Source organism: Melitaea cinxia, chromosome 20 (assembly GCF_905220565.1).
Source record: "Melitaea cinxia chromosome 20, ilMelCinx1.1, whole genome shotgun sequence".
In the NCBI taxonomy this organism is placed as follows: Eukaryota; Metazoa; Arthropoda; class Insecta; order Lepidoptera; family Nymphalidae; genus Melitaea; species Melitaea cinxia.
Genome location: NC_059413.1, coordinates 6299644 through 6443822, shown reverse-complemented (window position 1 = coordinate 6443822; position 144179 = coordinate 6299644). Strand labels below are relative to the sequence as shown.

General features: G+C 33.2%; 4 protein-coding genes across 7 annotated transcripts; 1 reads left to right on the top strand and 3 right to left on the bottom strand.

The window, feature by feature from the left end:
• Positions 1–1891: 1891 nt before the first annotated feature.
• On the bottom strand, positions 1892–38310 carry LOC123663517 (phosphatidylethanolamine-binding protein homolog F40A3.3-like). Of its 4 annotated transcripts, none has more exons than XM_045598190.1 (5): positions 38191–38310; positions 34556–34677; positions 16045–16168; positions 14826–15039; positions 1892–2302 (listed from the first exon to the last, which is right to left on the bottom strand). In XM_045598190.1, the coding sequence occupies exons 2-5, from the start codon at positions 34664–34666 to the stop codon at positions 2164–2166; spliced, it is 588 nt and encodes a 195-aa protein (XP_045454146.1). In that variant the 5' UTR covers positions 34667–34677; positions 38191–38310; the 3' UTR covers positions 1892–2163. The 4 variants fall into 4 exon arrangements, with proteins under 4 accessions (XP_045454146.1, XP_045454147.1, XP_045454148.1 ...); XM_045598191.1 differs by having other exon boundaries at positions 34556–34674; positions 38191–38309; XM_045598192.1 differs by having other exon boundaries at positions 34556–34652; positions 38191–38308.
• Positions 38311–39054: 744 nt separating this feature from the next.
• Positions 39055–45047, top strand: LOC123663518 (histone deacetylase 3). The gene is made up of 7 exons (XM_045598194.1): positions 39055–39295; positions 40129–40317; positions 41758–42032; positions 42508–42695; positions 43367–43507; positions 43867–43976; positions 44675–45047. Exons 1-7 carry the CDS (start codon positions 39055–39057, stop codon positions 44833–44835), a joined length of 1305 nt encoding a protein of 434 aa, XP_045454150.1. The 3' UTR covers positions 44836–45047.
• A 2051-nt stretch (positions 45048–47098) lies between these two features.
• LOC123663325 lies at positions 47099–50799 on the bottom strand. Its single transcript, XM_045598015.1, has 2 exons — positions 50433–50799; positions 47099–48437 (listed from the first exon to the last, which is right to left on the bottom strand). The coding sequence occupies exons 1-2, from the start codon at positions 50606–50608 to the stop codon at positions 47168–47170; spliced, it is 1446 nt and encodes a 481-aa protein (XP_045453971.1). The 5' UTR covers positions 50609–50799; the 3' UTR covers positions 47099–47167.
• Positions 50800–57161: 6362 nt separating this feature from the next.
• Positions 57162–134065, bottom strand: LOC123663680. The gene is made up of 32 exons (XM_045598348.1): positions 134018–134065; positions 133056–133213; positions 124178–124228; positions 121891–122032; positions 121329–121526; positions 95867–95974; positions 91151–91291; positions 90032–90184; positions 89301–89431; positions 87688–87762; positions 75035–75188; positions 73165–73326; positions 72819–72918; positions 72611–72749; positions 71719–71885; positions 71566–71645; positions 71005–71151; positions 70795–70902; positions 68844–70719; positions 68649–68748; positions 68429–68554; positions 68335–68392; positions 67581–67981; positions 67257–67447; positions 66451–66583; positions 65377–65465; positions 64482–64612; positions 64090–64269; positions 62510–62750; positions 62016–62248; positions 60272–61911; positions 57162–57306 (listed from the first exon to the last, which is right to left on the bottom strand). Exons 1-32 carry the CDS (start codon positions 134063–134065, stop codon positions 57162–57164), a joined length of 7806 nt encoding a protein of 2601 aa, XP_045454304.1.
• Between the last annotated feature and the right edge of the window lie 10114 nt (positions 134066–144179).

The window sequence follows — 144179 nt, the reverse complement described above, 5'->3', positions numbered from 1 at the left end:
ATTTATTTGAGATCTAACAACTACTTTTCGAGCTATATCTAATAATGTGTTTTTACTTGACGCTTTTTTCGTCGACCTACGTTGTATTATACCGCATAACTTTCTACTGGATGTACCGATTTTGATAATTCTTTTTTTGTTAGAAAGAAGATATCTCAAGTTTAGTACCATGATAAGGAAACCAGGATCTGATGATGGGATCCCAGAGAAATCGAGGGAACTTCTTGAAAATCCGCAATAACTTTTTATTAGGTGTACCGATTTTAATGATTTTTAATTTAATCGAAAGCCGAAGTTTATCATGTGGTCACATTTAAATTTCATCGAGATCTGATAACTACTTTTTGAGTAATCTTTGATAATGCGTTGTCACTTGACTATTTTTTCGTCGATCTACGTTGTATTACTCGTCTATGTAACTGAAGTCGGTTTTTTTTTCGTTTGCGAGCAAACACAATTATTTTATGTATGTTACTTCAGAACTTTTGACTGGGTGGAGCGATTTCGACAAATTTTCTTTTGATCGAAAGGTGGTGTTTACCATATGGTCCCATTTAAATTTATTTGAGATCTAACAACTACTTTTCGAGTTATATCTAATAATGCGTTTTTATTTGACGCTTTTTTCGTCGATCTACGTTGTATTATAACCACATAACTTTCTACTGGATGTACCGATTTTTATGATTCGTTTTTTGTTGGAAAGGGGATATCCCTAGTTTGGTACCATGATAAGGAAACCAGGATCTGATGATGGGATCTTAGAGAAATCAAGGGAAACACTGGAAAATTTGCAATAACTTTTTACTGGGTTTACCGATTTTGATGATTTTTAATCGAAAGCTGGTGTTTATCATGTGGTCACATATAAATTTTATGGAGATCTGATAACTACTTTTTGAGTAATCTTTGATAATGCGTAGTTACGTATACGTATTTTTTCGTCGATCTACGTTGTATTACTCGTCGATGTAATTGAAGTCGGTTTTTTTTCGTTTGCGAGCAAACAAAATTATACAACTTAAGAACTAAATTTACAAGTAGTTGCGGTATAAATCATGTCCGCTTGGAATGGTGCCAAAAATACTGGCTTTACCGAAAAAAATTTCTCATCCGTAAACAAAAATGTAATTTGGAATTAGTGACAAATATTTGTGCCGTTTAGTCTTATCAGTTCTTTTCGCGGTGTCTCCCGCTCTTAACAAGTTGAAAGCCACAAGGGACACCAGTTTGGCCTCACTTGTTGTAGTCCATGGGACCAGGTTATGTCCTTATTTACAAAATTTTTATGATAAGTTTTTATTGCACTTCCATACCCATTCTTAAAGATCTAACTTATTTATTTAAGAAAACAATATCTAACTTATTTTTCCTTACACTACAAGTTGACTCTGGCGCGCGTTCATGTGGTGTCCTCCGCGGCACCAACGGAAAAATTGTGTGTCGACTACATGGTGTTCCCATGGCCTGCCTAAACAGAAGAACTAAAAAATCAAGCCTAGATTCCTAAGATTCTATCTCTTGGATTTCAAATGTCTTGCCATATTTAATAAAGATTTCCATCTAAGTTTTGGCTAGAAATAGTATAGGTATCATATAAAATCCCATTGATATTAAATGTGTAGAGAATTTAATTTACTTTCTATGGACCTTAATGTATTTTGGATGTTTTTCTTGAGCTCGGGATGGTCAGTTAATAACAAATTTCGAAATATGTATTATACTATACGGATATCTTTTTTAAAATTCTGTATTGATTTATGTTATGTAACTGTACGAAATGAAAAATTATATTAAAACAAAAAACGCTTTTATTCGAAGTGTCTAACGGTATCCGTCTTTTGGGAATTTTTGCTTAGCAATCTTTATTAGTAATGAAATAAAACAAACATTATCAACTATACCTTTATTCTGGAAGTATATCTTACACACTAAGTTTAATGACCGATTTTTAATTGCCAATTTGAGCTTGAATTTGGTTTTGGTTGGTTACAATCACGTAAGCATCATCGTCAACTTCGTTGAATCAATTTTATTGAAATCTAAACTCACATAGTGATATAATATTATTTCACACCAATATATATTTTTTAAGTAATCTGTTCTTTACTATTATGATTTTATTTTTTACATTTTTTTTTTTTTGTTGAGGACTGAGCTTATTTAACCTCCAAGTTGTTTATACAACAGTGGTACGTAATCATCGTATTTAGCTTGATAAAAGTTTCCGCTGATGGGGTCGCCAAGATTATATTTGGCCGCGAATTTCGCAATGGAGAACCCGCCACGGTTGTCAGCGGATCTGGAAAAAAACATTATAACAATTAAAAATTAAATATCGAACAATTTGTTGAACAAAGCATTTAATAAAATTACTATTCACGTTTTCTTAGCCTTCGTTAGAAAGACATTTCTTATTTACGATTGTTAATGCCTTTATGTTAGTTTGAAATTACGTACGATTGTTTGGTCTTAACCATGAATCATTCAGAAAAACATATTTTTAGAAATTTATTATTATATTTATTTATTTATTATTATTGTTTGGGCCATTTTCGCTGTTTCCTTCCGGTTGGCGGAAATGCTTATGACGTACGAGGAAGCACGACCCTTGTTGTTGTCTATGCTCGTGCGCGCATCGGCCGTGCCCTTTAATCGACCGATATTGTGCGACGTGGGTGGACGTAATCTGTTTTTATAATATAATATATATTATTTATAATATATATTTTTGGGGACTGAGTCGCCCTCGTCCGTAGGTGTATACCCCGTTGCGAAACCCTACACGTGGTCCCTGGGTGGTGCTAATCAGGTGACATACTGGTGGTAGGCTCTGGCCGACGGCTCGCGACCACCCACTGAACAAAGTCGTACCGTCAAGCGGTTTCGTGTTTCGGTACGTTGATCGGTGTAGCCGACTGAGAATTTGGGTCGAAAAAGTTGCTCCGCGCGAATTGGCCAGTCTGACTAGCACTGGTGCCGCTGCGTTGTGGTGATTGGTTCTGGAGGGTAGCGGGATCCGAGGCACGGTGCACCGCTGGCCGACCGCAGGTAGTTGGGGGCCCAATTAATGTGCCAGCCACACACGAAAGGCTGCCCCGCCAACTGTCGAAAAATCCCGGGATGCGCCATCGTGCCGGTTGGCGACCGGATGAGAGGGCCCGGTGGACATCTCCGGGGGGGCTCGGGCGTCCCCGCAGTCTCCAGTCCAATCGCCTTTTCCATCGCAGTGATTCGGTGAAAGTCTGAGGGTTAGTAGTGTGGAGCCTCGTTTCACTGCCTTCTTCTCACCTTCCTTCACTCGCCATTATGAATAGGAGTAACAGTAAAAACAAGACAGCACAGCGGTTGCACTCCCTCTCACTTTCAGTGCACCTCTCTAACATTCGAGGTTTGCACTCCAATCTCGTTGCAGTCCACCACCATCTTGAGACTGAGAAACCGGCCCTACTGTTCCTCTCGGAGACGCAGATCGGCAGCCCGTCTGACACAGCATACTTGTGTTACCCGGGTTATACCTTGGAGCATAATTTTAAACCACACGCGGGTGTTTGCTTATATGCCCGCGACGACATATGCTGCCGGCGTCTTCGTAATCTTGAAGATCCCAGCTTCTCTAACTTATGGGTTTTAGTGGACACAGGAGTGGAGAAAATTCTTTATGTCTGTGTTTACCGTTCGCACAGCGGAGATCTGGAGACAACCAGGCTTATTCAACACCTTAGTGAGGCGGCTGATGCGGCTCAGCACCGGTATCCTACTGCTCAATTGGTAATGCTGGGGGACTTTAACGCCCACCACCAAGAGTGGCTATTCCCATACCAGCACACTGACCACGCTGGTAGAGAGATTCGCAATCTCGCTTTAGCGCTCAATCTCACCCAGCTGGTCCGGGAAGCAACCAGGGTACCCGATGTTGACTCGCATACTGCCAACTGTTTGGACCTTTTCCTGACAACAGATCCTGACCGCTATTCGGTTTCGGTCTCATCGCCTTTAGGCAGCTCCGACCACTGTCTGGTGAAGTCCATATCCGTCTATACACCGCCCTTACCCTGCTCCAAAGGCACCCGTAGAATATGGCGATACAAGTCAGCAAACTGGGATGAGATGCGTTCTTTCTTTGCATCGTACCCATGGCGACAGATTTGCTTCTCCTCCGATGATCCCTCATCTTGTGCGAATGCTGTGACTGATGTTCTGCGTCAGGGAATGGAGTATTACATACCATTCACTGACGCATCAGCATCCGTGGCAGCTCGACCCTGGTTTAATTCTGACTGTTCTCGTGCTGAAGCAGAAAAGAACACTGCTTACTTGGCCTGGGTCGACGCTCGTAACCGCAAGACAACAGACGTGGGTCAGAGGAAGAAAGCCTATAACAGAGCCGCTAAGTCCTGCAAGAAGGCTCTGCGGAAGGCTCGATTTGACCACATTGGCAGAATTGGGACTAGACTTGCGTCATACCCACCTGGTAGTAAAGCCTTTTGGTCCCTGGCTAAATCGGTCGAATCGAACTTCTGTCGCCCCTCACTACCTCCACTGATAAAACCCGATGGATCACTAGCCCACACCGCTGAGGAGAAGGCAAACTTGTTTGCAAATCTCTTTGCGGAATCCTCGCGTCTTGACTTAGGAAGCGCCACACCTCCAACTTCTTCGATTCGATGCGAGACGTCTATGTCTGAAGTCCGAATCCGTCAAAAAGAGGTCCTTAAAACCTTGCGCAATCTGGACGTAAATAAAGCTAGTGGTCCTGACGGAATACCTGCCATAGTACTTAAAACTTGTGCGCCTGAGTTGTCTCCAATCCTGACACGTCTGTTTCGTCTCTCTCTAGCGACAGGACAAGTGCCGAAAGCCTGGAAGCAAGCTAACGTGCAGCCTGTGCCCAAAAAGGGCAGTCGAGCTGACCCTGTCAATTACAGACCTATTTCCATAACGTCCATACTCTGTAAGAGTATGGAGCGTATACTGAATAACCGGCTCCTGGCACACCTTGAGAAGAACGATCTCCTTAGCGACCGACAGTTTGGTTTTCGCCGTAATCGGTCCACGGGTGATCTTCTGGCGTATGCCACTCACATTTGGAGTGAGGCTATCGAGAAACACGGGGAAGCCATTGCGGTCTCGCTCGATATTTCGAAGGCATTTGACAGGGTCTGGCATGACGGCCTTATTAGCAAACTTCCTTCATACGGCCTACCCGCTTCTCTCTGTGTTTGGATATCTGACTTCCTGAGGGATCGATCGATCCGCGTAGTCATAGACGGTTGCGATTCCGATCGTTTGGCCATCAATGCCGGGGTTCCTCAGGGGTCTGTACTCTCGGCAACGCTATTCTTGCTGCATATCAACGACCTGCTCAAACCCGGAACCTTTGGGTATGCAGATGACAGCACCGTTGTCGAGCGTTACGTGTCCAACGCACGAGCGAGTGGGTCTGAGATCCAATCGCTGAGGGAAGCTATGATTCAGCGTCTGAACTTGTCCCTTAAAGCTATCTCCGATTGGGGTGACGCAAACCTGGTCAAGTTCAACGCCTCTAAGACCCAGGCGTGTCTTTTTTCGGCAAAGCGGAGTCCTTTCCATCTGACTCCCTCTTTCCGAGGTGTACCTGTGCCCATAACCGGCCGCCTGGAGCTTCTTGGCGTTACTTTGTCATCCACCCTCAATTTCGGCTCATACATAGAGACAAAGGCTCAAACAGCTGCCAGAAAACTGGGCGTCCTCTCGAAGGTGAGACAGTACTTCACTCCGGAACAGCTTCTAAATTTATATCAAGCGCAAGTTCGATCATGCATGGAGTACTGCTCTCATCTTTGGGATGGCTCAGCCAAGTACCAGCTGGAGCTTCTCGAGTCGATTGAGAGACGAGCCAGGAGGCTCATCGGTGATGATGCACTGGTCGCTGCAAAGTTGCAAAGCTTGCATCATCGACGGAGGGTGGCCGGCCTGTCGGTATTTTATCGGATACACTTCGGAGAGTGTGCGCAGGAACTCCATAACCTGATTCCCCCTACCCCCTTCCATCATCGTACAACCAGACGCTCTGCGTTACGCCACCCTTATATGGTTGACATTCCCCTTATACGCACTAAGCGATTCGCTAATACATTCTTGATCCGTACAGCCAAAGAATGGAACTCTCTACCAGCGTCTGTGTTTCCGGAAAATTATAACCTGGGGATCTTTAAGTCGCGAGTGAATAGGTTACTTCTAGGTAAGCGTGCTCCATCTTAGACCGCATTTTCACTTATCATCAGGTGAAATAGTGGTCAAACGCAAGCCTATCATTGTATAAAAAAAAAAAAAAAAAAAAAAAAAAAAAAAAAAAAAAAAAAAAAAAAAAAAAAAAACCGCTAAGGTGTGACCATAAGTTCGCGTGTGACCTTAGTACGGCCGCTGAATTATTTTTACCGCTGCAGCAGAGCTTAGCACTGGTGCACCCGATCCTTATGAATTCCCAGGCGCCTGGAACGCGCGGAGAAGAAGACACACAGGTGAGTGCTTTCCCTTTTGCGTTAGGGCATTGATGCCGACGGTGGGATCGGGGAAAGTGGCCTTTATTTGAACTGCGTACCGAGGGCGCGTGAACCACCCTTATCTTCCTTAAAACTGCTAACGAGGGCGGTGAATGCGATTGGCGCGAACATTGCCCCCGCGTGGTCCTTCCTTCGAGCCTAGATTACCATTCTTTTTTTTGCAATTATATTTTTTCTCACCGCTTACAGACCTTAATAAGGCTGTAATTTACGCTTTATATTATTCCCGCTATTTTAATAATTAGTATATATTATATATATTTATTTTCGCTTTTACTTACACTGTAATAGTATATTATTTTGTAAATTTGCATACTTATACTCGCTACAATAATTCGTTTAGTGTACCATTTATTTGTTACTCATTATATTAACTGCATAAATATAAAATTGACCTTAAAACGTCTCGCTGTAACTATTGCACGCATTTCTCGATTTGTTGACTCGCATCATTAGTACTCGAACGAATTTTTATTATTCTACCTTAAACTTAACGCATAATTAATTATTATTCAAAATGCAAAGTCGAGCGCAAAAGATAGATACCGGTGTTCCTATAACAATTAAGTTGATAGAATCTCGTATGCAAGCATATTTTAGTAGGTTGCAATCTATTTATGACGCTTCTAATAATATAAGTACTTCTCAGCTGCAAGATACATTTTTACGTTCTGCATATAATATCGATCAGTTAAGGACAGACTATCTTAAGTCAATAGAAGAATTAAATTTGCTTAAAATGCAGAATGATCCTGAATTTTCTCCAGATCATAATATGTTCCTCGCGTTCGAGGAAATTTATTGCATCATAAAGTCTATAGTTCAACAGCTAAAAAGCCATACTACACCGCTATCTACAGAGAAGTCTAGATTAAATTTACCTCCTATTAATTTAAAAACGTTTGATGGAGAATTAAAAAATTGGCCATCATTTTTTGAATGTTTTAATAACGCAGTACATAATAACACAAATTTAAATAAATCCGATAAGGTATTTTATCTGTCGGGTATTCTTTCAAAGTCCGCGTTAACCGCTATTTCTGGTATACCGCCTACCGCAGATAATTACGATTTAATATATTCTACGCTGGTTGACAAATACCAGGACATCCGCACGCTTGCAAGTACATATTTACAACAAATTATAAATTTAAAGCCGTTGACCATAGCCTCCGCTGATGGTTTAAATGTTTTCTTAGATAAATTTGCAGCATCCGTATGTGCATTCGACAGATTAAATATTTCAAACAAAAAAGATTTTATTTTTCTATTTTTAGCATTACAAAAGTTAGATAAAGAAACTATTCGTAACTTTGAACTTTATGTTAGAAGTGAAAAATTGCCTACTTATGAATCTTTAGTTAAGTTTATAAAGGAACAAGTAAAAATTATAGAACGTTCTTCGTCGAATACTTTTAATACTCCACCCACTAGTAAAAACTCATATAGTAAAAGTTCTTCGCACTTCGCACCTAAACCGGTTAATAATGTTAAGCACACTAAATCCTTTATTACTTCCGAATCAAATAATAATTGTTGTCCATTATGCTTAAAAATAGGTCACGAACAATTTTATCGCTGCCCTAAATTTCTTAAATTAACACCTAAAGAACGCTATAATATTGTTAAAGAAAACAATAGTTGCTGCAACTGCTTAAGTTTTAATCATAAAATATTTTTATGTAAATCAAATAAATCTTGTAGTATCTGTGAATCTAAAACGCATCACACTCTTTTACATTTTCATAAAAATCTAACATCGAGTCCCGCCTCAGGAATCGAACCCCGACTCACCGCGGAACAAAACCCCGCTACGCAAGCACCGCACACCGCTGAGTCATCGGGCGCGACAAATTACTCGCCTGCCATAGCTAGCTCGTCCGACGCGTCTCATACAATGCAACCGCTATCAATGTGTTCGAATACGTTGTTGAGTTTACGCGACGCGCACACCGTGTTACTTGCTACGGCGCGCATTGTCTTGCGCACCAGTGACGGTTACGAATATATCGCTCGCGCTCTAATTGATAACGGATCTATGAATGACTTTGTTACTAGTAATCTTTGTAAGAAATTATCATTAAAAATTAATTCACTTCCTGAAAAAGTTACTGTAAACGGGTTTGGTGGTTCTTCTAAGGAGGTTAAGGGACAAACAAATATTAAATTTTACTCGCGTTTTGATCGCAATATTTCTTTTAATTTACAACCACTTGTTGTGGAAAATATTACGGACCGCATTCCTCCGTTACCTATTGATAGGTCGATGTTAGCATATCTTTCCCGCACGCCGCTTGCTGATGATACATTCTCTGATCCCGGTGAGGTCGAGATGTTGATTGGCGCTAAGTTATTTACCCGCTTACTGCTGCCTGGCCGCGTCCATGGACCTCCAGGTACCCCTACGGGGATTCAAACTCCGCTTGGATTTATTTTAATGGGCGATGCTCCTGTTAAGTGTCGCTCCCACCGCACCGCCGCTCCGCCCTCTCATACGTTGTGTGCGTTTACCGGCCAGCCGTTAGATGTACTGATGAGAAGTTTTTGGGAAACTGAAGAAGTTTCCACTCCTCGCTCCGCCTTGCTTAGTCATGAGGAGAAAGTATGTGAAGATCTATATAAGTCTTCAACTACCCGCGAAGCAACAGGTACTTATGTTGTTTCTCTGCCATTTAAAACTAACCCCTCAGCTTTAGGTGACTCAATGCAGAGTTCTAAAAGTAGATTTTTTGCTTTGGAGAAGCGTTTTTTGCGCGATCCAAATTACCGCTCCGCTTACAATAATATTATTACTGATTATTGTGATAAGGATTACATTTCTCCGATATCCGCAGAAAGTAAGCTTCCTTCATTAACTTACGTCATTCCGCATCACGGTGTAATACGTGAAGATAAAATTACTACAAAAATCCGCATGGTCTTGGACGCTAGTGCACGTACTGATACAGGGGTGTCACTAAATGATATTTTATTTTCCGGACCAAATTTGCAAGCAGACTTGTTTATAATTTTGCTTAATTTCCGCTTACTTCCAATCGCACTGTGCGCTGATGTCGAGCAAATGTATTTGCGTATAAAGGTACATCCACAGTTTTATAAATTTCAACAAATACTTTATCGCTTCAACACTTCTGATCCTATTCAGTTGTTTGAATTTAAACGTGTTTGCTTCGGACTGACTTCCAGTCCATTCCTAGCACTGCGCACGCTGCGACAACTTGCAGACGATGAGAAAAATAATTTTCCGCTCGCCTCTGAAGTGATTAATGGTGGTTTTTTCTTCATGGATGACATTTGTTGTTCCATAAATGATGTGCACTCGGCGCAGAAGGTAGCCTCGCAACTTATTGATATGTTCGCTGCTGGAGGTTTCAAACTCCATAAGTGGTTAAGTAACTCGCCCGAAGTGCTCTCTTCTCTTCCGCAAAACCATTTGCATCCACAATCACTCAATTTTTCTTCAACCGCAACACAAAAGGTTTTAGGTGTAACATGGGAGCCTCATGAAGATAATTTTAATTTTTTCATTCGCCCCGCTGAGGTACCATGTACTAAGCGAAATATGCTGTCTGTTATAGCCCGTTTATGGGATGTAATGGGTTTCGCTGCTCCTTTAATTATGTTCGCTAAGCTCCTAATTAAAGAGCTTTGGTTAATAAAGCTGGATTGGGACGACGAGCCTCCATCGCATATCCAAACCCAATGGACAAGGTTCCAAAGTGAACTTCCACTTTTGTCAAACTTATCCCTCCCGCGTCACATTGGTGTGACTCATGGTTGCAACGCTGCACTCTTAGGGTTCTCAGATGCTTCTGAGATGGGTTATGGAGCTGCACTTTATGTTCGCGTACAATCTGAAGATGGAGTTTCTGTACGCTTATTGTGCGCAAAGTCAAAGGTTGCACCTGTTCAAACGATAAGTCTGGCTAGGTTAGAACTTATGGGAGTACATTTAATGTCTAAATTGATTCACGTCGTTCTTAAAGCCTATGACAACCGCTTTATATTTAATAATTTTTTTGCCTTTTGTGACTCAACTATTGTTCTTAACTGGATCAATTCCAGTCCGCACCGCTTAAAAACCTTTGTAGCTAACCGCGTTACTAAAATTCAAGAATGTTTAGATGTTCAAAACATTTATCACATTTCTGGAAAGGAAAATCCCAGTGATTGTTTGTCGCGTGGTTTAACTCCTGCACAACTTGTATCGCATACTCTATGGTTTAACGCACCGCCTTGGGTCCACCAAGACATTTCTCAGTGGCCTATTAAGCCCTTTGTATGTGTTAAATCCGCCCAGGAGTTACCTGAATATAAGGCAGTCGTTCTGTCAAATGTTTTACCGCCTTCCAATAAAGAAAACTCTACATTAACTTCGTTGACTGAACGGATTTCTAGTTGGTCAAAATTACTTCGTGTGTTTACTTATGTATTGCGATTTTCGAAACGCTTAAAAACGCGAGGTAGTATTACCGCGGAAGATTTAAATAAATCGGAAAACTTTATAGTTCGCTCCGTTCAGGCTGCTCATTTTTCGGATTTATTGAAACTATTACAAGCTGGCAAGCAACCACCTCTCTCGATGCGTAAACTGAGACCGTTTTTGTTCGAGGGTGTTATACGAGTCGGCGGTCGATTAGAGAATAGCGATTTAACCTTTGATCACAAACATCCTATTCTTTTGCCTTCTAAACATAAAATAACCGATCTTATTATCGATTATGTTCACCGCACCGCTTGTCATGCTGGACCGCAACATGTGATTTCTTTGCTTCGGCAAAGGTATTGGGTATTATCCGCTCGTCGCACTGTACGTGCGAGAATTCACTCTTGTATCGCATGTTTCAGAGCACGCCCTAAGCCTGCTCAGCCGCCGGTTATGGCTGACTTACCCACCTGCCGCTTAAAAATATCCAAACCTTTTGCGCACACCGGTGTTGATTACGGTGGACCGCTTATGATCACTTTGACTAGGAGACGTGGTATAAAAAGCCAAAAGGCTTATTTATGCGCTTTCGTGTGCCTGACTACTCGTGCAGTGCATATCGAGGTTGCCACCGATTTAAGTACCGACGCTTTTTTGAATGCTTTCAAACGGTTTATTTCTCGTCGCGGTCCTGTCGAAAGGATTTATTCGGATCATGGTACAAATTTCGTTGGTGCAAAATCATATTTAACAGAAATTCAGCAATTTTTAAAGTCTAACGCTTTCAGTGAAGATTTTAAAACAGAATTAGCTAAAAATCGCATTTCTTGGGAAATGATTCCACCTAACGCTCCCCACTTCGGTGGTGGATGGGAAGCGACCATTAAATCTTTTAAAACGCATCTTTTTCGAGTGATTGGTTCGCAGATCCTTACTTACGAAGAGCTCTTAACCGTACTCTGCCAGATCGAGGCAATTCTTAATTCAAGGCCGTTAGGAATACTCAGTGAAGATCCTGCGGAACCTTTACCTCTTACCCCTGCACATTTTTTAAACACGACGCCTTTGGCTTATCTTCCATCACCTAACGTGGAAAAGGATAAACCAAATTTACTATCGCGCTTTATGCTGCTTGACGGACTGGTCCGTTCCTATTGGCGAAGGTGGAGTGATGAATATTTACACACGCTCCAGATTCGGCAAAAATGGAATACGGATGTACCGAAGGTGTATAAGGGAATGATAGTGCTGATTATGCGAGATAATAGCCCTCCGCTGCATTGGCCATTAGGCATTATAAGTGAGACGATTGAAGGTAAAGACGGTCACGTTAGGATAGCTTTAGTTAAAACTAAAACTGGTACATTGAAACGTCCTATTGTTCGCCTCTGTCCTTTACCCAATATTTACTAACTTCATTTTCTTTCCTCGCATTAGCTTAAAAAAAAAATTAACCGCCATTTATTTTACTTTTACTGCATTAAAAATATAAATATTCTTGTTTATTATAATTAATTGTTTATTATTTATTTATATCCGCACTTTATTCTTGTAACCGCATTTTTAGTATAGCCGCATAATTTTACTTTATTGTTACTGCATTTATAGTATAACCGCGTATATATATATTTTTTTCTGTAACTGCATCTTAAATTTTTAATAGCTCCACCTCGCGACCCTCTCTTTTGTTAGTTAGCCTATTTAGGCTGATTATTCCTGCGTGTTGAAAGGCATTGCCTTTCAAGGCGGGGGATGCTGTTTGGGCCATTTTCGCTGTTTCCTTCCGGTTGGCGGAAATGCTTATGACGTACGAGGAAGCACGACCCTTGTTGTTGTCTATGCTCGTGCGCGCATCGGCCGTGCCCTTTAATCGACCGATATTGTGCGACGTGGGTGGACGTAATCTGTTTTTATAATAACCGCTAAGGTGTGACCATAAGTTCGCGTGTGACCTTAGTACGGCCGCTGAATTATTTTTACCGCTGCAGCAGAGCTTAGCACTGGTGCACCCGATCCTTGTGAATTCCCAGGCGCCTGGAACGCGCGGAGAAGAAGACACACAGGTGAGTGCTTTCCCTTTTGCGTTAGGGCATTGATGCCGACGGTGGGATCGGGGAAAGTGGCCTTTATTTGAACTGCGTACCGAGGGCGCGTGAACCACCCTTATCTTCCTTAAAACTGCTAACGAGGGCGGTGAATGCGATTGGCGCGAACAATTATTGAACACACAAATTGAGGAAAAATTCTTATACATATTTTGATGTTATGAAAAAATAAACTTGAATCTATTTTATTTAGGAACTAGAAAGACGGAATCACTGGAAAACTTTTTATTTGGGTTATCAACTTGTACCTAACGCTTTATTCTTTTATGACAAGTACATATTAACTTTAACACAGAACTGTTTGTACTTTAAGCGTAAAATGATATCAAACAATTTTCTACAGCATATTAGGTTCTCAAATAACTATAATTAAACGTTATTATGTGTAGTAACAAATATTATGCACCTATAGTTGATACGATGTTTAGTTAAAAAACAATTAATATGTGGTTGAAAATTGGCAAACATGAAACATAGGATTAGGTATTTTGAAACCTATACTGAATGGAATGTGTTACTTCAGACAGATCGCTTTTCGATTTACGTCTAAGTTTTGACCCAAAATTTGTTACGCTACGCTTCAGCCTGTAATATCCCACTGCTGAGCATAGGTCTCTTTCCGCATGAAGGAGAAGGATCAGGAGGAAGAGCTTAATCCACCACGCTGGTCCAATACAGGTTGGCGGATATATTCCCTACTATGATTAACTATCGTAAGATATCAGGTGTACATAACAACCGAGACCGACGGCTTAACAACCGGGACCGACGGCTTAACTACAGGGACCGACGGCTAACAACCGGGACCGACGGCTAACAACCGGGACCGACGGCTTAACAACCGGGACCGACGGCTTAACAACCGGGACTGACGGCTTAACGTACTCTTCGAGGCACGGTGGGGAGACCCACAAGGACTGCATAAACACCCAGACCACGGCAAACATTTATATAGCCAATACAAATGTTTGTTATGTGCGGGGATCGAACCCGCAACCGAGAGCGCAACAGCCACAAACCAGTGCTGTGACCGTTGCGCCAATGCGTAGTAAATTTTTAGTAATTATTTTCAAATTAAAACTTTTATAATCTTTTGGTTTATTCTATCTAGACCGATCTAGATACTCTTCGCTTTTAAAATCCAGTCGCCACGGGCGAAGTCGCAATAAAAGCTAGTTTATCATATTACAGACAAATAAAATTTTTATGCAATTGCCAAATTAAGTATATCGTATACTTTGCCAGTTAAGGTTACTTTCCAAACTAGTTCGTTTGGCTACGCAATACTACAACTACAGAGAAGCCAGACATTCTACAAGGGACATGGAAGTTCCAGTACAATAGTAAACCCTACTTAGAATTGTTGAGTGAGGACTTTAATATGCCTATAACATACAACTATAATATACAAACATACTTTCTAAGACAAGAATAATTCTCTGAATGAAGAATAATTCTCTCCCGATAAAAACGTGTTTATTTATCTAAATTTAATATTAAATCTAAATTAATCGCCAAATAAGTCATTAAGCGTGAAAATCGAGATCAGCTGGGCCATTTTTATTTTTATTTTCTAATCCTTTGTAGAAGCTCCTTGCGGAATGAAATAATAAAAAATAAGTGCGTAGAACAATTAGAAACTTTCAGAAAACGATTAATTATAACTTTACGCGTTTCATAGTTCACAAGAGAGGACAAAATCTGTCAGGTCAGCTTGTCTCATATAATAAATTATAATGGTATAATTACGTGTTGGTGAGACGAGGCTCGTCGAAGTTAAGTTTCCCAGGCTGCTGGTATACGAGGAAGACGTAGCGATGGAGTCCAGTGTCGGGAGGGGGGCCGGAACCCACATATTGGGACAAGGTTTCGCCAGCGGCCACATTACCACCGGGGATGTTGCCCACTAACCAGTGATGCCATTCACGGAACTTGGGTTCCTTACGGGAGGGCGCGTCTGGGTCTGAAATTAAGTTAATTATTAGTTTCATTTGACAAACTTCGTAACAACGAGATGTTATTTATTTATCTTGTGTTAACGTTTTTTTCTTTACTTTTAACTAACTAAAGTGACTTTAACTGAGGTAGGACACAAGAGGAAATATCCTGCTCAAAATCTGGAGCAGCTCGACTGAAGAAGTACCTCGACCTTACAGATTAAAGCTAAATAATACTGCTTTCAAGCAGTGTTGTGATCCTGTAATAAGGTGACCAGAGCTCCTGGGGAGATTAGGTGGTAGGGCCGGCAAACGGTCTTGCGATTCTTCTGCTGTTACAGGCGTCTATAGGCTACGATAATCGCTAACAAAAAGATGAGCCTTACGCTTGCTTGCCGGCCTAGTTGTACAAAAAAAACTTTGTGTATTTGAATAGCTCTTGATTTGTCTCGATTTACCTGATAAAAGTAGGTAAATATCTGATTACTTATAAGCGGTGTCACTAGGTTTCAATATACAGACACTTTTGCATTGATGTTTAAAAGGAACATAGTTGTTCAAATGTATATTTTGTAATTTTTATTGTAAAATAAAAACACCTACTACCAGGAATCTTCTCACTTATACAAGCAAGAGTCTTTGCAAGAATGTTTTCAACGGTATACAAGTAATCTTTAGACTTCTCTTAGAATATTTTAATATGGTCAATATTATCTCTGTAATTTTTTCTTTCTTTCGTCTATTTTAACCGACTTTAAAAAAGGACGCCGATTCAACTGTTCTTTTATGTGTTTGTTGTTTTAACTTTTTACTTTCTTATTTGAAAGCTGGCGCTTGTCACCTGTTCCCAATTTTAATAAAATCTGACGAGCAGTTTTTGAATTATTCCTTATAAATATACTTTATGTAACTTATCTATAAAACGAACTGCAAAAACGTATCAGAGACCTAACAGAAGAATCGTTTGGAAATTTAGTTTTTCGGTGATATACCTACCTATAGAGGATATAATAGATGATTTTCATATTTACCAGTCATGGCCAGCACATAGTAGTTGTCGGGTTTGGCATCCCAGGAAACAGTTGGAATATCCTTCACTTGAGTGGGAGTAAGTTCGTTCCCTTGGTTAACTTCTACACCGCTTGGGTAGTTTACCTTAAAATTACAAATACCAATTATATTAAATTGTTTTTCTTGTTAATTTTAAGTTTAAAAATGTACAGGATTTTCTTAAATGTTATAGGTACACTACTATACTGTGTGGCTACGGTAGTAAAGAACCACCCCCTCTCTTCCCGAGGGTTTCGTAAGAGGCGACTAAGGGATAACACAGTTCCGCTACCACCTTGGAACTTAAAAAGCCGACCGGTGGCGGGATAACCATCCAACTGCTGGCTTTGAAATACACAGGCCAAAGACGGGCAGCAGCGTCTTCGGTGCGACAAAGCCAGCCCTGCGGTCACCAACCCCCCTGCCTAGCGTGGTGACTATGGACAAAACACATGAGTTCACGTTATTTTTGGCGTAAACTTGTGGAAGCCTTTGTCCAGCAGTGGACTGCATAGGCTGTAATGATGATGACTGAAAGTCAGTTACGCATGCGCTTAAGTCAAATTTTGTTTTCTTAGAAAATATCCGTAATTTAAGAAAGGAAACTTGATTTGGCAAATTTAACGTCTATAAGTTCAATATTTTGCTATTATACGTTTAAGAGCCATTTCACAAAAATCGGTAACAATCCGCGAAATTGTAATATTTTGACGTCGTTAATCTCAGTGGTGGATGCAATAATGTAATTTATATTCTTGAAATATAATAGAGCAACCTTTGTTGTAGTCCATAGTCAGATCAGAATTTTGATTTATATTATGTGTATAAAATTATTAACCTTTTCATCAGCCTCCTCCCTGGGTAAACGGTCGCAATGTATACTTTGAAGTCCTACTTTTCAATAACCTCTACGTTAAAACCATTTTAAAAAAATATCATAATATGTGGAATATAATTTTGTTGTCCACTATCATAGATTTTTATTCCATTTGTATCTCTATTAAACGATAAAAAAAATTTAAAGTTACGAATATTTTTAACCGACTTCCAAAAAAGGAGGAGGTTCTCAATTCGACTGTATTTTTTTTTTTTTTTTTTTTTTATGTATGTTACATCAGAACTTTTGACCGGGTAGACCGATTTCGACAAATTTTGTTTTAATCGAAAGGTGGTGTGTGCCAATTGGTCCCATTTAAATTTATTTGAGATCTAACAACTACTTTTCGAGTTATATCTAATAATGCGTTTTTACTTGACGCTTTTTTCGTCGACCTACGTTGTATTATACCACATAACTTTCTACTGGATGTACCGATTTTGATAATTCTTTTTTTGTTGGAAAGGAGATATCCCTAGTTTGGTACCGTGATAAGGAAACCAGGATCTGATGATGGGATCCCAGAGAAATCGAGGGAAACTCTCGAAAATCCGTAATAACTTTTTACTGGGTGTTCCGATTTTGATAATTTTTAATTTAATCGGAAGCTGATGTTTATCATGTGGTCACTTATAAATTTTATCGAGATCTGATAACTACTTTTTGAGTAATCGTTGATAACGCGTAGTTGCTTGACTATTTTTTCGTCGATCTACGTTGTATTACTTGTCGATGTAATTGAAGTCGGTTTTTTTTTCGTTTGCGAGCAAACACAATTATCCAAATAAGTACAATTTTAAAAGCGATATTTCTCTTAGAAAACTAAGAAATTTTAACGAACTATCTTCATCAAAGTAAACTTACATCTTTGAATATCATATCAAAAATTGACCGCTCCAGCGGGGTTCGAACCCGCGTCTCCGACGTACCGTGTCGGCGCTCTAGCCAATTAAGCTATGGAACGATACACCCGCTCGAGCGAAATTTTCGATATGATAATTTTAAATTACGGTTTAAGCGAACCGTGGCGCCGTCTATAGTGAGCTCTTTACAGAAACCCGTAACTAGTCAAAGATTTTCATTGTAATATGAAACTTTGAATAGTTACGGGTTTCTGTAAAGAGCTCACTATAGACGGCGCCACAGTTCGCTTAAACCGTAATTTAAAATTATCATATCGAAAATTTCGCTCGAGCGGGTGTATCGTTCCATAGCTTAATTGGCTAGAGCGCCGACACGGTACGTCGGAGACGCGGGTTCGAACCCCGCTGGAGCGGTCAATTTTTGATATGATATTCAAAAATGTTTAGAACTCCTAATGTGGGTAACACAAAAATAAAATCTTAGATATTAAACTTACATCATTAAGGAATACAAAAAAAATAATAAAAAGATGTAATTATTTTTAATACATTTTATATTAAATAATAAAAAGATAGTATATATTGCCACGCATCAAGCCCGGTAAATCAGTCGAGCGCTAGCGCTCTTAGAGGTAAGGTCCACGCCAAATTCTGCGCAGCCGTCTCTTTCGCTCACACGCGCCAAGCGCCTGTTGTTATAGCGGATAAAACGCATTTGATACTTTCATAATAAAATATAAATAAAATAAACATATTACGAAAATGACTGTAAAATAATATAATGATAATTTCTGTAAACAAATGTATAATTTAATTTTCTTTTCTCACACTATCAATACAAATAGGCATTTCAATCTGTTTGTCCTGTTATTTGTTAATTAATATGTTTGTCGGTGTCGATGTCATTAAATGCTTTTTTATTCATATCGTAAATATTAGATTCATTCGTAAACTGAAAAAACTAAATCAATTTAAAAAAAATTGTTTCATAAAATTGATTTTTTAATTTTATTTTAAATTTATTGATTGTTGTTATATAACATACTTGAAATTTTTAACAAATTAATTATGTAAAAAACATTTTATACCATAGTTATAATTTTTATTATACATCAGAAAATGATCACGATGGTCTTTTGGTTGTCACACTATACGTACTAGCACAAAGATCGCGCGGCTCGTACGACTCGCGCGATGCGACCAAATTTACCTAAACTTGCAGAGCGTAAAATTGTGAAATGGCTCTTAACCAATATAATAAACTAGCTGGTAAACGCAAATTTGTCGTGCAGAGAAAGAAATGAAAACGATCAGAACTAAAAATATACTTTCCTATGGAGAACAATCTAATAAACCTCATAAAGACATGGACAAATTCTTATCGACCTCAAATCATACTCTCAGGTAACTCGGTATGAGAATTTGGACTAAGTTTGTCCTTGTTATGAGGTTTGTGATATTTTTTTCATAAGATTTGGGTTCATTTTCGTAAAAACACATGGCGCTTATATAAAACGGTATTTCATTCAAGTTAAGTATATCAAGGTTTTTTTTTATATAAGGGTCAGATATCAAAGGAAAAAAAAATAACTGAATTCTATTTTAGTCTTTTTGTAGTGTGTGCAGAATGGCACGTTTCATTTTTATAGATATGTTTATATTATAAATAATAATTAACGATTTTTTTACATATTTTTTAACGATTTTAGTCTTATCCCTACCAACTTTCATGTAAAAAACTACTTCAGTTAGAATAGTTTTTTTGAAGTCAAAGGAATAAATCATAAAGTTCCTGCCTACCATAATCAGAAAATAAGCATTAATTGTTTAACGACAATCGCAAGAAGTAGGTACCTACTACCATACCTTTATTGAGGAAATAGAATAATTTCTGATTCGGAAGATAAGTGAAATAAACCTACTTAGAAGATTTTGATGTCAAGACCACATAATCTATATATTAATACGTGAAGTAAAAACATTGTACCGCTTTTTACGAAAATTGCGTAGACGGAGGAGTATGAAATTTTGCAGCACACTTATAGTTTATATGGAGGAGTGCAGAATGCTAATATATATTTTTAATTATTGGTAAAAATATATTAAATCAATAAAAAACACAACTACCATGTAATTGACAGAAACGCATATTTTACTCTTTTGTTGATTGTCAAAGTCTGTAGGCAAATAGAAAAAAATTTAAAACAGGTTCTTTATTTGCACAATGTTTTAGTTTTCTTTAATTTAAATTTTTAATTCTGGTCGAATTCCGACCACTGGGCGACCACTAGTTATGAAATAAATGTGGTTACATTTTAATTCTACATACAGAAATATAAGAAAATGTAATTTGCTTAACGGAAACCACCACTTAGTTATAAATTAGCTTAAAAAAAATTGAAAACCAAAGGTTATCGTATTTAATGGTATGGGTTGTAGTTATTGGCGAACTTCATTGAAATAAGTACAAACAGCGTATTTTAAATACTTATTTAGATCGTACAGTTATTACGAAATCGTTTCAAATAATATCAAGACACAAAAAGCTAATAATAATCACTGTTATAAGTTTTACCTAAAAAACGAAAACATTGTATTACCAATACATATAATTAAAATGTAACGGGTCGCTGTTTGTATATGGAAGATAGATGAGAAATAATATTATTCGGTCCTTTATCAACCCAAAGCAATGATTGTTAGAATTATTGTCTGTTTCTCTGTGCGTTTGTGCACGCTAATCTCAGAAACATCTTATCCGATTTAGATGTACTTTATATTGTGGTAAGCTTCACTTAACATTTAGTGCTTGTTGCATGTCAATCGGTTCATAAATTAAAAAGTTATACCAATTGAAGGAATCACGTTGAACATGTAAATACCCAAACGGCGGTATTTATAATCCAAAATAAACCAAAACATATATCTAAAAAGTGCTGTCCTAAGTCAATATTCTACGCGGACGAAGTCTTAGGCACAACTAGCTATTAAAATATATTTTAAGGACATCCTAAAAACCTATTTCTAGACTTTTGACTGTACTCAACTTTGTTACTTTTGTACGCAACTACGTTGTTCTTCCACTTTTACCTCATACTTTTATTCATACCGCATAATTTTTCACCGTGTGTACCGATCTTGATGTGAATCTCTGGAAATTTGTATCACGATTCTTAATTTTTCAAAATTTAATAAGATTATACACGTATTTAATACAATATACTTTAAACTTTGCGAAGAAATTGCGTGTTGCAGTCTAATACAATTTCACCAAAGTTAATAATTAAAAGTTATTTATAGTAAATTCTAATATCTTATGAGTTGTCTTTTAACTGAGGTAGGGCACAGCAGGAATTTCCTGCTCAAAATATGGAGCAGCCCGACTGGGGTAGTACGTCGACCTTATAGAAGATCACAGTTAAATAATACTGTTTTCAAGCAGTATTGTGTTCCTGTTGGTAGTAAGGTGACCAGCCGGCCTAGCATGCATACAACGAGATATCTCTTGACGAGAGAGAGAGATAATGTCTACATCGAGTATTTTCTCGATTACCCTAACATGCGCACTACGAGAGACAAAATTCTCTTCCGAAGACTTCGCCTTGTCGAGTAGAGAAACATTATCAACCATAATCACAACTGAATATCATTCTTATTTCTTATGTCGTAAAGTTGAATTTACAAGGTTATTGACCAATCGTGCCAAACCGGGATGAGCCAACGTTTATATAATTTCAAACGAGTGTTTTATTTAACAATGTTCTCGGCCTTTTGGTTAAGATAAAAAGTGTATATCTAATTTAAAAAATCTAATATGGATAATAAAACGGCGTAATTAAATGAATTTAATTATATATGTAAAACAATATGCTCGTGTTGTGCTTTATATCTTGTCGCACATTAGATAATTGTAATTCTATCACGCATTGTTTTATTTATTTATTTATTTTTTTAATTTTTAAAATTTTTTGAATTTTTGTTTTTTTTTTTTTTTTTTTGATTATTGATTTTACTTTTATTCTATTTAATTTTATTTTTACTTATTGATTTTTTTAATATAATTTTGTTTTGTTTTTTATTCTGAATGTTGTCTTGTCTTGTTGTACTAACCCAATATGGACTTATACTTTGGTCTGAAATAAAGTATTATTATTATTTAGAATAAGAAGCAACATGGCGCAAATACGTTTTTTGTGTCATTATATGGCACACTTCACTCGACTTTTCGCATTTCCCGCTCTTCGTATACCGAAATTATATAATTATAATAAGGAAACGCCATGGTATACAAAAAATAGGCACCCGGTTTTATTTATTTTTTATTTATCATCTTTCTCGTCGATAATATTGAAAACGAGAAGTTTCTCTTCCTAAAACGACAAAATTCGACAAAATTACGATGTCATGTTAGCTTCCGTGGAGATAAATATCACAGATCACTAAAATTTAATGATTATCTCTTCTATTGACGTAACGAGAAGAGTATCGCGTGCACGCATGTTAGCTACTGTAGACATAAAGAGATAATACGAGAAAAGGGGTAGACAAAATTTTGTCGTGGCGCGCATGCTAGGCCTGCTGAGCTCCTGGGGGGATTGGGGATTTGGTCGGCAACGCGCTTGCGATGCTTCTGATGTTGCAGGCGTCTATAAGCTACGGTAATCTCTTACCATCGGGTGAGCCTTACGCTTGTTTGCCGACCAAGTGATATAAAAAAAAAGTTGCCTCCGAGTTTACGTATAAAAGTGGAAGAATTTGGTTGCCACTACGAGATTGAAAATACTTTTGCCTAGCATCTAAAATTAGAGTTTATAAGGTTGAAAACATCACACAATTAAATCTTAGATTAAAACCGCAGCTAAAATTTATTAATCAATAATAATCGAAAGAACCACTCGTGTTTGTTGTGATACCGCCAGATTAAATACCTCCGATGTTGTTTACTAGTAGACAACATATAGTAGTAGCTTAATTTCGTTGCTAGACATCATTTTGATATATACTCCGTATGTCCGTTTTTTATCTGAAATGTGTCGTTAGTAAGCAACATTAAAGTTTCATGGATAATTGAGAACGTTCGTTAATGTTGAATTATCCATAATTTACTAAAAAAAGTAAATAACCTAGTTAAATTGTCCGTGGATTAGAAGGCCATCCACAAATTACTTCACACGTTAAGGGAGGGGGAGGGGGGTCAACGAAGTGTGATATTGTGTCAAGAAGTGGGGAGGGATATAAAACTTTGTGATAGATATGCAATTACCGCAGCCTATAGATGTATGGGCAACACACATGAGTTCACACCATTTTTGGCGTGAACTTGTGGAGGCATATGTCCAGCAGTGGACTGTGATAGGCTGAAACGATGATGATGATAGAATTATGCAATACTAGAAGTATCGCAAGCGCCTTGCCGACCGTAGCAATGACGACAAAGAAAATATAAATAAAATTCTCTTACGGCAATTTTTTTTTAATGTAATAATCAAACTTGTCAAACTACAATTACCATTTATAGTAAACTGTTTTTAATGTCACTTTTTTATGATTCTCATCTATGAATGTAGAATTAAGATAAAACTATTGCTCATTCCATTAGTACTAGAATCGTCATATTTTAAAAGTAATTTTATTTTGTCGCCATAATAAAATTACTTTTATTAGTTCTACTGACACCACATACACATTTTGCCCATCTTCCTTTTCACAGTTCCTTTTTTATTTAGAACTACATAAAGGTATAGATCTATCTATAAAATAACTACTTATGTAGTGCACGCTGATATAGATATCAACAATATCACAATACAAGTATGCATTTACTGGCGGTATATCTTGCAAACCTGTGTAAAATGTATGTAATTTATCGTCAATTGCGCCATAGATCATACTCGAAAATAAATGCAGCTTGCATTCGCAAACATCTGCCTTTAATTAAAGAAAAAATAATATCTAATAATAGACGATTGTACCTACCACCAGTTTCTTAAAATAGCTTCATTGCCGCATTCTTACTGTTTCTGTATGAGTATTTTATGGAGCTCATGATAGAATCAGATCTTACTAGAATACTTTCTTATCGCAGCTCAAAATAGTTTAATCAAAGTCTATCGAAGTACTTATCTTATTTAACCACGTTATTCTAAGCCAAACCAGATTTTTAAACGATTTTTTGTCCCATATAGACTCTAAGAAATATTTTTAAGCATAATATATTCTCATTAAGCTCATTAGAGTGGAGCTGTAATAATTTATCAACATCGATATCGATACGACATCGAAGCCGCCTTAGTGGGTTTATTGCAAAATTGGATTTTATTTGAAAAAGTATTTGACGGGAGAACCCCTAATGAGAAAAAATACGTAGGTATACATATAATTATTTCATCACGATTATACTTACGTACGTACGTTAGCTTATTTCATATATAATTGTTTTCCAAAATATAACAAATGTGCACACTAAAAAAGCAAAGCGCATTAAGTAACAATTTAATAGTATAGAAGCAACACAATTTGAAAAAAAAAATATGTTGAATTTTATATATTTTCTAGTTCATGATTTTTTTTTAAATTTTTTTGATTGGTTCTTAATTAAGTACAGAAAAGTATTTAGGAAATTTAGTATTTTAAAATAACAAAAACCGTAAAATAAAATAAATCAAAGAAAATAATGATAATAATAATTCAAACTTAAGTGAAAAAAAAACGTCTTTATTTATTTTTGTCCATAATATAAAATTACATAAATAATTTTAAAAAAGTTTACTAGTAATATATTAGTTTTACAAATGTTATATTATACAGTCGTGTGACTGATATTACGTCACTTCCGTTATATATTTTTCTTATGGTTTGAGTATCACATTTTTTTCAGTTCGGTCGCCCAGCCAAATGTCAAGCCTGCCGTAAGGAACTTCGTTCCAAAAACTAATATTGATGATCTTAATTTACAAATCTAATTTGTCGCTTTCATACGTTGTACGAGCGTAATAATTTTGTTACATTTCTAAGTAACGGTATGGATAAATATAACGCTAAAAATAACGTTAAATTAGTCAATACCGATAAACTGGCTCCAAAATAACGTTATTTAAGCCACCGTTATTCCATAAATAACGTTGTCTGCCGAGACAAATTAACGTTACTGAATTTTTAACGGTATTCCCGGCCGGTTTTTTACAGCCCTCTATACAAATTGTATCAAAAATCTATCGCTAGTTGGCTAAGCCAGAGACATTTATTGAATCCGGCCATAAATATAAAATATATAATAAAACATACATAATTCTGAGAGATCGTAGTTAGTTGTGTGCCGTTTGTGAACTTGGCAATGAATCTATACTAATATTATAAAGCTGAAGAGTTTGTTTGTTTGTTTGTTTGAACGCGCTAATCTCAGAAACTACTTTTCCGATCTAAAAATTCTTTTTGTGTTAGATAGCCCATTTATCGAGGAAGGTTATAGGCTATATATCATCACGCTAAGACCAAACGGAGCGGAGCACCAATGAAGAATGTTTCAAAATCGGGGGTTGTTTTTTTCCTTTTGAGAGCTTCCGCTGCGTGCGCTATGAAAACAGTCAAAGTTTCGCAAAAATCATGTATCACAGAATTGATCCTCTTTAAAAGTTCTAAAAAAAAGTCCGCTACAGTATATATCTATCTTTTAAGGTTGGCTAACTATAACCTTTTTTATGCTAACCAAGTTTGTTCTAAAATAATACATTATTTGCGAAGATGTTCTTGTAAACACGATATTAATCCTTATCTAAATAAATACGTTATTCATCACAAGTATTTAATTTAAAACAAAATAGCCTTGTACATAATTCGATTTCAATGAGTAGCTCAGGAGATATCACAGTTTTAAAATAACATCGCAGCAAAATAATGATCAAGTATTGCGCGCGCCTCTGTTCCACGCGGACGAAGTCGCGCGCAGAAGCTAGTAACTTTATAAGGCTAAAACCATCATGCGAACCCTAATGTGTATGACCTCCATTAATTTTGAAACCTTACTACGGTAACTTATTTATATATATATATATTAGAGATGCCACGAATATTCGGCAATTATTCGGTATTCGGCTATTCGGCCTCTTTTTTTCGCTATTCGGTATTCGGCCGAATATGGTTAACCATTTGGCCGAATACCGAATAGCAATTTTTTTATTACTTACTAACTGTTTTTCCGCGACTTCGCGTAAATTATAGCCCGTGTCCTTTCTAAGGCTCTAGAGTATCTGTGTACCAAATTTCATTTAAATCGGTTCAGCAGTTTGGGCGTGAAATCATGATAAACAGATTCACTTCCTTATTTATGATAAAATACAGAAAGGATTACCAAATAAATTATGAAAAAACTCAAAATATTACTCACAAAGATATTTATTTAACCAAAAAAGAACAAACAAATTAATATTTAAAATCTACCAGTGGTAAGAAACAAACACAACAAACAAACTGCCAGTTTATTATCTTCACTATAAATTTTATAATAGTTCCAAATAGGAGATTTCTTATTAAATTGCTTCATTTTGCTTTTTTCGAACAAACGATGATATTTGTTATGGTAATCAATCACGTTAAATGTTATATTTTAGTACACACATGAAAATATGAAACAAAACCGCCCGCGCCTACCAAACGTATTAGGTACTTCAGCGATGCAAGTTTAAGCTCGTACGGTGACGAGTTGTGTCTTGTCGCCCGCGAAAAGTACTAAGTGTGGCCGAATATTCGGCTGCCGAATGTTCGGCGCTTCGGCCAAGAGCCTCGCCGAACATTCGGTATTCGGTATTCGGCAAAATTACTATTCGTGGCATCTCTAATATATATATATATATATATATAGTCTTATTAATATACCGGGTGATTTTGAAAGCGTTTTGGAAACGAAAATTTTGAATTATTTATCAATAACAGAACCTATATATAACGTTAATTTAATAATATATGTATTTTTTTTTCATCAAAGTCGATATTCATATCGTTTACAGATAAAAAGTGAGAACCAGTAGTAGCGCTACACGGTAGGTACATTCTAAAAATAGAAATACTATACGTTTTAATAGCGAGTCACAAAATCGTATTAGCCAATAAAAACAAAGCTACCGAGTTGCGCCGGAGTCGACCAATGACGGCGTTGCTCACTTGTCCTTGTAATCGTCGGCGTCCCGCGTCCCTGGCTTTCAGTCGGTCAGTAATACCATAGCGGTACATGCGTAAACAAGGTCAAGGACGTTTAAATTATTATTCGCCGGAGTTTGAAGATGTTCTTGAGTACTTCGAGCGCGATCCCTGGCGGAGGACAAGGATGGCAGCAAGAGAATTCGATGTTAGCCAAAACTTCGTATGGAAGATATTACGTACACAAGGATTACACCCGTATCATTTTCGTAAGGCTCACGTAATAAACAACGCACCGGAAAGAATCGCCTTTTGCCAGTGGTTGTTAAATAATACAAACGACAACATACTCTGGACGGACGAGTCACTGTTTACTCGAGTGGGACTATACAATGTGCACAATGAGCATTACTGGGCTCTAATTAACCCCCACTTGATACGAGAAAACCATCACCAGCCGGCCTAGCATGCATACAACGAGATATCTCTTGACGAGAGAGAGAGATAATGTCTACATCGAGTATTTTCTCGATTACCCTAACATGCGCACTACGAGAGACAAAATTCTCTTCCGAAGACTTCGCCTTGTCGAGTAGAGAAACATTATCAACCATAATCACAACTGAATATCATTCTTATTTCTTATGTCGTAAAGTTGAATTTACAAGGTTATTGACCAATCGTGCCAAACCGGGATGAGCCAACGTTTGTATAATTTCAAACGAGTGACACATGTTTTATTTAACAATGTTCTCGGCCTTTTGGCTAAGATAAAAAGTGTATATCTAATTTAAAAAATCTAATATGGAAAATAAAACGGCGTAAGTAAATGAATTTAATTATATATGTAAAACAATATGCTCGTGTTGTGCTTTATATCTTGTCGCACATTAGATAATTGTAATTCTATCACGCATTGTTTTTTTTTTTTTTTTTTTTTTAATTTTTAAAATTTTTTGAATTTTTGAATTTTTTTTTTTTTTTTGATTATTGATTTTACTTTTATTCTATTTAATTTTATTTTTACTTATTGATTTTTTTAATATAATTTTGTTTTGTTTTTTATTCTGAATGTTGTCTTGTCTTGTTGTACTAACCCAATATGGACTTATACTTTGGTCTGAAATAAAGTATTATTATTATTATTATTTAGAATAAGAAGAAATTACCGAAATTATATAATTATAATAGGGAAAAGCCATGGTATACAAAAAATAGGCACCCGGTTTTATTTATTTTTTATTTATCGTCTTTCTCGTCGATAATATTGAAGACGAGAAGTTTCTCTTCCTAAAACGGCAAAATTCGACAAAATTACGATGTCATGTTAGCTTCCGTAGAGATAAATATCACAGATCACTAAAATTTAATGATTATCTCTTTTATTGACGTAACGAGAAGAGTATCACGTGCACGCATGTTAGCTACTGTAGACATAGAGAGATAATACGAGAAAAGGGGTAGACAAAATTTTGTCGTGGCGTGCATGCTAGGCCTGCAGGTTCGTTTCAGTGTGAACGTGTAGGCCGGTATTATTAACGACCAACTAATAGGGCCTATTTTTATTGAAGGTCATCTAACCGGCAATTCATACTTAGAGATGTTAAGGAGAGTAATATCTGAGTTAGTAGACGATGTACCTGGACAGTGAGTTTAGTGATAGGTGGATAGGTCGAGGAGGACCTGTGTCTTGGCCACCTGGAAGTCCTGACTTAACGCCCCTGGATTTTTTCTTGTGATCGGAAATAAACAGTTATACACGTCAGTCAATATGAAAGCTGTGATGATTTACGCATTGCGATAGTGGACGCTTTTGATAAAGTGAAAAGTGATCAAGACACATTAAGAAAATTCTGTGGCCATAGGTCAGAATATGATAAATACAAATTCATTACTTTACAGGACGAGCAATTAAATTATTGAGGAATCTTGAGGGCACTGTTTTAATATGACACACTCGATATATGAAAAAGAAATGATGTTCAAAAATAAGGAAATGTATTACTAATTTGTAAAAATACTTATTATTGGTTGTGGAATGTGTAGTATTTATGTATTTTTTTCTTTTTTAAAGTAAGGTTGCACTTGTCACATTGTGATCAAAAGAAGTAGGTAGTTATCATGTTATGATCTTAAATGAAAAAATATGAAAAAAAAAATTCTTTATTTAAATTGAAAGTAATACAACAAAATGACAATGCAGTATATTTGGCATATACCATTGCGCTTGAAGCAGCATTAAAAAAAAGATAATATACTCATTAAAAGAATAATTTCTATTCTGAATCGGAATCACAATCACTAATATGTGATGTGTCTACTACGTCGTTGTCAGACTTTATTACATTCTTATAGAAATCGTGGTATATCGGGTCAATGTACTGTAATAAAGACAGAATATCGTTGTGTTTTTCTTTACTTATTAATAATGGCTGATTGTACGCCTTACGAATATCCAGCACTGGCTGATTATTGCGACTGGCTCTGACTTTCCTCTTCATGTCACATATTTTAAACTCGTCTTCCACTCGCAGTGAATACTTAAAAGAAAAGAAACAAGGATGTTCCTTCTCGACACGTATCCAAAATATATTACGCCACAGAAAAGGATCGTTATTCTGATCTTTGGTCTTCTTTATAAGCGATTGCTTTAGAATGCTTGAAAATGCGAAAATATCATCTTGTGACAATTCTATTACAGTGAACTTACTGCTGACCATTCTCACAAGCATGTACCAGTCATTTGGAATTGAAATTCTTCCATTATATTTCTTCTTGGTACGCTCGATTGAGGCATGGTCAGCATCACATTCTAAATGTGTGTGACCAGGAACCAGAAATTTATGATCTATAGTCTTCAAACCAACTTTCTGCGTAAGTATGTAGTTATATACAACAGGTAATGTGTTGTTGCGGGTTTGCCCAGGACATGTATCTGAATAAATAATAACTTGCTCTGTTTCTTCGGGCAAACTCATTATGAACATTTTTAGACAAGATGCTATTTCGTCGGCACCACGCTGCGCAATAGCTTCATGCCACATGAAACAAGTAGTTTTCCCAGTGTTACAATTTCTGACTGTAAAATTAAATGTCCATAACTTCCTTTTGTAAAATGCTACACTAGTATTTAAGTATGGTGTAGCGAGACATTGTTGTAAATCACACACAGCGACAACGATAGTATTCCCTGAAGACTGGGCACGTTGTTTATCGAAAGATTTACATTCGTAATGGAAATTTGCTTTATCCTGATGAGCGACGTGTTCGTCGTGTAGCTTCATTTTCTCAGTGTCATTTATTGTAATTTTTATTTTTGCTACAAATGTATCACAAGTATGGCAAGTATCGTTATGTGGCTTTTTAAATTTTAAATTGAATGTATTAAAAATATTCCTATATGTAGAAAGGCTGACTACTTTTGTAGTTATGTTGTCCATGGTATGTTGTTCTAGGTATAAGTTATACATTTTTTGTAAATTTAACCCAGTCTCAAGGTATTTTTTCGTAGTGTGTCGTCTTGAATAGTGGCTTTCGTATGCAGGGAAATTAGAAATATGTTTACGTACATAGTCTATTGCTTCATTTGAATGTTTAATTTTTGGCTCATGTCTGCCTCTTTCATCCCGTCCAATGATACCTGTAGCTGACTTTTTCTTTTTGTTAATTATGCCATTCACAAAACCACGATTCTCACCATACACGTTAAGAAAACAGCGTTGACAAACTTTTACTAAATTTCCTTCATTTTCAATAGAGTACTCTACAGATACTTCCCTTTTCTTTTTGTTTTCAACCTGTTTAACTCTATTTGGCTGTGTCAATAGTATGTGATTACTCAAATGTAAACGTTGCATATCTCTGGTTTCCATAGCGCGATAATCCGTAAAAACTTTTTGTAATTGTGCATTTGTAAATTTAGTTTTACATTTTAATCTGCATTCTTTTAGTACACCTACAGATTTACCCAATATTTTTTTCCCCGCTTGATTTATGTATTCTTCCCCCTTTTTTATTTTTTCTGTTCTTTCCTTACGTAGTTTTCTTTGCATCATACCGACACCACGTTTCCTTTTTCCTCTAACGTCATCCTGTGTTTGAGAAACCAATACTGAGACAGCAATGCTCCCAATACTTCTAGGGGTAGATGTCTGGCTAGATGACGATGATGACACGTGTTCGTCATGTGTACCAGCAGGAATCCAAGTACAATCCTTCACATCGTCATCAGAACTATATTCGCCGAGAGAAGTACGATCAGAACTATAAGCTCGATTACCTGACGGGCCAGACAAAGATGGCAAAATATCCTGCTGAGCTACTGGAGTACCTGACGGGCCGGGCAGAGATTGCAAGATATCCTGCTGAGCTAATGGAGTAGGATCTCTCACACTTTGTTTCACAGCTAAATCCTAAAATGAAAAAAAAAGTTAGTCCTCGATGCCCGTATTTTATATTTTAAACAATTACCCACTTAAACTAACGGTCATTATGTTTTGTTCAGAGTTAATTTAATATAAAATACATACTAGGCCCAAGCAGTCATATCAATTTTTACAATACTGCTCACTAAAATGCCTACTTACTCTCGCAAGGAACACTGACACGCTTTCAATAAAGTAACAATAAAAATAATTTAAACATACCTCTGAATCTTCTTGCCCCATAGCTAACTCCAACAGCTTCTTACAGCGAGCACTCATCATTTAAACAGTAATTATAACCTACATTAATGTTGCTTCACCGGCGAAATAACGAAAACTAACAATAAACTGCGAAGTGTGCGGTACGCGAAACAATCATGATACAACACGATATGACATGTTTCCCGCCAATCGAGTAATTTTTGATCATAAGCTGATAAGTGTGCTCTTGTCATATTCTGATCAATAAAAAGCGCGTTCTCCTTTCGGTCAGATCTAAATAAAATCACTTATCGCAATATGATCAAGACAAAAGTTGAAATATAAAAGTTATCATAATTTGATTAATATTCAATACAGCAGTAATATTTTGCATGTAGTTATCCTGATATGACTATATGAAAGAGCATCTTTTAGAGATAATTCCTATATTAATAAGTCATATTGAGCAAAAATGCACTTATCATATTCTGACCTATGGTCACAGAATTAAAAGACAATTGTATTAAACGCGTACGTTTGTGTATTGAACGCAGCGGACTCCATTTTGAGCAGTTGCTTCGATACAGAGAAGTGTAAATAGTGTAAATAAACTGTTAATAGGTATGTAAGTTAATTATTCTATAGAAAACTCCGATTTTTTAAATACGCCTGAAGTTTATACCTACAGTCCGTTTATAAATTGATTTGTTGTGAAAAGAACAATCGTGGTTAATAATCGAAAAGAAGTTTAAATAAAATAGGTATTTCTGACGGTCCTAAGCCCGTGTTAAGTATGAAGGACAAACGAGTCTATCTACGTAAGTACTCGCTAGCTCGCGCCTATAGGTATACTTTTATCAACCGAAACGCGCACGGACGTGTTTCTTTCATATAAAATAATGAATGAATGATCAGTGCCTTACTACTTTCCAAGTCGATCGAATAAAAATGAATATTAAAATTGAAACTTTTTTTTAGTCAACATTACAATTGATATATCCATTTTTATATGTACTATAGATGATTCCAAAGTAAAATATTTCGTTTCCAAAACGGTTATAAAATCACCGTGTATACAGCGTGACTGGTGAATTACTATCAATATTTACAGAGGATACTCGGTACATGATTCTCATTCGAATTATGTAAAAAAAATAGGTACTTAATTTTTGACAATATTCCCACACATTTCAATTTAAATAAATGAAATGTAGACATATTAATTTTCAGCCATAATGGCGGCGCGTGCGGCCTTGGCCTTGTACCGTGCCGCTTGCCGCCGCCCGCCGCAACCCCCGCCAATTCTAATTCCTCCCTAAATTCGATTAGTAGGTCACTAGGTCAGTTGGGCGAGCGCCGCCATAAGGTTTGTACGCTGAAGTACGTCCATCTTTCAATGCGCGCGCGCCTAGTGATCGATCTTACGCGTATACCTAATATGTCTCGTGTGAATGTGACCTGTCATAAGTAATTAGGTATGGCTTATCAATACACAAATGCAGTGTACTTAAAAGTGACCCGTTCGTGTTATATCATGTAAAAGACAATAAGTATGGTTGGTTCATTTATTACGTAAGACGATTTAGGGGGAGAGGGGGTCGATCATGTCTTTAGTCTCGATAGTTCTTAGGTAAAATTACAAAAATGCACAAAGTGAAAATACCTTGAAAAATCGCGGACAACCGCGCGAGTGCCGACTAGTTGTCACTTGCTTTCGTAAACAACATTCGTTATTTCGTTGATAAATTTTAATATTGTAGTTGAATGTGTAGTTTTTTTTGTTAAGCTTCTGGACTGAAAATCTTATGTCGGTAAAGATCATAATTAAAACCAAAGTTTATTACTACCAAAAAATAAAAATTATTAGTACCTACCTAAAGTACAAATAAAAATAAACATTGAAACAAATCAAACGTGTATTCATTTTTTCGTTTAGATTCTTACGTAATAAATTAATATTTATCAAATTATCAAGGGGAATATTTATCAAGGGGAAGGGGTCGGCCTAATCTTATTTTGGTATTTTTGCCTGTCCTAAGCTAAAATTAAAGTATGAAGGGGGATTGGATCATACTGGTTTATCAAAAGTAGCCTGCTACCCTGTTAACACTTGGCGGTGTTTGGACGTAGGTAAACGACCGCGCGATAACTAAATGTACCTATACCTACACACCTGCTTTGTGACGACTGCGCAGCTAGGGCGTCCAGACGACGCGTAATTAGCGAGATAACTGTTGGTTAACTTTACTTAGAAGTTTATGAATATTTATTTTATATGTAATTTTTTTTCGTCATATATGATCCTCAAATAACACGTCCTCAAATATTGATACTAATTCACCAGTCACCCTGTATATAGTTTTAGGTACCTAAATAATTATTAAACATACTAAAGTAACATTGTTTATCAAGACTACAAAATAAAATTGAAAGGATAATATAATAATAAAAAGACATTGCTAATTGTAAAGGTTGCTTAAAACCGATTTCCATAAAACATTGGAGTTGTTTTTATTTTTTATATACAAAATTCGTATCACAAGGTTAGTATGCTAATACTCTTCCGAAACGGCTGGACCTCTTGTTATGAAATTTTGTGTGCACATCGGGTAGGTCTGAGAATCGGGCCAACATCTATTTTTTCATACTCCTAAGTTACAAGGGGGGGGGGGGATTAAGGGGTTAATAATATACCTATAGCCTATAGGGCAAAACGTTTGCTGGGTCAGCTAGTGTATTATAAAAAAAAAAAAAACAGTAGATATCTCCTTTTGAATTACATTTTCAAAAGCACCCTAATAATATACAATTGTAAAATATAAAAATACATGTAACAAAAACATGATATATAAAATAATTCACAAAATATGTAATTTATCTTTTCCCTGATAAAACATTGTCACAGTAAGATAAATGAGAATAAACAATGACATTCCTCGACTGATTCGCGAATATATTTTATGAACGATCTCACAATATTGAATTACTAACTTACCTTAATTTCACCAGCAGGAGCCTTGGGTACAACGTCCGGTACCACGCCGTGCGCTTCGAAAGCCTTCGCTACAGACGACATCCTCCTTCCTAGCACCCTAAAATTGATCATAGTGCTCTCTGCTAATAACAAAACAATCGCTAATCTTAACAGACGTCCCATTGTTTTCGGACAGGACAATCACAAATAAGATTACACAACTGACTTCGATGGCTGACGGCCGTCAAATGACAAGGTTTAGCACATAGCGCCTGCATTCAATGTAAAAACTACTTTTCTATTGAATGCAGACGGGTGGAAAAGTTACGGTATATTAGCTGACTAAATTTCGGTGAAGCTAGTAAGCATTATAACAATGTATGGTATCAATATATTATTAGGGAATAACAACTAGATATGTTAATCATTAAATATATTATATTGAAGATACAGCTAAAGTTGACAGTATTCAATGATAAGGTCGAAAATAAACCAGTAAAGTAGTAGTATTATGATTCAATGAAATGACACGTCAAAATGATGCCAGTATGTACCGAAATGATACTATCATAGTTGATTGGTAAATGTTAATTAGCTAATAGGCCTGAAGAAAGATTTTAAAAGCCTCTTCCTTAACGTGGGTACACATCTTATAAGAAATAAAGAAGTTTAAAACTAATTTGAGATTTTTTTAACGGACTTCAAAAAAAAAAGGAGGAGGTTACTCAATTCGGGGATAACTCCGTCGTTTATGAACCGATTTTAATAATTCTTTTTTTGTTGGAAAGGAGATATCCCTAGTTTGGTACCATGATAAGGAAACCAGGATTTGGTGATGGGATCTCAAAGAAATCGAGGGAAACTCTCGAAAATCAGCATAACTTTTTACTGGGTGTACCGATTTTAATGATTTCTAATTTAATCGAAAGCCGATGTTTATCATGTGGTCACATTTAAATTTCATCGAGATCTGATTACAACTTTTGGACTTATCTTTGATAATGCGTATTTACTTAACTATTTTTTCGTCTACCTACGTTGTATTACTTATCGATATAATTGAAGTCGGTTTTTTTTCGTTTGCCTGCAAACACAATTATTCAAATAGTGCTCCAAAACGGCTGCAGCTGTCATGGCGTCGGCTTACGTAAACACGTTTAAGTAAACATGTCATTGTGTCTAAGAACAAAACACAGTGAATAAGACTATTGACAGCGGTGTTTATCATAGCTTGACGTCATGCGCTGCGATTCGTGTTTTTTTTTTTTCAAAATGACCGATTGCAGTATTTTAAGTTTTTAATGTTTTATTCATAAAAGTTATTCCAATCCTCAGTAAAATTAAATTTTAAATTGTGTTCTAAAAATTGAATTTAGAGTGGTCCAATTATGAAAATCACTTCCTGAATTATGTACATTTTCACAATGTGATTATGACAGCAACCATTAAGTAAAAAAAAAAAAAAAAATTAAAATGCTTACACAATTCACATTCACACCCATTTTTTACATCAAGCATAATTTGAATAAGTTACAATATTAAATTTAATATAGCTTTCTGTCCTTGACATTATTCAATTATTGGAGAAGAATACAAGTTAGAGGCAATAAATTGAACCACAATTACATACTACTTTTAACCTATGTACAATAAAGACTATTCAAATAGAAGTTTAAGTATGTAAACTTATCTTATTCGTAAACTAGTTTAAAAATGCTATGTACAATATTAATTTTATTTAAAGCCTGCACACTAATAACTATAATTAATTGCAATTATTTTCTATTTAATTTTAGTCAGATTAAAAAAAAATAAAACATGATAAAAACTTAATAATAATCTTATAAGTTTTAGAGAGTTTTAGAGGTAGGCCACAGCAGGAAATTTGCTGCTCAAAAAATGGAACAGCGCGACTGGGGTAGTACCTCGACCTTACAGAAGATCACAGCTAAATAATACTGCTTTCAAGCAGTGTTGTGTTCCTGTTGGTGAATAAGATAACCAGAGCTCTTGGGGGGTAGGATCAGCAATGTGCTTGTGATGCTTCTGGTGCTGCAGATATCAATAAGCTATAGTGATCGCTTACCATCAGGTGATCGGTATGTTTGTTTTAAGTATAAAAAAATATAGGATATAATAACGTCGCGGTTCGATCCCGCTCACGAAAGATATTTGTATTGGCCTTATAGACGTTTGTCGTGGTCTGGGCGTTTGTGCTGGCGTATTGTGTTTGTTTCCGGATCCCCAACACAGGAGAAAATCCTACTGGGGACCGTTGAGTGTGAAGTGTTTATTTAATTTTAATAAGTATATTAATTTTCTTTATTTTAATTATGACCAGCATGTAGAAATATTATAAGAAAAAAATATATAACATTAGCATTATATAAGGATTGTGTTGCAATTGTGTTTGCAGGCAAACGAAGAAAAACCGACTTCAATTATATCGACAAGCAATACAACATAGGTAGACGAAAAAATAATCAAGTAAATACGCATTATCAAAGATTACTCCAAAAGTTGTGATCAGATCTCGATGAAATTTAAAGGTGACCACATGATAAACATTAGCTTTCGGTTAAATTAAAAATCATTAAAATCGGGACACCCAGTAAAAAGTTATGCGGATTTTCGAGAGTTTCCCCCGATTTCTCTGGGATGCCATCATCAGATCCTGGTTTCCTTATCATGGTACCAAACTAGGGATATGTCCTTTCCAACAAAAAAAGAATTATCAAAATCAGTTCATAAACAACGGAGTTATCCCCGAACATAAAAAAATATATATATACGGTCGAATTGAGTAACTTCCTCCTTTTTTTAAGTCGGTTAAAAATAAATAGAAATGTGTCCTTTGACCATCAGTGTTGAAGCAACTTCTCCCACTACACTGAAACAGTTATCATGCATTTATATGTATAAAAAGATAATATAAATGACCCTAACGGGATGCCTTCAGCCTGGGGGAGCTGGAGGGTAAAATATAAATGGCCCACACATTATTATAAGGTTCGATAGGAAGCAACATATTTCACAAATATAAATAAATAATAAAGAAATTATTACAATTTTATAGACAGAATATTTTTTTTAATTCTGAATATAACATCTGAATTATTATTTCTTGCACTCTCTACTCCGCTATATGACACACTCTCACTCTCCCTTTCATGACCACTGGTTGACTGGAAGAGATCTCTTATAGGAATAAGTGCACCTTTGCCATCAACTATATATGTAATTTTCATTACATTCAAAAAAAAAATACATATTTCAACTAAGATATTGATGGTCTATTATAAATTAAATAATCATATTAAGGGATTATACTACGGATGTTTTTTAGACCAACCTTCTAGAAGTATCGAAACGCTAACAATGTTGTTCAAAATGCAAGAGCATTTTATAAAATAAACGGGGACGGTCAAAATATTAATATTACGTTACTTATGTGGTATCAATGTATAGCTTTATAACAGTGATATGTAACAATGATAGCAAAACTACAATAGGACCATGCGACAAGTAATCCAAACAGGTTAAAAGAACTAACGACGTCAAAATAAGTAGCTTACTTTACTAGCTAATGAACTGTGTAAAATATTGTTGTGCAACAAACCGAAAAAATAATAAATAAATAATTTTCTACTACTTACAATTAAAGTTGATAAGAAACTAATAACTCAGCTTTATTGAAAATGCCAATTGCCGATTATACTGGATACCGGTCAAGTGACATAACAATAACAACAGTTAGTTATATAACATAAGAATAGTATAGTAGAGTTGAACAGGCACGGATTCGAAGTTCGCACCATAAATTATATAATTAATGAAAAAATGTCACAATAGGAAAAAGTGTATTGAGATGGCAAATATTTAAAACGATGTTTAGTATAGAAGGTAGTCAATACAATCTGACAGATTTACAACAATTATGTTTTTACTATTGCACTGTCTAAATTACTTGAGGTTTTATAGTCTTGAATTAATGCATTTTTTATAGTCTCTTAACTTCTAATATTGCTTCCTTTGTGTTTTTTATAATTTTGAGGTATATTAATTAGTTCGGAACTAATAGCTATTCTGTATTAACTTTGCTAATAGCCTAAAAGTATAATTCAAATTCATACTAGGCTGTATGGATTATAGTCCTTTGCCGTTCTCTATTAGGGATAAATTTTAAAACAACAACAACTAATAATGACATTATGACAGTTACAAAGTCATTTATTAGTGCCTAGTGGACCTTCGGAATTCTGATTCAAGCTAATCACTTAAATCTAATATACTCTTTGGTTGTTGATTGTTTATAAATAACCACTAAATATTTTGTTTTATTGTGTGCATTAAAAAAAATAGCAATAAATCTAAGATAATATGGGGTTTTTCCTTAATGAAGTTTTATGTAGACGCTAGAGTATGTTTGGTGATATTCAATTGACCAAGCGTTTGATTGTTATTGCTTTAGTTCTCGGAATTATTTTGATACTTAAGGAATACGTGTTTGTTTTTCCACTATGAGTCAGAGTAGAGTAGCATATTTTTATAATCCTGATGTGGGAAATTTTCATTATGGACCAGGCCATCCAATGAAGCCTCATAGGTTATCCGTAACCCACAGCCTTGTGCTTAATTATGGCCTTCACAAGAAGATGCAAATATACAGACCATATCGGGCCAATGCTCACGATATGTGTCGATTTCACAGTGAGGACTATATTGAATTTTTACAGAATGTGACTCCTCAAAATATTCAAAGTAAGTATTTGGCTCTATATACACAAGAGAATCCGAATTTCAGATATATGAATAAATAATTATTCAGTGTAAATTGTTAGACAATATCCCATTATAAAAGAAATTTACATTTCCTTTTAATGAAAAATAATCACCTGCTGAAACATCTACCCAGTTTTGACAGAATATTCATTCCCTAAGGGATATAACTTAGATAATGATGATTTAAATTGAGTTTTTTGCTATTATAATCAATATATTAGTCAAACTTTTATGATATTTATCACTATATGAAAAATATTTATTACCCGAAGCCTTCTATTTAGTTTCCAATATAAAAATTATAAATTCTATGAATAATTATTGTGTTACTATTACTTTAATTTCTTAAAAGTAATATACGATTAAATATTAAAAAACTTTTTTTTTTTTTTTTTTCTATTATTGATATATATGTATTTGTGTATGTATATGTGTATGTATATGTATGTGTATGTATGTGTATATGTATATATCTGTATGTATGTATATGTAAGTATTATGTATATGTAAGTAATGTATTTGGTGTACATGTACGTTTGTGACTATGTTCATATGTATGTTACATAACATTTTTGCGCCCCATCCCACACTTCTTATTTAGTCCTCTGCCCAAAGGTTGCCTGGAAGAGATCGCTGTATTAGCGATAAGGCAGCCTGTTGCAGCTGATGCAAATTTTATTTTTATATTTCATTTGTTATGCTGTTAAAACCTTGTATTAGTGTGCGAAAGTGTAAATAAATAAATAAACTTAAATAAATATATCGTAAAATACAAAACCACTACATTCTATATAATAAAGTAAATATTTCAGCATACTCAAAGGACCTGCTCCATTACAATGTAGGAGATGACTGTCCAGTATTCGAAGGCCTGTTTGATTTTTGTTCAATGTACACAGGTGCCTCTTTAGAAGGTGCAATGAAATTAAATAATAACACCTGTGATATTGCGATTAATTGGTCAGGTGGATTACATCATGCTAAGAAATTTGAACCTTCAGGTATGTAGTTCCTAAATTAAACAATAATAATTAAATAATAGTAATGCATAGTGTATTGAAAAATTATATTGAAAGTGCACTAAAACTAGATTTAAAAATTTTGTCTGGTGGAAACTTCTTTGAGTTTTGTGCTTAATACAATTGAAATAATTATAATATGTTCACATATTCATTTAATTCTAGCAAGTTATCTTCATGCATGCTGTGTGGTGACGGCTTTAAAGAATAGAGCCACCCCCTCTCATCCCATGGGTGTCGTAAGAGGCGACTAAGGGATAACACAGTTCCACTATCACCTTGGAACTTAAAAAAGCCGGCCGGTGGCGTGATAACCATCCAACTGCTGGCTTTGAAATACACAGGCCGAAGACGGGCAGCAGCGTCTTCGGTGCGACAAAGCCAGCCTTGCGGTCACCAACCCGCCTGCCCAGCGTGGTGACTATGGGCAAAACACATGAGTTCACGCCATTTTTGGCGTGAACTTGTGGAGACCTTTGTTCAGTAGTGGAATGCGATAGGCTGATGTGATGATGATGAAGTTGTGTTCAAAATTGAATCATTTGCAAGTAAACAAGTAAACAAATCTTTCTTGAATGTTACTACATTTCACCCAACTTTAGTAAATTAAATAACAAAACAGTTAAATTCTGAACAGTTCTTAATTTAATTTTACCACTGTTTCTTGGTCATGTCCTATCTATCAATATATAAACCTAAGGTTGTCTGAAAGTGATCGCTTTGTCAGCAATAAGACTGTTTTTGTACATGTTTAGTTTTATGTTACTATTTGGTTGTTTCTTTTAATGGTGTACAAGTAAGAGTATAAGTATTATTATTATTTAGTATTCTAATATGAGAAGATTTGTTTATACTTTTTTCACCTTACTAGTAATTTATTGTTGTCTATTTTTATAAAAAGATGCTAAAAATATATATTAAATTCTATTCTTATTAAATGACCTGGCTCAACTGCCATTATTTTATCTTACAAAATATCATATGCATGAAGTTAAAAAAAATGGGTGTGCTTTAGACCACACAACTGAAATAGAACTTCTTTAGTTGCCCCTTCATTAATATACAAAACGTAACTCCCTCTTTCTATCTTCACTAACTTATATCTCTCTCTCTCAAGTTTTGTTCGTCTCGCCCGATTCACACACCACAAATTTTCGTAATGCTCTCCTCGCGCATTCGCCAGCTTACTCCTAAGTCAAGCGTGCGTAAAGAACTTTTACTTCAAAAGTAATCTAGACGTGGACGCCCTAATCACCTAGTGGTTTGAAATATACATAACAATTCATTCTCATACCAACCCACTTAGGAGGAATGTGACCACAAACCCCGTGACATGAAATTTTTATTTTATTGATTATATACATATTTGTCATATGTTATATGCATTATCCTCTTCTTCATACTATTTATTTTTCATTACAGGTTTCTGTTACGTAAATGATATAGTTATAGCAATACTAGAATTATTAAAATACCACCCAAGAGTATTATACATTGATATCGATGTTCATCACGGGGATGGGGTTCAAGAGGCGTTCTATTTGACTGACAGAGTAATGACTGTTAGCTTTCATAAGTACGGGAATTACTTTTTCCCTGGAACGGGTGATATGTATGAAATCGGAGCTGAAAGCGGAAGGTATTTTTCTGTTAATGTACCATTGAAGGAGGGTATTGATGATCAGAGTTATGTTCAGGTAAAATATTCTTTTATAAAATATATTGTATTAATCGTCGGTCCCGGTTGTTATCGTGTACACCTGATAGCGATCGATACTCATAGTAGGGAATATATCCACCAACCCGCATTGGAGCATGGATTAAGCTCTGATCCTTCTCCTACATGGGGAAAGAGGCCTATGCCCAGTAGTGGGATATTACAGGCTGAAGCGTATTAATATTGCTGTTACAAAGTCTATTGTGTTATATATTTTATAACATTAATAATAAAACAACTTAAAGTCAAATAATTTTTTTTTTATATAAGCTTCAAAAGTATTTTTGAAATTTCATTTTGCAAAGTATGATTAATTTAAGTTGATAGAGTTGATTGATTTTAATATTTATGACTGCTAAAATTAATATTAATGTGTGGTAAAATACTTTATCTTTTGAGTTTATTGTGTAAAATACTGTTGTGTTTTACTTATTACATTAGATTATGTTCACCAGGTATTTAAGCCAGTAATATCCAATGTGATGGAGTTCTATCGTCCTACCGCCATTGTGCTGCAGTGTGGTGCGGATTCATTAGCGGGTGACCGTTTGGGTTGTTTCTCTCTGTCCACACGTGGTCATGGAGAATGTGTGAAATTTGTCAAGAGTCTAAATGTTCCTACACTGGTTGTGGGCGGTGGCGGGTGAGATCGCTTTTTTTTGTTATCAAATACTCTTAATTATCACACTAGCGCCAAAAATTTTACTCAAGATTATTAATGCAACCAGCAAAAAAAAAAAAAAGTGTTTACTCAGCTTTTAAATCAAATGCAAAAATTCCGAGTATGTATGCTTATTAATCCAAATTTAGTTTAAATAATTGATTAATGGATTGATTGGTTTAATGGCTTTCAGTTGTGCCAGATATAAATAATATAAGACCTTAACATCAAATATGCGAAAAATATTTTAATTTTTATTGACAATATGTTTAAATTGGCTAGTTAAAGTTATTATACAGACATTCTAATTGACTGTCCTTTAACTGATCAAGGGCCGTCTGTAGACTGATTGAATCCTAGGCCGAGTCACTATTTTCAACACTAGGTACTTTTATACTGCAACCTGACAAATTTGCCTTGCATTATTAATACTGATTGTAGCTTGGTGCAGCTGTCACAGTACTGGTTGTTGTTGTCGCGGATCCAATTACTGCTCATGCTAACATTTGTTATATACTTAGATGTTTGTCTAGGTTTGGGCGTTTTTACTTGTGTATATTAACAAACCCCGACTAAGGAGAAAATCTTATAGGGCCTTTGAGTGTGAAGCATTTTGTTATTATTATTATTATTTGAATATTGTTTGCCTTTAGATACACTCTTCGGAATGTTGCAAGATGTTGGACATATGAGACATCCCTACTTGTTGATGAGAACATTTCAAACGAATTGCCTTACACGGAGTATCTTGAATTTTTCGCTCCCGATTTCCAGTTACATCCAGAAATCAGCAGGTAATTATTAAGATGTATTTACTAGACGACCTGCCCAGCTTCACTGTCAAATTATATGTTGAGATTATTTGAAGTTTGTGTTGCTAAGCCTATTTAGGTATATAAAATTTCATGTCGTGATGCGTGAGGCCATAGAAAATCTTTAGGACAACAACTATTGTTAGAAAATTTTTAACCGAATATATCGTAATTTTGAATTTAGCATTTATTGATTTTATTTGTGTTGTCAGGTGTTTGTAATAACAATTATATATAAGTTTAAAAATTATACGATTTTCCTTATTTTCAAACTACTACTAGTACATTTTACCTGAATCATAAGAAATATTGTGTATAAAAATTAAAACTTTTGTTTTTAGCACATCGAACGCTAACTCCAAACAGTATTTGGAGGCTATTACGAAGCATGTGTATGATAATCTCAGGATGTGTCAACACTCACCAGCGGTTCAAATGACGCATATACCTGGTAAAGAATTTGACAAATAATATTATGAAACCATTTTAAAATGTTAACCATAATTCATTTGCATAAACCATAAGTTGTAAAATATTTTTTATAACAATTTGAAATTTAGCTTGAGAGCTTATTTTCATCATTTTGTTAAGTACTATTTGTTATCAAATGCTATAAACAAGAGCTTCAATCAGCTCGAGTAGTCATCACATCATCATCACAGCAGCCTTTCGCAGTCCACTACTGACTGTACTTAGCCTCATTTTAATTTCTTCGTGCAACTCGGCGTAAATCCGGAAAAAATTGGTTGTAATTGTTCTATTTTTAAATACAGAAATCAAAACTACGAAAACTATTTTTTAACGAAACATTCCTTTATATTACTACCAAGCTTATCCTGTGTGGTTACGGCATCCAAGAATATAGCGGGATAATCATCCAACTGCTGGCTTTGAAATACACAGGCTGAAGACGGGCAGCAGCGTCTTCGGCGCGACAAAGCCAGCCATGCGGTCACCAACCCGCCTGCCCAGCGTGGTGACTTTGGGCAAAACACATGAGTTCACGCCATTTTTGGCGTGAACTTGTGGAGGCCTATGTCCAGCAGTGGACTGCGAAAGGCTGCTGTGATGATGATGTGATGATTTAAGATTTAAAAAAAAATATGCTCATGTTTAATTCATATATAAGTAATAAAATGTCTACTGTAGGTGATTTCCTGCCAGAAGAATACAGGATAAAGGAGGAACCAGACCCAGATATACGTATCAGTCAAGAAGAGGCTGATAAAATGATAGAGCCCAAGAATGAATTTTATGATGATGAGAAAGACAATGACAAGGAACAAGTGCCTGAGACTAAAGAATCATAGCATACGGAGGAAACCACCCCGCCGGTGGTCATTTGACAAGAACGTCCATACAAGAAGTATAAGAAAAAGTTCATGTGACCTCCAAGTGTTGAGGACAGTGATATAGTGACTTGAGTATCTAAGTGAGGTCTTTGTTGATTAGTTAATATCAGTTGTTAAAAATGCGTGAAGTTTATGAAGTTTTAGATTAAAAAGTCTGCATATAGTCTTTATAGTATGGTTTAACTTCTATAGCAAAAATAAAACTATTTGTATAATGGCACCTAAAAGATAAAAATTTACGATATATTTTTCATTTTCACTATCAAATAAATAAAAAATTCCAACAGATATTTCTACACACATGTGCATCCAAAAGTAATTTTTTACTTGAGGTAAAATGGGCTCTTAGCCTGTTTTACTTAATGAAAATTATGAACTATTCTTATATAATAAACATTCTTACATTAGATAGTATTATAGTAGATAAATGGACGGAAATAATTGTCAATATTGTCTGTAACGTTAAGAAAAGAGTGACTAGCTGTGCCACTTCACCTATTAAATCTTAGAAGTTTATAAGGGTTCTATGTAACATTGGCGAAATCATCGGTGCTCATTTGACACTATTAAAAACCATTAACCCTGAAGAAGAAGAAGTAATTTATAAGGGCGTGATCATATTAATCAGTTAAAGTAAACCATTCAGACAGGTGTAAGTATATGATATAGATTCTTATTTGTATCTATTAGGTTATAAACAGTATACTAACATGATTAGTAAAGTTAAAATTTTATTCTGTTTTTTAGCCAATTTATTATTTATCATGCAATGTTTATAATGTAAATTTTTTGGTAGGTTCTCTTTTATATTTAAATTTTTTTTCCCTGTAAAAATGTCTTGAAATAGGATGTTTTTTTATTTTATGGTACATTATAAGATGATTGTAAATATTTAAAAATTATGTGTAAAATTTATTGCTATAAACATAGATATAATAATTGAAATAATTGTAAAATTTGTGATTTATGAAAATATATTGTGTGCGCTTTGTGTAATAATAATAATAGTATAAATATTATGACATTATATTTAAATCAATATTACATACCATTTTTAAGCTTCGTCAAATGATAAGCTTAAAACTGATTTCAAACCACTGCTTCTATTTGGCTGATTTTTTTGCCTATTCTTTAAAAATAGAAAACAGTTTATGTGGTTTAATTTAATACCTATCACTTGTATCAACCTGTTTATATTACAATAACTTTTTAAATATTTTATTCATATTGATGAATTATGTTACCACAATTACATCTAAAATTTTAATTTGTGCATGTATAATTTGACTCATCAGCTTAGTTAGGATTTATACTTCTTGACTATAATTTAAAAAAAAAAAACAATTTTACAATTTAAATATAGAAGGCAAATAGCTATTTTATTAGTATACTAGCCGACCCGGCGAACTTCGTACCGCCTTATTTTTTTCTTGAATATAATAATTATATATGTATATCGAAACTAAATATAGTCTTCAAACTGTTCTTTCTTTCAAGTTGGATCATATTGCACATTTGATTAAAGTCGTTTAAGTAGTTTAGGAGTTCATCGCGACAAACGTGGCGCGTATTTTATATATACTAAGAAGATAATATACAATGCTTCCATTACATTTTAATGTTTAACATGCTTATAATGTTAAAAATATAGATAAGTTAATAAATAATTAAGTATGAACTTAGTATTAAATCCGTCAAAAAACAATATAAATTATAATATATTCTAGAAATGGAAAGTACAGAATTTTACGAAATTTAAGTGTACCTGCTTAGTATTATAAAAGTGAGACAGCACATATATTGATATAGTTTACGCCGTATTATCAGTTGGATTTGTCTCTTATCTGACATAACGGTATCCAACAGATAAAGTGAGATATTTCTCATTGTTACCATCAAATTTTTCTGTATCAGTCACATATTGCTATAATTACTTTTACAATTCTTTGTGTGGAAATGAATTAATATCCCCAATTCGTTAGTGTAATACCCACTTGAAACGAAAATCATTCTTATTATTTTATAAATTGTACCTATCTTAAACTAAATACGAACGAATGAAGTGAAAATGTGGCGGTAGGAATGTCTGATTTTGTACATAGCTTCAATTTGTACGTTTTTATTTTCAGCGAGTTAGTTGTTAAGATTTTTTTTTATCTTTAAGTATAAATTAAATTTATAGATTAGGAAAATAAAACAAGTAATGTAAAAGCGAATGTTTTTTATTACATTATTCCATAACAATATTATTATAATTATAAATTATACCTAGGTATGTTCCAGAAATAATTTAATATCCTCCTAATTTTAAATCGAAATTATTGCTATAGATATAATCTAAAATATCACACGTGTCTTCTGATAAATCAACTGTAAGCATTGTTAGTTTATCACAAGACTGAATTATTTGTATAACTATGTCCTTGGAAACTTCTAGTGTGCAATCTAGCCATAAATTGTTAATGCCCTTCAGAAAACCCTTTTGTATAAGACACAATAATATCTCACCGAAAACCAACTTCGTCTGATACTTCAAAACCAGTTTCTGTAATTTTTCCGCGTAGTCTAAGAAAAATAGTAATATTTCTTCTAGATTGAAATTTTCATTACCTAATGTCAAACTTCTAAGCTCAGAGAAAATCTTCTTTGGTCGTGTCATAAAGCGCGGTATAAATAAGTTATTAGATTGGGTCATTAGACAAAGGCACGTTAAATTGGGGCAACACGAACCTATCGTAGTTATTGAGTCAAAATTAAGAGATTGGTCTATTTCCCATAACGAAAAATGTGTCAAATACTTCCCTTGGACTTCTAAAAGTCGCTGCAAGGATTGTGTGTACGAGAAAAAGGACATATTCAATTTCGCAAGTCTTAGATCGCTAGCCGTTATTTCTTCTAAAATAGACTCCTTATCATTCGCCGATAAATGTGTCACGGACAATTCTTTTAAGTGCGGACAAATTTTTATTAATTTACGAATACCGTTAGCCGATGCAAAATGACAGTTAATTTTTCTTAGACTTAATGGACCTATGTTAATATCTGCGCCTATGATTGTTGAACCAATGTCACAAGACTCTATATTTAGTTCTTCGAGATAAGGAAGTTCGCTTAATAGCATAATGATACCAGCTTGTGTGACACACCGACCTATACGACTAGACTTTTCGTTGCGCGGTGGATCCATGGACAAGATACGTAAGTGTTTGAGAACGCTGATACAACACAGCCCAACATCAGAAACGTTTCTAATCAAGACTGAAGCATTGATAGGAGACTTGCATACGTCAACTCTAGAAACAATATTTAACTCTTCAAGAAGAAAACAATGTGTGGCGATGACTTCGAGTATTTCGTCAGTACAAATGAATTTAAGGTCGAGAACGATTAATCGGGTAAACCAAGGAATGGTACTAATCCAGTAATGTTGCGATATGCCATTATCAATGTTGCATTTACGAAAGATAGACATCTTGGGATGAATCAGGACATTTAGCTGGACTCGAGGATCGCCGCGGTACGGGCAACATCCTCTCTCTAAACAGAGGATATCAAATAACCTGAAAGAGTTAAAACATATTAATCTTTACAACTTAAGAATATAAGAAAGCAGTGTTTTTACTATATGTGAATAGAAAGTAGGTTTTACTATCCCAAATGCAGAGTATAAATAAAGTAAAATTGTAAACAGCTGATGTCTATACCTACACAAAAAAAAAAAAAAATTAAGTATCGGGATTTTTAGAAGAATTGTGTCTGTCTATGTTTATCTCATAATGCGAAATTTGCTAGCTAAAACTGGGTGTGGTATTCAAAGTTTTGATCATGGAAGTCAAGGAATTTAAAATCTAGTATAGGTTTAATCTTTTTTCTTGGCTGGATCTCAGTACCCAGTCCTGGTGATGCTGTAAAGGCTGCTAGAGCCAACAACATACTTATTTCCAAAGTAAAGGTTTTCGTATTGATATAGACTATGCTGTTTAGAGATATTTTAAATGGACGTATTTTCAAACTAATCTTACTTTTTGTCTTTTTTGAAACTACGCTTCAGCCTGTAATATCCCACTACTGGGCATAGGCCTCTTTCCCCATGTAGGAGAAGGATCAGAGCTTAATCCTATAATATAATTAATTAATTAATAATTAGTCTTTTTTGAAACTGGTCAGTACTAAATATTATATAAAAAAATATTTAAAAACATATTTTATATTACTTTCTGATTTTTTTTTACATGGATTATTTACATGCACATTTATACTTAACAAAAAAAAAGAAAAAACTGGAACTAAATCAGTTGTTATCTAAAATACAGGCATTATGTCGTCTATCTTAGGAATAGAGGAAAGTGTATATATGTTAAACATATTTATATATATTGTATTTTAAATGACAGCGCTACCCCTGGTACCACTGTCACACCTCAGAACCCCATGGTTATGGAGATATCCATGGTTAAAGTTTTGAGGTTAGAAGAAGAATTTCGTAGCTTTCACACGTTATTTTCATATTTCACACGCGTTTTTTCAAATTAATCTACCACCTTTAAAGTTAGAGGAACGCTTGGCTCCGGCGCTGCAGGAAGTGCAGCCCTTCCGCCCTTGCGTGCAAAAGCACGCTCACACATGCTCCGTTCCACAGCGGAGGCTCAGCCGCTCCTCTACGCATTCGTTCGCGCGCTTTCGCACGGCGGGCGAGGGCTGCCCTCCCTCCGCGCCTCCGTGGCATAAAAAAAACACTCTAGGGGTAGGACAGACCAAGACCACGTGGACAGTGGGGTGCTCCGATTCGGTTTTGGGTATTATTCGAATTTCTAAACCTATATTCTAGCACGCAATGTTACTAATTTTATTAGAATATTATGTCTAACGTGTTATTTTGTTTAAAAGTGTCGATTTGTCACACAATGCAAACAGTACGAGCTCAAAGGTATTATAATAGCTTTAAATTCTTCTTCTAACCTCAAAACTTTAACCATGGATATCTCCATAACCATGGGATTTTGAGGTGTGACAGTGTTACCTTGTATAGATTCCCCTACACCCTCCACCCTCCACACCCAAAAACCCCATAATTCGGTTTTTCCTAGTCTAGATCTTAGCCGAAAGATGAATTACAATAATATATTTAAAGAGTTGAAAATGTCAATAGCATTTACAATTAAAGAACATGAAGATGACAATTCAAGTAACAAAATCATCATTTACTGTATTAACAGTATTCATTAACTTGCATATTATTTGGAGACCTTAATACAGACTAAAGTTGATAGCTTTGGTTTTTTAATACATTTTAATTGATTGTTGTTATGATATAAGTACAACAAAATAATAAAATAGAATATTAAAATTTTTTGATTTACTTTGGTGGCTGTTGTCTATCAATCATGTTATCAAAAAGTTGGTTTATAAAAATAAGATTAAGTTTTTTTTATGAAAAATGTTAAGGTGTTTTATATTCATGAAGCAACCATAGAAGTATTAAAGCTTAACAAAATTGAAATAATGAGTTACATCTCGTCTATATTTTAATTCACACAACCAACAAATGTACAAACCTGGCTGGGAGTGTAGCCATCAAGAACCCTTTCAAAACACATACTCTATCTTTGCAATCCGTACACTCAATTTCTGGATAACTTTTCTCGATACGATAGCAACTATCATTTATTAAACTAATAGAACTCTTAATACATAATTTAAATAAACTAATCGGTTGTTTACGAGGCGACATTATTATAAGGTCAAAAGTTAAAATATCACTTTGTAATCGATTTCGTCGATGTAAAAATACACTAAATAAAAATTCATCTCATACGAGAAGATTGGCTCAAAATAAGTTTGACTAATTGGACCATAACAAAGAATGTTACAATATTTTGCGATTGCGATAATTAATTTCTTGTATCCATCTGACATTGACATTGACAACCAAATTTACTGTCTATTACGACGCGCACAAAGTGTGGCGACGCGCCTATAGAGAATTACCCCCATAATAAACAGCAAAAGAAATATATTCTGATACAGCAAAGTTTCTTTTTTATACTTGACAATAGGTGGTCTAGATTGTCGAATCATGATAAACATTTCAATAATACATTGTAAGGTACCGTAGGTACGGAGTTTGTAATTCATAGTTTATTTAGGCTAAAATTAATCAAAATTAGTATTGAAGATGAACAACGTAACGATAAAACTAAAAACAATATTTTTTTCGGCAATAATATCCAAAGATGGCGAGGAAGTATGATATATTTTTGAAAGCAAACTATACATATTTTACGTATCCCCGACAGATGGCATTATAATTATTCATAAAGTACACAAAATACACTTTGTATCGGTGTATAATACCCATGTATTCAATTTTCTTATAAAGAAAATAAGAATACTCGATCCAAACATATAGCATAACGGTGCAGATATTGGCGGGTGTGGGGAGACTTTGACCGGTTAGTCTTGCTAAATTTTTATAAGGTTTTTATGAATGAGAGAATTTTTATGAATGATTGTTTGGTCCAATTGGTGTCTAATTTCGTACTATGTTTTAATATACGGCTGTAACCTATTTTAAACTCTATTTTTGTCATGTATGGTTTCAAAACGTGTTAGTCATCTAGAATTGAATTCAAACCCGTGGTAAACTACGGAGTCAAAATTTGTGGTGTGAATTCACTCCACGGGTGACTACAGAGTAGAAAACTTATGGGATCGTGACATATGCGTAGAAAAATAATCTGGGGTTGATTTCAATCCCGCGGTAAACAAGTCATTAAAACCAATAGACTTAGGGATTTTTAGTTTGAACTTAGAGATTTTCAACTAGACTTACGGATTTTAATATATTTTTTTATGACTTGAAGGTAATAATACTGTAGGTATTATAGGCAGAAACCTAGTCTAGGTTTCTGTCCATGACTTCACCCATGTAGAAATTAGAAAAAAAAACAAGGGCAAATAAAAACGCGCTTAGTTTGAAACTAAACAATGTTTTATTTTTCTTCTTACATCTATTGTCTATGTAAATTTCTTCTGCTGCATCATCCGCCGCAAAGTTTAGAGATTTTTTAGTATCCAGTTACTGGACTTAGATGTCAGTTTTTCAAAAAAATGCACTTGGTCTTGGGAACGTGTTAGAAAAAAATTAAACAGATCAATATATAAATAATGAAAAGCTTTTGCAAGGGTTGTTTCTATTGCATAAAGTCTCTAAATAGTCTATCAAATCATATTTTCGTTACTATGTAATAGTGATATAATAAATTCATCACCTCAAAACTTTATAAAATAGCCCCGTACCCTTGCTACTTTTTTACAAAACATTCTGGTCGTAGAGTTTTTTTGCTAATAATATCGAAATTAATAGATTTTAGATCGAAAGACTTGTAAAGCAAATGAAGTGTAGGTAAAATAAATTATAAATAACTATTTGTAAATATTGTCTAAATGTAATGTTGATTTTTCGCTATCGCAGGTTTATTCATTAGATATTCTAAAATAATTTAAGATTCTTTGTTTTCTTAATACAAATGATCTGTAGGGCATTTCAGTCAAATTAATTAGTACCTTCATCAGTCATTGATGACCTTGCTCCGTACTTTATATACGATACTGAAATAACTTTTTGACAGTCAGAAATATGGATGTAAAATCTTAATAATGGGCAACAAATTTTAAATATCGAAAAATAAAAAAATAAAAATAGTTTAATATTTTTCCTGGTGATAATCACTCACGATCAGTGGAACAGCATCTGCATGAATAAGGGCCTGTTTCATCGGTTGTAGATAAATCTATTTTACAGATGACGGTGCATACAAAAAATTCATGATGTATTTTTCCTTTAGGTACACCATTGAATTCCAAGTTATTTGTGAGATATTATTTTCAATTTACAAATATTAATCTAAAAGTTCTAGTTTATCAGTTGAGGAGAAACAGGTCACAATTTCATACTCCGTTTGGTCTTTCATTAAACTTAAAAAAAAAAACAGACACACTATACAGTAAAATATGTAAACGAAGTATGTTCTTTGTAAAAAAAATTAAACAACGAAAATTCATTATAATTTTATTTTATTTATATTTTTACCATAAACAGTTATAACTAAATAAATAATACATTTAAACATAAACTACAATACCTACAACCTAGTAGCTTTTGTTACAAAGCTCTTCGCTATTATCTACAAATCTAAAATGAATATAATTACAATTTGTTAAAATGCCTATTATAATAATGTTCACATACATTTAATTATTTTCTTGTGCACTTCTTCATTACAGATATAAGAAAAAAAATTTTTTTTTTGAGTAATCAGCAATAAATATTACACTAAGTAACTTAATAAGAAGCCTTCAATGTTATTCAAAATTATAAACATCAGTTTCGCTAACTAGGTTTTGTTTTAAGAATATTATTGAACTAAAAGCCGGATTTATTAAAACGAGTCTATCAAATTTCGTAAGATTTTGTGTATTCAATTTTAATTAAGTTTGATGCTTTAGCATCTCTTAGTAATTATAGATTTTATGTACCAACTACTGCATAAATAAATAGTTTTTTTTTTACAATAATCTAAACGATTTTTTTATAATCGAAATAATGTTTGCTTGTGATGCCTATCCTTATGTGAAAATAATAAAATAAAGAGAAAAATCCTACTACAAAGTGTATTATCATGAATTTTTGAAAATTCGGTTTGTTTAGGAACAATAACAATAACGATTATTAAAAAAAAAATGGCATCGGTATTGTATATATAAAATAAAACTGAAAAGGTTTAATTTATTTTTTGCTTTGAAGTAACTTTAAAACTTAGCCTAATAAGATAAAGATAATATCTTTATTTAATATATTTGTTGTATAATCTATAATTTTTGGCACTATTTTATATGCCAATATATATTCTATTCATTCAATTAATATTTCTATTCATTATTTATTCCATACAATTCTAGCTACATTTATTAATAATATATATTCTAATTTGTCTACACAATCTGAAAGAAATTAAAATTACTATTGTACAGAATATATTCTGTTTGATAAAAGAATTTTTAAAACTGCAGAAAGTACTCAACTCAAACAAAATCAAACTCAAAAAATATCTCTACAGAATTCATTACGGCTTGTATGTAATGCAAGTATGAATGAAAATTTGTTTATTAGTAATATAACAGCTAGACTGCTAGACTACGGCTGCTGCAATTTGACTTTTAAGTTCCTACAAATCGGTTCAAATAATAAAAAAAAAAAAAAAAAAAAAAAAAAAATCGAAAAAGTAAAAAAAAGAGTGTGTGTACTTATGTACGCACGTAAGAAGTTATACTTCATTGACTAGCTAACTTCGTGTTACTAACTTCTTCTTCGTTGACTAGCTAACTTTAGGTTGTCGGATTTTTTTTTGTGCTGGTATGCGCGCGCATCCTAACAATTTACTCTCATCATTTTTCCATAATGCGGCAAAAGAAGTATAACTTCAAAAAAAAAAAAAATGATTTTTCGGAATGTCTGTTTGAATAACTAATAGTAAATCAGTGTTGTTTTTAATGGATTGGTCATTTTTTATAAGCACCAAATACTTTGGAAATAATAAGTTAAAATAGAAACTGTTTTTTAATCGACTTCAAAAAGGAGGAGGTTACTCAATTCGACCGTATATACCGTCGTAGTATCTCCGTCGTCGTAGGATCTCCGTCGTTTATGAACCAATTTTGATAATTCTTTTTTGTTGGAAAGGAGTATCCCTAGTTTCCCTAGTTCGAGGGAAACTCTCGAAAATCCGCATTACTGTTTATTGGGTGTACCGTTTTTGATGATTTTTAATTTAATTGAAAGCCGATGCTTATCATGTATCATGCTGGTCACATTTAAATTTCATCGAGATCTGATTACAAATTTTGGAGTAATCTTTGATAGTGCGTATTTACTTGACTATTTTTTCGTCTACCTACGTTGTATTACTTGTTGATATAATTGAAGTCGGTTTTTCTTCGTTTGCCTGCAAACACAATTATTATTAAATAAATTTAACGTCAAGATCACTTTTATTTCGATTGCACTTTTAAATCGTGATTCTTAATTTTTGTGACATTTTTCATTACTGAATTTATTAAATGTTTAAATATATGAATTTTTAAAGATGTCAAATAAATTAGCAAAAAAACTAAAATATTGTCTATCATTTTACTAAGTACACGTATTAAGGATACGTGGATTTATTAAAATGTTTCCTACACAAGTCTCACTATTTTGATAAATATTTAAATATATCATTTAAAAATCAAATAATCGTAATGAAAAATAAAATACAAGACAACTTAAATCATTCGATACTACACTCGCGTGCAACTGAATCGACTCAAGCCGTATATTGGTATACAAGTTTGATTTTTCGGAAAATGGCTTATCCGATTTTTGTAAAAGTTTTTTTATTCGAAAGACATATATATTTTTTCATAAACATAACAATTTTCAAATAAAAAATGACAAAACTTTTTAAATAAATACGGTCAAACATGAGCGTTACAGAAATTACTCGTTGCGGTACCCACGAGTTGCGAGACTATATCATGTATAAGAGCTCACGTGACCCATATTTCTTATCAGTCACTTATCAGATGTTGGCAGGTACACATCTCCTTAAGCTCCCAGTATTTTAATCGCAATCCAATGGACACTACCTCAGAAGCAGCGGCCCAAGTTGTAGCTTTGTTGCAAGCGGACCATAATCAACGGCAAATCGCTCGTGAACTTAACATGAGCCAATCAGCTGTTTCACGAGTATACAGAAAGTTTCAAGAGACTAGTGGCTTCGTTCGGAGACCACAACCCAATAGACTCCGGAACACCTCTGAGACGGACGAGCGCTTCATTGTCTTAACTTCGTTGAGAAATCGTCATCTTACGGGCGTTGATGTGCAACAGGAGCTCAGGAGGGTTCGAGGAGTGGCTGTCAGTCAGTGGACAATTAGAAGACGCCTAAAGAAAGCCAATTTAACTCCTAAACGGCCAGCCAGAGGCCCGAAACTGACCACAGCTCACCGTCAAGCCTGACTTAAATTTGTTTGTGAACACCTCAATTGGACTATTGAGCAATAAAGCTCCATTCTGTTCACTGATGAGAGCAGAATATGTCTCCATGGCAACGACAGAAAAGACCGAGTATACATTCATCCAGGGGAACGGTTCTCGCAATGCCGTTTCGCTGAAACAGTATCATATGGCGGTGGTTCAGTCATGATGTGGGCTGGAATATCATATGAAGGGAAGACCGAGCTTGTTTTCGTGCCTGGTGGTGGTCGGAGTGGTGGTCTAACAGCTCAAAAGTACGTGGAAATCATTCTCCTCGATCATGTTGTACCTTATGCAGGGTACATAGGAGAAGATTTTCTATTGATGCATGATAATGCTCGGTGCCATACAGCAAGTGTTACTCGCCAGTTTCTTCAATTTGCACCAATTGAGACGATGATGTGGCTAGCCCTCAGTCCTGATCTGGATTGCATTGAGCATTTATGGGACGAGCTCAAACGGAGGGTGCGAGCTAGAGATACGGCTCCATCAAGCATCGTCGAGCTCAAAACTGCGCTAGAGGAAGAATGGAATACGATACCTCAAGATTTTATCAAAAACTGATAAAATCAATGAAAAATCGCATGCAAGCCGTTATAAAAGCTAGGGGAGGCAATACAAAGTATTGAAAATTTAAATTTTCTTTACTTTTATCAAAAATAATTTTTTTATTCATTAAGTTGTTGTTTTCATATTTCTTCATTTTTTATGCATTTCTGTCAAATTAAATTTTATCAATAAATACTCAACGGATTTGCCTCATTAGGATAGCATTTTTTAAGAGAAAAGATTAGGCTTTCAAACAAAAAAAAAACAAGAAAGTCGGATAAGCCATTTTTCTAAAAATCGAACTTTTATACCAATATAGAGCTTGAGTCGATTCAGTTGCACGCGAGTGTATAACGACTATTAATAATAATTGACTGCCAACAATAGGTTGGTCGTCGCGAAGTCCATTATTATTCTCTCGTCCATTACCTACAATATTCAAATGTATATTATCATTCAATACATTCGGGATATTATTTGTTACGTTATTCATATTTGTCGCATTATTTCTAACGTTTCTGCAAATACAAATAGAGTTATCATTTGATATATCGGTTTCTAAACTATAATACATATTAAATTTCGATTTATTTTTACGTAAACAATATTTAATTTTATATATATTATTGGTCCTCGATGGGCCGTATGGGAAAGCGGATCAGAGCCTTTTATGGGAATCGGTAGTGGAGCTCTTGAGCGAGCCGCCGAATGTTCTGGAGCGGGACGCGGCCGAGCGCTCGCGGTCCAAGCTCGCGGCGCGCAGGATGAGCCCGCGCGACTGCAGCAGCGACGACGCCGGCCGGCTCTGGCAACATCCACATGCTTAAACACTATTTACGTGAAGAATACCTTACGACCGACGCGTTGGCGCAGAAGTCACAGCACTGGTTGTTGTGCTGGCGGTCGCGGCAGTGGCGTAGCGTAATGGGCAGGGGCGGCCCGCCCCGGGCGGCACTTTTTAAGGGGTGGCAAAATTTAACAATACTTAAATAATAAAAATGTTTTGTAAAGATTTGAACCATGTTTTGATGCATTATTTTTCATCGCAACTACAAATTCGAACCGATGAAAAGAGCACGGAATTTTTAATTACTTAGATTGTGGCGAAGTTGGGGAATCCCTTTTCTTTGAATGATATTTTGTAGCGACTGGCAACGCCTTTACTTGTGAAAATTACACGTTTATGTCTAATAATGATTACATACAAGATGTAAGGGACAGCTATCCTTAAATTGAAACCATTAATTCGGACCAATATTCTAAGTATCAGACAACAAGAACTTTTTTATCGCAAAAATATAGAGAAATAGATCTGGAGGTTTTTTATACCTCTCCGGTGAGTGAAAAATCGCTCTTATACATCTAGAATCGTATTCTGTGGTTAATAACTATTTTTATTGCACTTATTCTAGCCACACAAATATCGTTGTAGACTTTGGAACCACGCAGAAAAGCGACAAGCCAAAAATAAACGTACCAAAAAAATTGAAACATTTGGAAATTTTCTGACAAGAAATTCCACTAGTTCTAAACTCAGAATAGTGTTATGATTATACTGGTGAAGTTAAAAGATAGCTTACATTGTGTATACATATTAAGTTGAATATTGTTTATTTCACGTACGGGGAAGTCCCTTTACGGTACGCGATTCTTTGAAAAAGTTTGACAATTAGAAGAAAATTTTATTGATGGATCGTCAGTTGTCCATTTCACATCGACTCGTATCTTAATTATGTTACGCTTTCCAAATTGTGATTTTTGTGCAAATAAGTACGTCTAGTGGTTGTGAAATAATTCAAAAACTTTGTAAAAAATTGAATTTTTCACCTGTGTGAGTATTAAATATTATATTTATGTAATTGTATGTTGGAACCAGAAATGTTTGATGTGTTGTTCAAACTTTAATTCACAATACAGGGTTTCGTACAAATAGTCTATTCAACAAGTTCAAAAACGTGTTTAATAGAAATAAAGCTCTTAAAAATATGTGTGATAGCTCATTCTATTCGGAATGCCGTCTAGAAAAATGTTTTTTAAGGGTTTACTAGCACATAAAAAATTGCGATTGTTATTAACAAAATAAAATAAAAAGGGTATTTAGTTTTTCATTAATAAAATCTAAAATAATGATATTCGATGAATTTTGAAAACGATTCAATAAAAAAAATTTCGCCTCCTATCTCTAATATTTATATTGTTTTTTTTTTACTCTGAAAATGCTCCGTGAGGTCGTTACGGCATAGACGCACCGTCTAAAAAGCCGGTATATCACCAGTGTGACCAGATTTCATTTAACGAATCTATTGCTTGTGAAGGTTAAAAACTACTACATTCTACCAAAAGAGAACGAGAAAATACTAAAAATCTTTTACATTTTTTTCGCTGTTGTGTTACAACGAAGAAGCATAATTGTTCCCTTGATCATAACGATAAAACACTTAAAAAAAATACCATAAATTAGATAAATTAATGTTCGTTACTTAAAATTATAATCTACAGAAATATAGGTATTTTTAAATTGTGATCGAGTTATGGTTCTTCTTCTTTATGTTGGGTAACATTGTCATAAAGCGGTTTTGAGTCCATTAATTTGATTTGAAAGCCCTATTTCTTAGCATCTTTAACCTATTCCACTTTTTATTGAAATTTTGTGTTTCACTCGGAATTGATAACTGTGGGAAGCACCTACATTCCAAGGACAATAATATTCAATCCTTATAACCTATGAAATATAGCTTAGATTGGGTTGTTTAATAAGAGGCCTATATAAAATTCCTCCGGGAATTACCATTTAAATTACCATTTAACGCCTGCAACATGCACGAAAAACGATGAGTCATTTTAGCGTTACGCTCATTGTACGCTTGCGCCGCATCTATCTCTCTTTCACTCGATTGGCCTATATGCGTCCGAGGAGAATTTTTTTATTTAAAGACCGCGATTTCATCCGCGTGTAATTAAAAAAAAAGTTTTTCTTCAGTTCACAGTTATGAAATTAAATAAATGTCTAAAATAAAAGTAGCCTAAGTTACTCCTTATTACATCAGCTATTTGCCAGTGAAAGTCCGTCAAAATCGGTCCAGCCGTTTCAGAGATTAGCCGGAATAAACAGACAGATAGACAAAAATTGTAAAAAATGTTCCATATGTATTTAGTAAAAAGCGGTTATTTAAATATTACGAACAGACATTCCAATTTTTTTCATTTGTATAGATGTCTAAACCTGTACAAAGCAAAATAATGATGACTGTTTTTGCCGAAAAATTATGAATAATAATGTATCTAATGTATGGTATAGATCAAATTGAAATATCTGACTGACTTATGTAGGACACACAAATATTTTAATATATTTCTTTTCTTATTGTAAGTTTTAAAATATAGAACTTCAAATGTAAATATTTATTTATTTTATTTATTTATTTATTAATCAGTACGGATTTACCACTTACACTAATTAACATTTCAAATAAGTCACATTAATAAAAAAAAAATAACGTACAATAACAAGTTAGATTAATAAATTGATCATAATAATAAGCATAAAAACAAACCAAAGAAAAAACAGAAAAAATAAAATAAATAATAATAGTAGAATTAAGATTCAGTCGAAATTAAACAAATAATAAAAAGCAATAAAAAGATAAATTCCATGTCAGTTTATATAGATGTAACAAGAAAAAAAAAAAAGTAAAATAATAATTCACATACAATCTCATTCACTTATATTTTAAGACACACACAAATCACGCATTCACTTCACAGTACCTCAGGCACTCCGACAAAATTATCTTCCATCCATCAGCAAACAGGTCACAGTGCGGATCAGCGTCCAGGAGAGCGTTGAACGCGGTTAGTGACCGCGGAATGGGCGACCTCGAACGAGCCACTGTGCGACACATCGGAACAGCAAACAACGAGTGCTTTCTGTTTCGAAGGTACTTGATAGGCGCAAAAAGTCTACATAGCTCCTCGTGTAAATCTGGGGCATCAACCAAACCTCTCAATATTTTGCACATTATTGCCAATTGGTCTCTCAATCTTCTTACTTCTAAGGAATTATATCCCAGAATACCAAGAAGAAATTTTGTCGGGTACATGTTAGGGTAGTACCCAAACATACGCTTGTAAAGATATCTTAGGAAGGCTTTTTGAACTTTTTCCAACATAAGCGCGTATTTAGTCTCATGTGGATTCCATACACAAGCACTCGCCTCAAGTTTGGCTCGGACCAAGGCTCCAAAAATTATTTTGATCACTGTCGTGTTTTTGAACTCCTTTGCATTCCGTAGAACAAAGCCAAGGCGTCGAAATGACTCCTTAGCTACCGCAGTGATATGGTCATGAAATGTGAGCCTTGAGTCGAATATCACACCCAAATCCTTCGACGTATCCGGTCTCGCTATGGTGTCCTTGTCAAGTTTATAATCGAATTTGACTGGGCGCCGCACTCGTGAGAAGGTCATAGCCGAACACTTCAAGGGGTTAAACTCCATCTTGTTGTCCACACTCCATTGAACAACTGAGTCAATGTCACGCTGAAGCAATAAACAGTCCTCCTCCGTTCTAATCTCCATGAAAAGCTTCAGATCATCAGCGTAAAGGAGGCATTTCGCATGTTTGATTACTGTGGGGATGTCGTTGATCATTAATATGAACAGAAGAGGACCGAGTATTGATCCTTGACTGACTCCGGAACGCGTGTGATAGGGCTGCGACTCGTAAATGCCGAGACTGACATACTGCTGACGATCACGCAGGTAGTCAGCGATAAACTTGAGGAGTCCAGGTGTTAAGCCCACATCGCTTAGCTTCTCCAGCAGTACGTCATTATTTACTCTATCAAAAGCTCTCCGAAAGTCAAAATATAAGACATCCACTTGGCCTCCATGGTCAAGTGTCTTAGAAACATAGTCAACAATGGTTAACAGGTTGGTGTTGACTGATCGTCTCCTTCTAAATCCATGCTGCTCATTACATAGAAACGGTTCCACCTGCTTGTAAATCTTAGCGTGAAGAATATGTTCGAAAAGTTTCGCAACGGTTGATAGTATAGCTATCGGGCGATATTCTTCGACACTAGCTTTGTTGGAACTCTTTGGAATAGGTGCCACTCTAGTCAGTTTCCACCGCGAGGGGTAATGCCCAGTTCTTAATGCGACATTGAATATATGGTATAGAGGTTCAGTCAGAAAATCCTTACCCTGTTTTAAGAACCAAGGAGGAACACTATCAGGACCCACGGACGTACTTGATTTTAGAGCCCTGAGTCCCGATGCCACATCCTCAGGTGTGATTTCATTTATGCCAATGTACCTACCCGAGAACAGCTCATTCTGATTCATTATATTTGTCGTATCAAGTTTAGGCAGTTCAGTTAATATCAGCTGTTTTTGTTCAATTGGCGTCTTTTTTTCGGTATGCATACATCAAAGAGATTGTATATTGTGTTATAAAAATATGTTGTACATAACTCCACACTCCTCAATTTGACTAGGTCAGACCACGATACCTTAGAAAGCATACCGAATATTGCATCAAGGTCTGCTCGCCTAAAGTTCCAGTCCCTGGTAGTTTCAATGTTTGTGGGCTCGATTCGATCCGTAGGACGATATGTTCTGATCTTAATAGTAATATCTAGGGGAGGGTGATAATCGTCAGGTGGTACTATTCCCTCTGTTGCCCTAATATGAATCTCCCGCACATCCGTACTCTCCTGAACCAGAACCACATCTAACATTCCACCTCGCACATTCGTCACAACATTATTTTCAGTTAAATTACAATATGTCAAAAAGTAACAATAATAATTAACAATATTCAGTGAAGCACTATTTAAATTAAGGTCACCATAAATTAAAACAATACCCTTTAAACTATTAATAAAACTTTCTACTTTAAAAAACCATGTCATATAATCGTCATCACTAGAAGTAGGTTTTATGTACACAACGCACACATGGACATTGCGGCCACGCCATGTAAAACACGCCCACAGATCCTCACCACTGTCCGTCTCAAGATCCTGTCGTCGCCGTAATTTAAGGGGGGCACGTGCGGCCAGCAGGACTCCTCCACATGGCGTGCGTCTGTCCCATCGGATCACACTCCAACCTGCAGTTGTAAGTTCTGCATCCTCCACTGAAGTATCGAGGAATGTCTCTGTTGTGGCAACAAGGTCATATTCTGATAGTGACACAAGTCCATTACGCCACACGGGGAGCTTGGTTTTCAGCCCTCGCACATTCTGGTATAGAGCATGCAAGTCATCAGTTTTATGGGACTGTACTTGAGCCACGAAATGGCTGCTCGCTCGAAGGGGTCATCCTATTCACCGGCTTTCTAAAATTAATCCATGCTTTAATCCTAGCGTTGACAGGCCAGATATCGATTGAAAAACATTTATCGTAGTAGGCTTTAGATTTAAGTTCCTCTACAGTACAGGATCCCGTAGGACATAACTGTTTCAGGTACTGAAAAACCTCGTCCTTGCCTGAGGCCATGTTCCACAAGTGTAGGTATTTGACTGGTTCTACGGCTTTTAGCGTTGTTACCGCCGGTCCAGCCGTGCCACACAATGAAACAGGTCTATGGCTCTTCCGTTTTTTGACCTCAGTCCACTGCTGCTCCTTTCGAATCGTGATATCACCGGTCAATTCTTTTTCAGTGTCATTCCCAATTATTGAATATGCCAAGTCAAACCCAATAAGGGTTTTATGGCATTGTTACTGTTGAAATAAATATATATATATATTTGTAGTTGATTTGATATATATATATATATATATATATATATATATATATATATATATATATATATATATATATATATATATATATATATATAATTAAAATCAACTACAAAAAAAGTACTAAATAAGAGGGCGGCAAAATTTTCTTCCGTCCCGGTCGGCCGACAACCACGCTACGCCACTGGGTCGCGGGTTCGATCCCCGCTCACGACAGGCATTTTATTGGCCATATAGATGTTTGTCGTGGTCTGGACGTTTGTGTTTGTGTATTGTGTGTGTTTCCGGACCTCCGACACAGCAGTAAATCCTACTGTGGGTCCGTCGAGTGTGAAGCATCTATTTCATACACATACCATATTTACACAACTATTTCCGTGTATTGTTTGGTCGAGAGAGAAAGGTATTCCACACTACTCTTCTATTAGGCCACTTTGAAGATTATTGTGAAAAAATCGGAGTTTGATTAGTTTTAAGGTATTTTTTAACACGAAATCAGCCACATTTCTATAATAATCATCATCATCATTTCAGCCTATTGCAGTCCACTGCTGGACATAGGCCTCCACAAGTTCGCGTTAAAAATGGCGCGAACCCATGTGCGTTGCCCGCCTACCCGCTGCTGCCCGTCTTCGGCCTGGGTATTTAAAAGCCAGCAATCTATAATGAATATAGTATATTATGATTTAAAATTAAAAACCCCACAGTAGTAAAGTGCGTTAAATTCTTTTTGAAATGAAATTTACTACATGATTATTTTTTACAATAAATAAACATTATTGTTTGTATGTCTAGAAGAACGTTTGTATGTGGTGTAGTAAAAAAATTAGTTTTTACTTGTTCTCCTACAGATCCAACTCTGTGCGGTCTTCCCGTACTGCTCTCCGAAAATGAAGTTTCCATGGACTTGTGCGATGCCTCACTTATAGATTGAGAGAGTAGTTGGGTAGTTGAGTTTGAATCTTCCATGTTCGATAGCTCGTCTGGACTGTCCTCACGTTGCGGAGTGTCAGACTCCTAAAAATAACAAAAGGATCCAATAGTGAAACGAATTATGATATTTACATGTGAGCTTTAATTCTACAGTGTAATTAAGAACATTATCGTTGCTTCATATAAATTTGGTTTATTATATGATTTGGTACTGTGTAGTTTGTAGGATAAAATGAAAACATTCAGAGCATAAACATTATGGTAACAAAGTAAAAGTTGCTTACATCATTGCTTACCTCTTCCAGGTCTCTTAGAGTTGAGGGGTACTGAAGTCTTCTATTATCATCTCTCTCCTTCTCTCTTTCTCTCTTTTCCAGCTCGTCCGCCAGCATCATTACCTCCCAATGACTGCCACTTTCAGCATAGGCTGAAATATATATTTTTTTATTTAAAGGTAAAAATAATAGTTTTTCTTCACTTACTAATAATAAAGTTTCTGCATACGAGTATTTCAAAGCTGCATCTAGTATTTACCTTGGGTTGATATGCAGTATGGACTACGGACCAACGGAAGTACGCACGATATCACTCTCTAGCTCTCTCTTTCTCTATTCTTCACATAAGGAGAGTGAGAAAGAGATTTTGTGTTTAGTCGTTAGTCGTACGATTATATAGTTAAAATTTGGTGCGGAAAATAAAAAAAAAATATTGTACTCTAACGTACGATTTCATTTGGTAAATAAATAAACAACATTTTTTGAAAAAAGTTTTTCTTCGAATGAAGGAAATGTATTCAAAAATTTCAACTTTTTTAAAATACGTGTAAGGCTAAAGACAAGTAATTAAAACATTTACGGTTTTTTAGGCAATTGACAATAATATACCCATCATTAAAAAGTCTTACTAGTGGTATTAAGCCGTACTTAAATAGTAGGAATAGTGAAAACTATCTGTCTTTCTGTAATTCAAGAGAAGAACAAACGAGCTAAAAGAAGGAAATATTTCGTGACTGGAAACCGTCTATTAAGCTCGTAAATCCTTCGCGAACTAATTTCCTTTTTCTAACTAAAAGAATCTCCTTAAATTTTTATTAAATTTAAATTAACTTAATGAGATAACAACGTGAATAAAACACTTGAATTAAAAAGTTACCTCTTATCGGCGATTCTTGACCTTGATTTGAGAAGCTACGAGATTTTCTAGAGCTGCTTTCAATGAACTCTTCAAAAACTGGCGTTCGAGGAATTGACTCGGAGTCACTACTTGAAGATGTTGAAGTACTGAAATGCATATTTATTAACTTTTTGACTTAAAGATATACAAAATAAAATAGTATATTTTTTACATTATTTTTTAGTGTTCTTGTTAATTATGACATCTTTAATTCTTATTCTTCTTCTTGTATAATGGCTCCCGTGTGGATTTGCCAATGTCAGAGTGAGTCTATGATTTTATATTTAGAGTAAATGCTCTGCTAAGAATCATCTTTAATTTAAACGTAAACAATCAAGCCATGTCAAAATTTTTAAGTTTATCAAACAGTTTACTAGAATGTAGCCTTGTTTGACACGATCTTCAGTAATCTGGGTTTGTCGTATTTGACAAAAGTTTTGAAGTCATAGTGTTTGCCAAACAAGGAAACAGTAGGTACCAGTTCAATAATATTATATAAAACGAGTGATTGGCTACAGATCATCTCATATAAGCTTTAGTAAAAAGCACTATAATACACACACATCTTTCCTGAAAAATAACGAGGACACTAAAAAATTTAAAATGAAATAAAATACATTTTTATCAAATTAATTTTTGTGTATTTACTATTCTGAAATTAAAATACACATGAATTGTGGCATAATATTAACTACAGTAAGCAAAAGATATTATAGAAATTAAAGGAATTTTATTTTATTTATTTATTTATTTATACTTTTTTGCAAACCAACACAAAAAGTAACATAAATTTAATTAGGTAAACAAAATTATTAAAGTTGCATTATTTGTAACAGGCGGCCTTATCGCTAAAGCAGCGATTTCTTCCAGGCAACCTTTATCATATATATCATATCTTATAACACAGTTTATTAAAAGAAACTGTGACATTTTTGACCAGCAGTTTTGTCAAACAAATAACATGGTCCTTAAGTTTAAAAAAGTTATTCATCATATTTCGCAAGATTTACTTTCATTGAGGTCCTTAATAAATAAAGCCTATTTTGTTGAAATTGTTACATTGAAAAAATTAAGTTAAAGATAATTTTTTACCAGTCACTCCAGCTGTAGTCACTGTCTATGTCTACTACGACATCATTGCAGTTCATTTTCGGCGTCGCCCCGCGGTTGTAGCCAAAGAAGGATCCCAAGCTAAATTTGCGTTGTGTCCGCTGAGAAGTAGTTTCTGTAAGTTTGTAATGTACCTTATGTTAATATTGTAGCAATTTTGAAATTGTTAGTTACCATAACTCTTTTAATTATTTTGAAATGCAGTTTGTTTTGACGTTCGTTAAGTGTGTGTAATCCCTGTGGCGAAATAAATATTCGATTTCATTTAATTTCAAGCTTACGGCTCACACTATAGTAAGGTGGTTGCAATTCTCTAGAAGTTCTGGTCCTTACTCACCACAGGAACACAACACTACTTGAAAGCAGTATTATTAAGCTGTGATCTTCTGTAAGGTCGAATGACTTCATAGTTGGCTGCTCCACATTTTAAAAAACATAAACATTTCAATATGTTGTTTACAATAATGTCAAATTTCTTAATTATTGGTATCATATCTAATAATAATTTTCATGCTTTGTTAGTTAAAATAAATTTATTCTAAACTTTTGAAGTTGTTTTAATTAACTCTGAGTAGGAAGTATTGTAATCCTAAAGTACAAAAGGTTCACTAAAAAAGGGTTGTAGATATAAGAGAATAATGGTTTCCCTCAGTCTAACTTATTTATCTAATGAGATTAGTTTAATAGGAAGACCTTAGCATTTCGGATGAAATACTGATTATTATTTTAATTAAACTAAAGATGAATTCTTACAAATGTTTGTAACTAATAGATAAATTAGGACTAACTTCGGTCTTTTCGTCCTGTTTGGTGCATTCCAGTATCAACAGATAAGGTCTTCTTTATTTTCGTCTTGGTGTTGTCGAGGTGCGTGCCTAAGAATTGGAACGGTCGCATTCCTCGCCTGTTCATACGAAGGCTTGACTGTTCTGGACTAAGTAGCGATCGATCTTCGGATGTCATATGAGGAGATAGTGGCCTTGGGAAAAATATTTGTGATTACTATCACTGCAATATGTTGTTGATATTTTTACAACGAACTATATTATTTATATAATAAAATATATTACTTATAAAATAAAATTATAATTCTGCTGATAATAAATCCATACCTTGTTAAATCTTGCAATTCTACTGTCTCTTGGTAATTTTGATCTTCCCATGATTTTCTTTGTTTTATCTTTTCAGCGCGCTTCCTCGAATATGTACCAGCTTTTCCATCTAAATTTAAGTCTAGTCTCTTTGATTTGCTTACAGACCAATCTTCCTTACTAGAAGACGTTTTTATATTTTTGTTCGATAGTGATTCCGCTAGAGATTGTAGTTCTGAATAAGTAAGTTTCGAAAGCTCTATTCCTTCTGTCATTTGTGTAAGTTTTTCTTCTGAAAAATCTTCGCTAGAAGGAGCTTCTCGTATATCAGTTGATAATTTATTTCTATCAATCATTTTTATTTCAGTACCACTTTTTTCTGGTGGAGATGTTGTAAAAACTGTATCTAAGGAATCACCTCTCTAAAACATGTAATTTCGGATAAATAAAATAAATTCAAAAGATTTACTATTAAAACTATAACCTTGATGTTTCTTAATGCTCTTGCCAACTTCCTATATTATAATGACTATTATAAAATTTACTAAGTGCAATAAAGAATAATAATGTAAGGCAATCGGCCTTTAACTTGGTAGAGAAATAGAGACTTTTTGTACATAAATTATAAATTGTTTGTACGTTATACCCTGGTAATCTTATGTTGTATAAATCCTTAAAATTTATTTTATAGAATTACAAATATAATTATGAACTTTACATTTTTGTATTTGAAACAACAATAAATTTTAGACATAAAACGCAAAAAAATACGTACCATGAAACCTTCATCCATACCAGATATATCATCACTTCCTGAGCTAGTGCGCGAGTGACTTTGGCTTTTCAAATCATTTTCTGTTAGTGATTGCAGTTCTGTTGTTACATGGCATGGCGTTACTCCAGGTAAGCCTAACCTTTCAAGTTCTTGTATACGATTTTGAAGTTGGTTTATAATTTCATCACGTTTACGAACTTCATTTTCTAATGTATCAAATCTAAAAAAAAATGTAGGGTTATTATGAAAATTATTTTTTCTAATTATTTTTTATAAGCAAATAAAAATTAAAATAATTCTACTTTAATTTTTACCTTTCTTGGAATTTTCCTTGGACATCGTATAAATGCCTTTGAATTACCTTTTTTATACCAAAAAGTACATCTCCAAAATATTCATGTTCTTCTATTGAACCTAGTAAAAATAAACATTTTTAAGTGAGATTTTAGTTACTGTTAAGTTTTTAAATGTTTTTTATTATGAAAGTGTTAAGGTAAGTAAAAAATTACCTCGCAATAATTTGCGTTGATTTGCTACAGCTGATATTATTGTTAATTTTGGTTTATCCGTAGGTACTCTTATTTCTTCAGGTCGTAGAGACTTGTAATCGTAAATGGATTCTAAGTTTGATTGTAGTTTGTATTCATTTTTAAGGTTTGCTTGGATATTTTCAGTATTTATTAATGACGTCTGTTTAACTTGTGCTGGAGGTGTTTCTAGCGTTTCAGGTAGACTCATTTCTGAAGCTGTAGGTGGTGGTAAAGATATAGTAGCTGGTGATTCAAAAACTTCGTCATTGGAATCATCCATTGGAATGCTTGCTGGTGGTGACGGTAAAGTATGCCGATGAAATGTAACACTCTTTGCAAACTTTGAATGTCTAATAGCATAACCCTCTACCGTTGGTGCTCGAATTAGTTTTCTTAACTCCTTGCTTTTCTCTGGACTTTCAGTAGGAGTGACATCCTCTGATAATTTCTTTAATATAGATTTGAGCGTTCGCCTCTCTAGTGTCTCGTTGGATCCATTACTTTCAACTGAATCAGTAGATTTCCGTTTAAATTTCCTTTTGTCCATTGTACTACCTTCAGAATGGCTTCTAGTTAGAGTATCAGATAACAAATCTTCAGATGAACCTGCACAGTCTAAGCTCGAACTTCTAAATTTTATTACTTTTTCAAGCTCGGCTAACTTTTGCCTTTCATTAAGTATTTTGAGCTTCTTTACGAACGGTAGCCCACCGTACTCTGGGGAAAGATCATCAATAGATCTGTATTTTTTATCTTTCGTTAATGATGATTTAATCATTGCTATTCTATCATTAGACCTAGTCACAATAGTTTTATTGGGTGATAATGTTAACAAATCTAAGGACTCTTTTTGGACGGGTTCGGTAGGGGTTGACGAGCTAGTCTTAGATTCATCTTGCACAATGTTTTCTTTCTTAATTTCAGAATTATCACTATCTATTTTAACTAATTCTGCAGTATTAATTCTTGGCACAGAAATACTAATGCTTGGTTCTGATAAATTTTCTTCAATGGAATCTTTAGAAATATTTTGAGAAGTTATTTTTTCTTCTAAACTTGTTTTACTTTTAGAATCACCTAATATTGCAGCTTTTTTAAGTTTATTCCATGGTTTTTTATTTTTAAGTTCTTCTCGCTTTTCCTTAGTTTGTACAGAAATCACTTCAATAGCAGTTTTTTCTGATACAGGCGTTTTAATTTTTTCTATAGAGGAACTGTCACTTTCTTTTGAGTTTCCTCCACCTTGTAATATTTTTAGTTTTTCACGAAATGTGGAACCAACACACTTGGCTGGTGATTTTATTTTACTAACAACGGAATGAGGTATGGATATTAAACTACCTTCAGTTTTTGGTGTAGGTTCGACCACAGCTGCTGGTTTTTCGTTGACTCCTTTACTAAGAGGTTGACAAACAGCGGTACCATCACTTTGTACCTGTAAGATTTTATCTTTGAAACTTACTTTAGGCTTTGAAGTACTATCACTTGAGCCTGATGAGTTTTTTCTTGATGTCTTAGTCGTTGGACTATGTAATTTACCAGGTGAACTAGATTCAGATCCCTTTCTCAAAGGACTTAAATTTTTTATTGTTGGGCTTAAAGGACTTTTTATTGAACTTGGACTAATAGTTTCAGAGCTAGATGGTTGATTGCTTATAGTAGGAGTTAGTTGATTTTTCTCCCTCTCTTCTTTAGCCTTAAGTAGTAAAAGCCTCTGTAGAAGAGGCAGACCAGCTCCGATAACTTCTGGTTCTCCGTCAGGAGCTGAACTAGTTGAAGGGACGGGTTGAGAGGGAGGAGGTGACACTACGGATGATGTTGAAAGCCTCTGTTTGGCAATTTTCTCTTCGCGATCCTGTTGAAATTTTAATTAAGTATAGTAAAAGTATCCTTACTTAATCAATTGCTTACTAACGAAATTTTACTTTACCTGTTTCTCTTTTAGTAATTTTAAACGTGATAGTAGAGGTAAACCGGCTCCGATTGGTGAAACTACTTTTTCACCGTCTTTATTTCCGGACGTTGCCTCATCATGGTCCTTTAACAATGTTACAAATATTGTTTTTTATGATAAAAATGATTTTATTTTTAAGTTGTATTGGATTAGATAAAATTATTTAAGTAGATTTGAAAAACATACATCCTGCTGGTGATGCTGCGAGTCGTCACTCTGAACTCGCGGCATGCGGCGAAGTTTGGGTTCAGTTGCAAGTGCCTGAAGTTCGAGTGATTCACCAGAACGTCGCCCTGCACGACTTGATCTGCTTCGAATCGCGTTTCTTATACCCTGACGATATTGTTATATTATTTTAATTAAAAATACGACAAATTACTATGTTTTTTTTTACATTTAGCTCAAACGAATGACAATCAAATAAATGTTTTATTTGTTTATTTGTTATTATCTCTAATACATAGTTTACATGACCAATAAATAATTGAAATGTAAAGTTAAGTTATACATTTATCTAAATACCGTTGTGAGTATTTTTAACACTTGAATATTATGACTTATTACTCTTTAACGTACGTCTTACTTTAACATTTATTATACTTATTTTTTTCAGACATTAATGCTTCTATATAAGGAAGAAATTATATTAACAATTAGGATAATTATTCGAAGTGCGGCATTAACGTTTGTACAATCTCGTTAACTACTACGGCACAAATTACCTAATTTAGTAATTACGATAATAACCTTTACGTCAGTGCGTAATTTGTGGACTATCCTTTTAGGAGCACTGTCGTCCCCAGCTGATTTATCTGGACTAACTTCATCTAAAACAAAGATTTAATGTTAATTTTTATAGTTGTATAAACATACGTATTTGTTTTAAATAACAATTCATACTTTTAACTTTTTGTCTGGACATGCTTTTCGCTTCTTGCAGACGTTTCCTGCCTAAGGTCTGCAAAATTTCTTGAGCTTCAGGATAATCCTTCATCGCTGCCAAAACATCTTCACGTGAAAGGGAGAAAAGTTCGGAGTATCCGACCGATCTTACATCCGCTGTGCGTCTAGAAGAATATTTCATTTTAAATATATATTATAATCGTTTAAGTCGCTAAATTAATTCCTTAAACCTTTAATAGGTACATATTATATATAATAACGAATGTAAAGCTGTCTTTTTACTCGTTAGTAAATTAAGTAATAACTTAATTCCAATATATATCTAAGATTTATTTCTAAAGTTTGCAGAAACCCGGGGTGTTTGGCGCGAACTTGGGGAGGCCTATGTCCAGCAGTGAACTGCGATCTGCTGAAATGATTTCTAAAAGGTCAAAAAAATTGGGGATATTTTAGAACCCAATTGGTTCCAAACATATATCTAATATATACGTGATATTTTTCTATGTACGTAAGCCTAGCATAGACTAAATGATAATAAATTTATAAGAAAAAAACTCACAAATTTCGAAATCACTTAAATTAAATACCCATTAGTTCATTTTAAATTAAAAACAATAATTAAGTAATATTAATAAGTATACTGTAAAGGCTTAAAGTTATCGTCAGTTTATCGTCTTCATATACATCAATTTAATCTAAAGCTATTTGGACTTTTATAACAAACCAAATCACACATAAAATGAGTCGTGAAGGAATATCAACAAACATTAAATCTTTTACGTCAAAATACTTTAATGTGTTTATAGGGTTGGTATTGTGACAGGCGCAGTTTTAACATAATAATGAAGATTCTTTATGTATTTTAATAGAATTATTGTAATAAACTAACTTGTTCAGGCCATCGAGGTTTAAAATTCCAATTTCACCAAAGAAATCTCCTGCTTTCATTGTAGTTAATACTCTACCAGTCTCTGATATGACCTCTAGTATACCGTCAGCTATGATAAACATTTCTCTTGCTACTTCACCTGGAAAAAAAACCCAGTTAGTATTCTGTACTTAAGAACGTACTTCGTCTTTAAAGTAAAATGACTTACCCTTTCTACATATTGAATCACCAGGCGTAAATATGTAAGCCTTCATTTTTAAAACCAAATCATGAAGGAATTCCGGCTGACATTCTTGAAATATTGTTACCTGAAAATTATGATTATTATAAATTTTGGTGTCCAACGTGGGACAAATAGTCTTACTGTTTTTTTCCTAAAATCTTTTGAAATAACCATAAAAAAAAAGATATGAGATTTTTTTTTTGTTTTACTTTAACTAACGTTTTTTGAAGTATAAAGAATATGGTAATTCAAGATAACTGTATTTAATTGACTGTATAATATTAATCCATGAACGTGTGATTCGTGTATCTTACTTTTTATACTTAGGTACCTTTTTTAAAACACTCAAGTTGACATGTAAGGCTAGTTCGGTCTTTAGTTTATCTGGTAATAGACCTAGTGCAGTATTGATATCACCACCGCCTTGTATTCTTCCCCGAGACCAAGAGTAGTCATACCAACGAAGCACACGACGTTTCATACCTCCTGGGACCTATTAAATAATTGTTTGATAACTTGAGGTTCTGTTCTATTATTGAAAAATATTTACTGACGTAAGCTGAAATGAATTACTGAAATATTTATTGTTAAAATAAAAATGTAAAATGATTATAAATATATATCTAGTTATTTTTGTATAAGAAACGTGTTAACTAATATAAATATAGTGTAAATTAATAAAATAAAATTTCAAAGTAATTTAACTTGTTTTTTATGTTTTTCTATTATTATAAAGTAACGCGCGATAATGTTTATATTATTAAACCTCGGCACTACAATGGTATTTAAATTTGTTGTAAGTAAAGGCTTTTTTGTCGTAGCTTTCAAAAGGATTTTTACTGTTTAAAAAGGCTTTTTTTTAGTTAGGTTTTTTTGAAATTTTAAAAGGAATAATTTTTTCAGTTAATCGAACTAATTTTATTATTAAATAGACACGATTTCATTTTATGATTTCTAACGTCTCATATATATTTTTTTATAAATATAAAACTATATATATGTATATATATATGTATATATATATACTGATATATACTGATATAAAATTTTAAAAAGATTTCTTTTTACAATTTTATATCAGTACAATTAAAAAAATATACTTTTTAATTACTATTGAAAATGTCAAATGGGATAGATAATTTGAATAACGTTGAATGAACGGAAGCTGTGTTGAGGAAATTTCATCATTTTAGTAGATTAATTCTTATATTGAACATACTTTATGAAAATTGAATTCTTACAAATAATTCTATATCAAAATAAGATATTTTTATATGTTACGACTTAGTGAAGTAATTATTTTTGGACATTTTTGGTATCCTACATATTTGATTTTATGCATCTACACTTGAAGTTGTGTTTATTATTCAATACGTTGAAGACATACATACATATACAATTGTATGAATTTGTCTTATTTATGTATTAATTATTTTGGCAACAATAGTACATAATAAATTTTATTCATAGCATATATTTAAAATCATTACCATAACAGTTTCTAATTATTATTTAACATATAATAATGTAGGTAGGTACTGGGTGCAGATACGACTTTCAGAACCAAGAAAAACTTAAATTGAATAATAGAGATTACAAAGAGAGGGTGAAATTATACAAATTACCGATTAATATTAAAAAAAAAAATAACAATAAATAATAATAACTGAGAATTATATCAAGCAAACCACTAACTCTAGTGTATCGGTGAGTAAGAGTACGCGTCTAAACACCGGTTGCGGTACCGCTCGGGTTGGATAATTGTATTTGTACAAATATTTCTTTTCGGTTTGTATGTTGGTCCTTGTGAGACTCCCCAACGTGCCTCGCAGAGCACTTTAAACTCTTGGTCCCGGTTGTTATCATATACACCTAATAGTGGTCGTTACTCATAGTAGGAAATATATCCGTCAATTTGCAGTGGAGCGGCGTGGTGGATTGTGCTCCGATCCTTCTCCTACATGGAGAAAGAGGTCTATGCCCAACAGTGGGATGTTACGAGCTGAATCGTATCAATTGTATCAATCAGTAATAACTTAGTATTATTAGCTAAAACTAAAATTGATTTTAATATGATAGTAATAATCATAATAGGACTACCGTTAGATCAAATATTAAATAATGGATAAAATATAATACAAATAAAATACACTTTTATGACTATAGTATTATTGTTAGGCATGACCTAAATTGAATCTAACCTTATGATGTCTCATATAGGTCTTTGCTCCATCCAATAGTCGCTCGAACTCAAGCCTATTCGCGTTTCTGTTCGTGATGACGTTGCCAACTTGACCCACTATCGTCGCGAAGATGAATACGCCGATTAAGTAGCTTACAATTGTGAATATGTATCTGTTGATAGAGAGCTTGTTAATATCTTAAGTTACGTGTAGTTCAAACCTTTATTTACGTTTTAAACAGTAACCTACTGATACTGGTTAAGGTTTTACATTGAAAGTCGTTACTAGGTTACACAAAAGCTATATACAGAAACCAAATACAAAAATACACATCATACAAATGAAAAATTTAAAGAAAAAAAAAACTGTGCAAAGTTTTCGAACAGTTGCAATACAAAACACGTTAAAATTAAATAATAAGCGTCAATATACAAAATGGCGGTTTCAAACAATGAAGGCTGTTCGAAAACTTTCAAATACTTCCCGAAACTATCGATCGATGAGAAATAAAGGAAATGGAACAAATAAAAATAAACAATTTCATGACAAAAGATACAATTTTCATTCACATCAATTTTTGTTACCCGAAGTTTTGTCGCTGCGAAGCGAACAGCCTCCAAATTTCTGCCGCCGCCATTTTAAATTTATTACGTATCAAAATGGCTGTTTCTCTCCAACGCGTTTTCACAAACAATAGCCGTTTAACAGTGCTCGTGTATAAAATTGGATTTGAATGTGTAAATCTATGTACAAGCTTTTAAAATTTGTCACACATGTAAATTAAAGTATTAACGCTTGATTTCTTTTTTTATAAAACTATATTTTTGTTGTGAATTTACTTAGTTCTTGTGTTTTGAAGCGCAAAAATAAAATAAAACGTGTTTTTGCTTAAAAGTGCCATAGCTTACCTGGATTTCTGCTTTTTTCTCCTATATGGTTTTGAGGTTGATAAGACGAATTATTGTAGCAGGACAACAAAAGCATTTTTCTTTTAAATAATCTTGACTGTAAGTTATGATTGAGACAAACAGCCATTTTAAGATTTAATGAATTAATTTGTTATTGAAACAGACGTTGATTGGTCAGATCATGATTAGTTTGTAGGAATTTTGCTAACATATCACGAGTTAAAAAAGAAAATAAAAGAGATGTAGCGATATACAACTACAACGGGGTTTCAGTTAGAAATTTACAGTATTATTTATGATATAGTTAATATTTTATAAGTACCTATTTATATTTTATTATGAGTAATGATTGCTTTGTCTTTGGTGATTGAACTTTACAGTTTTGATATTCTCATTTTTTTTCTCCAGTTTGAAATATACGAAACAGCCGTCTTGATACTCACTCAAAAGAGAGCACTCTTAATTGCAGCCTTTTCTTATTTGTGTTTTTGGTTTATTTTTTTTTATTATGTGGAATGGAATACATGCCTAACTACTACCGTCCTCAATTACGACCTTCAAAGGATCGGTACGAATTCTGCGTATTGGAACGTGATCGTCATAGTTAATAATGTCATATGTGTAAAATATAAATTATGAACGACAGTTCTAACGAACCCATTCAATACAAAGTGATATTCAAACCGTGATAGCGGTCGGTTTTAATTCACCACGCTGTTCCACTGCCGGTTGACGGATATATTCCCTAAAATAAGTAACGATTACCATGATATGTCTATGATAACAGCAGGCTCGACTGCATAACGTACTTTGTGAGGCATGATGGTAGACCCACAAGGATAGACAACCAGACCATAAAGAAATATTTCTACAAATACAAATATCCATCCCGAGCTGGAATCGAAACCGCAATATCGGTGCAATCGCCGGTATGTGAGCGCTAATACGGTACAGGCCATCAGGCCATCAGCTGAAAGTTTTATTAAAACCGATAGTTGTGGGTTTCACGAATTCTAGTCCCTATCCCTACCATATCTAGAGTAGTACCTAGTAAAATCTAGTTGACTCTGGTTGTTATAAATAATTAGTAGCAATTTTTTATCTTGTTAAGAATATAATCAGCCAACCCGACGTATAGCTAATTATTTCCAATTGTTTTTGTGTTTAGAAGAGGAAAGCTTGTCCAACAAAGGGATAGTCGTAAGTTATTTCAGTAAAGTTTAGTTCTTGGTATCTTATCTATTTAAGTGGTGGCTCAATTACGTTTATTAGTAAACACAATTAGGGGCTAATGGTCCAGTAACGTAAGACGGCTATTTCAAAGAAATTTTTCCAAACATAAATCGATACAATTATTTCGGGCTAGTGATAAAGTCCAGTTTCACAAGACATGATATACGAGTAGATACTAAATATGTTCCTTAGTCTTGGTATTTTGTATCCTCATTTACCCGGATTCGTAAATCGTTTCCTTCATTCAAACTCAAGTGCAAACTGAGGCGTAGGCATGTTAAATAAATTGAAATTTCAAATGCGTAAAAGTAATTTCCTTCATATTTTATTGCAAAGCAACCGATATCTTTGTGGAAATTAGGTTCCTGGCTCCAAAAATACAACTGAAATAAAATTGTGCTCTACAGGGATTTATAACTCGAAGGTTGTTGGTACTAATCACTGGAAGTTATGACAAGAAGTCTCTTGTGTTTAAACCATTATAAGACGTAGGTTGATCTTTTGGTATTATAACGTATCTATAAATTGTACAACTATCTATTATTAAAAAAATAGTTTATTTTATTTCTCTCGATAATAAATATAAAAATTTATAAAGTTTTTAGGTAAGTATTATTTTAATGATATAACAATTATTTTTTCCAATCAATTTAAATTTCTATTTTGAACAGTAAAAACAATAGCCCTTAAACTTATACACTTTTGACCCATTGTAACCGAATTTAAATATTTATTTTCGTCTGAATTGACTATCTCTATTATGTCCTTTTTGAGAAACAAAATAACCATAATAAACTTGTAAATTGACACCAAAGGGACCATGGGATAAGATAAATTTGATATTCACTGTCTTGGAAACTTGTTTACACGTAGTTAGATCGAGTTGTAAAGGCGTTTTGAATTTGTGTGGATTCGCGTGCTTAATGGAATTATAATTCACGTAATATAAAGTTGAATGTAACATAATATTTTAAATAAAAATATTAGCGATACACATAAACTCCGCACATATGTTATTTTTTTACTGAAGAAAATACAATTAATACATATAAACCGCCATCAGGCATGTTTTAATATAATTTCTAGACAAAAAGAGACATCTCTCCTGTTCTAAACATAAAAATTTTATTTCCTTCAAACAAATTTAATTACAAACAATCGTTTATACATTGTCGATTCCAAGGTATTAATTTTTAGGGCTTCCCAAAGAAGTAAGTAAAGTCCTAACTTTTATTACTAGAATTCTACTGTCCTATCAATCTCTGTACTGTTAATATTGTAAACATTTCTGTTAATTTTTTTTTTTATAAAAGTCAAAATAGTACTATTCAGTACCGTTTCACAATTGGATTACTGGAGGCGCTGTTTTATATTGATTTAACAGTTGATCCCATTTAAATTCGTTACTATTGCATTGTTGTCAGGACGTAAGATTAAATGGCATTTCGCAAATTTCGTAAATACAGTGAAATCCATTTACTTTAAAAGATCTTAATGCAGAAAATGGTTGGTTCATTGGTTGGATACAGTAAGTGGTAAAAAACGAGTATAAACATTTTAAAATTATTTTCGAGGATGTAAAGATCGACGATAGCTCAAATTGAAATTGAATATTGTTAACATACTAACGGCCGAACCCAATATTCAATCTATCTCTGGTTATGTCCTACTAGAGACAGAAATATCTATCTATCATTCATTTTACTGACCCAATAAACTTGTCGACGATAGGCAATCTTATCCTTCAAAGCTGTCTATCGACGAGAGGGAGGATAGCTTACTAGAGATAACAGTTCGTATGAAAATGACAGTGTAAGCGTCCCAATATTATTAGAGTTCTATCTGTCAGTAACGTTGGTTATCTTTAGTAACAACAATATCCGATCTATAGTTTTCGGGGGATAACTAAGATTTATTAATTGAAAAAGTATTTTCTTTGTTTAAAATAAAATTAATTTCGAGTGAAAAATAATGGCAGACTCAAGTTCAAGTAGCAGTTCAAGTGATATTGCTCTTTTGCAACAATTAATTGAATAAAAATAATATGTTTCTTGTGAAATAATACTTACTTTACTCATCTTGTGAATAAAACAAACAATTTGGTAAATGATTGTACCTATAATTTGCAATGATTTGTATAATTTGAATTTTGATTTGTAAAAAAAATTATACAAATTCAAACGAAACAACGATTCAATAAAGCGTAATGGCGTCGTAGCGTCTTTTCGTGTCGTGTTAAAACGTTCCGTTACTAGATTTACCATGGATTCCATATTAAAATAATATCGTTTATTATAAATTAAAAAGTCTGTGTAAAAATTAATTTGTCCATATTTTTATAAAACAAGATTACTTTAATATGAATAAAATTTGTATGACAAATTTAAATACTACAAAACATCTGTGTAACATAACTGAGGCCGTCTGTGACGCTGCGTATACTGGAATTTAAGGAAGAGCTCAGGCCGGTCTATCTACAGCTAACTGGAGATAGTAGTCCCCTATGCGAATTATTGGGACAACTACAAAGGATAGATAGTTAGTTATTTGCAGTCGATGATAACTACCTATCTCTATCTTTAGATTGAATATTGGGTTCGGCCGTTACAGAACCCTCAATCATCTGATGATGGTTGTTACTCTTGGAAGTTAAACTATTATAAAGAGTAATTTGGGCTGGCTAAGGGAAAATTATAATATTGTACTATTTTTTGGCCAAAGACGGTAGCTACTTTAAATTAATAGTGACGCTAAACATTTCTCATTTATATATGATTTAATGGCTAGAGAGATTAAGTAATAGCAGATAGCTGAGAAGTTATATTTAATTCTTCATAGCCCACAAAACTCGCAAAATTTACTACAAAGCTGCGACTAAGTAGTTCTGTTTAAAGTTTTTTTTTTTTAAAATGTGATAAAACAATATTGTATTACACAATAAATAAAATACAAATTAAAGAGTAATAAACAAATAATAAAGTTTGCTTTGAAGACGCAAACAACAAACACTCAAAAAGGCGTTTACTTTACCTACTACTAACTAGAACTTACTTCAGTTATGATAGTAAACTGACTTAATTGTACTAGAAGAACTTAACTTGATTTGTTTACTAATAAAAGATTTAGCGAAAATGTTTATGGAAAATTTTAGAGACGCCATAAAATAACATTGTCGTAACAAGAAATGATCCTTTAAAGATAAAAATAAAAATATAAAGCGATCGACCAGTGGCTTAATCATTGTTAAATTTATAGACGTCAGCCTATAAAAGAGAAGTGGAGTTCTTACAGCGTTCCGGAACGATATTTTATGGGTGTCGAGAGCCTTCCCATAATTCACAGATATAAGACCGGACAATTTTCAGCTTGACCTTATGTAGTATATTGGGTAAGACCCTACCTTTTTATGTGGTAGGTGAAATAGTGACCTTTGCGAATCGACTATTAGGTTAGTCTTAATATTTATTACTTATAAGCGCGTTCTTATAACTTAGTAGATTTAACTTTTCAAGGGAAAATGATAAAAAAATAACGTCAAACTGTTTCACGCTTTCTGTTCAAACAACAAATGTGTGTTTTCTGTGTAACAAAGTTGTTTTAAATACTTTGAAATAATAATGTTTGAATAAATCTTTTTATTCTTTGTAAGTGGTAGTCCAACAGTACAATTTAAGAAATTCGTTACATTTTTAAAGAGACCTATAATATACAAAAATTGCATCAAAAAATAAAAAGAGTATTCTTCGCTATGTTTATATATATAAACATAGCTATATATGTGTATTGGTTAGGCTATCAAAGCGTTACGCAAGTCATTATACTCATTAATACTGAAGTTTGTTATGGTAAACATATTTATAAAGTCATCAATACTTGCAAATTAAGGAAATATCGGATTACGCTTTAACGACTGAAGTATCTTATACATGAGGAAACATTGGAAATTTATCCGATGGAATATACTGGATCGATGAGAATTACTGTCAAATTTATTTGTAGTTTCCATATCGATTGATTTATATAATCTGCTCTATATATATATCTAAGACCTGCTCTACATATGTACAGTGTATATATTTTGGTAGCCATAAAAGTTACATTAAGTTCGCCTTAGACTTATAAAATTATCAAAATCAGTGTAACTACAAATAATACTTGCTTCAGCCTGTAACAAATAATACTCGATATATAGTTATTCTACTAATCTAAGGTCAGATATTGTATTTGAAATAATCGGCTTGAGTACAAGATCTACACACATTGCATAGCAATGTACAAGTAAAATGAAGATAACTACAAAAGTAAACACCGTGTCACAGCAATTTATTCAGGTATGAAAATAAATCTAATCTAGATTAGGTAAAAATTTTAACATTATTTAAAAGTAACTATTTTTTTTAAGAACCTTTTTTGACAATTTTTCAAAAATATTTTGACATAAATATTATGGTCACAAATTATGCGATGTTTAAATAGCCTTCGTAAACGTATGCGAGAAAGGCTTTTGTAATTAGAATTTGTGATGGAAACTTAGTTTCCGAGAGTTAATCTTTTCATTTTCCTTTGATTCAGCAACAAAGAGATTATAACGAAGTGGATTATTAATTAAGATATTAATCAACCGACTAAAATGATCTCAGTTTCAGTATTTTTGGAATACTAGGTACTATGTCGGTAGACAAGCGTAGGGTCTACGTGATAGTTTGTAGTTACCGTAGCCTATGGACGCTTTCTTATTTAATTATCAATTAGAGATAATATATACAAATCTATAATTACAAGCAGCAAAAGAAAACAACTAAGGTTTGTTCAATGCTACAAGAAACTCGTGCAGTTTACGTTGTTACATTAGTATTTCAGTAACAGTTATTTTTGATACATTCAACCAAATTTTACCGTCGCAGATTAATGAGTCGAGGGACTATATAAGTTCATTAATTTTCTTGTGAGAGTCTTGCCCTGCATCATGGCACCACTGTATCAATACATCGAAGTCATCTTTTTAATTTCTTAATGGCCACCTCAGGTATATAACGTGGCTGATATAAAACATATATCAGCCACTGTGCCGTGTCTCGTACACGTGTCATCAGCGATTTGATAATACGTACACTTTTTAACACAGCTACTCATCTCGTTTACATAGCGCATATAAAAAGCTTGCCACACCAGAAGCATCGCAAGCGCGTTCCCGACCCCACCCCTCCGCAGGACATCTGGCCACCTTACTCACCATAGGAACAAAACACTTTGGTACCTGAATATTCTTTGGTATATTTAAGTTATTTGTTTTATGTTTAATCCCTTCGAAAGTGACAAAAAATAATTAATTGTCTATTGTACTCTATGTAGGGTGTATTTAGACACAATTATTAATATAGTACTAATTCAAAAACTATTTTGATTCATACGAATAACACCAACGTGAAGAAATTAAAGTAGATCGCGCAGAGTAGACGAAGTTACATTTTTTTTAAAGTCGATGTAAGAGGCCTTATACTGAGCAAAGTTTGAAATTTTTTTTAGAACGTTGATTTTAATTTCAAATGCGGGATCCATTGAGAATGTTTACCTGTGAATAGAGGGTCCGTGTTGCTCTCAATTATAATTTAAAATTTTATTCTCGGAACAACTATTAATGTAAATTAACAATTGATTTAGTTCTTTTTGATTTTAATTTTATACTGTACTAAAATTTTCTTTTAATTTCAGCGGTGTACATTTTTAAAAGTATGGTCGATTTAAAAAAAATATTGTAAAAACGTTTACAGATATTATGATTTTTACAGACTATTTAAGTGGGTAGGCTATAAACCATTATATGTAATTAAGTTGTATATATACATAATCAACCATGGGAAACTCAAAAATAACTCGTCAGATCTCGCTCAAATTTAAATTTGACCACATGACAAGTACCAGCTCCTAACTATGGGCGGAAGTGTAACCATCCGTGATTCCGCCCAGGAGTGTCCAATGAAGACCCCTGAGGACACCTTCGGTTCAGAGTCCGTGTGAATCGGACATACGGAGCATCCGTTAGGGACTTCCTCTGGGTAATAAAATCCAACTCCTGACTATGAAAAGAATAATCAAAATCGGTACACCTAGTAAAACGTTATAAGGTAGCACAGAAAAATATTCTGTAGAATTGAGAAACACCTCCTTTTTTTTAAGTCAAATTTTTAGTTTTGGTAATTTTAATGATGAAATGTAATATAAGGAAAGAAACTTTGCCGTTGTAAGTTATATCCTTGTTCAAAATAAAGGAAGGATACGGAAAATAGGATCAGCTTAGAGGTTAGTGAAAAGTTTCACCTTCGTTTTTTTTGGCAAAGAGTTTGTATATAGAATAAATTCATTCTTCTTAAAAACGTTATTCACCTTAATTTTTTTTATTATACCTTAAATATATTCAATACGAGCTATTCGACAGACGCTGTCCTGCCTTGTTTTGTAAAATGTACCATAGTCATATATGGCACGAATTGGGAGGCCTATGTCCAGCAGTGGACTGCAATAGGCTGAAATGAACCGAACTGGACCATAGTCATTCTATAGGGACACGTTAGTAAATATTATTAATAGTACTGTACTTGCGTAGGGACTTGATAAAAAAATGCTTGTAGAAATCATTTTCAGGTATAAGTATCGATTTCCTATGATTATTTTTCACACGATCATTCTCATCATTTTTAAGAACAAGTGGAGCTATAAGATAAAATAATAATAAAACAGATATACATAAAAACTTACTCTTAAGGAAGGCCTTCTAATTAAATATAAGTAATTTTAGTTATTACAATACGTAACATGTGCTATTATTGTTTTTTTTTTTTATTTAAAAATATACATCCACGGGCTCAAAATGCTCAAGCCTTTTGTTAAACATGCATTATAATTATATTAATACCACAGGCGATTTATCATAAAAACTACAGATCGACAGTCCTGTGACTGCGTAGTAAAACTAGGACGTGGTCCGACGCTGATGGTTTTTTTTCCTTACAAGTACTCTTTGATCACTCATCATTCATTCATTTATAATTTCTGAACATTTTATATCTATGTCCATATTTACACATATTTGCTTGTTATCATATATGTGCCATTATTGTTAAATGTTTGGACTTACAGTAAAGAAGTTTAAAAATAGTAACATTATTTCGTAACAATGACAGCATGGATTTTTAAAGTAAATCAATCAATCATATACTTTATTGAAGAAGGCTTTGAATATCGATATTTTCGTGACTACCGACCGATTACTGAGCTCGGTATAATGTACTCATAGCTCATAGTAATATATGTATCAGTGTTGTATATACCTATGTATAGTCTATAGAATATTAAACTATTGTATATAGTTAGTTAATTTATTTTTCAACATTGGTGTTTAGTTTATTGTCAGATATTTTTATGAATTTTGAATCACGGTTCTCTCACTAATTGCGTTATAACTATTAAGTAACAGTAAACATGAATTTTTAAATAGTGACTAAATAAAACTTACACTCAACGGCCCCTGCAGAATTTAAATCCTATATTCTAAGGGGTTCAGATATACGACATGAAAGCAAAAACACCCAGACCAATGGCAAACATCTGTAATCATTAACTGCAAACGCTACTGGTAGCGCATTAGTTATTTGCTTCGAGTTCTGCGACAACCACCCGACGCGTAATTATTAGTAAAAGCTCTTTCGTACAGAATCAATTGATTTATTTACTTTATAAAGGCGGCATCTCTGCCAACTGACAACGCTACCATTACTTATTTCGAAACTTATTTCGAAAATCTTTTGTACAATATGATTAATCAATAATTGTGTTTCCTTGCAAACGAAAAAAAACCTACTCAATTACATCGACAATAAAACGTAGGTAGACGAAAAAATAGTCAAGTAAATACGCATTATCAAAAATTATTCCATAAGTTGTCATCAGATCTCGATGAAATTTAAAGGAGACCACACGATAAACATCGGCTTTCGATTAAATTAAAAATCATCAAAATCTGTACACCCAGTAAAAAGTTATGCGGATTTTCGAGGGGTTTCCCTCGATTTCTCTGGGATTCCATCATCAAATCCTGGTTTCCTTATTATAGTACCACACTTAGGATATCTTCTTTCCAACAAAAAAAGAATTATCAAAATCGGTTCATAAATGACGAAGTTATCCCCGAACATACATAAAAAAAATATATACGGTCGAATTGAGTAACCTCCTCCTTTTTGAAGTCGGTTAAAAATAAGAAAAACTTAATAATCGAACTCAAATCTTTTGATAGATAATTAATTATGTTTGCTCACAAACGAAAAAAACCGACTTTAATTACATGGACAGGTAATACAACGTAAGTAGACGAAAAAAATTAACAAACGCACTAGTCGTCACTACGATTTTCGAGGGTTTCCCTCGATTTCTTTGGGATTCCGTCATCAGATCCTGGTTTCCTTATCACAGTACTACACTTAAGATATCTCCTTTTTAACAAAAAAAAAAGAATTATCAAAATCGGTTCATAAACGACAAAGTTATCCTCGAACATACATAAATATATATAGGGTCGAATCAAAGCTATTAATTTAGTAAGTCTATCGAATGGTTGGCATATGATTTCGTAGGGTCAGCATTTACCGGAGTTTAGACAGGCTAACTTGTTTGCTGTCTATGTTTGCAGATAGTGCGCTTAGAGTGAAAAGATCTAGTTTTCAAGTCTCTCAAGATAGTTGACATTTAATTATCTTTCTAAACATTTTATATTTCTAGCTATAGCCATTGAAATTAATGTCTTAGACATTTTTAGACAGCAATCGAACACACAACTTATTGAGTAGAAAACAGGGTTACCGCAAACTGTGCATCTGGGCTAGTAAAAAATAATAACGGAACATTGAAATATTTTGGCACAATAGTAATAAGGAAAGATATACATATTGAAAACATTATTAATTTTACAAGTTTCTTGTCCATCTAAATTAGAAAAGGATTTAATGGATAAATTATCCCAATCTGTCGGTCTGAATTGCTCAGTAGATCGATCCAGTGACCTATTTTAAATTTCGTGTACAAAGTTCATTGCCTATGAGTAAAATCTGTTACGTAAAAAAGTTGTGCCAACTGTACCTACTGTATGACGTGTGATGTAAAAGGGATTATAGTTTACGTCTTTCTATTATATGCTATTTTTTTCTAATCCCAACCAACAACCCACATCAGATCTCAGTTGGACTCCTGGATCACAACTATAAAAACCGTATCTAATTTCTTGTACTCTGGCTTTGCATGATGAACAAAACACACAAGGAGAAAAATCTATGTTCGGTCTAATTGATTTCAATATGCATAAAAATAATACATATGTAAATACAAATATAACACCCAAAATCAAGCGGTAATCGAAGTCGCAACGCGGAGCAGAAAACTGCGCCAACGGGCTAATAAAAGATCTTTCATGTTTAGACAACAAATTGTAACAATTTTTGTTGTACACATACTCGTATTGTATTACCCATCGAATTTAAGCAGCGTGGTGGATTAAGCTCTGATCCTTGTCCTACATGGGGAAGAGGCCTATGCCCAGCAGTGGGATATTACAGGATGAAGCGAGTGTACAGATATTGTTTAAATAGATTTTGTAAGAGATATATCTCTTAAGCCGTAGTAGAGCAGGGGTGGATTACGACAAGTATTCTACGAAATAACGAGAAAAAAGGTTTTCGCTCAACAGTGTTTCCAATAAAAAACATTTTCTAACATGTTTTCCATCTAAGCAAACTTCTTATTTTCTTCATTAGTAAATTTCATTTATTTGATTCTGATTTAGCGAGCGCGTCGCTCGTTACAAATAAAAAGATTAGGAGAACATAAAATATCCCCTGTAATGGCTTTTTCCACCTATTCTATGTTCAGTTAACCATTTTTTATTCTAAGTATTTTACTGTCATTCGCAATAGCTGGGAGAGAAATTTAGATGAACGATTAGTATAATGAGATGACAGCATCGTAAGTGTTTTGTCTTAAAATCATTTGTTTTTGATATAAAATATTCCAGTTCATAAATAATGAAATAGATAAACGTCACATGAAGTTGGCACTAAAAGGGCCCCAGAAGGGTGTGAATCATTTGTATTGGGAGTTCAGAAATACGCGTTATACGAGTATATTAGCACATCCACCCATATCACAAATGTTTAAATAGCCTATACAAATAATTGTCGAGTTTAATACTCGTAACCGCTAGCTGTGCCAACACGTCGTCAAAAAATTGCAAAACGAATGCACAATAAGAAGTCAAAATTAGTCAAAATTGGTTTCTTGTCAAACGTATATTTTTTATGTATGCTACGAAAGACTACGAATTCGTAGTTTTGTTTGCTTATATATTTTCTTTCATGGATCTAGTTGCAATAAATCGTACTAGCATTACGATAACGATTTTTGAAATTGTTGTTTGTACAAGGATTTATTATAATCTATTAAACGAATTCATGTTCTGACCAATCGCGTGCGATTATAACATACCCCCGGTTAGATCTGAATTGTAGAAGACGGGATTTGAGTCCCCGCCGCGGCAAAAATTTGGGGCCTCCGTGCGCGCTATACACACAAGCAACGCCTTTGTTAGAACACTCTAGGTTAACACATACATCTATATTATAATTTAAACACTCATTTAATCAGAAACACTCATATATTATAATTTTTAGTATGTGTGTATTAGTTTTAAATTATTATACTATTTATTATAACGAGATTAATTAGGTTTTTTAGGTTATGTAAGTTATTAGTTTTATTTCAAAGATTTCTTTAATTATATGTTAGAGATTTAGCACTTATTAGGTATTTCAACGTTTGAGAGAAATTGTATTTTTAAAGTCACTAATGCTAGGTAAATATTAATTTATTTTTTATATCTTAAATGTTTTTAATCAATCTCCTTGTTTAATTTATAGTAAAACAAATGCAAATATTAAATACTCAAAATATTTCAAATTGTAATCGAGTATTAAAATTTGGGTCAGTTTTATTAATTTTATATGAATCATAACCTCAGATCTTGAAATGATATTTAATTGAAAGTGTGTGTACCGATGAATATTAATTTGGAATTAACAATACGAGATATTTGATTTTCATATTATTTACTTCACTCTATTAATATTTAATAATAGACCTAATTATTATATTTCTATATTATGTCTATAACGTTTAAAATAGCGAAAGCTTTCAAACGGCTTATGGCAGTCTTCCTAATCTTTAATGAATTACGATATCGTCCTAAATTAGGAAATCGTATAAAAATTATTTGATCTTAAAATCAAAGGAAATGCGTGGAACATAGAGCTTTTGCGCTCTGAATGAGTAAAATCCAATGAATAACATGCTTATGTAACTGTAATAAAAAGGTGGTATATTTTATCACTGACTTATTTTTATTCTATTTTTTTTAATCGTCGTAAATATGTATGGTTTCTATTTTATATCTCTTTGCTCTCTGTTTTATATCTTTGATATTTTATGAGTTGTAGAGAATCTGTCATTTTGAAAATTATTTTCGTCTTAATATAACAGCTATTTACTAATAGGATTTGAAAATATATTGAAGTCGCTAAAATCTGTATTTGTCAATGTAAATATGTACATATCTGGAAAGAAATGAGTCGGTTATTATTAACGTAATTCTTTTTAAGTTTTACTAATACAGTAATATATTATATAAGGACACTTAGGAAATTATAACATAACTAATAAGATATATTTTATGCGTATACACAAACTGAACCGGGTTTAATCCAGGTAAAAATGCTGTGTTAATCTTTCATTAATTTCGTTATTAAAAATATGTTTTCTGAAAGATAGCTTATTTAATTTTTTCATTTTTCAGATTTCAATAAAATATTGTCATCATAATTTTACTCCTGAAATAATTTCAAATTACAAATTTGATCTTGAGTAAATGTAAATAATCATTTTAGTTATTTCATGTATAAATATTACTGACAAAAATTTACAAATAAAACAATTTTCTTAAATATTTAACCATCTACAATCTACCTTTGCCGTTACAGATAATAAAACAAAAATAATAAAAAAATTATAATTATTTAATAAAACACAGTCATGCGGATACTTACTCAGCGTTAGTCTCGGGTGTAGGCAAGTCTCCTATAGTAGTCAGAGTTAACGTTGACCAATAGAGAGAACCGAGGTATTTTCTAGTTAAGGTCGCGTAGTCGCCTGGTCGGTGTGGGTACGCCCAATCTCCCTGAACATAATATTAAACTATTAGTTAAATGTTATTTCAATATACCTAACACCAGTGACCTCTGTCTTTTCATATTTTTTACACGATAAGTTATAATAACCAACATATACACTAAAACCTTCTCCGAAGTAGGCTGCATCTTATGTTATAAGCGTTTCGATCGTTTCAGTAATTTTTGCGGTATAACGGAACAAAAAATCGGCTTTCCGTTTATTACTATAGAAGATAGATAAATTTTGTTACCATTAAAAATGACTTGTCATGAAACAATTTATTCAGTAAAATTTATTTTTAATTATAAGCTGATTTAGTTGAAATCGGATTTAATATCGAAATAATCCGACATTAGCCTCAGATTTATATTATTATTGTTGAAGAATATTCAGAAAATGAAAAATCGTTGAGAAAAAATTGGTCAGCCAAATTAGGCAGCAGTGTTGTGAATTTTCTCCTTCCTAAGAAAGCTCTCCTACTTCATAAAAAAGGCCCAGGACGATAAAGGTAGTAGACCTCCATAGTGTTCAATACAATATTTAATTGAAATAATTAAGATTATTACTATATTCTGTATAAATTAATATTTTACACGTAACCAAATACCTGGAATCCTTCAGCTTCGGATAGCAGGAAGTAAAAACATCCGAACCAATGCGCCAAAATAAGTAAGATATGGATCAAGTTAATTACTCTCCAGAAGTTTGGGTACACAGTCCTGGACTCCACGATGTAGTAGCAATTTACAGCTCTATACACCTAAAATATTTTTTATTTAATCATTTAAATTAAAACTTTAACCTTTTTAAATAACATGAAAAAAATGCGATCGAATTGAGAACCTCCTCCTATTTTTGGAGTCAGTTAAAAATAAATTACGTAATTTAGAAGTAAATTATTTGTATGTGTATAATGTTTCTTTTCTTTTTTTTTAAATTAAATTTAATTAAAATTTCCTGATTGAATTTTATTTAATGTTGTCTTTTATTAAATTTAATTAAATGTTCCTACGGAGTTATAAAACTGATTTTTTTAAAATTAGTTCTAGGTTTGATGTTAATGGTAAATAAGAAAAAAAAAACAAACTGTTTTCTACAAAAATAATATTCTATAATTAAGTAGCCTTTTTTGAAGGATGTTATTCACTTTACGTCATTAGTATAGACCTTGCAGGTGTGTCCTAAGAGACCTACATTAAACATAAAGTAATTTAGGGAGACACTATTGATTTACAACACCGACAAACTGACAATAATGAACACAAATATATATATCCAATTTAGTGCAGGCGTTCAGTATTCGCGTACATATCTTTTTCTATTTCATTTTTTTTCATATAAATATATAGAAAAAACATTAAGAATTTTTAGTTTAACTGTTATTTAATCTGAAACTTAACAAGGCGGAAGGAATTGCTTTTATACCTTCTAAGTCGTTGATGTTAAGGTTATGAACAAAGTTGTTGCTAACGATCTCAGTATTATCTGATAGTCTCAGCGTGAAGTACTTTTTTATTATTTCTTTTAAGCGTGATAATTCATATAACTGTTGTGTCAATACGTAACTTACGTTATAAAAACTTTTTTTATTATAAACAAGTATTTTGGTATTTAGTCAAACGATAATTTATGTCAAAGAAAAAATATCATAAAATACATACTATTATTTTTTATAAAGATTCGACTACACGTGAATATACATATACATTTTTTATAACATTTTTACCTTGAGAAATCTTGGAAAACGTATGATAGGGTTGGTTCCGATCTTCAATTGTAGAAGGTCCAACGGTGCAAGCGCAGTGATATCCAGAAGGAAGGAGCGAGAGTATATGTAGTGTTTTGCTAATTTCTTTGAGTCGTATACCTAAAAATTAAAACTTTTATTATATATAAATATTATATTTATTGTAGTTTTCTCCTTAACCATCGATTTTCATATAAGGCCCCGGTATGAAAAAAATATGAGGAGTAAAATCCAATGAACGAATGAGCTCGTTGCTCGTACCGCCATAGCGTACCGTTTGTTAATAACGTCATTTTTTGCCGATAGATGGCGTTATTTGATTCGTTTCTTAGAATAGTAAACCCTTTTTTATTAAACGGTTTTATTTAGCTCACCCCGTTTGTTTTATTTTTTATTTTTTATTTATTCTTGGGTCAAATTTAGTAATTCAAATTTCACCCTCTTCCTGTCAACCGATTAATCTGAAATTTTGTATACACTTTGGATTTTGGTGACAATACAATTATGTTTATTTATTATCATTATAAATTCAAGATGGCCGCCGCTACAAAATGGCGGATAATTCATGTTTTATTAATCCCATCAATATGGGTATCAAATGAAAGGGCTCAACAAGCAGAATACAATATACTATAAAAAATTGAAATCCAAGATGGCGGCCGCTACAAAATGGCGGATAACGTAGGTTTTATCAATCCCATCAATATGGGTATCAAATGAAAGGGCTCAACAAGCAGAATACAATATACTATAAAAAATTGAAATACAAGATGGCGGCCGCTACAAAATGGCGGATAACGTAGGTTTTATCGATCCCATCAATATGGGTATCAAATGAAAGTGCTCAACCAGTATAATCAATGTACTATATAAAATTAAAATCCAAGATGGCGGCCTCTACAAAATGGCGGATAACTTAGGTTTTATCAATCCCATCAACATGGGTATCAAATGAAAGGTCTCAACAAGTAGAATACAATTTACTATGCAAAATTGAAATCTAAGCTGGCCACCGCTACCAAATGTCTGATAACAATTTTTTATCAATCCCACCAATATGGGTATCAAATAAAAGGGCTTGACAAGAAGAATACAGTGCACTATACAACCTCAATATTTAAGATGGGCCTTTCAATAATGAAGCACTAAATGAATTAAACAGAATGCGAAATAAAAACTAAAAACTAGAAAATAAAAATAGGTAAAAAAACTTTTTAAGTTAAACGGTTTTATGTTAAACATACATTGCAATTATCTATCGTTGTGTCCATTTATTATAAATATTCTTTGACGATTAGCAGGAAAGTGGACATAGGGTGCCAATCAAACCACCAATTGCAAATTCATGCGACGTTTCGATCCTTTATTGGACCATCATCAGGCATCTATAAAATACAAAATCATTGAAGAAAGCTGTATACATAAATCAATCCACAACAACAAACAAACAAAAAGAAACCAAATCCTCAGCACCTTTACATACGGTAGTCAAAAGACATCTCCCCGTCAAAGTTCTTTAAGTAAGATTCTAAATTCCAAACACTATATACCATTTTTTAAGTTATATTCTAAACTTTAATCTCTAAATTTTGAAAATTTAAACCACAACATTTGAATTTATTAGGTAACAATATGCACACTTTTAAGTCATTAAGTTTTTAATTTTACAATTTCAAGGCATCAAATTCTCCGAACTTGACTATTGAACTGCATCTAAAACATCAATCATATATGTACACACAAATAACCATCAAAGACTGACAATATCTACATAACGATCAACAACCAACATTTTATATTACCTTTACATATGTTAATTAAATTTATAATTTTTTTCCTCCTATTTTGGTTCCTTTAATTTATATTATTTATACCCACATGTATTTTTCTTCAATTTTATATATTAATTTTTATTATTCATTATTTAAATTGTTAAGATTTACAAAATATTAGTCATTTCTTATCAAATTGTCATTAAAATTAAGTCATTTAAAATTGGCTAGTTAAAATTTACATTAATATTTCTATTTTGTAGTTATTGCTCTTTAATATTTTATTTATTATTATTAAAATGTAAATTTAAAGAGCAATAACTACAAAATAGAAATATTAATGTAAATTTTAACTAGCCAATTTTAAATGACTTAATTTTAATGACAATTTGATAAGAAATGACTAATATTTTGTAAATCTTAACAATTTAAATAATGAATAATAAAAATTAATATATAAAATTGAAGAAAAATACATGTGGGTATAAATAATATAAATTAAAGGAACCAAAATAGGAGGAAAAAAATTATAAATTTAATTAACATATGTAAAGGTAATATAAAATGTTGGTTGTTGATCGTTATGTAGATATTGTCAGTCTTTGATGGTTATTTGTGTGTACATATATGATTGATGTTTTAGATGCAGTTCAATAGTCAAGTTCGGAGAATTTGATGCCTTGAAATTGTAAAATTAAAAACTTAATGACTTAAAAGTGTGCATATTGTTACCTAATAAATTCAAATGTTGTGGTTTAAATTTTCAAAATTTAGAGATTAAAGTTTAGAATATAACTTAAAAAATGGTATATAGTGTTTGGAATTTAGAATCTTACTTAAAGAACTTTGACGGGGAGATGTCTTTTGACTACCGTATGTAAAGGTGCTGAGGATTTGGTTTCTTTTTGTTTGTTTGTTGTTGTGGATTGATTTATGTATACAGCTTTCTTCAATGATTTTGTATTTTATAGATGCCTGATGATGGTCCAATAAAGGATCGAAACGTCGCATGAATTTGCAATTGGTGGTTTGATTGGCACCCTATGTCCACTTTCCTGCTAATCGTCAAAGAATACATTGCAATGTTTAAGATAAATGTACTAAAAACCAAAAAATAATAAAATAGATACAGTCGTGGGAGTTATAAACATATGCATAGACTAGACTAAAATAAAACTGTGGGGCACGTCAATTGTCTACAAATTATCGACTTAATGTGCGATAGAAGAATCGTTTAATTCGTCGTTAAAATAGGCAGTTGGCCCGCAGACGGTGAGGAAATTACTTACTATTTTCTTGCTCATGGAAATTCCAATAGTTATACACTCCATGTAAATAAAAGAGATGTTTCAACTAGTTTATCGTTGGACATTCACACTGCTGACTGGCGAGGAATCGTTTCACTGCTCGTAGTTTGTCTTTAATCGACAAAACATATGATAAAAGTACTACTCGCTCACCACTATGAAACCCTAAAACTCGCTTATAATCGAGCTTGCTAGCTTGTTTCCACATTCTAGCCCTACTTATCACACGTCCATCGTTGTCGGTTGAACAACTGCCTAATTATAGTGTAACATTACAAAACAAACATTTTAATCAACGATTGTAGACAATTGACGTGCCCCACGGTTTTATTTTAGTCTAGTCTATGCATATGTTTATAATTCCCACGACTGTATCTATTTTATTATTTTTTGGTTTTTAGTACATTTATCTTAAACATTGCAATGTATGTTTAACATAAAACCGTTTAACTTAAAAAGTTTTTTTACCTATTTTTTGTGCCTATTTAGACTGTTTACCTAAATTCCAGTCGTGCATCGGAGCTGATACACAAGATTTTTAAATTCTCCTTGAACCATTTCAAGGCAAAAACAGTCCGATAGGGATCACCTCCAGTAGATCAATATTAAGTAATAGAAAATAAATAGTCAGTACAGTCTCAACAAATCACACTTGACACAGAAGCTCAAACACTGAGATCACGACAAACACACAACAGATATTTGACAGGTGCGTGGGTCGAACCTGCGACATAATGGTAACAGCCAATTATTATTGTGACTAATATGGTTAGCCCGTCACCATCCAGGATTTTACCAATTTTTCCACATTTCCTTATTTTTTATATGTTCGTATTAAAACATTTTAAAATTTAAGTTTTTAAATTTCGCGCCTTTACTATGTATGCTATTGCTGCAGAACCTATTGTTACGGCGGCCGATAATGTCGAGAACATTCTAGAAGGTGTGAGAAAGAAAATATTCTCAAACTTTCTCGAATATCCTAGAGCCTAGCTCTCTGAATATATAAGAGCCCTGTGTCACCCGCCAGAGTTAGTTCGATTTGAACAGCGAAACAAGCGATTTCGAATCGAAAAGGAAAATAGGGATTGGAAATTTTTGTTAAATACCCGTGCGAAGCCGGGGCGGGAAGCTAGTTGTAATATATTTTCATAGTAAAAAGCATAACTATACAGATCGTCATTTTTTACTTGCCATACATAAAAAATTACATAAGTACTTAATAAGTGTATTATTGCACATATTGCTTTAGCGTGATTTGAAATGACGATGTTTAGTTCTCTTGGGAAATGTACGAATAGCGCTGTCTTGAAAATTGCCACAACCTCTACGCCACATTGTATTCAGTATAATTCCTTATTCAGTGAGAGGTCACTGATACTGACGTCACACTGAGACATGAGTCAGACAATCAAGTATTAAGTAATTAAGTAATTAATCAAGTGTCAAATACCACAAATGGATTAGATATCCAAGAATCAATATGAAGTATTTTATAATATTCAAATCAGTACACATAATATTAAAATAATAATAAACATATACATATACAAGTTGTGGTGGCGTAATAAACTTATCCTGTAATATATTACATGAAGAATTGTACTACATCTTACCATAAGTCCTTGTTCCAAATATCCTGTTCGTAGTTGAACAACCAAATCTAACGCAAAGACGACATCTCCAATGCCATCACATACCACCCAGAAGTAGTGGCACATTATCTGTTAACAAATAATATTTAGTAATTATTTTAGAATACAGTAATACCCCGACTTACGCTATCTCGACTTACGCGAATTCGGAGTTACGCGATTTAATTTTCTCGTCTATTCGTTTTTTGTTTGACTCCCCCCACCCGCATTATTATTCGTTCAGTTTACAACAGGCACAGACGTGTAGTGCGGAATCGGCGCGTAGGTACATAAGTTACGATTTTGTGTTTTTTGGGAATCGATAGTCAGATCAATTACGAAAAGTACCCCGCAAAACTGTACCCCGACTTACGCGAATCCGACTTACGCGGATAGCGCTCAGTCCCACCTATCGCGTAAGTCCGAGGTATTACTGTACTATTTTTAATTAAAACAACATATACATAAAGGGTCAGACCACTACAAATATTTACATGGCCCATACAAACATCAGTTATAAGCCAGTTCGAACTCCTAGACTAGCGCAATTAGGAGTTCCTGTGGCTACGACATCAATCTGTCAATTATTCGATATGAGTAAGCGGTTATGAAACATGTATTTTATTAAGCTAACTGGTAATAAAACGATAAATTTGACGAAGGTACGCAAAGATAGATAATAATGCAATTGAATTCATAAGCCCCGTAGTAAATTCAATTACTTTATATTGCGTAGCGGTGCTACAATTGTGTTAACGCTACGAGATATAGCTGCGGACGTAGACGGTTACATATTTGCTACGATTTTTGATTTTTGGTTCACTAAGGTTAGTTATCGCATTAAGTTTAAGACTCTGTCTGTATGTTTGTTCCAAAATCGCGCAAAATCCGTTTTCCACAGTTGTCACACAGTCTGGTTTCAATTTAAGTCACCGTCTGGAATTAAAGTTATTTTTCTATAGACAATTAATAGTGTAAATACATTAAAGTTGTAAGTGAACCAGATAAGTCAATAAAATTATCAGACATGGTAAATGTTTTTTCGTATTAACATCGCATTCAGCCTGTGACATCCCACTGCTGGGCATAGGACTCTTTCTCATGTAGGAGAAGCGTTGGAGCTTAGTCCATCACGCTGCTCCACTGCGGGTTGGCGGATATGTTCTCTACCATGGTGACGATCTCTATCAGGTATTTATGATAAAAACCGGGACCAGCACCTTAGCGTGTTCTCCGAAGTGCGATGGGGAGATCCACAAGTACAGACATCTAAACCAGGAAGAAATATTTGTACAAATACAAATATCAATCCTGGGAATCGAAAACGCGACCGTCGGTGTTTAGGCGACAAAACGCACCAATAAACCAGAGCGGGTGTTGTATGTGTTTTGTTCAGATTTAATTATTTGAAAATTTTATCTAAATTATATTTGTATAATGTTTTTATATGAGCTATTTAAATGGAACATTTTGTATATGAAGTTTTGTTGTTTAGGTAGTGTAAATAGAATCAACACACACCCCGTAATTCCTGCACTATTTGACTTGCTAATACTGGCATATAAAATTTTATTGGGATATCTTTTAGGCGTGTTTATGTTGTAGTAAATTAGATACAATATTAATTAATAATAATACTTTGGTCGTTTGGTAAAGCACCATAGGTGGTTTTTTTATGTTTGTTGACCTCAGAACTTTTGACTGTGTGGACCGATTTTAATATTTTTTTAAATAAACAAACGGTGCTTGTCATGTGAACTCATTTAAATTTTGCGTTGGCGTGTTAGCGGGTTGGTGAGTTGGCGTGTTGGTGTGTCGGCGTGTTGGCGTGTTGGCGTGTTGGCGTGTTGGCCTGTTGGCGTTTTGGCGTGTTGGCCTGTTGGCGTGTTGGCGTGTTGGCCTGTTGGCGTGTTGTCCTGTTGGCCTGTTGGCGTGTTGGCGTGTTGGCGTGTTAGCGCGTTGGCGTGTTGGCGTGTTGGTCTGTTGGCGTGTTGGCGTGTTGGTCTGTTGGCGTGTCGGCGTGTTGGACTTGACATGTTGGCGTGTTGGCGTGTTAGCGTCTTGGCGTGTTGGCGTGTTGGCGTGTTAGCGAGTTGGCGTGTTGGCCTGTTGGCGTCTTGGCCCAGTGTTGGTGAGTTGGCGTGTTGGCGTCTTGGCCCAGTGTTGGTGAGTTGGCGTGTTGGCCTGTTGGCGTGTTGGCGTGTTGGCCTGTTGGCGTTTTGGCGTGTTGGCCTGTTGGCGTGTTGGCGTGTTGGCCTGTTGGCGTGTTGTCCTGTTGGCCTGTTGGCGTGTTGGCATATTGGCGTGTTGGCGTGTTGGCGTGTTGGTCTGTTGGCGTGTTGGCCTGTTGGCGTGTTGGCGTGTTGGTCTGTTGGCGTGTTGGCGTGTTGGCGTGTTGGTCTGTTGGCGTGTTGGTCTGTTGACGTGTTGGTCTGTTGGCGTGTTGGTCTGTTAGCGTGTTGGCCTGTTGGCGTGTTGGTGTGTTGGCGAGTTGGCGTGTTGGCCTGTTGGCGTCTTGGCCCAGTGTTGGTGAGTTGGCGTGTTGGCCTGTTGGCGTGATGGCGTGTTGGCGTGTTGGCGTGTTGGTCTGTTGGCGTGTTGGTCTGTTGGCGTGTTGGTCTGTTGGCGTGTTGGCCTGTTGGCGTGTTGGTGTGTTGGCGAGTTGGCGTGTTGGCCTGTCATTATGTCATTTACAAATTAAAAATTTAAGGTGTTTATTATTTTTGTAAAAGTAAAGCTACCAATGATTCGGAATGTAGAGTCTACAGACTACTTGTCATGTAGTTCCATATATATTTGATCGAGATCTGATGATTACTTTTTGAGTAATTTTGGATAACGCACATATACTTGACTATTTTTTTGTCTACCTACGTTGTATTACTTGTCGATGTAATTGAAGTCGGTGTTTTTTTCGTTTACGAGCAAACATAATTATTTTAATATTACAAACAGACACTTTCTTTACACACAGACAGACAGATTTTATTTATTTGTATAGATTAATTATCGTCTAAAGTATGTAGTGTAAAAGACGAAGTTTAATAAAAGTATTTTTTTTTTTTATATAAAAATTAATTTGTTACTACGAAATGTAAATTATGTATTAATAAAACAAATAAAAGTTGTCCTCCCTCCAAAATAAACGTAGAATCAAAAGTAATGTCTGATATAAAGGATATTTGTAACGTTTTTAATAAATATTTCGCAACAATAAGTTTCTTATTGGCTAAAAAAATACCAACACAATACCACAACATTCTACACCCGATTCATACAATCAATGAACATAATAATCATGAACTTAAAACATTCGAACCATGTAGTTCCAGTGAGATTGAGAGACTTATAGGGGATCTAGATTCGAATGTTAGTACTGGTAGAGACGAAATTAGAACAAAAGCATTAAAATGTTTATGTAGTTCTATATCAAAAAGTTTGGCACACTGTTTTAACAAGCTTATGTCTCAAGGGATATTCCCAGACTCATTAATGAGTTTGGGAATATCCCTTGAAAAAGATTAAGATCATAAAGATTGCCCCTATTCATAAATCTGGTTCCTTAGTAGACCCAGAAAATTATCGTCCAATTATCCATCGCTTGGTTACTTATTTGGACTCTTTGATTTCATATCTGAACAGCAATACGGTTTTAGAGCTAGAAGCAACACTACCGCTGCAACTGTGGATCTAGTCACAAAAATAAGGCAGAACCTAGATAGAAAGAACATAGCTTTGGGATTATTTATTGACTTAAAAAAAGGCTTTGATACCGTCAGTCATAAACTTTTATTACAAAAACTTCAAAACATTGGTGTCAAGAGTGCTGTACTTGAAATGTTAAAATCATACTTAACAAACAGATTGCAGGTCGTCAAGATTGGTGACATCCAAAGCAGTACTTTGCCTGTCACCTGTGGAGTCCCACAGGCCTCTATTTTGGGACTGCTTCTCTTTTTAATTTATGTAAATAATATTGCAAACTTTAAAACTAGAAGACGCCTGTTTATTTTATTTTAGTAGCAACAAAAATGACATAATTGCTCAAGCTCAACAAGATCTAGATGTTCTACATAAATGGTTCAATCACAATCTTTTAACTATTAACGCTTCCAAAACTTGTTACATTGTATTTGAAACCAAAAAATAAAATGATTGCACCGCATGATCCACTAACTGTTGACAACTTTCCAATCGGGCAGAAAACGTGAAAAATATTTAGGTTTACGAATAGACAATTATTTAACTTTTAAATATGAAGTAGACTACATAAATAAAAAAAACTTTCTTCTTTAATTGGGACACCTATAAATGTTTCAAAATGTATACCTGAGAAAATAAAATACATCTACGATTCTTTAGTAAAATCGCATTTATTGTATTTAATAGAAATATGGGGTAACACTGGCAAAACAAAACTATAAGAACTTCAAAGAAAACAAACTAAAATAATTAAAATACTTTTTCGATATCCATCCTTGACACCAACAACTACACTTAATATAGAAACGAATATTATGAACCTACGACAACTTTATGTGTATAATTCTTGAATTTTTGTAAGAAAAATTATTAGTAAATCCATGCATTCTAATTTGATATTTATAAAACAAAGCAGTAAACGCAGCACCCGTAGACCAAGCTTACTAGTTCTCCCAAAAATAAGAACCAAATTTTATTTTGTTACATATTACGAAGTACTAAAATAGCCTATATACATCCCACTGCTTGGTATAGACCTATATACCTATTAAAGGAGGATATCAAGATTTCTTCATGAAAATTTTCTGCTAAACACGTACGTTAAAAAACGCTTTTTACCTTACATTATTAAGTACTTTAAAGTTGAAAATTTAAAAGTCCAGATTTGAACCTACGACGTTTTATTGAGGCTTCTTAGCTCTTTTAAGAGGAAATAAAAACCAGATATAAGTTAAACATTAATCTCGTTCAAGTGCTCATAACTTAGAAAGAGTAGTTAAGTTGTAGTTTTATCTGCCCTTCTATTAAATTATGTTTTTGTATACACAGTACGACAGATCCTTGATTTATAGCTGTCACTGTATTTCTCCCTAAACACTTTTGATTTTTCACCTCTAAGTATGAGATGGATTTCCAAGTGAAAGATTGCTTAAAAATTTAGCAAACCAGCCCAAATTTCAATATGTTTATTCGCACTTGGAATCAACTTGGTCATCTCCACTCTATGTTCTAAATTACAATTAATGATTTCAAGGACAGAAGCAAATATGAATTCACGAAGGAGAATTATTTTAAGTGTCCAAAATTTGCAATATAAACGGCTGTATCTTTTAATTGTGTTGGCTTCGAAGTTTGGTTTTTTTCATAAATCCAATAGACAGTAAACTTGAGTATCTTATATGAAATTTAGCTTAATACCTCCACGCGATTTTAAGAAAAAAGAGTCTTGACAGACAGAGGGACAACAAATCGGATCCATTTTTTCCTTTTGAGGTACGGAACCCTAAAAAGTGTGTGTGTGTCAGCTCCGACACACGACTGGAGTTACTCCTTTAGATTAACTGTCTAAATAGGCACAAATAAGCTTACTAGTCTAAGAAAAAGATTAATACCATATCAAATGGTAAATAAACGAAGCAAATCACGCTATCTATCTATGATAAGTTACGACGAAATGACGTTATTAGAAATCGTCGTTACGTCTTTAGACTTTACATAATAGATGGCGTTACGAGAAACGTAACGAGGTCATTCGTTCAGTAGATTTTACTCCTAATATTTTATTCATACCGTGGGCATTATATGAAAATCGATTGTTAAGGAGTAAATTCCAATAAACTCTAATAACTTTATTACTCCAATAGCCTTTATTAGCTTAGCGAAAAATAATTTAGTAGTAATAATAATACAGTAATAATTAACCTCTATTCCAAAAGGTGAAATATATGGAGATTCTGCTGTAAGACAAAACTAATTAATGAAATGTCTTTCTACGAAGCTCTCATATTCGATCGCTATCTAATAGAAGTGAGACGTTTCCTTCTCCCCGAGGGACACTAACGACATTTGTAAGGTATCGTTTTACTCGACCGTTCCATGAAAACAGTCGATGTAGAAATTACCAAAGATTGTATAATTGTATTAATGAAGTTTATGTATTCTCTTCTATTTTTGTATGTTCACTTTTAAATATGCTACTAGAAAAATTAATCTGTTAAAGTTAGCCCGGCAATTTTTTTGCAGTCAACATTTTTTGTTCGCTTCGTTGTGTAACTAAAAGAACTGAGTAGCTTGTTTGGCTTTAAATTTTGGGACAGGAACTTGACACTATTTTTTTTGCATAAATGTAACTAATGTATTCTATTCATTACTATATCAACCGTACAAAAAGGTGACTGGACACATGTATATTTTTATTAAATCTAAGAAGTTTTTATGTAAGTGTAATCTATCGGAGATGTTATTTTAATATAAGACGATATTTTGTAAACATGTTTCTTGCGACTTTACTTGCATTGCATATAGTGTGTATAATATTTTTGTGGAAGTTACGCTTCCTTTTTCGTTCCTGGGAGCCATTTTATAGCCGGGATAACAACCGGAGCCTAAGGCTTTATGAGCTCTCTGAGGCCCGCTGGGGATATATATCCAGACCAGAAACAATATTTATATAAGTACAAAAGTCCTCAGACCAGACATACCCAATCTTCTACACTTACAAAAATTCCGTACCTCCATGCTAGAATATTTTATTAGTTATTTATTATGTGTAGTTTGAAATATTGTTATTTGTAGTAGCCAATGTTAAAGACACCAGTGACTCATAAGGCGAGTTTATCATTACACGACCACTGACGAATACTTTAACATATTAATCTTATTAAATTAAGATATTAGCGCGTCTAGACAGCATTACAGATTATTACGTACAATTTCAAGATTGCATAGTTATTAATTTTTATATTTTTAAAATAAGTTATTTTAATTACTTTAAAACTTTTCATATTTGGATTTTTTCGTTGTTGATAGTTTTAACTACTACTTTCGCTTTGCAGTTCGGTTTTATTAATTAATTTGTCGAAGTGAGCTTATGTCGCAGGTTTGCGTTTGGAAATAAATCTTTCTTACTACTTCATTGACCCAGATTTCGGATAGTTTTAGGTTTGTCCGACGGATTTATTAGCTGAATTCAATAAAACAATTTGCGACATTGCACAGTGCACGTATCGACGCAAGATGTAACCCTACATAAGACACAAATTATTGATCACTTATTAATTAAAAAATCTTTATATTTAGTCTAGTGTAAAGGAATAATATTTAATAACAATATATGATAACAGATACTTTATTCAGTTATTGCACAACAGGTAATCGTTTCTCAATTAATAACTGTCCGATTATTGTAAAGTATATAATAACATGATCTAATTATAATACTAATATGATTATATTAATTTGTGTAATCTATAATATAAAAATGAGTCGCTGAATGTGTTGCTAAGCGCAAAACTCGAGAACGGTTGGACCGATTTCGCTAATTCTTTTTTTAAAATATTCCTTGAAGTACGAGGATGGTTCTTACGGAAAGAAAAATTCAAAAAAAAAAAATTAAATTTCCTGAAAAAGTCTAAAAACAACACTTTTATATACTCCCATACAAAAGATTTGTGATAATACTTAAAAGTCAATTTGAACTTTAATACCATACGATAAAGTTTGTGTTAGGCGATACGAAGTTCGCCGGGTCAGCTAGTTTGTTATAAAAATAGCAAATACGTGATTTTTATTAGCTAGCATTCTAAACTTAGAAACAATAAGAACACTTAATGCGTAATGATGATACTAATTAGGACGATCTTATCTAATACGAGTACTAATAAATAAAGAATATACATACAACGTGTATAAGTTTTAAAATATATTTTTCGACAATTATTGCAGCTTTTTAATGTCACATGGGAAGAATTAGTACACAGTCTACCACACTGGTCAACTGCAAACTTATACCCACCAGTTACTTGTTTCTGAGATTTTCCAAAACTATTCAAGTTTGAAGATGTATATTTTATTTTCCTACATCGTCGTTTTTAAAGAAAATTTTAAAAAATTAAGCATATCCGAACAGATATCAGTTTTGAAATCACACATGTTTTTACACTGGGCTATCTTCATTTATTATCTCATTAAAATAATATTGATGATATAGCTCTACAACAAATGATAAGATAATTTGAGTACGATACATGAACTTCAAGCTGAAAATCCGAGAAGCAAATCTCTCTTGTGGTATAGCAATATCCTGTGGTTTGATAGGTAGGGTTCGTAAATAGATGCTAATGTTTCTCTTGCACTTAAAACAAAAAATAAAAATAACAAAATTAAAGTGGACGAAGTTGATTAAGGTATTCTATTTATTAAATTTTATAAATGGTTTATGTACATTATTAGAGGCTTTAACAGCATTACTTAGAAAAGTATTCAATCGAAGCCCATTACGTAAAATCATTTATATGATTAACATTAGTAAGTTCTTACGTACGCACCCTAAAACTAACCATCGACATCCAGTCACATAATAATAATAATAATAATAAGTGAATAATTTGCAACTGACGCTCGTATACACCATGAATAGATATGTACAATAAGATATGACATCTTTAACATTAAAAGACCTGTTTGCCCATGACTTAAACACGAATTTTAAAATTAACATTTAATTAGAAGGATGATTCACGTATGTTAAGTACGCTTGTCACGCCTTCTTTTTGTCTAGGATTGTTATAAGAAGCATCGTCATACGATTTAAGAGTCATTCAAAAGAAAAATGTGAGGAAATGGGACACAGCTGAAAATTAACTCAATTGAAAAAGCCTGTAAACGTTTTAATGCTGAGTCCCTAACTACTCGTATAAGGCAAGGGTTAAAAGTAAGTCCGCTACGCTACTACACGTGTATTATAAGTGTTGAATAATAATTATCCAGTCAATATTCTATTCTATATTTAAGTGGTGTTTATGAAATAAATCTTAATGGATATTTAGAGTTCTTTTCGCGGCAAGGTTATTTACTGATTCAAAAGGATGTGTCTAAATCGGGAACAACAAATATATATCTGCCCCGAATGGAGATTAAATTCGCAACTGTAGATGTAGGTAACTGAATTTTTCAAAACAGTATATTGGAATAGTTGTCAAAACCAAGAAATATTAAGATAATCATTTAAAGCATTAATGTTCCTATACATAAAAAAAAAAACAAAACTGGCTTTATGTAAAAAAAAAAAAAAAATTGATTCAAACTGTAAAATTTTTGCGATTAGTGCGTTCGTAAAATAAATAGTTATAAAATAATATAAATTGATGAAATTACAATGTTTTTCTTACTATACGTTATGTTTCAAGTTGTTTTTATCTTCAGTTTAAATGGGTTACGTATCCACCGATGAGTGTCTATTTTCCCACGTTTGCCATTATTGATTGTTTTAAATAACGCCCCTTCTTTTTTATAGCTAGTTTCAGTTATTGTAAATGAAAATGTAGCTATACAATGTAATTATAGGGTATGCTTTATTAAATCACAATAAATTAAAAATATTTCATGTTTTTTAAATCCATAAAAAACTAAAAATATACACGATGCGCAGTTCGGCTTTAGGCCAGAACTATCAACTGAGAGCGCAATACTGTGTCTCAAGCAAGCTGTAAGGTACTACACCGATAGAAAAACCCATGTTTTTGCGTGCTTTTTGGATCTGTCTAAAGCATTTGACCTCGTGTCCTATAAAATTTTATGGCAGAAGCTTAAAACAGAAACTCATTTAAGACCCGAGTTGATATTACTATTGAAGTACTGGTATGGCATTCAAAGTAATGTGGTTAGGTGGGGTAATGCACTTAGTGATCCATACAAACTGGAGTGTGGAGTGAGACAGGGGGGGCTGACGTCACCCAGGCTGTTCAATCTTTACATGAACAACCTGACAGAGAGGCTTAGCAGAGCAGGCGTTGGTTGCTCGATAGACGGTGTTATAATGAATAATTTTAGTTACGCGGACGACATGGTTCTGTTGAGCCCCTCGGTCAGTGGTCTTCGAAAATTAATAAAAATCTGTGAGGAATATGCTAAGGAGAACGGACTCAGATATAATGCTAAAAAGAGTGAAATTTTAATCTTTCGAGGTAAAAATAAACCATTAAATTTCAATCATATAATATACATCTCTGTGGAACTCCTCTAAAACAAGTATCTGAGTTCAAATACCTTGGCCATATTGTGAATAAACGCCTGGATGATGATAGTGATATCGAGCGCGAGCGCAGAGCTTTGTCTGTTAGAGGTAATATGTTGGCCCGTAGATTTGCTCGTTGTACGTCACAAGTAAAAGTAATTTTATTTAAAGCCTTTTGTCAGTCTTTTTACACGTGTAGTCTATGGGAGAATTACACTCGGCGAGCATATAGTGCTCTGCGTGTACAGTACAACAATGTGCTGAGGGTTTTGTTGAAGAAGCCTCGGTACTGCAGCGCGTCGGCAATGTTTGCGGATGCTCATATAGATGATTTCTATGCGATCATGCGCAAGCGGACCGCGTCCGCAATGCGCAGATTAATGAACAGCTCCAATAACCTCCTCAGCACATTGGCTGTAAAGCTAGATAGTCCCTTCTGGAGACGCTGGGATGGTGCACACGTAGCTGCGAGGGAAGCTTAAAGAAATAAATTTTGATAGCTTTTACTTTTTTTTTATAACTAACATAGTTGTTAAGAATTATTGTAACTGACATTTAATTATAATTTTGATTTCAATTTCGATTTTGTCTTGATTCTTAGTTTTTAATTTTTGATTTTAGTTTTACGGTGATAATTTGTGATAATTTAATATATTGAAATTTTTTGAAACTTAATTTAAATTGAATAAGTTATTATTTCTTAATCTTTTCTATTGATTGGATTATGATTTTAGTTTTTAGTTTTAATTTTAATTTTGATTGAATTTTAATATTGATTTTTTTTTTTAATTTTTTATTATTGTAATTTTGAATTTTAGTATTTATTTTAATTTTTTAATTTTAATTATTGTAAAATTGATTGAATTTTAGTATTGAATTTGGTGATCATTTTAATTTTGGGTTTAATTGAATTTTAGTATATTGATTTTGATGTTAGTGTTATTTTTATTGATTTTTGACTTGGTATAATTTGTTTGTTTGTCATTTGTCACAATTGTTGGAACTAACATAGCTTAGGAAAAAATGTAACTAACAAAAATATGGACATATGTCTGAAATAAATTATTATTATTATATTATTATTAAAATAAGTAAAAAAAATAACTCATCATTATTAACAGGACATAATTATCTCTATTCTTATACGCTGCTGATTATATAATGGTTACAGTTATAAATGTTAAATTAGTACAAAATTTCGTGTTAACAAATAAAAAAAAAATGTGTTCGTGAATTATTGACATACGTGATTGATCCTATCGTGACTTATAATCTCCTGAGGTAAAATGTGAGGGTGACCTAAGATTCAAATATCAAAATATTCATTTATTTAAGTTTGTCGTCAATAGTACTGTCGTACGCAATTAGTAAGGAATTTATAAACAACAGATGCACATCGTTCGATAGACAACTACCCTCACTTATTATATTACTCGAGTTATTCTGACGTGTATAAAACGAACAGTGCAACCGCCGCTAAGGCAGTCTTGGTACGATACACTTGTTGTATCCTGCTAGTAGCTTAACCTAGACTCATTCAATAATTAATTTGTGCAGACGAATTAATTATTGCCTATTACGATTAATTTGGCTAGGCGGGGCGTATAACTCGAGCAGTGAAGGTGAGCGTTGATACGTATCTCAAAGGGGGCCTCCTCAAACCTACACCTAGGTCGCAAGTCCTAGGCACTGCTCTGAGTTACTCCCTCCGCCACACGATAGACTCGATCGTAACTCCGAAAAGTGTGCACGCATACACGCGTTCGGTGTACGTGATAATTTTGTTATAATCTTTTTAAGTACTACCTACATAATATTGTAAAGAGTGCGAGTACCCTACGCCCGCGCCCTGCAAATATAGAAAAAAAGCTTCCAACAGTCGAAAGACTACAAATTTATTAGCTTGCGATAGTGCAGATGTTTGAGATGTTGATTGATGTATGAGATAGTACTGATGATTTCGGTGCGACAAAGCGCAGCGTGGTGACTATGGGCACAACACATGAGTTCGCGCTAGTTTTGGCGTGAGCTTGTGGAGGCCTATGTCCAGTAGTGGATTGCGTAAGGCTGCTGTGGTGGCTGTGATGAAGTATTAAGTAATGAAAACTTATAGTTTAAATAATTTTGCAACATATGCAAGAGAATTCACAAATAAATATATGGCTATGATATGATAAATTTATATAATTATGTATCTATAAAATTACAGTTGAGGCAATATAGAACAAACTTGCGTCATCTGTATCATAACCAGCCCACGCACTTCATTCAAACATATTACTTTGACTGAAATAATTAAATATTTTAACAATCTTAATAATGTATGAGAGTTTTAAGCAAACTGAAGTCCTTTATATTTAATAAAATTTAAAGTAATATCGAAATACCCTACACTATAGGGCATAAAATATCTGAGTTAGACTTTTGATATTAGTTAGCAACATAAACAAATTTTATAAAAAACAATGTGGGTTCAACAAAAGTTACTTTAGAATCGATGATAAAGTGACTGAACTTCGAAGCGTTTCTATAATTCATCATCAAAAAGTTTCATAACTCTATGAGGGTGATCTGTAGACTGTACCGTTAGAGACTCAACTCCTTTTAAAGGTAAAAGTCTTGATATAATTTCATACCTTTGCAGAAAAAAACTTTTAAAATAATATATACCGAACATGTTTTTAGGTCTAGTTTTTAAAATTGGTACTTTACAAAAATCTATTTTTTTTTTCTTTTTATTTTTCATTGCCATTGTTTTTTATTTCTATTATGGTTTTTAACTCTAGTAAAAGTTTTTGAATATGTATTTAATTCGCAGAATTTGTTTTTTATCAGTTTTTTTTTTTTAAATATAAATATAATGTATGTAAAAATAATAACCAATTTATTTTAAACAAAAAATGTAAATCTAGGTTAGACTGAAAACAGATATGTTTTGTCCAAAATTCATGTATTATTTAAGGAAACCGCAACTTTTATACTGTTATTTATTCAAGATACTGCGCACCTATATATTTCAAGTCGTTTGCAAAATAAAAAATAGAACGTGTCGACGATGTTGTAAACAATATAATGTCAGTAAAGCTGCCATAAATCTCCATATAAGGTTCACTTCTAATAATTTTGTTTTACATACTAAAACAAAACATTAAATGTATAGAATTAGTTTTGTCTTATCCAAGTAAAAACAGTTTCAAATGTAATTTGGAGCAACAAGAGACCTTAATTAATATTTCTAACACAGTACACCTGAGTATATTTACCTCTAGCTTCAAAACAACTGAAAACCTTATTCGTAACGTCTTACAAGGAGACAGTTGTCATTGAAAGGTGAGACAGTTGACTGGTATTAATATTACTAAATTAGTTATTCTCATAATACTACGAGATAAATACGTGTGATAAATACGTGTTGTAGCATATTGCTTTGAGTGAATGCCCTAGATTAATATTATAGAATAATTGTGTTTGCAGGCAAACGAAGAAAAACCGACTTCAATTATATCGACAAGTAATACAACGTAAACATACATAAATATATATATATATATATATATATATATATATATATATATATATATACATATAAATATATATACGAATATGTGAATTGAGTAACCTCCTCCTTTTTTTTAAAGTCGGTTAAAAAGCCATTACAACCCTGAAGACAGACATATTGGAACAGTCATATTGGACGGGATTTATAAAGTGATTAACACGATTGTTTGTACCATCATCTTTAAGTAAACACATATTTACATACATTTAATATAATATGTACCTACGATTTTTTTTTAAAGTATAAATGGGTGTTCATGCAAGTGAGTATTTGCTTTGTTACTAAAGATTGTTCGTAACGACCGGGCACAAGTTGACGATGCGTCGTCTATTTCAACCAGAACAACTCACATTACTTGCAGTATTCATGAAGATAATAGCTATGTGCTTATACATTACCTTATGTTAATGTTTTATTATTAGAATTAAAGAATTTGAAAACATATATAGAAAATGTAAAAATATTTGTAGAATTCAAGTGCTTACTGTACCTTTTTCCTTAAGACCGGCAACGCACCGGTAACATCTATTTAATGTAAGGTAATGTGTAAGGGATAATATAATATAAGTAGATATAAACGCCTCACATTCAACGGCTCTGATTAGTATTTACTCCTGTGCGGGGTCCGAAACACACACAATACACAAGAATAAATGTCCAGATCACGTCGAGCACCCACATGGCCAACACAAATGAATGACATGGATATCGAACCGGCAAACGCCAGTGCAACAGCCACAAGCCAAAGCGCTGTGACACTGCGCGCGTTGCTACGCTTTTTTTGTTGTACCAACTCAGAAACCTTTGTGGGCTCATGCACGAACTTTGCTGAAGATCATGACACGATCAAATGCATAGTTTACGATTCCATAAAGGACATACAGACAAACATTCATTTATATATATTAGATTTATATAAACTAACAGTCGATGACTTATTTTTATTACTGGTTAGTGTAGCGTTTCAATTCCCCGAAAAATTAAAAATAGCATTTTTGATATAACTATAAATACCTTGACTCACTAATAATGACTCACTAATAACTTCATAATATTATATTAATTTATAAGACTAATTGAGTTAATTTTTTTCCTGTTCTTTTTACAGAATAATATTTACAATTTATAAAACCAATCAAAGTAAAATTAAATCGATTTTTTATTTTTATATTTTATTAATTAAATTGAAAAGTTGATCTATCTTATCTTAATCTTATAACATACAGGCACGGTCGTCTGTTCCTATGGTAAACAACTTAATGCTTGTGTTACAAGCTAACAACGACCGACTGCTATAACTATTTTTTTTGATAAATACACATAGAAATAATATGATATATAAATATCAGGCGGGAATCGAGCCCGAACGCGCGGAACAGAAAGCAGGGCCACTACAAACTGCGCAAACGGGCAAGTCTAAGAATCGATACTAATATTATAAAGCTGAAGAGTTTGTTTGTTTGTTTAAACGCGCTAATCTCAAGAACTACAAAAAAATATTTATGTGTGTTGTTGTGTGTCCATTTATCGAGAAAGGCTATAAGGCTATATAAAAATTTATTACGTTGTTTTTTTTCAAATTATTCCGAGAGAAATCGCGGTGCACAACAAGTGTCGCAATAAAATTATGATTTCAAAATAATAAATAATAGTAATAATACAAATGAAAAAATAAAAATTAATAAATATTACTACACGAATATTTTTATTACAATTTGTATCCTAACAAGGATAATTGTGTTTGCAGGCAAACGAAGAAAAACCAACTTCAATTATATCGACAAGTCATACAACGTAAGTAGACGAAAAAATAGTCAAGTAAATACGCATTATCAAAGATTACTCCAAAAGTTGTAATCAGATCTCGATGAAATTTAAATGTGACACACATGATAAACATCGGCTTTTGATTAAATTAAAAATCATTTAAATCGGTACACCCAGTAAAAAGTTATGCGGATTTTCGAGAGTTTCCCTCAATTTCTCTGGGATCCCATCATCAGATCCTGGTTTCCTTATCATGGTACCAAACTAGGGATATCTCCTTTCCAACAAAAAATAATTATCGAGATCGGTTCCTAAACGACGGAGTTATCCCCGAACATACATAAAAAATAAGGTCGAATTGAGTAACCTCCTCCTTTTTTTGAGGTCGGTTAATAACGAAACTCATTGCAAATTAGATCGTAAAACACGATTAATTCATTCTAAAAATATTCCGTTCGAATTATCTAGTGTGCACTTTATAGGGTTCAAGGCGAAAGAATTGTTGTAATCGGTTCAGTAATTTATTGATTTTATATACAAGTATATCTTTTTTCTGACGACCGTCTGGTACAGTGGTACGTGTTTCACCTAGGCTCCGGCGGTTGACATTACAATTCTCACTTGGACAGATATTTGAATCTATTTAAAAAATATATTGGCAGATATTTGTATTGACTGGCCCGTTGGCGCAGTTTGTAATGGCCTTGCTTTCTAATCCGGGTGCTGTGGGTTCGATTCCCGCCGAAGTCTACGTGTAATATATCTGTAATCTACTGTATGTATCTGTAATCTACGTGTAATATATTTGTAATCATCTACGTGTAATATATGTATTGTTTATACGCATACGTAAAAATAACTATCGGTCGGCTGTTACCTATAACACAAGTATTAAGTTGCTTACCTTAGGAATGGGGAGTGTGTGTGTATGTCAAAGATATTTGTTTCTTATTTATATATAAAGCGGAATATTAAACGCGGCATATTTCTATAAATATTTGGTCTTGTATTGGTGGTCTGGATGTAATTAATATTACACAGAGTAATTAACTGTTATTTTTAATATAGTTTACCAAATAATAAATGTTATGAGAACTAATTAAATTATTTAGCTCCTAATTAGATCTGTTTTCGTTTATTGATATTTGCTAGAAAATGATTGCCGTCTGACCTTTGCAGGTAATTTGAGTTTGACGAGAACTGGATTTATTTAGGTTCATAAACGAGGAAGGTCATTTGTTTTATATATATAAAACCTCCTTTTTTATATAAGCTTCTATAAATTCTTGATGCCAAAAGTCTGCCGTCACCTTTCGTTAAAAATTCTTGATTGACTTGGAAATCGATATTTTATACATATATTGGAAGAGGTAAATATTGTATAAGGTAGTAAATTTTTTTTGGTTATTTTCAATGACCTATTGGTATAAATTTTAATATAACAAGTATTCGAGGCGCTGTTATGTGATCTGCGGCATAAATTATTACCGAAACGATATTAATTAGATTCCATCCATCTCCTGAAAAGTCATTTATCTTCTGGATCAAGAGCACAAATAATTTGGAAGCCGAAATGTATTTAAACATATTGAAAGTTTCGCGCAAATTAAATGTACAGTATATTTGTGATTTTTAGTCAGACGTAAAGTAAAACGAGTCGATTATATTACTCTGTTTAAATATCCTCTAGCAGAGGCGTAGCGTAGACGACTATAGATATGGGCAAAGTTACATTATCTTTTGATTCGTTCCTAAGATCTAACCTTGAAATAGGCTTCTAACGAGAGCCTAATCATACACACACTAATGACCTTATTGTGACCGTAAAAGTAATGAAGTGAATAAGGCATCTGTGGTAAAGTCTGTGGTCACTGTGAGGCCTCATTAAACGTGAGGCCGTCGTGATCGAGGGCCCACTTCACCTTCTTGTTAGGCCGCTGTCCTGTGTGTCGTGTATGTAGTGATTGATAGCACATTATACGGTAATAGCCCAAACTTACACATTAAGTTAGACTGAGCTAAAGCCGCGTAACTACGCCATTTTCTCGTAAGTAATAGGATTCGAACATAGCGTAAGTCGGGGTAGTATTATTTGGCTGGGATCTTTTGTAAGGTTGAGGTACTTTCTTAGTCGGGCTGCTCCAGAGCAGAGTACTTCCCATTGTGATCTACTTTATTAAAAATTACATATGTACATTTACTAAAAATAAAATTATGTATAACAGTCGGCTGACCATGACAATGATGCTGTCAAATGACCATAAATCAAAAATAGTTTTTTTAATAAAATAATAAAAAAAAAACTAAAATATATTTTAAATATTGTAATTAGAGGTTTTATATCTGTTACCTGAACAAAAACAAATTATGTTGACGTGTACGAGCATCTCTCGTAGTAGAATAAATACAAGAGATCGGGTCTACGACTCTAGGGCACATCAAGTTAAAATATAGCTTACATGAAAAATTATACAGTATATCGGTATACGCTTCTTAAACATGATTCATGTCGCTTTTCTTCATAATATTTGGGATTTTTTCATAAATTCAAGTAATAAAAAATGTCAACTGACATCAAAATATAGCTAGTACACTAAAGAATTTTTCTTAATCCTTAAACTTAATAAATAAGTATTTACACAATCTCAATTTCTCTTAGCTTTAATTTCATGCATATGATATAAAAAGCATACAAAAGAAATTTTAACGGATAAACACTTTTAGCGTCTTACCATAATTTTTAACTGAGGTAGGGTACAGCAGGAATTTCCTGCTCAAAATATGGAGCAGCCCGACTGGGGTATTACCTCGACCTTACAGAAGATCACAGCTAAATAATACTGTTTTCAAGCAGTATTGTGTTTCTGTTGGTGAGTAAGGTGACCAGAGCTCCTGGGGGATTGGGGATTGGGTCGGCAACGCGCTTGCGATGCTTCTGGTATTGCAAGTGTCTATAGGCTGCGGTAGTCGCTTACCATCAGGTGAGCCGTACGCTTGTTTCGACCTAGTGACATAAAAAAAAAAATAAAAAAAAATAAGCATAATGCATGATGTTTGAAAAAAAAGGCACGGGTGACTTAGAGCGCTCGGATAGCTTTTATTTTATTAAAACCATTTGGTACTTCTTAATTCGACCATAGATATAGAAGCTTGAAATTAGAGGTGATTGCAGAGAGGAAATAAGAGGAACCGTAATATTTAACTGTTTCTAGCGCGGTTGTGAACTGGAGCTTGGAATTCTATCACACGGTTTGACCGACTGTATCTCATCGACCGAATACCACATGACACACGGCTGAACGGCTGATCCGTTGATCTGTTTATTTTCATAGCGTTGGACAACGTTCTTAGCTTTCTAAGGCTTATTATATTTCTAAGGTGTATTTAAAAATATATATATTTCTAAGGTTTTATAAAATGAACATTATTTTCAGTTTTTTTAATGCTGTCACTTATAATTGAGGTACTATTAAGTTTGTTTGTATTTACACGGTGGTCTTATATATAAATACAGTGTCAAAGGATTATAAAGGTTACAGTTTAATGGCTGAACTCAAATAATTAATTTCGAAAATCGTTTTTTTTACTCCTCGCCAAAGATTTCTTTCATAAAGTAATATTACGAGATTTTGCTTTTCTCTGTTTTGTGCGTAAGTCTTTTAAAAAGCTCTTCACAAAAGATAATACATATCTGAAAATCTCAATCTTTCTAAAAAGCTCAAAGGTCTCAAAATATCCCTCTACACTGAACGTCTTCAAGAGATTAACTAGATATTTATTAATCTGATCTTTAATATCAAAGGTGTTTTATAAAATGTTTTATTATTACTACTTTTTGTGCTGGAAAAACATTTTTATTGAAATAAATTATTCATTTGAATATTTTATTACACTAAATATATAAATATTTCAATTCTAATTAAATGTTTGTATATCTACAGATTAAATCTGTTTAAATCTATATAAATAAATATAAAAATGAAGATCTAAATGTAATATTAACTCCAAAATTCGAAAACGGCTGGATCAATTCAACTTTTTCTTTTTGTAAAGTTTTTCTAATAAAATGTAAATGTTCTTACGGCATGAAATACTAAGAAAATTGCGCAAAGATTGCAAAATTTTAGAAAACGTAACGCATGTAACAGTTCTGAGTTCTCGCATCGAATTAAGACTGTAACCTCCCACTGCTAGGCATAGGCATCTTTCTCCATATAGGAGAAGGATTGGAGCTTAATCCACTACGCTACTCCACTACGGGTTGGTGGCTATGTTCCCTACTATGAGTAACGATCGGTATTAGGTATTTATGATAACAACCGGGACCGACGGCTTAGCGTGATCTCCGGAGCACGATGGGGTGACCAAAAAGAAGTTAAGAAATATTTGTACAAATAAAAATATCCATCTCGTGTGGGAATCGAACCCGTAAACCGTCGGTGTTTTAGGCGACTACTCGCACCACTCACTACCCCAGAGCGGCAGCTAGTATATAATTATAATATTACTCATAAAAAATAAAACTTAAGTATATAATTTACTATCAGATAATTGTATATAGGTACTTTATTAATGCATCTTATTGAATCTTTAATAAAATATCGATACGTGACCTGGCTTATCCATCGTATGTAAGTTTTAGTACACGTGACCTAAGTTTGCCATTGAAATTTTTTATCAATACTAAGACTAACCAATGACAATGTTTCTCGTTATTTTGGTCTATTGAGATTGATGGTGATAAAGTATGTAAATGGCTTATATTATTTCTGAATAATGTAAACGACTAATAGTAATAATTCGGTGCGATAAAGCCAGCCCTGCGCTCACAAACCTACGTGCCCAGCGTGGTGACTATGGGTTCATGTTATTAACGTTTGGGGAGTTCTATGTGTCCAGCAGTAGATTGCGATAGGTTGAAGTGAAGTTAAGTGAGTAATATTTGTATTTGCATAAAAATGAAAAAATCAACAGTCTTAAATTATCGTATTTACTTGCCTATTTTTACGTTTACCTACGTTGTATTATTTGTCGATATAAATAAAGTCCTTTTCATTGTGTTTGCAAGTAAACACTGGTATGATTCAAATATATGTATTATAATTATATGCATTATATTATATGTATTATATATTATATGTATTATAAATTAATTAATAAACGCTTCACACTCAACGGCCCCCAGTAAGATTTTCTCCTGTGTTGGGGGTTCGGAAACATACACAATACACAAGAACAACGCCCCGACCACAACACACATCTATATGGTTGATACAAATGTCTGTCGTGAGCGGGAATCGAGCCCGCGACCGCCAGCGTAACAGCCAGTGCTATGACCGCTGCACCAACGCCTCGTCAAACGTATACTTGCGACATAAATACTTACTTTTTTGTTATTGTGTAACTTCTTCGAATTTTTTACAGGAATTTTGAATTAGTGCAATGAAATAGCAATGTTGTAGTATGATTTGCAAATATTTTGTGATGAAAATGTAATAGACTATGTTTTTGATATACATTTTTTTTATTTAGATGTCATGACCTCATCACAGGTTAGATTAAAATTTAGTAGAATATTTTTTGGGAAATAAAACTAATTTAAACAAAGGAACTTTTTTTTTAAACAATTTAACTTAACGAATTTAAACAAGGCTTGTTACAATTATTTTAATTTGTTTTTTCTTAAAGATAAAGTATAAATATTCCACTGTCCATTTTAAATTTTAAAAAAACTCACCTGTTCGTAAACAGCGCTTTTACTTTCCACAACAGATGTTAAAGATAAAGGAGTCTACGGAAGTTTAAAATAACGTAAAGATAATTAAATTCTTAACTGGTCTTGATAAGTATTGCACCCTTTGAACTCAGATAAATATAATGGAATTGACTAGGAAAACTTTGTCTAGAATTTATGTGAAACTACTAAACTCAAAATATATATAAGATAAAAGAATTTGTGCTTTATCCTTATATTTGATTGCAAACGTGACACATTTATATAATTTTTTGAATATAAGTATCTGTAATTTGAGATTTAAATGTAGAACTTTCGTTCAATACTTGAAATTAAAATATTGTGAGCCTATTTCGCCAACTGGTAACATAGCTTACAGAAGCATAACTTAATGATAGCTTAATTAGCCTTAGCTATTTATTTTTGGTATTTTAATAAGCTTAAGTAGTAAAGTTATTATTTATTATTTATTTTTATATTAAAGATAAATGTTATTAATTAGATACTGTATATAAATTAAATAATTATTTTCACAATTTATTGTCTACTCCTGTCAATTCTTTATGTATTTTTGGAAGTTATCTGTATCACTATTAGTGATAAGGCCCCACCTTTGCACTTTTTTAAGTTATAATATTATTATTTTCCATAAGTAATATCATATATACAATACAGTGTTAAATATTAAATAAAACATTCTGTTGTATAGCGACGAACAAATGTTTTCATCAGTAACTGGTAAAACAGTTCCTGAACATAACTATTTGGCGATTGTTGAATCTTTAAAAATTGTGCTATTAACACGTATTACGTCGTTTTCACGTATCGACAAATAAATATCACAAAACGTAATTTCAGAGTTGTACATTGACTTTAAAAAAGTTAAAAAAAAATCCTTATAAAATATATAAAATGCGTTAAAACATTTTAAATTTTGAATCCTACTTTTTGTGCTAGTATAGAAAAACAATTAATTGGCATTACTGATTCCTTATTTGTTACGAAGTTTGAAAACTTTAACGAAGAAAATGTCAGGGAAAGGGCAAAATGTTTCGATGTTATCTTGACCCCATTTATCGTTGGATGAAGGTTATATTATTGAACCTTTGTTGTTTACTAAAACTTTGAGATAACGAGTTTGTATTAATCCACACAAATTGTCAACGAAGACGAATTGAAAACAGTAGAGTAATTCTTAGATTAAAATATAATAAAAAAATTGTTTCATATATTTACAACAATTGGATCGGCAAAAGCGTACGTCTCAACTGATGGTATGCGATTGCAGTAGCTTATAGATGGCTGGAACACCAGAAGCATCGCAAGCGCGTTTTACCTACAATCCTCACTACAAGCTCTTGTCACCTTACTCATCACAGGAACACAACACTGCTTGAAAGCAGTATTATTTAGCTGTGATCCTCCGTAAGGCTAAAGTACTTCCCCGTTGGGCTACTTAAGAAAATCTTAAGTAACCCTTCTCGCTTAAAAAAGCAAGATATTTCCTGCTGTGCCCTACCTCATTAAATGTTTCATAATTTATTAATTATTTTTGGTGAATGATAACAAGTACTAATGAGTATATGTAGCATCGGAGTACCAAAGAATACACGGAACCATTATTAGCCTAAACAAGAACATAAAGAGATAAATAAGACTTGGAAAGGGAAAAATAAGTTTACTCGATTTTAGCCAAGTTTTAAAAATAGCACATTGTTAATTTTAGGTAGTATACCCTTAGCCCGACTCGGACTCATTTAAGAGACTGCTTTTTAATATATTTAATCTAAAGCTTAAGTTTTTTTATAAGGAAATGAAAATATTATCAATTGGTATCAACTTCCTCAACATTGTTATTAAGTAAGAGAAAATGCTTAGCGGATTTTAAGAGATGACCACACGTATTGTAGTCTAGCTGTGTGGCTACGGCACTAAAGAATTTAGCCACCCCCTCTCTTCCCGTGGGTGTCGTAAGAGGCGACTAAGGGATAACAAGGTTCCACAACCAACTTGGAACTTAAGGAGCCGACCGATGGCGGGATAACCATCCAACTGCTGGCTTTGAAATACACAGGCCGAAGACGGGCAGCAGCGTCTTCGGTGCGACAAAGCCAGTACTGCGGTCACCAACCCGCCTGCCCAGCGTGGTGACTATGGGCAAAACACATGAGTTCACGTTATTTTTGGCGTAAACTTGTGGAGGCCTATGTCCAGCAGTGGACTGTATAGGCTGTAATGAATGAATGAATGAATTGTAGTCTAAGAATTCTCCGCCGTGAAAGAGGATTTTTATTTCTCAGGAAAAATTCTGACACACGTAAATAAGTTTTTAATTCGTTGTGAAGCGTAGCTTATATTAACTAAACTACTTTAGTTGAAATCTTTCTCTTTGTAGGACAAGAGATTTCCCTACAGTAAAACATACATAGTTATATAAGCGATAAGGCCGCCCTTGCATACTTTATTACATATTTGCTTTTGTATCTAATCGTTCTAAAATGTATCTTTTTTTATGTGTGCAATAAAGTTTAATAAATAAAAATAAAATAAATAGTTAAAGACTCAAACAATGCATCATCATGTACTCTGTATTCCATGCAGAACATGTTATTTAATTAATAGACTTATTAAACTGACAGTTTTTAAAGTAGAAATTGTTAAGATTCTTGCCGATTCTTGCAAATCTGTGGAATTTTTTTGCCTGTATCAAATTAATTACAGCAATGAAATGACAATTTAAAAGTTTTTTTGAAGTTTATTTTAATAAATAAACTTTTAATTTTGATTGATCTTTGATGGGAAGTTAAAATAAACTATTAATAAACTATTCACTCAGTGTGACTCGCTTAGCTTTAATACTCTTTAACATATTGGATGATGTGATAATGTCGTGAAGGTTAAATTGTAACGGTAGTCAAGGACATTCACATATGGTTCCCGCTCGGGGCAGATATTTGTATTTGTACAAATACTTATGTCTAGCTTCGGTGTATGTTTTTGAGGGTCTCCTGTTGTGCCTCAAAGAGCACGTACATCCATCGATCCTGGCTGTTATCACAGACTACTAATAGCGATCGTTACTTATAGCAGAAGATCTATCTGCCATCCTTCAGCAAAGCAGCTTGGTTGATTAAGTTCAAACCTCCTATATGGAAAAAAGGCTCCTACAGGCTAAATCAATCAATCAATCATCAACATTTAGTCAAAGTTGATTTATTATTTTATAAATTTATAATAATTACAAAGATGGTCGAAAATAATAAATTATTCATTCAAAATATGCTGTAAAATAAATTGTTAGAGTCATGAACAGATAAATATTGTATTGTTTGTACAATTCTTGATTCAAATTTAAATAGAATGTGACAAGCTGAATACTAATTTGTAAGAATATTATTTTGTCATTGGTTTATTACTTTGACGTTTACAAGGGATTTAATCATTTAATTACGTTAAGAGTATACGTCATCACGTAAAAATAATTGAATCATATAAAATAATCCTGTAACACGCAGTACTACCGCTAAATTAATGTTAGACAATTCATTTTGTTATACAAACTGAGAGGTTATATGATATGGAATAATTTTTGTTACATATTTCTATACCTCATAGTATGATATATTATAAAATATAATCAATACTAATATTAAAAAGCTGAAGAGTTTTTTTTTGTTTATTTGATTGTTTGTTTTATACGTGCTAATCTCAGAAACTACCGGTTCGCACTGAAAAATTCCCTTTGTTGTATTTTTTCCTCAAACTAACTCACATTAAACCACGGGCACAGTTACCTCATTCTATCCTAAACGCGATAGTAATTCTGCTTGCTGTAAACGATTTCCTTTTAGGTCTGGTGAAACGATTTTGATGAATTTTTTATTATAGAGATTGATTGGATCTTCGAGTAGTAACAGGCTGCCTTTTGTCGGTAGAAAATATGTTGGGAAACCAAAATAATAAAGTAAAGAAAATGCTACATTTTTTTCAAAGTAAAGGTTACATTGATATTTGTCCATTTAGTAACAAATAAAGGTTATTTTAGGGCTTTTTAGTGATCATCACTCAAGGCAATACAAATGTGTTATAATTCCATAAAAAAGAACTTGTCTATAATTATTCTTCTTCAAAAAGCCGTAAGTACCATGTAGTATAAAATAAAAGTTACCTGAAGTTCAGGGAAGCTCTGTCTGACGATGAGTGTCCACAGATTATATAAGACGCAGATAGTGATCAACCAAAGCCAGTAGAAGTAGAAATTCTCGTCGGGGTTAACAACTGTTCGTGGAACGCGTACTTTTCGTCGTCTTTGTCGATTCGTTACTCTATGCTCGCCAGTTGCCCCTTCTGAACCTGTATCCTCTACCTGAAACGGACGAAACCGTTTATAATTATTTAAAATAACATAGTGGTTAATCCAATTTATCTTGGTCCTGGAAGTTAAGACAGTCGTAATTCTTGGAAATAAAGGATGTATATTTTACCCAAGAAAACTTTTCGGGCTTACATAATGTAGTTACATAAAAATTACTTCGGATGTATATTTTACTAAGCGGATAAACTTTTTTGTTATTCTGGAGAAAAACCTTCTAAACCTAATAATTTATCTAGTTTCGAGTACGCATGATAAGTGTAAGAAATTAAGGTTGATCAATTGATCAATTTCCTCCAAGTGAGATTGTTGAAAGTTGATTTATAATTATTAAGAGTTTAAACCAATCAATTCTCACAGTTTCCTGAGTCTCTGGTATTTGTCGCGTCGAAAACCTCTTTAGGAATGAATCTTCTCTCTTCAAAGGTGGTTTCTTCTGGATTGCCGAACTCAGCTGCACTGTCGTCCTCAACTTCATCCATCTTTGATTCGATTTTGTTCTGTATTAATTTAAAATTATATTTTAAACCAGGAATTTGCAAAGAACTTTAATATAAGTATTTGTAAAAGTAAATAGAAAGCGTAAGTTGATGGATTAATAGTGTACCTAATGAAAATTAGCTAAATTTGAGCTCGTTGATAATAATTTTTATTTTTATTTTCGAGGCTTGGAGTATTTGGTGTGAGTAAGGCGTGACTGAAGCTGTAGCTGTAAAGAGATGACTTTTCTTTTTATATTTTAAGATACTTCAAGTTTTATTTCATTTTGTTATAAAAAGGTTAGTTGTGATCAAATTAAAATAGTTATCTATACGATAATTAATAAAATAAAAAAAACAGAGATGACATGAAGAGAGATTCATTAAAAAACTCAAATAATTCGATCAATGAAAATGAATGTTACAATGTTTTTTAAATGTTTTAATAATAATTTTATTATCGTATAGATTCCATTTATAGGGTAATGTTATATTATCACATGTTGTGTGTTTTTATAAAGATATGATTAAAAATTATAATTTTGTCTGTTACTTATATGTACATAACTTTGCGTGCACACACTATACAGGTAATCTAACTTTATGAACATGCGGCATTTCAGTAATAGTAACAAAAACTGTTTTAAAACTTAAGTATTTATCTTATGAAGTGAGGCAAGTGATATCCTATATAAATTAGAAAGTAGATCTAAAACTAATCAGCTAACTGGATCTAAATTTTAATTCGCTAAGATTAATCTATTAAAATGTCAAACGCAAGGATGCAAACAATAACAAACATTAAAATATTTAATTTCCCAAGAGACAGTACGGATAGAAAAGTAGAGTTCTTCAAAGTGAAACTAGATAGGGCACAATAGACACGATAAGAAAACAATAACCATAATGAGTTACCATTCTCGAAATCCTAGACACAGACGAGTAGCAGATTAGTTGGAAACGATAAACAAACAATCAATAAATATACATTATAACAACTGACAACGATGCGGCGTTACCGTCTTCGTTATCGAACCTCTTTATTTTCCTGAGTGCCTGGTAGTATGCCATAACAGCTTGGATGTGTCTCCATTTATGGCCTCGTTTGTCTGAGTCAGATCCTGGTCTCTCAGTGTCCTGCATGGACTTGTGAGAGCTTGACGAACTCGATGCAATGATCGGTCGCCTATAAAGGGGATGTTTGTGTTACACGCTGTATCAGTGTATTGTTGTTGGTGATCAATTCGTAAAATAGCGCACAACGCCTTTTCGAGTAAAATTCAACATTTCATTATTTCAAACAAAACTTTTCCTATCACGTTTTGTACGTTTCTCACATATTACAAAAGGTTACATGATCAAAAGAACCGATATTATGACGCAGTAATCGAGTGCCCTAACTCAATACAAGGGTATAAACGTGACTTGAAGATTTACTCGACAAAACGGGTGCAGTGTTTCAAGTATTATTTACAAGACTTCACAAAAATAAAAATACATGCAAAGTAAAGGCCTTACTAATAATTCGCGCGGGGTTCTGTACAGTATTAAAGTAGGTGGTTATTTCAGCATGGTGATCTCTATATTCAGCTGTGCAGACGTGTTCTAATGTAACAATATTCTATGCATTATGCACATCGACCGTTAGGAGCACCAATTACCTGTTGTTAAGTACATTGATATGGTCATCAAGAGTGTGATTAATATCACCTATTAAATGAAATGTACTTAGGTAAAAATAATAATATAAAATGTTGTTTTCGATTCATTCCAATATCAGGAAATTGAAAATAGCAAAAATAAAACACGAAGTTCAAACACTAAGCTCATGTTATGATGATAATATAAAAAATTAAATTAGTCGTGTGTAAAATTGTAGACATTACAAAATTAGTATTATTCAAAATCTCCTTGCGCTACTTAAATTCAATTATAATTTCAAACGATACCCACTGGTTTTGACTGTCAATTGTTTCAGTGATAGGGTTAAATTTAGTGTAGAAGTAAAGTTAGCTTGTTGTATTAAGGCCTTTTGAGGTTTGATATTGATCACTGTTAGCTTGATGGCCATATCAATGATACGAATCGTGTACGTAATGACGTTGACGTGCTAATCTATCGATAAGCATTTTCAAAGCAATTGCTCTTATTTCCTTGGGGACTTACATCTCTTCATGGGCCCCATTAGTCGTGAATGGTGACAACTTGTTCAACAACCTAAATTAACAAAATGTTTTGTTTTATTTCTAATCGAATCGTTATTGATATATTTTTTAAATTTATAATAGTAAAATAATGGGTTTCAAGTTTGTTATTAAAACCTTAAAATAGTGTTAATTATAAAGTTTCTGCTGAGTCCTACTTCAATAAGTCTGCTTTTTTTTGTAAGCGTATTCATTATTAACTGAAAAACGAACTAATAACAAATGATTAGGTCAGTATCATTTTACTATCGTTACTGACCGAACGAACTGACTTTTTAAATAATGTAATTCAATCTCTATTTTAATTAGCTTTTTCAAACATTTAATAAAGGAAACAAAACCTTGTAACGTTTACAATACACTATTATAATAAGTATAATATTATTGTAATTTGTAAAACAAACTTAATCGCTCCGGCTATCATAACTTATCACGTTCTTTTAACCAAAAAGTGATTTATAATGTAGACGAAGCCTCAGCCATGTCTGCGGGCTTATCCTTTTTTTAAAAGAGATGCTAATGACAGTATAAATGGGATATCTTCACATATTTAGTAACAAAATGGAGTTCACAGGAGTTAAGCTATTCACAGATTAATGCTAATGGAGCAAAAATAACAATAATTTATTATTTGTAATGTATTCTTTCTCGTTGAGTTCAATATAACGTAAATATTTTGGATAATTTGAAATGAAAAGATGATTGATTGTGATGATACTCTAAAAAGCCCTAAAGAAAATTTTGAAATGAGTAGAAATCTAATATCATGATTTTAAAGTTATCGTAGTATCTACGAGTTAATATTAAAAATTAACGTATTAGAAAAAATTGGATTATGAAGCCAATTTTTTTGAGAAGGTTTTTATGCTAGGAGAGGAGCTGTAAAGTTAAAGGTTACCCAATCTAATAAAATATAGACAGTGTATTCCGGTTAAAATGGATATTTAAAATTATAAAAAACTCCGACCGAGCTTAATTTAGCTACGGACCTTGGGAACACCTGTAGAAATAATATGTCAAAAGGGGACTTTGACATTTTCAATTCAGCTCTATCGGAGTTTTTGTTATTTGATCACTATTTTTATGTCTAATTTGACCGAAATAATAATGTGAAGCGAAAAAATAAAAAAGTGACAGAGGAAAGGAGGTAAAACGTTAGTACACGTGGGGTCACATGACGAAAATCAAATATTTCTGAGAATTGCCAAAGTTTAATAGACATAAAGCTATTGACTGACTATTTATATTTAGTATTTCGTACGATTATTAATAGTAATTTACGTAGTTATTTGGGAATATTGAACGACACGTGTTAATGAGAAAGTTCTGATTGTTCTTCCACATCTGTTTGAACTCCTAATCTTTTCTGGTACAAGAATGAAATCTTTACCAAGAATTGGCCATGGATTGGTACCTCCACAGTCTGTCCCAGTTCGATAAAGTACATCATATTAAATTATACGTTTTGAGTATGGACGAGTTTTTAAAGTGAAACTTCTTTCGGTGCATGAGGGTAAAATTTTTACGGATGAAACGGCAACGTTTTGAAAAAAAAAAACCGCAACGTTTTTGTCGATGGCGCTGAATAGAAATCTAAAGCTTTAGATTTGTATAAGTATAAACGAGACTTAATAATTAGTTTACCAAAGAAGTTTCGCTTTGTACATGTGCACTTTGTACCCTCAAACTTTTTTTTTTAATTTTCCCTACCGGCTAGATCTTTATAGACCGACTCGGTCTAGTCCGATCAACATCTTTTATTTGGTAATATACTATTTATCTTATGTACTTTCTCATATAGGTCAACACGTGAGAGAGGAGATGTTTGCGAAAGCATATAAAGACACACGAAAAAGTATATACGCCTTTTAACGTTAGTTGATGGATAAAGGTTTACTTCAAAGACATTTCATGATAGTGTTCAGTGACACCAAAACTGCGACAATCGTAAGTCTTTTCTTTTGATCTTTTATGACACACTGAAGGTCATTTATAATATAATATGAAAGCGTGCTCACTAGTTCTGTTAAAATACACTTTAAAAATTACTAAAAAAATTGATGAGGCGGTGCTTTATTCTAAAAAATCTTCAATTCAATATCAGCTACAGTCACTTTATATTGCCCAGATTTATCTAAATTGCAATCTAGTAGCAATAGTAATTGGTTATTTTAAGAGCACTTAAACTATATTAACGATTGTCCCACTACTTTATATGTCTAGGTTAGTCACAAACGTTCCATTCCAAGAATAAAACAGATCAATAATCAGCAACCACTCGTAAGTAACAACGAGTTGTCTGGATAGAAGATAGAAGTATTATTTCACACTTTTGTCTATTATTTCGAAGACAAAAATTTGTTCTACTTATTTTATGCTTTTATTGATACAAACTATCTAGCTTACTTAATTGTTTTTTTTTAAATGAATCATTATATTAAACTGTGATGATTATTACCATACTGATAGTCAGCTTAGAGATAAATATAATCCTATTCTGTATTTTAGACATTTTAATATTGTGATACTTTATATGCTGCGAGAAAGATCAATAAGTATAAAATTAGATGACACATTAGTTAGGCCTTGACATCGCTATGCGATTTCTATGTGATCGCTATGCTAACTTTGTTATTTTCATCGTCGTTTTTAATTACTTGAACTATTGTTGAAAACACTGAACTAGTTTTAATTTAAAGATGAATAATTTACGTAAGTTTTTTTTTATCAGATTCAAACACAATTTTCGTACGATTCAAGAATTTCTTTTTCATTTGTTCGGATATGCGATGAAAGTGTTTTTTATCGATAGGGTCTATATAAGTATATATTTCAATCGTTGCTTTTGACGCCTGCAACACACGGAGTATAAACCAACATATTGCCAACCTAGGCTCGATGTTAATGCATATCCATTGGAACTCTGGAAGCTCTAGCTTACTCATCATAGGAACACGATACTAGTTGAAAGCAGTATTTTATCTTTGAAATGACTTTACTTATGACTTTCCTAGTCGGGCTGCTATAAACTTTGGGCAAGTTATTTCCTGTTGAATCCTACTTCAATGTTCATGCAAATATTCCACCAAGGCGTTTAGGAACGCTGCGAAAATGTTTTTTTTTGGTTTATTAAGTATCATAAAATATTTTACTCTATATTTGCTTTGCTAACTGCGCCAATGAGCCAATTTTCAATCTTTGTATTAAACTACAAATCACTGAGCAGTACATTTTTATTTTTATATAATAGTATTTCACATGAGATGATTTAAATACACGTTTTTGGTCATTGAAAAATAATGAATCGTAAATAAAAATTGGGTCATTAATTTTTTCATTATTATTTGCCAATATGGTTTAACGAATTTCGCATAATAAAAATTCGCAATGGCTATTTTTTTTTGTACCGGGTATTAATGTATTCCACAGTTGTCTAAGTTATCTTTATGTCAATGCCGATATATAAAGTCACGGGCAGCGGTTCACGGCTGATAGGTAGAAACCATATAAACGCAAGTTCTGTGCTAAATTGAAGTAGGTCGTAGCGTAAAGGCCAATACGTTGACTGATTAGTTAAGTTTTATTTTATGCACTGTTCTTGTGGCTTCGTGTGTAATTAGTTCTGGTCTGCACAATTATAAATTTACAAAAGTGATCCGTATAATATACTATAGATTCTATTAAATGATGATGATATCATACCATATATAAATATTTGAACGATTTATTTCACTTTTAACTTTGTAAATCAATACATATAATAAAATGTAATGAGTCGCTGTCTGTACATGGAAAATATATGAGAAAAAATATTATTGGGACCTTTATCAACGTAAATATCACCCAAAACAAATATTAATAGAATTTTTGTCTGTTTTTGTGCGTTTGTGCGCGCTAATCTCAGAAACGAGTTATCCGATTTAGATTTAATTTTCACTAATGTATTACGGTAAGCTTCACTTAACATTTATGTGTTTATTTCATGTCGATCGGTTCATAAATAAAAAATTTATGCCAATTTAAAGAATCACGTTGAACATATAAATACCTCAATCGTTCAATACAAACGACGGTGTTTATAATTCAAAATAAACCAAAAGATCCAAAAATACTGTCCAAAGTCCACGTGGATGAAGTTGCGTGTACAGTACTGAATGCTGATGCACTAATGCAGAGAACTAAATTGTAAATATACGGAGTCAAAATCGTATTCTGTAATAATTTCAATATATATGAGTATATATAGGGAAAAGTTAAAAACAGCTTGAACAATAAAACAATTGAATAACTATTGTTCATATTTTTATTACTTTGCACGCGTAACATTACTGTAGTTTATTAGGTATTCGTCATATAATCATTTTTTTTTGTTTTAATACGTCTTGAGGTTGACTAGGTAGATAAGGCTGTATAGCTTTATGCCCCGGCTTTTGCAACATTTTATTTTAAGTTGTGTAGTTAATATTTAAAATGAAAATAAAATAATTAAATAAATAATCTTCTTAAGATAATGTAGTAAATTGTTCCACTTCGATAGTTGTTTCTTATAATGCAGTTAATAAAATTGTTCAAACAAAGAAAACTCAATTATATATTCATAAGAAATTTGCATTTAATGAACAACCGCCAACCCGCATTGGAGCAGCGTGGATTAAGCTTTAATCCTTCTTATACATAGGGAAAGAGGCCTATGCCCAGCAGATATAAGTGAGGTAGGGCACAGCAGGAATTTCTTGCTCAAAATATGGAGCAGCCCGACTGGGGAAGTACCTCGACCTTACAGAAGATCACAGCTAAATAATACTGTTTTCAAGCATTATTGTGTTCCTGTTGGTGAGTAAGGCGATCAGAGCTCCTGGGGGGGATTGGGGATTGGGTCGGCAATGCGCTTGCGATGCTTCTGGTGTTGCAGGCGTCTATAAGCTACGGTAATCTCAGGTGAGCCGTACGCTTGTTTGCCGAACTAGTGATTATAAAAAAAAAGATATCACAGGCTGGAGCGAACAACGAAACAAAATATATATATAACGCAAACAATGCTTGCCAGACACAGCTCGATGTGACAATCCGGGTCTGCAATCACGTCCTTTTATATCTGAGTTTCATGACAAACGTTTCACAACTTTAAGAAGTTTGAAAGAGGATCAAATATTCACCCATCCATCAAACTTTAAACGGATATTACATTCAAATGGTTTTACGTTATTTTTAAATTTTACTTAAGCTTCTCGTGAAATGTTATAAATTACATATTATGATTTAAAAAAGACTAGACGTAATATGAGTGAAATAACTAAACACAGTAAACAAGCGCTACCTGCGACTTCTTTCGTGGATTAAACGTTTACTGAATGTTTAATATAAAGAACATTCCTATGCATAGACGGCAGTTGGACTACGATCAATATCATTTCATGGTTTTGAATAAGTTTGATAATAATTAACTTGGAAACTCGACAAACGGTATATGTAGATATGCTTATTGCTAGTTCCTTATAATATTCCTTACAAAAATGTTGTAGTTATAAAAAAAAAACTTTATTGCACGATAGGTACTTTTTATTTTGTAGCTATAATTAGCGTTATTAAAAAAAAATTGTCACGTTATTTATTATATTATATAAAAATATTTTACATTTACCTCAAACAATTTTTTTAAATATTATGCTGTACATTCAATTTCAATTAACTAACGTGGTTTTTAATTTTAAAACAATAGACAGGGATACTTGTGGTCTTGAAAAGATGGCATCATTGAAGAAAGATGCAATTTGCGAACAAGAAATTGAAAAAAATGGCGCCGAGGAGAAAAGACGTAGTTCGTGAAAAGAAAAATATTTTTAAGTGCTAAACGTTTAATTATTGTTTTTGAATGAATTTTTACTATTGTTCATCGCAAAAAGGTGGTAAGTCGTTCTATTTTTATTCCTACTGAGTTATAGTATATATAGAGAACAGTCACTGTAACAGACTGTATGTTTTCTACGATTTATAAATAAAATTGTACACATATATGTAAATTTTTATTGGTTTTCAATATATAGTTTACGGGTAATAAAGTATTTCATAAAACGTTATAACAATGAGTTTTTGTCATTTTAATCTTCTCTCTTATTAGATTTTAGATTAACATGGTTTCTTCTATTACTAAGACTATTCAAAAACGAGATATTTTCCATGTTTTTTATTTTCAGAGTTTCGCAGTTAATGTCAAAATATCGAGCTTCGCAAAATGAAAATAAAAAATTCGTAAATATCAGGCATTTGGTCAGCAGTTAGATGTTACAGGTTAAAATTAATAATCGACCATGTGCGAGTCGGACTCGCGTACCGACAAACCAGACCAGACCAGACCAGAAAAACAAACTTATTAAAAATATTTTTATTATATGATGTAACTAAAAATTTATGCTTCTCGCAATTTTTTTCTTTTCTTTTATCAGTCCTATAATACGTTGTTTCGTACCAAATTTCAAGATTCTGATTTCACGAAAAGCATCCTGTAGATTTTGATTCCCTTGCGAGTGTGGAAAATTTGCAGCATAAATAGCCTGTATCTTTTGATTCCGTTGGCTTAGAAGTTTGATTATTTCACAGTTCCAAGGGACAATAGATTTGAGTATTTGACATCAATTTCAGGTTAATACCTCCACGCGTTCCTGAGAGAAATGGTCTTGACAGACAGACGGACAACAAAGTGATCCTATAAGGGTTCCGTTTTTTCCTTATGTGGTACGGAAGCTTAAAAATCAAAATCAAATGTATACTGATTAAAATATGACATTTTATTTGTTTGAAGTTTTTACTTTATAACAATAAGAATTTAAATAGATTAAACATAATTTACTTATTGGATACTTCACTACGTTGTATTGTATACTATTATACATTCCGCAAAATCGAACAAGCGTTATGTGTTGTATACTGAGTACTTAGTCCTGAAATAATTTTCTATTAATAATAATATATATTATATTGGTTGACAATTTTCCGTTTTTCGAAATGAAGTGGGTTTGCCGACAAGGTCAGGATAATGTTCATTAAATATATCACCCTACGGAGTAGGTTGTTGACAGTTTACATATCGAAATTACTTCTCAGTTCCATTACGGATAAAATGATATAGTTACGGTATCAAAACTTCCAATAGTTACTGACTGAACAATACAGGGTGAGTAATATAAACGAGGTATTTAAGAAATTAAGGTCAGTCCTTTAATTACAAAGGACAAACGCTCTGATCAACAAATGAAAGGTCAAAAGTCTAATGAAATAATCGTTTTTAAAGTTTACCCCAAAACAAAATAAGGTCTTATTCCAACTGTCAAAACTTAAAAAAAAAAACATGATAAGTTTATTAGTTTTTAAGGTCATGGAGCTTTTATATTTGTGCTTTGACCTCCGTACTGAGAATAATACAAGTCTGATCCCTAGAACTAGATGATAGTTCTATGTCAGTGTCGCTTACATGTGCCAGTTTCTGAACAGACAACCTTTGTAAAAACTCAGTTAACTGCGAAGCGTCACCTTCTCGTTGTGTTAAATAAAGTAAAAAAATAGTCAAGTGACGTTTATTCGGAATGAATGTTTATGCTAGACATGTTCTGCCTTCTTTAGGGGTTGAGAAATATATCTATAGTAGCTACAGTAGGTATTTATTTTATTTTGCCGGGGCGAGGTGGCGAATGCTAGCACGACCCCATCTCGTCCTACCCAGGCGGACGACTCTGGCGCCCCCGCGCTGGGTATCCATGAAGGATTTTCCCCACGTAAAAAAGGTATTCATTTTATTTTGAAATGGGCACCCATTTGAACATCTAAAGGCGGATGACAATACGAGTAGATAACATTGTAGACACAACCTCTTACTTTTTGATAAAAGGGTAACAAGGTTTTTCGTGTCACACCCTTGGAAAGTTAATCAGGAAGAACGGTCGTGATAATTTTGTCACCAATTGTGATACAGGTGAACTGTAATAAAATCGCGCGATAAGGCATCCGCATATTATAAATATAAACCACGTATTATATGTTTTATTGCACTCAAAAAGAATATACAGAAACTTACACTTATAGTTGATGGCAAAGGTGGACTTATCTCTAGATGAGATCTCTTCCAGTCAACCAATAGTCATGAGAAAGAGTGTCATATATAATATACATATATTTCAGTAAACTTAAAATAATTTTGAAATTGATAGCGTTGCTTACTTGCTACCTAAATAGTCTGTTATAATATTCATTAAGTGATTTATCTAAATGTGTAAATGCAGGAATACGTGCACATTTTGGATGTATAAATACATTACAGATTAACTATTATTATTACATACAGGGGTCGATACTTAAAAAAATACGGATGCTTTATTTATGAAAAAAGGGGAAAAAGATAAAGGTAAATACATTCCTGTTTACTTTTATAATTATAATAGATTTATTACACATTCGGAAAAAGATAAAGTGAGGTTGTTTGGGTTTAATTTTTCAAAAATTAATCAAGAATTATAACATACCTATGCTTCCTCAAATTTGAAATAAGTATTTAATAACGATTTATAGAGTATAGATTTATTTAATCATTTACACTTTCATTGCATGATTGTTTTAGATTTACGTAAGTGTATAAACGACTATTATTAATTTAATTCCCAAATGCACTAATCTTACTTAATCATACAATATAAAGTACGAAATATTATTTATATTGTGTGATAATAATTTTTATTGTCTATACGGCTTCATAGACAATAAAAATCGTAGATATCTCATATAGAATTAAATATTGAACTTAAATGTAATGACGGTATATCATGGAGTTTGCATTTTTGTCTGATGCTTACCTTTGTCCAGGACTTTTGCTTTCGTTACTAGCATTGTTACTCGAATCATCATCTTCTTCTCTTGATGTAGCTGCGGAAATTGCTCTTGAAGAACCAGCATTGCCATCACTTTCATCGTTTTCATCTCCCTCCGGTGTCCTAGTTGTGCCTTCTTCAGCCTGAAAAGATACGTTATATTGTAGTACAAGCCTTGTAAAAAATTAAGGTATACCGTATTTTACAGTCAAACAGTAAGGAACAATTATGTTACGTTTATATTATACAAAAAGTACTTTATTATAACGAAATTTTTACTGAAGTTTCAGAATATATTGAGTAGTTTAATCATTACATTTTTCACAAGACAAAATTTATATACGTGGAGTAATCTAGCAGCAATAATAAATATAGTAAAAAAGAGTCGTTTAAATTTATATACTTTTTTTGTCGAATTAATTGGTGATTTACCGTCAATGCACTAACTAAATCGACCCGTTTACAAAGCTCACATATGATAAAAAATATATATATCTTGATCCTCCCAAAAAGCCTTTAAGGTGACTAACAAGGCTTTTATTTTAAAATTCCTTCTTCACATTTTTTTACTAAACCGGAATAAATACGAAGGTATCTAGAAGAATAGGATTAGATGTAAAAATTTCGGAAATAGTTTCTTGAATGGCGGATATCAAGGCTTTAGTTTGGGTAAACTTTAGGAATTCTTTTAAAGAAGAGAACTCTTGTGCAAAGTAGAACCTCCTTTTTTAATCCTAAAAACACAGGCAATGATATTTTTTTAACATATTTTTTTATTTTAGCACATAGCTAAATTTATTTAATCTATTTAATAAAACTGACCAATATAAGTTTAATAAAAACACAATGAAAGATTTACCTTGTCCCATTTTTATCTATGATAACAAAAACGACTTCTAAATAGAAAAAAAGTAAGAAAATCATAGTTTCCTTTTCATTAAACTCACCTGTATTCTTATAAGTGGAATTCTTTCTTCGTTCGTACAAGAAAACATCATAAAATTAATCGGTACTTTTTATTTAATTTTATTTGCAGTCCCCAGTTGTTAACACTTTACAAGTCTTTACAGTCTCACTACTAAGATGAAAAAAATGTGATGTGAAATAATTTCCATGTAACTGAGACAGTGATATTAATTTTGAAAATAGAATATGCAGATTTTGTAGACGAATAATAAAAAGAAATATAATAGACGAGATATTTCTTTAAAAATGTCGGTTTGAAATAAAAAAAAATTACTCGTAATTATTACAAGACACAAATAAATGTACCAATACTTAAATTTTACTAATCTACATCAAATAAGATAATGTTAAGGATGAATTTATGCTTAAGCGATGAATAGCTATAGTGGCACTCGTGTTAAACTAATCAACAAAGTCATACACAAAGACAACACATATATCGTGACCTCGATATACTTATACACTGAAAGTTTATGAAAAAAAAAGTGTGTGTGTCAGCTCCGTCGCACAACTGGAGTTTACTCCCTCAGATCGACTGTCTAAATAGGCACAAAAAAGGCTTACTAGTCTAAAAAAAGATTAATATCATACCAAATGGTAAAACGAATCAAATAACGACATATGTCGATGATACGTTGTGACGAGATGGCGTTATTATAAAACGTCGTTACGCCTTTAGACTTTACGCGATAGACGGCGTTACAAGAAACCTAATGAAGTAATTCGTTCAGTAGATTTTACTCTTCATATTTTTTTCATATCAGGGCCTTATATGAAAATCGATTCTTAAGGAGTAAACGTTCAGTCACTATAATTCATAAAATTAAAAACGAAGACTAGATATTGTTAGACTTTTCTTTTAAAAATCTGGTAATTGTAGTTTGTTCAGTCACTAATTCATAAAATTAAAAACGAAGACTAGATATTGTTAGACTTTTCTTTTAAAAATCTGGCAATTGTAGTTGGTTGAGTTACTATAATTCATAAAATTAAAAACGAAGACTAGATATTGTTAGACTTTCCTTTTAAAAATCTGGCAATTGTAGTTTGTTTAGTTACTATAATTCAAAAAATTAAAAACGAAGACAAGATATTGTTAGACTTTCCTTTTAAAAATCTGGCAATTGTAGTTGGTTCAGTCACTATAATTCATAAAATTAAAAACGAAGACTAGATATTGTTAGACTTTCCTTTTAAAAATCTGGCAATTGTAGTTGGTTTAGTTACTATAATTCATAAAATTAAAAACGAAGACTAGATATTGTAGACTTTCCTTTTGGTATTCTAAAATTACATTTTCAACATTTCTGCGAAGTGTAAAAACCATGATTTCTTTCTAAATTCTTTGGAGATAATCCCATCGATAAATATATTATTGATTCATTTGTTGCAATAATTTCAAGTGTTGTAGTTTCAAATTTGTAATAGTGAGTTATGTAACACCACACGGCCACATCATGAGAAGCTCTAAATACCAGCTGCTTCGACTTATTATCCAGGCCAAGATTCAAGGCAAGTGCAGTGTGGGTCTTAGAAAAACATCTTGGCTAAAAAATCTACGCCAATGGTTTAGGAAAAGCACTCGTTCGTTATTCAGGGCTGCGGTATTAAGGGTACAAGATGCCAAAATGATCGATAAGAAGAAGAAAAAGTACTGCAAAAGTTTCATTTTAGTGTAATTTGTTTGTTATTTTATTTTAATTAAAAATTAATTAAGATTGGAGTTATTCAAAAGACGACGATAAACCAGCACAAGAAGGAACTCTACTTTGAAAGATAGATATAAAAGTTTTAATCTTCATAATTCCGATATAAGATGTTAATATAACTTGTCTTGTGTTGAATGGACATTAAGTTATTTAACATTAACTCCACCGTGACACTTCTTAGCTTATAACCTCTAAAGATAGAAGTTTAGCGTTCTAAGGAGTTATCTGATACAAAGTTTCGATCCTAGTTTGTGCATTGCGAAGCACGTTGAGCTTTGTACAAACACAAACACTTTTTTTAAATACTTATGTATAATGCTGAACTTTAGTACCAACTAATCAAAAAATCGATTTATGTAACTACAAGTTTTTTTTTTGTGTTGAAATTAATTTACCTGGCCATCGTTCATTAGTTGTTAATTTATTTTTTATTTTTACAAGGTTTGTGTTCTTATTGTTACATAAGTTAATTAAATCATTGTTTAGCATATCCTAAAATATGCTTAACTCATTCCGAGAATTGTTATTTTATTTATTTATTTTAATACAATAATACGATTTCTTAGGTTTACTAGATTTTATTTGTATCTTCATAACGTATTTAAAGTGCCAGTGTATGTAGAGTTTATTCTGTATATAAGTTTATCAAATAAAGTGCTAACATCGCAAGGCCCATTTCGAAACGGAGACAAGAAAATTCACCCGAGTACGTAATCCAGTGGATATATTGTTTAAATTGAAATTGGCGCAATAGAGTACTACGATAGAGGAAGCCTTTTAGTGGTGGCATGTTTATTTTTATTTTCACTTGGATTTTTTATATAGGATTGACTATATATATATTTATATATTCAATATAGATATAAAAATTAATATTATTTTATATTGTAACAATTTAGAATAACTGTAATGAAAAAGTAAGGTTTTACTTACTAATCATAAAAATATATCTCAAAATAGATATTTCGCTTGTTTTACTTATCTTTTATAGATACCTAAGTACATACATAAATCCCTTAATAACATAAACCTATTTTGACAGTCGAACATATATGACTCAACTTTCATTCTATTTTATTATTTTTTTAAACTTGTCTCGCAATGAAAAGAAAATCCATCGAAACGTCGATATTTTCGTTTGTATTACATTTCAGTCGTCAGCGTCAAATGTCAAGAGGTATCTTTCTAAAAGCTGTATTGGATTTTCAAAAAGGTATGGCGAGGCATACAGAAGTGTTTTAAATATTTTTTGATACAATACAAAACGATATGGCTCTCTAAGAGCTCCTGGGGAGGGTAGGAGAGAGGGTTGTAACCGTAATTGCGATGTTTCTGGTATTGCAGGCGTATAAGCTGAGGCAATTGCTTGGTGAGCCGTACGGTTGTTTGCCGAGTTGTATAAAACAAAATGGCTACATATACAACATGTATAATTCTATTTACAACACATTACATAAGATAACACACAGATTTTATTGAACTTACCTAATGATAATAATTAATTTTGATAAACAATATGTAATGAAGTTAGACAATGACAAACGGTAGTTGAACGATTGAAACGATTATTTGGCTTCTAGTGGATGTCGGTTATACATCGTACCTTATATAATACAACTTCTGACTTTCTTTCCTTTGTTTGTATTATTATATAAGCATGTCATTACCCTTTAGGTAATTATTTATGCTAATTATTATTATATACTGTCACGCAGGATACACTATGTGGAAAAAGAGGCCTTTGCCAAGCTGTGGGGCCATGACAGACTGATTCGGTTCAGTAAATTGTAATAAATATATATATATATATATATATAAAAGTCATACGTACACATGTACATGTGTAAGCACGTACTTAATATATATTTCATATAAATTTCATCAAGTTTAAATATATAAAAAAATAATAATTAAATTATTTTAATTTTTGTATTTCGGATTATTCCACACTTGATATTTTTAGCTTCAATTAATTCTAAACAGTTCTGGGATATTTGATGCATTCAAAACCATTAAGAAGTGTCCTGTTACGTTTACAGACAGGGGTTGACAGCCATTGGTGTAGGATGTCGCACCGGTTTCAATTTACTACACAAAGCTTTGTGAAAAACATTTTCGATGCTTAGAATGACTTCTGAGTGTGCAATATGCTTTTGGTTTCAATGTTTGACGCATTCCTATTTCAAAATATAAAGTTACTGGAAATATTCGTATTGAAATTTATGTTTACAATTAAATTATTTTGTATAACTTTTATCGAACGAGGTCGTTCGAAAGATACGAGTATAGTACAAATATTTTAGAACACGAATATTTGAGACTGCACATGTTTTATTTTTCTTCAAAATAATATGTATATTTAATGAGGCTATCTTTTTGATAATATAGTTGTTGTACTAAAAGTTAAAAATTTAATAGACTTGTATATTTAAAATTATTATCTATACTAAATATTATTACTAATAATTTTACGACATTCATATGTAGGTAATCAAGAATACTTATAAATATTTTATATAACATAAAAATATAAATACTATAAATAAATAATAATAAATAAATATCATATAGCATACACACACAGTCGTCTTTTCCTATGATAAGCAACTTAATGCTTGTGTTATAGGTAATAGCCGACTGTTATAACAATTCTTTTTTATAAATATACGTATAATATAATACATATGTAAATATATAAATACAAATATCATATTACATCCAGACTTAGGCGGGAATGGAACCCGCAACCCGCAGAACAGAAAGCAGGGTCACTACAAACTGCGCCAACGGGCTAGTCAGAATATAAAGACTATTATAGTACACTACAAGTATTTATAAAAAAAGTATATTCTATTGTATTGGTAAGCTCGTTGCACGATTACTCAAGGTCAGCAATCCTTTAAGAATTTTCACACACATTTTATATATTTCGAAAGTACCCAAAAAATATACTAATACATTGGACATAATCCTCGGTACCGATTGCAAAGTTTATGCCGCAATAGGCTGAGTCTTACTGAGACGAAAGAAGCTCGGACAGTCTGAAGACAACAACTGGCGGTAGATAATCAGTTTTTCAAGGAAGTCGGGTGTGTTGTACGTGCCTGGTATCGATGAATGAGCCGTAAGTCACTACAATTATTAGCTTTCGCATGTGGAAATTTTAAACGCGGTTATCTCGAACACACGTTTTTAAAAACTGCTCCTGTTGTACCTCAAAAACTTATCGACTGATTTTGAGTCAGAGAACCTTGACTTGGTTGGTCCATTCTTCTTTTCCTAAGAGGCGATAAAAAAAAATGTAATGCAGTAGGGCGTAATACTATCTCAACAACTGTTATAAAGTGCACCCTTCTAGTAACCATTATCATTATTACCAACAACGGGATATAGTACTTGTGATGCTAAAGGTTTATCCAACAATGATTGTAAATGATTCCAATCGTTTGTACTTTGGAACAGTTTAATGATTTGTCGATAGATGGTTTTCTATACAAAATATGAAATATAATAAATTCGGCCCGAGTCGAATTATGTTTATTTGATAAACATATATTAATATAAACGTTGACTTACCCCGCAACATAAAATACATTAATTTAATTTAATTTACTCTTTATCGTACACATAAAAAGAAGTTTACAATTTAGTAAACAATTCACAAAAAGAAATGTACAACAGGCGGTCTTATCGCTAAACAGCGATCTCTTCCAGACAACCAGCTTGGAGGAGATAATGTGAAAAAAGCGGAAAGGGTGTACAGAATTAAAATGAAAGATAACAGGAAGAAAACCAAATATACACACATACATGCATACAAACATACATGTATTATAAACAATATTAACTATACAAAAAATTACAGAACGTTAACTAGTATTAACGTTATATAGTAAGATGTAAATACACTACGCATATAAATACATATAAACATATACACACATACAGATACATACATACATACACACACATATCTACATAATATTATATATAACTAAATACTATTAAGCAACAGTCTTAGAACAAATAAGAATATATAAACATATACAAATATCAGTGACTAATAACGAAGTGGACGACAGTAATTTCAAAGTCTTAGCACATATACACGGATATACGGATAATATTCCGCATTATTAAAAATTTATCCTAAATATACATCATCAACAGATACAGATTTAGAAAGTAACAATTGACTAGACTCCAATATATGACAGTCTGGGGGGGGGGGGGTGTTAAAGGGGTGAATAGCATAAATTTAACTGAGGTAGGGCACAGCAGGAATTTCCTGCTCAAAATATGGAGCAGCCCGACTGGGGTAGTACCTCGACCTTACAGAAGATCACAGCAAAATAATACTGTTTTCAAGCAGTATTGTGTTCCTGTTGGTGAGTAAGGTGACCAGAGCTCCTGGGGGATTGGGGATTGGGTCGGCAACGCGCTTGCGATGCTTCTGGTGTTGCAGGTGTCTATAAGCTACGGTAATCTCTTACCATCAGGTGAGCCGTACGCTTGTTTGCCGACCTAGTGACATAAAAAAAAATGGCAAGGTAGCGTTTGCGGGGTAAGCTATATGTATTTCTTATACGTGATTACTCGTTTTGAGGTTTAATAAGTAGACCTATTTCGTAAGTTTTTTTAGAGTTCTTTGTTCAAAGTTTGTCAATTAATGAGTATTTCAACTTCCTTCATTATAATTTTACTTTTCGAGTTATTTTTGTGCGCTTGTTGCTCTATGTACCTGTTATCATTCATCTAAACATAGCTTCTTAATTTTTTTTATAGAATTGGTATATATCGCCTTTTTTTCGTTCTGTGGATAAATGTCTGACACATTTTATTTTATTTTACTCTCAATGAGATACGCTTCAGCCTGTAATATCTCACTACTGGAAGGCCCCATATAGGAGAAGGATCACAGTTTAATCCACCACGCTGCTCCAATGCGGGTTGGCGGATATGTTCCCTACTACGTGTAACGATCGCTATCAGGTGTACATGATAACAACCGGGACCGACGGCTTAACGTGCTCTCCGAGGCACGGTGTGGAGACCCGCAAGGACTGTACAAACACCCAGACCACGACAAATACCTGTATGGCCAATACAAATGCTTTTCATGTGCGGGGATCGAACACGCAACCGCCAGCGCAACAGGTACAATCCATGGCTGTTACCGTTGCGCCAACGCGGCGTCTCGCGATATATTTTGAAAAAACTCGCATCGGTACACTTTATATTATTCAATAAAAATTCAAACTGATAAGTATATAATTGTGTGTGCAGGCAAACGAAAAAAACCGACTTCAATTATATCGACAAGTAATACAAAGATGAAAAAATAGTATATATATATACACGGTCGAATTGAGCATCCTCCTCCTTTTTTTGAAGTCGGTTAAAAATAAGAGTAAATTTAAAAAATTTAAAGGATATTAAAAAAAATGCATTAAATATTATAACTACATTATCTACCTAATTTAGCTCATCAAATCTCCATTCGTAAAGGAACAACGAAGTATCGTGTTGATTATTATCACTACATAGTATAAAACAAAGTCGCTTTCTCTGTCCCTGCACATGTATGTACGCTTAGATCTTTAAAACTACGCAACGGATTTTGATGCGGTTTTTTTTAATAGATAGGTTGATTCAAGAGGAAGGTTTATATGTATAATAACATCCATTAAATAGTGGAAAAATACTGTTATTTTTGAGTTTTCTAATGTTATGTCGTAAATAATTATTTTTTTTTTCGCTTAAATTGCAAACGCAGGCTGAACCCTACGAGATTTATCAAAATAATGTACTAAGTATTGTACACATTGAAAAGGTCTACAGAAAACTCCGCGATGATATATACCTATCTCTTATGGATATCCCACAATAACATTTTTTTGTCATTTACTTTTTACGACAAATAATGGCTAATTTTCGAAGCGATTTTAACCAATACAGCATTAATCCTTATCCAATTAAATACCTTAAATACATTGTTGATTTAATATAGATCTATATGGCCATTTACAGCATATGATTTAAATGAATATTTTCGAAGATATTACAGATTTAAAAATCGCAGTACGTAGCGTTTGCGGCGGTTCCGGCCGGCTTTTACTCTAAGTTAACTCGTGCGGGCCACGGGCAGTAATGAATAAATCAAAACTACTGGATCGATTTTAATCATTTTTTCAGTGAATGACATACAATGGCTATAATTATATTTTATACCCGTGCGAAGCCGGAGCGGGTCGCTAGTTTATCAAATAAAATAAAGTCTAAGAGTATATAGCAGGTTATATGTATCGAAAGAAATATCAAAACATTCGTATTCTCACTCGCTGTGAATCAACTTAACCCTATAATTTAACCCTTACTCACGAGTTTTTATGTAGAATATAACTCCCCACCGTGCCTTGGAGAGCACTTTAAGCCGTCGGTCCCGGTTGTTATCATGTACACCTGATAGCGATAGTTACTCGTAGTAGGGAATATATCCACCAACCCGCATTGGAGCAGCGTGGTGGATTAAGCTCTGATCCTTCTCCTACATGGGGAAAGAGGCCTATACCCAGTAGTGGGATATTACAGGCCGAAGCGATTGTATATGTGTTCATATATGTATATTATAGTACACACCTATGCCACTGTATTCTTATTCATGTCCTTTTTCTAAAGGTTATCTGGTAGAGATCGCTCTTTAGCGATAAGTCCGCCTTTGGTACACATTTTTTTTTGTTTTTTTTTGCATATTTTATGTTAAATCTACTGTTTCTGGTTGTACAATAAAGTATATTTGTATTGTATATTTGTATTGTACTGTAAGTATATTTGGTTGTACAGTAAATTGATTCCGTTTGTCTTTATTGTGGTTTTTTGTTAATTTTCCTTTTCAGATGTTTTCGATTGAATCAATAAAGTAACAAGTTAACTAAAAATCTGCTACCTTAATATACTTAAATCTTGCCATCAATTCTTGTCAATTTAGCTCGAAAGCTTTTCTGAAGCTTAACGAGGCTTTCATGCATTTTTAGCGTGTCTATAAAAAATGGTTTAAGTTGAATGACATTATTGGCCTAAAACTCGTCGAATATTTATTTTAGATCTTCGTAATGATGATGATGAGTGATTAATGATGACCCCAACATATTATAGATAGATAGATATATTTATATATATAAAAGCGAAAGATAATTAGGAGTAGTAATGTCTGGTTCAAATCTTTTACTTTTGAAATTCATTCATAATTTAATGGCTAAAAACTAAAGATTATTATTATTATATATTATTAAAAAATACTTTATCATTAATTATACGTTATAAAAAGACCGTTATACTAAGAAAAAATTTGCCTTAAACGTTATGTCGTTTGGACGCATAGTTGGAGATATATGGGAAGACGAAAGAGTGTAGATCCGCCGTTGGCCGGAAGTAGTAGCTCTTAATACACTTGGAATCTACTGAACTGATTTTAGAAGTTCACAACATTGTACTGAACTGACAAAAGTCAAATATATTTCCTGTACTAATTACAATTCAAACGTTCATTGTGAGACGTGTGCTGAAATTAGGATATATTTTTCATAAACAGAACTTCCGTCTATTACGAAATGACGACAATGACGGAAATAATTCATTTATGACATTTATTTCATCACAATAAAAAGTTTGGATATCCAGCAAAGTGGGCACATGTCAACTTTTAAGCACGTTTTATTAGAAACTTACCAAAATTTATATTTTGAAACTCCTAATATTTCGGCGACTTTGCAGATGCCATGGTCGCGGGTGACGGATGAAATAACAATCGCGGTATGTTTCTTAGAATGAACAGGGTTCATAACCGTGATATTTTAGAAACTCGTCAACTAGTGTAGAAAATAAATAAATGACAAATACATTTACTAAATAAAAATTTTGTAGTGTAAAATTTCTCGATAAGCTTGGCTAGATTTGTCGGCTACGATGAGCTTATTTAGATTTGTCAGCTATATTTTAATATTATAATATCCTAACACTCCTTTTGTGTTGTTCGTTAAAAAGTACTCTTTTGGCTACTTAATTACAGTATACACTTAAAAGTGAATAAAGTATGTCGTAAACATAACAGGTAATTACTTCAAGGGTTATTGCTTAAAGAGTCGTAAATTTTAAGAAGCACGTACGTAAACCGTAAAACAATTTAACTTTTACGAGTTTACGTACTCGGTGGGAGAATGCGTAACTTTAATTTTTTTAAGACAAATTTTACACAAATACTTCACCATATTAGGCTACTTTATTATACTGGGATAGCTTCCAAAATCAATTTTTTTATAGTCCTAGAAAAAAAAATTAAATTAAAATATCTATAACAACAGGGACAGTATTATTAGGTAGACAAATTTCTTCAATTTTCTGAAACAAGTTAAGACTATTATTGTATTTATCTTAC

Coding starts and splice junctions, on each gene's coding strand:
- LOC123663325 (XM_045598015.1), bottom strand. CDS start 50,608: ATGTCGCCTCGTAAACAACCGATTAGTTTATTTAAATTATGTATTAAG. Junction 48,438..50,432: donor ATGGCTACACTCCCAGCCAG/GTTTGTACATTT, acceptor TAACTCTTTCAG/GTTATTTGATATCCTCTGTT.
- LOC123663680 (XM_045598348.1), bottom strand. CDS start 134,065: ATGTTTTCTTGTACGAACGAAGAAAGAATTCCACTTATAAGAATACAG. Junction 68,749..68,843: donor TCAACGCAAATTATTGCGAG/GTAATTTTTTAC, acceptor TATTTTTACTAG/GTTCAATAGAAGAACATGAA. Junction 64,613..65,376: donor AAGCAGCTCTAGAAAATCTC/GTAGCTTCTCAA, acceptor TATATATTTCAG/CCTATGCTGAAAGTGGCAGT.
- LOC123663518 (XM_045598194.1), top strand. CDS start 39,055: ATGAGTCAGAGTAGAGTAGCATATTTTTATAATCCTGATGTGGGAAAT. Junction 42,696..43,366: donor CTGGTTGTGGGCGGTGGCGG/GTGAGATCGCTT, acceptor GTTTGCCTTTAG/ATACACTCTTCGGAATGTTG. Junction 43,508..43,866: donor TTACATCCAGAAATCAGCAG/GTAATTATTAAG, acceptor TTTTGTTTTTAG/CACATCGAACGCTAACTCCA.
- LOC123663517 (XM_045598189.1), bottom strand. CDS start 34,717: ATGGGACGTCTGTTAAGATTAGCGATTGTTTTGTTATTAGCAGAGAGC. Junction 15,040..16,044: donor CTATGTGCTGGCCATGACTG/GTAAATATGAAA, acceptor ACTTAATTTCAG/ACCCAGACGCGCCCTCCCGT. Junction 2,303..14,825: donor GAGCCTCGTCTCACCAACAC/GTAATTATACCA, acceptor GTTTTTTTCCAG/ATCCGCTGACAACCGTGGCG.